Source organism: Pelophylax lessonae (assembly GCF_965119305.1).
Source record: "Pelophylax lessonae genome assembly, chromosome: 3".
Lineage (NCBI taxonomy): Eukaryota > Metazoa > Chordata > Amphibia > Anura > Ranidae > Pelophylax > Pelophylax lessonae.
Window position 1 is genome coordinate 307,898,089 of NC_138770.1, and position 123,095 is coordinate 308,021,183.

A 123,095-nucleotide genomic window follows, 5' to 3' on the forward strand; every position below is an offset into this window, starting at 1 on the left:
TTTGCCTAGAGAAGTACAGCCAAAATACTGTAGCTTTGGCTTTACTTCTACTTTAAAAAAGCTAGTTGGCGATTCAGTTTGCGGCTACCTACCAAACTACAATGTTGGATATGGCTAAATAGGCTACTTAAGATAACAAATAATGTTTTTATTGCCAGCTGTGTCTCATTTTTACTTCCTCACAGGAAGTGAGAGGATATCTTTCCAATGTTAGGGACATGCCCTCTTAGGCAGTTTGTGAGTAGGTGCACCGTTATGTGGCAGGCAGAAAACACACAGAGTCCACGTGCAGCAACAGGGATATATTGTGACGGAAATCCAGCAATACACAACAGACCCCGCAGAAAGGCAACCAGACTGGATACACTCACAAGCTGTAACAGCGATGAGACAGAGGCTTGAAGAATCAGAGGTACTGACAGCATCTGTCGTGAGGAGCCGAATGCGGCCTGGCTGGTCCGTAGCCAATTGGGGAGGCTTCCAGGAAGGAGAGGGTGTCCCAGACTTTTCCTACTCCCGTCACTTCCGATATTGTGGTTTTCAGCTGTGGAACGCGGAAGCGCCACAGCAACGCTGGATTTTTTGCTCTGCAACTGTAAGTTACTATTGAAATAAAACATTTGGTTGAAATATTATTACACTATGGGGCATTCTATCCTTTTTCCCTGAGAAACAACAGACCCGCCTGGGAATCGGACACCAGAAGCGGGGACATCCCATAACGGGAAGGATAGTACCTAAAGCGTTGTACCCCTGTTGAAAGGGGTGGGCTTTCTGGTGAGCGCATTAGCTAGTGGGGACCACGGGTGAAGACACAGAGGACACTGAATGGTGTAACATCTGCACAGACATAATTTTGGCACAGCACTGTGGACACATTGGGACATTCACTTACATAGTAAAACAAATGGCTGCTGATATGGATTGAACAGTGCAGACTACATAGAGTTTTCTAATTTATTGTTATTTTTTATTTTCATTTTTTATTTTTATCCTTCAATAAGGTTTATCATCTTTTGCACAATTTAGCATTAATTTGTTTGCATAAGGGTCTTGCTTACCCACATTACAATAGTTCCTCGGGTGGTTAGTGAGTGGATGTTAATACACAATTGGGGACTATTTGGACTCACTATATATGTCTATATCCATGCACTTTTTCTTGATTCACAGCATTAGCTCTTTTCTAATAAGATAACCGCACACAGTGATTATCTAGGCCATGGGTATCCAACCTGTGGTCCTCCAACTGTTGCGGAACTACAAGTCCCATGAGGCATTGCAAGACTGCAAGGCTGACAGTTACAAGCATGACTCCCAAAGGCAGAGGCATGATGGGATTTGTAGTTCTGCAACAGCAGGAGGGCCGCAGGTTGGACACCCATGATCTAGGCAGTGGATTTCACATATTTGTATATGTAATATTCTTTGCATTTTTGTATGAATTGTTTTATTAATTTATGCACAATAGCACTTTTACGCAGATATCACAACATAGATTGCACATATAAATATTTATAAGGATAGTGTCGCAAACCAACATCCCATATAACACATAGATACTGTCCCTGAATCTAAGCACTGTCCCTGACAGACGAGTGTCCTGTCCCTACACTGCCACTCAATAAAATGTGTGCCAAAGCAGGGAGCCAGGGCCTTGGATAGGCTCTGCCCTCATCCAAGATGGCCACCAAAGTCACATGGGGTGCCAGCATCTAATCAAATAGCTGCCTCCCTGTGACTGAAGAAACCATAGAGGAACTGAGTTCCTCTCGACTTCCTTCCCCATCTGCATTGCCGCTGCAGCCGAGCGCCACCTGCAGTGGAGAATATAGACTACCCCTGCCTACACGTTGTCACTGAAACAAGTGTCCCCCATTGGAAGGTTTCATCTCTATTCCTGTTCTGGTGAAATACTGGATTTATTTTCACTTTCATTCCCAGTGACATTAACCACATATACTGCGGCAGGCAGCGCTGCTGGGCAAAGTGACGTAGGGGTACGTCACTTGCTCAGCCGCCTTTGGGGGGCGAGCGCGCGCCGCCGACGGCGCGCTCCCGCCCCTGCTCGTTCCCTGGGGAGCTAGCGCGAGTGACCGTCGGCTACAATGGCCGCCGGTCACTCACGATCTACCGCTGCAGAGGGAAAAAGACAGACGGCTGATGTAAACACAGCCGTCTGTCATTCTCCCTGATGTAAGATCAGAGGCTATGCGATCCTGCTATGTAGGATCGTATATCTCTGTGATTACATCACAAGCCACGCCCCTCCACATTTAGAACCACGCCCCTAGGGACACACTTAACCCCTTAATCACCAGTAAAGTTAACCCCTTCCCTGCCAGTGTCATTTTGACAATAACAGTGCATATTTATAGCACTGATTACTGTAGTAATGTCACTGGTACTCTCAAAAGTGACAGTCAGGGGTCCGATCTGTCCGCCGCAATGTCGCAGTCCCGCAAAAAAAAAATTTGCAGATTACTAGTTAAAAAAAAACAATAAAAATTACATAAATCTTTCCCATAGTTAGTAAACGCAATAACTTTTGCGCAAACCAATCAAAATGCGCTTATTGTGATTTTTTTTTACCAAAAATATGTAGCAGAAAACAAATTGACCTAAAATGTTAAAAAATTTAGATTTTTACATTTTTTTGAGAATTTCATATAAAAAAAGTGAAAAATATTGGTATTTTTTCAAAATTGTCACTCTTTTTTTGTTTATAGCGCAAAAAATAAAAATCGCACAGGTGATCAAATACCACCAAAAGAAAGCTCTATTTGTGGGGAAAAAAGGATGTAAATTTCGTTTGAGTACAGTGTCGCACAATCACGCAATAGTCCGTTAAAGTCACACAGTGCCGAATCGCAAAATAGGGCATGGTCTTTGAGCAGCCAAATCTTCCGGGGCTTAAGTGGTTAATGATGAGGGCGATGAGGACATTTAGATGGTGGCACAGACAGCAATAAAACCAAACAGGGGTTTTAACTCCTCACCATCAAAACTATTAATAAATACCAAGGTAGGTCTTGTCTGTAGATGGACTGTCATCTGTCAAATGCATCCACTGGCTCAATTTACAGAGCACTCTACAGGGATTCCTGAGTTAAGGCAGTATTGAATCCAAAAGCAAAAATGATTATACTGTATGATTATACTGTATTACAACTTTCCAGTCCTTAATTGTGATGACTGTATTTGGTACCCTTTTTAGGCTTTCTTCTATTTTCATCTGGTAATCGAGCCAGTGAGTCTGTTGTTTTGCAACTGAAACACTCTCTTGCAGTTACAGGGATGAGAAAAACCATTAAACACTGACATGGGTGCTTACAGTGATTAGTTTTATTTATTTATGTAAAACTTTTATCCCAAAAGTAAAAACTGCTGTAACTGATTATAATGTAGTAGCTGGATGTCAGGTTCAATTTGTTACTGTATCTAAATCTGCTAGTACTTTTAGTACTCCCCTTCCCCAGAATGACAATGCTGCTGTCCAAAGGTGCCCCCTGTGCTCCTTTATCCAGAGTGTTTTCTCTCTAATACAGGGGGAATGTTACTGGCCAGATCACCAGGTGAAAACAGAGGGGAAAAAGCCAACAAAAAGAATGTATCCACCATATCTAATGATTGGTAAGCTGCAAAATATAACATTTTTGGTTTTAGGCTCAATACTGCTTTAAAGTAATAGTAAAGGCTTGTTTTTTTTATTTAAAAATAACAAACAGGATATACTTACTTTCTCTGTGCAGTGGTTTTGCACAGAGCGACCCAATCCACCTCTTCTCGGATCCCCCGCCAGCTCTCCTGGCTGCACCCACCCACCGTGTGCCCCCATAGCTCCTGCTACTCGATCTGAGCCATTCAGGAGCAAGGGACCGGAGGGAGCCTCGGTTCTCTTGCACATTGCTGGATCGAGGTAAGAAAAAAACCTTCTGCCTTTACAACCACAATGTAACAATAGTTCTTCCACATTATAGTTACATGAGAAATCTCAGTATCATCTATCTGATGTCACTGGTATTTCTTAAAAAGTACCAGCAGCCATTTTTAATGAGGCAGATCTGAATAGTTTCTGTTGTCACAGGTTTATGTGAAGGGTCTTGTTAGAGGAAAGTGATGGTCTAAGTGAATGGCACTCTTGATTCCTGCACTCTGTACGTAGCGCAACTCCTGAACTCTGCACTCTGTATGTAGCACACCCCTAAACCCTGCACTCTGTCTGTAACACACCCCTGAACCCTGCACTCTGTCTGTAACACACCCCTGAACCCTGCACTGTGTCTGTAGTGCAACCCTGAATCCTGCACTCTGCACAAAGTGCAACCCTAAACCCTGCACTCTGTACACAGCACACCCCTGAACCCTGCACTCGCTACATAGCGCACTCTTGAACTCTGCATTCTGAACGTAGAGCAGCTCTGAACCCTGCCCTTTGCACACAGCACACCCCAGAACTCTGAGCTAATTATTACTTAAATTAAAAACCAGAAATAGTTAAATGCAGAGGCAATTATTTAATATGATAAAGGGTAAATACAGTCTTAGATATACAAATGGCCCCTTGAGGAAAACCATATTGCTGATGCAGCCCCCGATGAATTTGAGTTTGACCCCCCTGCTTTAAGATATAGCAGATAGTAGAAGCTGCCAATACATACTTTTTAGTAGATATCTGCTCCTTCAGCACTGCCTGAAGCCCTTCTTCTAATGTCTAGATTTTCATCTATGTACCAGCGATCAGGAAGTTTGCAGTTCATAATTTATATTGCTTGAACATTCTATCATCTAACTCTGTCAACGGCTTCTCCCACCCGTATGCGTTGCGTTCGCCCCGTGAACATCTTCAGCAGAAGTATATTTAATAACTTTATTCCCTACAGGTTTATTGTAGCTTTTTGCTGCTGATTCTTGCATTTTACAGCGAGGCCTGCTTTAAAGTAAACCTGTGGTTTGTCCAAGAAATAGGTTCCCTTTAATGGGGGCCCCACCAGCTGCTTATACTTGCCTTCATTTTACTGCTTGGTAGCCCAGGTATATAAACCCACTAGGATGCATCATTAAGGCAGCCTGGCCTCATGGTACTGTAGTGCTAAATTTCACTTATGTCATTGCTTGAATGGAAGAAGGATTCAGAGTGCCACCTGCTGACAGCAACAATGTTCTTTTTTGGCCAGTATCTCTCCTTTCATATGCTTACCTGCCAAATTCAAGCTGTCATTTTATTTGTAAGAAAGAACCAATTTCTGGATCAGTGAAAGAGCTTATGAAAAGACGTGCAGTTCTCCTGAAATGTGGTGCTGAATAGCACGTAGTATAGCTAGCCATCCAGGAGCTCAAAAATGTGCGCTACTACTAAAAATATTGCACATGTAAACCCTAACTAAATGCCATTTAGATTGTTAAAGCACTGCGCATCATAAACAATTAACATTTTTTAAATAAAATACCTTTTTCTCATAACAGCTTCTGTATTTTTTTCACATTTTACTTCCTGTAACAGTTGAATGCACTCAAGCAACTGTTATTTCTCAGGGCGGATTTTCCGATGGTGACAATCATGCCCATGCAGCAGCTCCGCACAGATGTTTGTAGTCTCCATTAGGAGAGCATGTGACAGCGACAGTGGATAATTGGGAGACAGGGACAGAGCATTGCCACCCTATAGACATAGAAACATAGAATGTGTCAGCAGATAAGAACCATTTGGCCCATCTAGTCTGCCCAATATATCTGAATCCTATGAATAGTCCCTGGCCCTATCTTATATGAAGGATAGCCTTATGCCTATCCCATGCATGCTTAAACTTCACTGTATTTGCAGCTACCACTTCTGCAGGAAGGTTATTCCATGCATCCACTACTCTCTCAGTAAAGTAATACTTCCTCATATTTTTAAACCTTTGCCCCTCTAATTTAAAACTGTGTCCTCTTGTGGTAGTTTTTCTTCTTTTAAATATGCTCTCCTCCTTTACCGAGTTGATTCCCTTTATGTATTTAAAAGTTTCTATCATATCCCCTCTGTCTCTTCTTTCTTCCAAGCTATACATGTTAAGGTCCTTTAACCTTTCCTGGTAAGTTTTTTTCCTGCAATCCATGTACTAGTTTAGTAGCTCTTCTCTGAACTCTCTCTAGAGTATCTATATCCTTCTGGAGATATGGCCTCCAGTACTGCGCACAATACTCCAAGTGAGGTCTCACCAGTGTTCTGTACAGCGGCATAAGCACTTCTCTCTTTCTACTGCCTATACCTCTCCCTATACATCCAAGCATTCTGCTGGCATTTCGTGCTGCTCTATTACATTGTCTTCCCACCTTTAAGTCTTCTGAAATAATTACTCCTAAATCCCTTTCCTCAGATACTGAGGTCAGGACTGTGTCAAATATTCTATATTCTGCCCTTGGGTTTTTACGCCCCAGGTGCATTATCTTGCACTTATCCACATTAAATTTCAGTTGCCAGAGTTCTGACCATTCTTCTAGTTTTCCTAAATCCTTTTCCATTTGGCGTTTCCCTCCAGGAACATCAACCCTGTTACATATCTTTGTGTCATCAGCAAAAAGACAAACCTTACCATCGAGGCCTTTTGCAATATCACTTATGAAGATATTAAACAAAATTGGTCCCAGTACAGATCCCTGAGGTACCCCACTGGTAAAATGACCTTGTTCTGAATGTTCTCCATTGACTACAACCCTCTGTTGTCTGTCACTCAGCCACTGCCTAATCCACTCAACAATATGGGAGTCCATGCTCAAAGACTGCAGTTTATTGATAAGTCTTCTATGTGGGACAGTGTCAAAAGCCTTACTAAAATCTAGATATGCAATGTCTACTGCACCTCCACCGTCTATTCCTATAATAGGAATGTGCAAGCGCACTGTGTGTTATTGTGTTAGGGAAGGAAGCTGGTCTAGGGGTGAAAATAGTATAAACCTAACTTTAGATCTGGTGTGTTACCATAGGAGATGGGTGCGAAGGACAAGCTTTTCTCCTTGAGGTCGATGGAACTAAGTAACACCAATGAAAATACAAAATCCAGGAAAATAAGCAACAGAATTTCTGAAGCTTAAATTATAAAAAAAAAATAATAATAATTACAGGTGACAGTATTCTGGTGTCAAATACAGTATGTACTGTGAAAATTTCTATTCATGACTTTGTTTTGTTTTTTTGTCATGCTACTCACTTGGTTTGTGGTAAATGCATAGTGGAGTCACAGAAACTGTCTGATTTTAATGCAGTCAGGACAGATAATGTCAAGAATGTGCAATAGACAAACTGTCGATCACAAAATACTGTCTTGTCACCCTCCACCTGAAAAAAGCACCTTATTTTCCTCTTTGTTTTGTTAGTAATGGGGAATGAGTCCACATCAGAAAAGAGACTGATAAGAGATTTACCACTTGACCTCCGGAAGATTCCTGACCAGGCCTGTACCCAAATAGAATTTATGTCCTTTTTTTCCCACAAATAGAGCTTTCTTTTAGTGGTATTTCATTACCACTGCATTTTTTATTTTTTTGCAATATAAATAAAAAAAGGCCGACAATTTTGAAAAAAAAAACAAAAAACAAAATGTTTTACTTTCTGCTATAAAACATATCCAATAAAAAAATGTAGAAAATCGAATTTCTTCATAAATAAATGTTAATATGTATTCTTCTACATATTTTTGGTTAAAAAAAATCCCACTGAGCATATATTGATTGGTTTGCACAAAAGTTATAGCGTCTACAAACTATGGGATATTTTATTTTTTTTTTTACAAGTAATTTTGGCGAATAGCGACTTATAGCAAGACTATGATATTGTAGCGGACAATCGAACACTAACTGACACTTTTGACGCTTTTTTGGGAACCAGTGACACTAATACAGTGATCACTGCTAAAAATATTCACTGTCACTGTACTAATGATACTGGCTAGGAAGTGGTTAAACATTAGGGGCAATAAAAGGGTTAATTGTGTGCCTAGCTGGTGTTTTCTTGTGGGGGAGGTGCTTGTACTAGGGGAAGACATGGATCCATGTCCCTGCTTTGCAGGAACACAGGATCCATGTCTTCCCTACTGACAGAACAGGAATCTGCCTTGTTTACATAGGCAGACTGCCATTCTGCCTGTGTACCGAGTGATCGGCGGGTGCTGGCAGACATCAAGTTCATGGTACCCGCCCATCGGCTCCAGGTTGTGATCAAGTGCAGGGCGGTCGCTAAAAAGTTAAGAAACCCCACTATGTATGTTATGTGTTTCCATTCACACAACATACATTAAAACATTTTTTTAAACGTTTCTTGACTTTTAGGTGTTTCTCAAGAGAAAGTGTCATGGCTGACTGCTTTTTTTTTTTTATCTGAGTAAGCCTGTCCTTTTTAATGGACAATGGAGCAGCCAAGCTTCTAAATCTTTAACTGTTTGTTAGATCAGTCAGTGTTTAGGTCTAGTTACAATCAATAATGAAGATCTGCATGCACAGTACAGACAGGTTAAATTATAGCAAACACAGCTGTCCAGACTTCATAAACAAAGAGAACTACCTAGGATTTTACAGTGCTGGAGGTTCCAGAGAAGAGCATCAGCATCTAAAATAGGTGTTTTATTTTTTTTTTTGTAGGTTATGCTATCTGAAGGGGAATATATAACAATAATAAAGTAGGTGTTATCTTAATTTAGCTACAAAAGTGGGAATACACTTTAAACAGTGTTTCTTCTTGCAAGATTTGTGATACTCAGTTATTCCAAGTATCTCGCCAGGAGGAGCATGACATCACCCTCACCTATGTACCCTGCCAGGAAGATGGGAATAAGATAATTATATTTAATTACTTACTTCCCTACAGATTTATTTTGTGTTTTAAGCTGGGTTCACACTTATGGGAATTGGATGTGGGTTTCCCCACATCCAATTTGCATGACAGGAGAGTGTGACCGGCTCTCAATGGAGCTGGCTCACACATCTCCGGGGAGGCCGCAGTCCACACTGGAAAATGGTCATGTGTGTCTTTGGCTCAGTTTCAGGTCCGAATTCAGACAAAAATTCAGACCTGATTCACATCTGAAGCAGAGCACTAGGATGCACCAGACCCTTGCTGTGACCCGTGCCGCAGCTGGTGTGAACCCAGCCTAAAAGCGGCTATCCTTCATGAGGGAAGGAACCATGAAATATTAAACAGCCCTTGTAAAGATCACTTCAAAGTAAATCTAAACCCAATCATTAAAATTTCGTATACATTTTACAAGTTATTGCAATACTAAAATTTGTTATCAATATTTTAAAATCAGACACCTTCTGTTATTGTGTTACAACTGTCTGTAAATAACTGGAGTCTAGAACTAGTAGCAGTGCTGAAACACATTGCCCAAGTAAGGTTTATCACTGACATTATCAGGAAGCAGATCCAGAGAAATGATGTGCATGTAGTCAGGTTGAACTAGGTTTGGTTCTAATAATTTAGCATCCGGCTCAGGCCAGGAGAAAGGGTTAACTTTTGCAGGCTTAGTTTCCAGGCTTTTTGGTTCAAGCCGGCCCACTTGTGCTATAAAAAAGGGGGAAGACAGAGATCCAGGGGTCTCTCTTTTCCTAGCAGGTTGACTCTGTTCTGTAGGTGGAATCAGGACTACTGCTGAAGACAATGGGATTTTCGCAGACATCCAAGCCATGAACAATGCCATAATAGACTTTTGCCTCACTGAGATATGCCTGGGTGGCCACACTACAATAGTTAGGGTTAGGGGAAGGACGTAATGCCGCACTTCTTCATTAACTGTTATGAGCCTGGTCTGAGGTTATTCAAAGGGGTACATGTTGCTTCTGGAGTATCTAAAGAACCAGGATCTGTATGGCACAAAGGGGTATGAAGCTCAGCTACTACAAAAAGGGTTAACTTGGCAAGACAAAGAGAAGGAATATAATTGCTAAGAGTAACCAAGTACAAGGAACAAACTACAAGGAACTAGTCATTAGGCATGGTACCTGGTAAGGTGACAGGTCTTCCAGTAGAGAGGGGGTTTTTAGTCAGGCTCCTTCCTTAGCGGTCGGTTTCCAAAAGCCAAAGCAGGAACCAAATCCGCATCAGAGAAATTTGTGGCCTGGTTAGAAGGTACAGGAAGTGAAGTAACAGAGGACTAGTAGAGCGGGTGCAGGTTCAACATGTCCTTCCTAATGCAAACATCTACCAAGTTACAGTGTGTAGTGACATGGGACAGGTCACTTTCCCAGGAATTCTGTACTCTAACTACTTCACACAGTGAAGGCTCATCTCTAAGTCGAGCAACTGCCTTAATGTTGAATTTTTCACATGACCGCAGTCCCCGCCTGGTCCTGGGCATTGATGAGAGCGTTCTGTGCAAATAGGTACCTGCCTACATGCAAATAACTCTGGAGCAATTGCATGTAGACAAGAAGTGGCTGAATTTAACTCCATTTAAACCCCCACACGCGCAAAAGTATCTTTTATTTATTTCTATAGTCTAGAACCATTAGTGCAAGTGATTTACGAAAGGTGCTGGGCTACAGAGATATAGAGATGGGAGCATTGCTCTCTGCCCCTCTCCTTGATGTTATGCTTCATCATCTTCCCCTGGCCAGTAGGTGGAGAAAGTCAAGCAAGCCAATGGACTCCTAGGTAGAGCACTGGGGATCTTGGGACTTGTGGTCCAATGCAGCAACCATGTAAGTCGGCAATGGATCCTTTACACTACAAGTCCAAATAGGCTATACGCAGTATGAGTGAGAGGGGTCCTTTTTGAGTTTTGTGGAAAAAACCCACTGTCTTGGCGCTGCAGAAAATGATGCATGCAGACCGTTCATTGTTCTCATCTGTCGGCAGCAGGCCAGGCTAGCGAGATTTGAGCCTAAAACTGGGATAAGAACATCTGGGGCAGTGCTGTACTGTTTTCATCCCTGCCCTTTTCCACTGCTGTCACAAGAGAAGAAGGTGGCTTCCTTCCACCACAAGAAACTGCAGTAACCTGCTGGGAAACAGTGAGAGGGTTGCCTGCCCAGTTGTGTCACTGTTAGCAGAACTGATCTACTGAGAGCAGGATATCTAGTGCACCAAATCTTTACTGCCCCTTTTCCAAATCTATACCGTACCTTTAGCAGATCTATATCACAACCTTACCAGATTTATTATACCACATCTTTACCAGATCTATACTGATCTAAACAACTCTGTATTGCAGTCATACCATATTGTCACTATCTCTGGCCTGGATCTACGTTGTTCCATGCCAAGTTAAGCTGCACCTATACCACACTTTTACTATAGGCAGGTTTATTAAGACCATCAATAAGTGCACCAATGTTCCTTAGCCCCTTAAAAACTGACCCACATACATTTACTGCGGCCGGACGGCCCTTAAGTGCAAAATCACGTACTTGTACGTGATGCCCGTCATCGGCTCTGGGGTGAGTGGCTCCAGAGCTACGCTCCCGCAGCTGTTTCGGCGGCCGCAATGGCTGCTGGGACCCGCCAATCGTTCGTAGGAGAGACAGAACAGCGATCTCCCTATGTAAACAAGGCAGACCGCCATTCTTTCACAGAGGGAGAGAGAGAGATTTTGTGTTCCTGCTAATCAGAAACACAGATGTCTCCCTTCCTCCAGTCAGTCCATCCGCCACACAGTAAGAAAGCACACTCAGGGAACACAATTAACCCTTTGATTGCCCCTGATGTTAACCCCTTCCCTGTCAGTGTCATTTATACAGTGGCAGTGCATTTTTTTTTAGCACTGATCACTATATTGGTGTCACTGGTCCCCAAAAATTGCTGATCGCCGCCATTACTAGTAAAAACAATAAAAAAAAAATATAAAGTCCATAAATCTATCCTATAGTTTGTAGACACTATAAGTTTTGCCCAAACAAATTAATATACACTTTTTGGGATTTTTTTTACCAAAAATATAAAGCAGAATACAAATTGGCCTAAATTGATGCAGAAAGTAGATTTTTTACATTTGTTTTATGTGTTTTATAGCAGAAAGTAAAAAATATATATATATATATTTTTTTAAATTGTCTGTATTTTTTTGTTTATAGCGCAAAAATAAAAACCGCAGAGGTGATCAAATACCACCAAAAGCAAGCTCTATTTGTGGGAAAAAAGGATATTCATTTTATTTGGGTACAGCATCGCACGACCGCGTAATTGCCAGTTAATGCAACACAGTGCCGTATCGCAAAAAATGGCCTGGTCGTTAAGGGGGTAAAACCTTCTGGGGCTGAAGTGGTAAAGGGCCCAAACGATCGCCAGCAAAAGAACAACTTAAGGGACCGCCCCTTCCATTCTGCAAAGTTCCTTTATTCCCTTTTACCTTTGCCACCATTTCAATATGGACACCACACGCCCAATCTGTTTAAGCCTAGCATAGCCACCATTAATGCACTAAGATAAAAAGTTTTCTGTGTGCAGCAGCCCCCCCCCCCCTCAGCCAGCCTAATATTTACCCGAGCCCCATCTCTATCCAGCAAAGTGCATGAGTGTCTAGGCTTATCCAATTGGGAGAAAAAGGGGGTGGGGCCAAACTACGGCTCCGTGTCTGAATGGATACACGGAGATGCAGCTCGGCTTGGGTGCCCCCATAGTAAGCTGTTTGCTGTGGGGGAACTCAACAAGAAGGAGGGGCCAGGAGCACCAGCCAGGGACCTGAGAAGGGGAGGATCAGGGCTGCCCTGTGCAAAACCAACTGTACAGAGGAGGTAAGTATAATTTGTTTGTTATTTTGATAGAAAAAAAATAGGCATTACAATCACTTTAAGTTTTGGTTCACTGTCTGTTCCTTGATATACTAGTTCCAAGTATTACTTTCTATGATTTACTGTGTTTTATATGCTTGTACCCTCAACCAGGGCCGTCTTTAATATTGATTGGACCCTGGGCAAACATTTTCTTGGGCCCCCCATGCAATTTCGCTCTCCACCTTCACTGAGACATACAATAAACAGCAGCTAGGCTCAAAATTCGTTTATTTAATCAGATCAGGCAGCAATTGCGATTGGTTGCCAGAGGTTACAGTGTATCATTACTGCTCACTGACTGACTGCTAGAGGTTACAGCACACACTGTGGCTCACTGTCTATTTCCTCGAGGTTACAGCACATGACTACTGCTTGTTGATTCATTTCTAGAGATTACTGTACAATAATAATGCTCACTGATTGGTTGCTATAGGTTCCTGAACATCCTTACCAATCACTAATTGGTTACTAGAGGTTACTGCACATTTTTACTGCTCACTGATTTGTTGCTAGAGGTTACTGCACATCCTTACCCATCTATAATTGGTTGCAAGAGGTTAGTGCACATCATTACTGCCCATTGATTGGTTGCTTGCCTGCACACCATGGACTGGGGAGGTGAGGGGACCCATAAATAAATAGAAAACTCCTAGTGATACTAGGACTCCTGGGATCAGTGGCATTGCTGGGAAAGGGGGGTGATCAGTGGCAATGCTGAGGGGTAGATGGGATCAGTGGCAGTGATGGGGGGATGGGATTAGTCAGGAGGCAGTACACTGTGGAAAATTCTGAATCATGTAGAGCAAAGCAGGAAATCTTTGGCAAGTATATAGTGGAGGATTTTACACTGACCACCAATGTGAGGGGAGATTCTACACTGACCACCAATGTGAGGGGAGATTCTACACTGACCACAATGCAATGGGGGGGTTTATGCCCCCCACCAATATACAGAGGGATTTCTACACTGACACCAATGTAATAGGAGCATTTTTACCAACCACCAGTGTAAGGGGGAATATACAATGACCTCCATGTAAGGAGGAGTTTACACTGACAACCATTGTTGAGGAGATTTGTACTGACCACCAATGTAAGGTGACACTTCTACACTGACCACCCATGTTAGGGGGGATTTACACTGACCACCAATGTAAGGGCAATTCTGCACTTACCACCACTGTAAAGGGAAATGTACACTGTGATCACCAATGTGATGAAGAAGTTACACTGACAACCAAAGTAAGGGGGACATTTACACTGACCACTAGTGTGAATGAAAGGATTTTTCACCAAGCCCCAATGTAATGAGAAGATTTACACTGACCACCAATGTAACCGAGACATTTAGCCTGCATTCACATTTCTTGTGTCAGGAAAACATGCAAAATTGCTTTCCTGACACCACAGAAATCTGCTGCCCTTCGCCTGGTACACAGCAGTGGCATTAATTGTTAATAACAACTTCACGGATCTGCTGAGATGTGCGTATTCCCATCCACCAAAATTCAGGGTGCTGTGCTCCCATGGTATTTTGAAAAAAGGTTCCCCTCCAATTTGCTTACCTTTGCAGAACAGGCTGATGGTAGGCTTAATTACCTCAGTTGTAGGCAGGACTTTCAAGCATGCCCCTTTACCTCCCCAGTGGGCAGCATTCAACAGAAGTGAAGGTGGATATGACCTCAGGGTGTCATGATATACATATGAATGCTACCTCTATTTACATATCAATTCAGCTGGTCCATGGCTATTTACATATTAATGTCGCAGTTTACATATCATTGCAGGTTATTTACTGGTAAACACAGGGTCTGCAGGTGAGTCATATGTACAGTGGGTACGGAAAGTATTCAGACCCCCTTAAATTTTTCACTCTTTGTTATATTGCAGCCATTTGCTAAAATCATTTAAGTTCATTCTTCTTCCTCATGAATGTACACATAGTACCCCATACTGACAGAAAAACACAGAATTGTTGACATTGTTGCAGATTTATTAAAAAAGAAAAACTAAAATATCACATGGTCCTAAGTATTCAGACCCTTTGCTGTGACACTCATATATTTAACTCAGGTGCTTTCCATTTCTTCTGATCATCCTTGAGATGGTTCTACACCTTCATTTGAGTCCAGCTGTGTTTGATTATACTGATTGGACTTGATTAGGAAAGCCACACACCTGTCTATATAAGACCTTCCAGATCACAATGCATGTCAGAGCAAATGAGAATCATGAGGTTAAAGGAACTGCCTAAAGAGCTCAGAGACAGAATTGTGGCAAGGCACAGATCTGGCCAAGGTTACAAAAAGATTTCTGCTGCACTTAAGGTTCCTAAGAGCACAGTGGCCTCCATAATCCTCAAATGGAAGACGTTTGGGATGACCAGAACCCTTCCTAGAGCTGGCCGTCCGGCCAAACTGAGCTATCGGGGGAGAAGAGCCTTGGTGAGAGAGGTAAAGAAGAACCCAAAGATCACTGTGGCTGAGCTCCAGAGATGCAGTCAGGAGATGGGAGAAAGTTGTAGAAAGTCAACCATCACTGCAGCCCTCCACCAGTCGGGGCTTTATGTCAGAGTGGCCCGACGGAAGCCTCTCCTCAGTGTAAGACACATGAAAGCCCGCATGGAGTTTGCTAAAAAAACACCTGAAGGACTCCAAGATGGTGAGAAATAAGATTCTCTGGTCTGATGAGACCAAAATAGAACTTTTTGGCCTTAATTCTAAGCGGTATGTGTGGAGAAAACCAGGCACTGCTCATCACCTGTCCAATACAGTCCCAACAGTGAAGCATGGTGGTGGCAGCATCATGCTGTGGGGGTGTTTTTCAGCTGCAGGGACAGGACGACTGGTTGCAAACGAGGGAAAGATGAATGCGGCCAAGTACAGGGATATCCTGGACAAAAACCTTCTCCAGAGTGCTCTGGACCTCAGACTGGGCTGAAGGTTTACCTTCCAACAAGACAATGACCCTAAGCACACAGCTAAAATAACGAAGGAGTGGCTTCACAACAACTCCGTGACTGTTCTTGAATGGCCCAGCCAGAGCCCTGACTTAAACCCAATTGAGCATCTCTGGAGAGACCTAAAAATGGCTGTCCACCAACGTTTACCATCCAACCTGACAGAACTGGAGAAGATCTGCAAGGAGGAATGGCAGAGGATCCCCAAATCCAGGTGTGAAAGACTTGTTGCATCTTTCCCAAAAAGACTCCTGGCTGTATTAGATCAAAAGGAGGCTGCTACTAAATACTGAGCAAAGGGTCTGAATACTTAGGAGCATGTGATATTTCCGTTTTTCTTTTTTAATAAATCTGCAACAATGTCAACAATTCTGTGTTTTTCTGTCAGTATGGGGTGCTATGTGTACATTCATGAGGAAGAAGAATGAACCTAAATGATTTTAACAAATGGCTGCAATATAACAAAGAGTGAAAAATTTAAGGGGGTCTGAATACTTTCCGTACCCACTGTACATGGCAATAGGACAGAGCTGGGCAGTTATGGGACTAAAACTTTAAGGGAATTTAAACAGAGATAGTTGGCAAGTATGAGGCAGCTGCTTTGGGCCCCTCAACAATGATGGGGCCCAGGGCAGCTGCCCCTTTTGCCCTGCCTTAAAGACGGCCCTGCCCTCAACCTGGTGTGTCAGAGGGACTGAAGTCCTTGATACGGTCAAGGCAAAGAACAGAGGACCCATCCTATCCAGCGGCTTCTATGGGCATAACACTACAGGTAAATTGAGTGAACCCTGCCATAATAGAAACAATGTAAAACTTCCCTTCCAACACAAACTAGTTAGCTGAGCCTCTGGTTTTGCTACTCTGTTCTGTAGCAGAAAAAACGTGTTAGGATAAAGACTTTAACCAGATTTTTCAGTTAAAGAAGAAGTATGGCCAATTAAATTGGCCAAAATAAATTATTTTGGCCATACTTCTCCTGTGGGGCACAGGAGTGCACTTAGTTGTTCTGCAATCCTGTGTCCCAGATTCAGCTGACAGCAGGTTAAAGCGCACTGATGTCACAGAACTAGTCCAGGCTCTGCAGGGATCCTGACATTAATGTCGGGATCTACCCAGATGCCTGATCGCTCAGTTCTCTGTTTTAGAGGCAGCGGGGGGCAGCTATAGCATCAGATCAATGCTGCAGTCACAAAGGTGAGTGGAATATACAGTATATATGTCTGTTTTTTATTAAAGGTGTGTTTCTCTTTTAAGGCCAGCATCCTGTATTTCTTTTATGCTAGGCTTAGGCCACATGCACACTGGGTGTCTAGCCCCTTTGTGCCCAATCCAAGGGTTTTCATGCACTCGGATGGCACAGATGCAGCATCCAGCTCTGCTGCCTACAGCCTCTCAAAGTCTATGACAGGCTGATACTCATTGCAGCTGGACAGGGTTGGACGCTATACCAAGCGACACACGTGTTTAATGCTGTATGCATTCAAGGGCGTATGCTCGGAACATAAAGTATTTGTGTTCTAGGCATATGTCCATCGCAAGATAAATGATATGCTAGTTTATTATTGCCGCCAGGTAAAAGTGAAATATTTACTTTCGCTGAAAAGAAAGTAACCTAATCTGGTGGGTTACTGCTGTGCTCATCATTCTTCACTGCTTTATTGATATACAGCCTGTTTGTATGTAGTGATTCTAGACATAACCTTAATCATCCCAGCACAAACTAGAATGAACTCTATCAAAATGAATTAGGAAACATATATACAAATAAAATTCTAGTGAAGGAAAAACCCAAGAGAACTAGAAATTAATTTACCTGACACCTTTCAAATTTAAACTATGCAAGGCGTGTCTTTCCTCATTTATATAGATTTCAACATTTAGAAAATCCATGATATACAACATTTCTTTGAAAACAATCATAACATGATGACAAATGCAATTTTGTTTTGGCATATGTGTGAATAAAAATGTATAAACTGAAAGCGTGGAAAACCCCCACGCTCTGTCATCTGGCTATGCTACACAGGGTTACCCAAGCCATGCTCCATGCTAAAATGGAAGCAATTTTGTTGAACAAACTGGTTCCCTATGAACGGCTCTGGCGACCCTGGATTGACCATTGCCTACCACGGGCCTTGACGACAGCCTTGTACTCACCTGATTGGTCGCCCTCATTACCGGCTCTCTTTTCCCACCTGGGCCCCTAAGGGGGTTCGAGGCTCCCTCCGGGCACCTGCTGATACCCTCCCCGACTTACCTCACTTTCATTCCAACCCTGCCAACCCAGCTCCCCCCCCCCCCCACTCGGCCCCTGGTGTACCCACTTAAGAGCTATACCTTGGTTTTGGTTGAAACCCCTTCTGTGTGGGGGTCCATCTACACAGCGTGGCCTCGGCCACACCTACAGCTTGAGCGCACCCTCATTGCATCCAGACGAGACGCCGGGTCGATCCCATATACGTATTGCATTTGCTACATGTTGTTTGTGTGTTATACAGCAGTTTTGTATCTCAAAGCGCCTTGTTTTATCTAGGCATGTACCTACTGTTTCCACTGCATATTGCTGTACCATGTTTCTTTTGCCTTTAATAAAAACCGTTTAAAAAAAAAAAAAAAAAAAGTATAAACTGATGTCATAACTAAGATAAAAATCTTTATTTCTCTTCTAGTAAAGGTTCTACAATATTCAAAGGTTTCACATCTCATTACCAGAAAGGATTTAGAACTACTAAAAACACTGAATTATATACAGTGGATATTGATGTTCATCATAAGTCATGGATTGGTCAGGAATGGCCTCTACTTATAGCACAGAATTTATGAAGTTCATTGTGATAATACATCTATTATTCTTCCTTCGTGCATAAGTAAAACAGCAGTCTTGAATCAGGGATTTGCCTTTTCTGAGGGCTCAAAGCCTTGGTCCTCAACATCCTCTTCAAGTAGCTGCCGAATCTAAGGTATAGAGATCAAGTCACATTAAATCACTTACGCACACTTTCTAAGTGGCTAGTTAAAAGCTGTTTAGATACTTAGAAGCGGCCTTCTTTTGTCCCATAACCACAGAAAGCCCTCATTGTTATTTAACACTAACTGGACAGTCCACTTGAAAACTGGATAGTCCAGTACAGTAACACAACTTTTCTTTTCAATAGAAATGCAAATGCAGATTGAGCAGTTCAAGTGTGACTACTTTATTTACGATATTATATTATTTAAAAAAAAAAAAAATATATATATATATATATATATATATATATACACAGTATCTCAAAAAAGTGAGTACACCCCTCACATTTTTCTAAATATTTTTTTTTCATCTTTTCATGTTACAACACTGAATAAATTACACTTTGCTACAATGTAAAGTAGTGAATGTACAGCATGTATAACAGTATAAATTTGCTGTTCCCCTCAAAAGAACTCAACACACAGCCATTATTGTCTAAACCACTGGCAACAAAAGTGAGTACACCCCTAAGTGAACATGTCCAAATTGGGCCCAATTTGCCATTTTCCCTCCCCGGTGTCATGTAACTCTCACTCTCTCATACTGGTCACTGGAAGTTCAGCATGGCACCTCATGGCAAAGAACTCTCTGAGGATCTGAAAAAAAGAATTGCTGCTCTACATGAAGATGGCCTAGGCTATAAGAAGATTGCCAATACCCTAAAACTGAGCTGCAGCACAGGGGCCAAGACCATACAGTGGTTTAACAGGACAGGTTCCACTAAGAACAGGCCTCGCCATGGTCGACCAAAGAAGTTAAGTGCACATGCTCAGCGTAATATCCAGAGTAATATATTTCTGCAGAGGTTGAAGGGGTGGGGGGTCAGCCTGTCAGTGCTCAGACCTTACGCCACATACTGCATCAAATTGGTGTGCAAATTGGTCTGCAAATTGGTCTGCATGGCTGTCGTCCTAGAAGGAAGCCTCTTTTAAAGATGATGCACAAAAAAGCCTGCAAACAGTTTGCTGACGACAAGCAGACTAAGGACATGGATTACTGGAACCATGTCCTGTGGTCTGATGATACCAAGGAAAAACCTTTTTGGTTCAGATGGTGTCATGGAGGCAGCCAGGTGAGGAGTACAAAGACAAGTCTGTCTTGCCTACAGTCAAGCATGGTGGTGGGAGTGTCATGGTCTGGGGCTGCATGAGTGCTGCTGGCACTAGGGAGCTGCAGTTCCTTGAGGGAACCATGAATGCCAACATGTACTGTGACATACTGAAGCAGAGCATGAACCCCTCCCTTTGGAGACTGGGCTACAGGTCAGTATTCCAACATGATCACGACCCCAAAGACACCACCAAGACGACCACTGCCTTGCTAAAGAAGCTGAGGGTAAAAGTGATGGACTGGCCAAGCATGTCTCCAGACCTAAACCCTATTGAGCATCTGTGGGGCATCCTCAAATGGAAGGTAGAAGAGCGCAAGATCTCTAACATCCACCAACTCTGTGATGTTGTCATGGAGGAGTGGACGAGGACTCCAGTGGCAACCTGTACAGCACTCTGGTGAACTCCGTGCCCAAGAGGGTTAAGGCAGTGCTGGAAAATAATGGTGGCCACACAAAATATTGAGACTTTGGGCCCAATTTGGACATTTCCTCTTAGGGGTGTACTCACTTTTGTTACCAGCGGTTTAGACATTAATAGCTGTGTGTTGAGTTATTTTGAGGGGGCAGCAAATTTACACTGTTATACAAGCTGTACACTCACTACTTTACATTGTAGAAAAGTGAAATGTCTTCAGTGTTGTCACATGAAAAGATATAATAAAATATTTACAAAAATATGAGGGGTGTACTCACTTTTTTTGAGATATTGTATTTCATGTAATAAATTTAGTTACAGACTGAACTGAAAGGACAATTAGTTCAATAAATAATCACATTTATTATACATGTCCTAGCTATTCCAATAAAGCTACAAAAAACGTTTTGAAATATTTTTTTAAAGCCTTTTTATGCCTGCCACCTGCCAGTGGTGAAGATATGTGTAAGGGGGTACTCTGCTAGACTGATGTAAGGGGTAGTACTGCTGTAAGGTGGGACTCTGATGTAAGGTGGTGGCCCTCTGGGGACACTGATGTAAGGTGGGACTTTGTTGGCATTGATGTAAGGGGGACTCTGATGTGTAGGGGATATGCCAGGGAATTTGAGGTAAGGACTCTGATGCAAATGTGGTGTTCATCCTGACTGCTCCACTCTTTATGTTGTTTTGTTTATTAAATCCTCTCTTCACAAATTCTAACAACAGAACAAATGGAGGTGCTCTCTTTAGGACTCTCCTTTTGTCCTAACAAAAGTATGGACAAATTCGAGGTAATCAAAGATATTAATTTATTCGCAAGAAACTTACTGTTCAAAGTAATCACCCCCTTCGAAAAAGTCAGTAAGTGACGAAACCTCAGGTAGAGGCCATACGACATGCCTGGTGATTGATCGGGTGAGCGGCGGTGTCTCACCGGAGAGTCCTGGACCCGAATGCTGGTACATCACGCGTCCGGAGCAAGTAAACACCCTGATCCCCACTCTTGAATATGATGTGCTTTGCATATTTATATCCCATGTACGTGCATATTAGTGGATTTTAAATGGAATAAACTAGTTCAGCGTTATTGCACTAGTTGGCTCTCCTCTTTCTTTTATGGTTTATGTGGTTTATGTGGAGCGGCATCTTGAGAATTACCAAGGATCCATTATTTCCTATATCCTGTGCAGTGGTGCATATTCCAAAGCGTGATCAGCCCTATCCATGAGAGTGGAGGGCAAAAAGTGGGGGTGAGTGTTCTAGCTGAGGGGAGTGGAGCACAAAGGTGGCGGACACTTTGTTGGTGTGTTTCTGTTTCTGTTCAGCTTACACTGGAATCTCACTGGATCATCACATATCACTATTCTCCTACTATTGGACTTTTAGTTATACATTGATTTATTCATGTGTTTCATCTGAATTTTTTCACTGATTTTTTTATTTTTTTTTCACTTGATTTATTGTTCACTAATTAACTTTGGGATTGGATTTTCAGTGATTATTTGAGCACATATATTGATTCAATTGTTTATTTTGTTCACATATATTGTGTGCACTTTTCTGAGTTGAGCGCCACTAGGTGGGAATATCTTTATTTTTATTTTTCACTTTTTTGGTATATTGTTTGTTTTTAAGCAGCAGCACAATCATTTAAATATTTTTTTCTGATGCAGGATCAGCTCATTAGCGCAGGAGCCTGCTAAATATAAATATAAAAATAAAATATATTGTTTTGTTTATTGTTTACTCCTAACCCCTGTACTCCGTACATTATGCTTATATACAGTATACATAGACCTGACAAAGGTGTTCATTGTCTTCACTGTTGCTGGTTTTATTGAAGTTCTTTTTTAAAGTAGGCTCAATCCATACATCAGTCTTTTTTTTTTTTGTTCGATCAATGGGTTGAACAAAAAAAAAAATGACTCAATTCCCCCATCCATACATTTGACACTGCCCTGCTAACCACTTGTACTCTGCCCTACGGATTCTTGTTTCTGTATACTATCCTGCTGACCTCCCATCCCTTGCCCCCTGACATTTTTTACTGCACCCCCACATCAGACCGGCTAGATTTGGCCCTTGGGGTGACGGAACCAACAGGGCCACCCACGGAGCGAATTTCAGACAGTTCATCAGGAAAAATTAACGGATTGTTAACATTAGGCCACCATGCTGGATGGTAGCCCCACCCTTGCCTACAACTCCAGTTTCTGGATGGGGTCCAAAGGTGGCCATACAAACTGATTGTACAATCTTGGTACAATTTCCTTTAGAATTACCAGAACTGTGTAATATGGGGACAAACCTAAATATTTTATCTGATTTGAATATAATCAGGCAGGTGTATATGACCCCTTAAATTGGTTGTCAGGGTAAAGATTTTTTTTTTTACCATATTGCATTCTCTGCATGAAGGTAAAAAACATTTTAGGTGGAGTCCCCCAACCTTCCCAGTGCGCTGCACTCTCTCACTCCTACTGGACTCAGTGAGAGCAGTGGCAGCCATTGTCTGTTGCTGCTGTCAAACAAATCTAATGATGAGAAAGCAGGGGATAGGGCCTTGCAACATTGCGTGTGTCAATAGACATGCACAGTGCGACTCAGGATCGATCCCGCACTAGTGTACACCTAGAAAACAGCTTGCTAGGGGGGCAATCGGAACAGGGGGACCCCAGAAGAGGAGGTTTGGGGCTGCTCTGTACAAAGATAAGTATAACATTGTTGTCATTTAAAAAAAATAACCTTTTCACTTTAAGAGCTACATTTCTGTATTTCCCATTTGTCTGTTAAATTTGGTGTTAAAATTATAACGTCAGATCAAATATTGCTTTTTGAATTTTTTATATATTGACAGTTCACTCTGCTAGATGGATGTAAAGTACAGAACATGACAATGTCACTTTTGCTTACAAGGAAGTGCAGAATAAGGAAACTTATTATTTTCGATTCTCCTCTCAGCATTTTGAGACACCATACACAGTATCTCACAAAAGTGAGCACACCCCTCACAATTTTGTAAATATTTTATTATATCTTTTCATGTGACAACACTGAAGAAACGACACTTTGCTACAATGTAAAGTAGTGAGTGTACAGCTTGTATGACAGTGTAAATTTGCTGTCCCCTCAAAATAACTCGACACACAGCCAATTATTGTCTAAACCACTGGCAACAAAAGTGAGAACACCCCTAAGTGAAAATTACCAAATTGGGCCCAAAGTGTCAATATTTTGTGTGGCCACCATTATTTTCCAGCACGGCCTTAACCCACTTGGGCATGGAGCTCACCAGAGCTTCACAGGTTGCCACTAGAGTCATCTTCCACTCCTCCATGACGACATCATGGAGCTGGTGGATGTTAGAGACCTTGCGCTCCCCCACCTTCTGTTTGAGGATGCCCCACAGATGCTCAATAGGGTTTAGGTCTGAGAACATGCTTGGCCAGTCCATCACCTTTACTCTCAGCTTCTTTAGCAAGGCAGTGATCATCTTGGAGGTGTGTTTGGGGGAGGGGATCATGCTCTGCTTCAGTATGTCACAGTAAATGTTGGCATTCATGGTTCCCTCAATGAACTGTAGCTCCCCGGTCTCAGTTGCACTCATGCAGCCTCAGACCATGACACTCCCACCACCATGCTTGACTGTAGGAAAGACACATTTGCCTTTGTACTCCTCACCTGGTTGCCGCGACACACGCTTGACACCAACTGAACCGAATAAGTTTATCTTGGTCTCGTCAGACCACAGGGTATGGTTCCAGTAATCCATGTCCTTAGTCTGCTTGTCTTTAGCAAACTGTGGGCTTTCTTGTGCATCTTTAGAAGAGGCTTCCTTTTGGGACGACAGCCATGCAGACCGATTTGATGCAGTGTGCGGCATATGGTCTGATTACTGACAGGCTGACCCTTCACCCCTTCAACCTCTGCAGCAATGCCGGCAGCAGTCATACGTCTATTTCCCAAAAAAACAAAAATAAACCTCTGGATACGACACTGAGCACGTGCACTCAACTTCTTTGGTCAACCATGGTGAGGCCTGTTCTGAGTGGAACCTGTCCTGTTAAACCGCTCTATGGTCTTGGCCACCGTGCTGCAGCTCAGTTTCAGGGTCTTGGCATCCTTCTTATAGCATATGCCATCCTTATGTAGAGCAAAAATTATTTTATTTCAGATCCTCAGAGAGTTCTTTGCCATGAGGTGCCATGTTCAACTTCCAGTGACCAGTATGAGAGAGTGAGAGCGATAACACCAAATTTAACACACCTGCTCTCCATTCACACCTGAGACCTTGTAACACTAAGGAGTCACATGACAACAGGGAGGGAAAATGGCTAATTGGGCCCAATTTGGACATTTTCACTTAGGGATGTACTCACTTTTGTTGCCAGTGGTTTCGAAATAATTTGCTGTGTGTTGAGTTATTTTGAGGGGACAGCAAATGTACACTGTTATACAAGCTGTGCACTCACTACTTTACATTGTAGCAGAGTGTCATTTCTTCAGTGTTGTCACATGAAAAGATATACTAAAATGTTTACAAAAATGTGAGGGGTGTACTCACTTTTGTGAGATACTGTACGTATCTAGAACACTAAAGATTGGAACTCTTCACTGAGGGGCATCCACACCAGCATATTGAAATGTCTATTGACATCAGTGAAAAACCTGTCCTCGGCCTGATTAGCAGCTAACTAAGCTCTAAAAGAATGGAGGCCATGTCAAGCATATATCAGTGGATAGTGCAGTGCCAGGCATGCTCCCAGGGAAGGTCTCAAGACAATGGTAACACAAATAAATATATGCTGCTTTCAAATTGTCTTTTTGAGTGCCATTGAGAAAAACTGATCCACAAACAAATGGCCAATAATGCAAAATAAGAATAGTTTGGCACATAATAAGGTTTATGCACACACCACTCTACTTTTACCTGTGTTCTATGTTCTGTTCAGAAATGGAGCTCATGGTCAGTTAAGTGCATTATCCATAAGCTCTGTTGACAATATCTGATGAAGTGATCCATTGGAGTGCAATTAAACATCCTATTGCCTCTGTTTTTGGTCCATTCTTACCATGTATATATAAAGTCAATACTTTCCCAAGTAAAGTTAAAATGACAAACCCGTTGAGCTCCTTTTCTTAATAAAAAGCTGACATGGGTTCTAGCCTTTCTCCTACTCTACTAAAAGAACTACTTTTCCTAGGCACAGTGTGATCCCTATATGGGGTGCCGGTGGGTTGGTAATGCCAATCACTACTCTCTCGTGACAACCCATTTACCACCCCTTGTCTACTAACCCTCACGATTTGCTGTAGTTACAGTTATTGGTCATGCTCTGTTACCGAGCTTTCTTTACATTACCTTGCATTATTCTGTATGTCAAACGTTGTTACTCACTTGCATTATTTAATAAAATACTTGAAACAGAAAAGAACTACTTTTATTCTTATCTGTGTCCCTGTTTTATATTTTCCTTCACTTCCCCTCTGTTAAAACGGTTGTTGCTCAAACAGTACATTGTATAACAGAGTCTTAATGATTTTATGTGTGACACCGGGAAATAATAAAACATAAACAGAAGGACAGATACCTAAAGCTATTTTAAAGGCTGTGTTCCAAAAAGCTGATTTTTTTTTTTCACACTCTGTTGATAAGACACTCCCGGGTTGATTTACTAAAACTGGACAGTGCAAAACCTGGTGCAGTTCTGCATAAAAAACAAACAATCAGCTTCTAGGTTTTCTTTTTTGTCAAATTTTAATTGAACAAGCTGAAGTTAGAAGCTGGTTGGCTACCATGCACAGCTGCACCAGATAGATTTTGCACTCTCCGGTTTTAGTAAATCAACCCAACCTTGTCTAATTATATCTTGTAGGTATTCCAACAGTAATACCCCTGCCAGAATGATAAACCTGAAAGGGAGTGGGGTTTGTCCACACCAGTTATCTCCATTTGATGGGTGCTGCTAAGGAGTAGTGATTTGCACAGAGGGGCTGAAGGTACAGAGGGGCTGAAGGTGCTTGAACGCTTGCACTTGCTGTGTATTCCTTTTACTCTTGTTCCTTCCATTAATTTTCCAGCAGAATTTACATTGCTGCGGTCCTGCTGTCATTTTTGTAGTTACTTATGTAGTTTATGCTAAACAAGAAAGCATTCTGGTGATTCTTGTGAAAATCAGAACAATCATTTCCTTTTTCTTACAAGAGCCCTGGGGTAATTTTATGGATACATTCGCTATTATCTGAGGTCTGCTGGAGAGCTCCTCTCTAGCAGTGCCAACTGTGTACTTCTCTTTTTCACCTCCATCTCCACCCATACACATCTCCTCTCCTCTTCTGTGCCTATCATACATTCCACTTCTTCAGCACCAATCGGCCACCTTCCTCCATCACCTTCAGCATCAACCATGCACTTCTCCTCTCCTCTGACTCCAGCATAAACTATGAACCTTTTCTCTCCTCCCCCTTCAGCGACAACCTTGCACTTCTCCACTCCTCTTACTCCTACATGAACCATGTGCCTCTTTTCTCTTCCCCCTCCAGTGCAAACCATGCACTTCCTCTCTCTTCCATCTCCGGTGCACTTCTCTTTTTCACCTCCATCGCCAACCATACACATCTCCTCTCCTCTTTAGTGCCTATCATACACTCCACTTCTTCAGCACCAATCGGCCACTTTCCTCCATCACCTTCAGCATCAGCCATGCACTTCTCCTCTCCTCTGACTTCAGAATAAACTATGAACCTTTTCTCTCCTCCCCCTGCAGTGCCAACTATTCACTTCTCCTTTCCTCTTACTCCAGCATGAACCATGTGCCTCTTTTCTCCTCCCCCTCTAGTGCCAACCATGCACTTCTTCTCTCTTCCATCTCCTGTGCCAATTATACACTTCTTCTCTCTGCCCCTTCTAGTGCTAACTATGCACTTTTTCTCTCCACCAACTCAAGCGCTGCTCGAACATCTCTCTCCTCTGCCTCTAAATCCAACCACAGGCTTCTTCTCTCCTCTGCTCACACTGACACCACAACTGGGGATTATTATTACTGTCACTGACCAATGCTCTGGGTTATTTAGCTCACACTTTCTTTTCAGTTTAAAGTAGTTCCTTAAATGATCCTGCCGTGAATCTTAATTGCCTTGAACCTTGAACCCTTTGCTCCTCCCATGAACTTCCTGATTTAAGCCATGTCTCTGCACTTCCTAGTTGCCAGAATATTGTGCCTTCACCAGCCAATATCTCGCTTGTCTCTCCTGCTGCCGTCCGTATATTCGCTATCATCCGTTATCGACATTTGGCTTGTTCCTCGACTACGCTTCTGCTTAATCCCAACCTGCAACTACTCGTTACTGACGTTTGGCTACTCCTTGACTATGCTTCTGCTTGATCCCTATCTGCTATATCTGCTACTGGACCCTGGCTTGCTCACCTCCTGTTGGGGGAGAGGGGATCCTGAGGACCGCAACCTGGTGCTAACATGCAGCAAAATCCATCTCCACCATCAGGAGCTCTGGTGAACACTGGCTAGTACTTAGATTCCGCACCTCAGAGGAGGCTGTGTCATCTGCCAAGGTGACCTACCTCTGTTCCTATCCTGTTGGTTCCCATGTGAGCTTCCTCTGCTATAGCTAATGGCCTCCGAGCCTGACTCCAGACCGTGACACCTCCCGTAGTGTCTTTGAGCTTCTGCATGTCAAGCAGATTCATATGCTAAGTTCACTCTGTCTGCATAAAGTTGCTTCTGCTATCCTGCCTCCACCAGCCAATTCCACTCCCACCCCCAGCATTCATAAAGTTTTATTTCATGATTATAATGAATGGTAATCAGTGACTGTCCATCCATTGGGGGTGCAGGGGTTCTACATGCAGGGCGCCGGAGGTTTTTTTTTAAGCACCTGATCAGAGGCTTCAAAAAAAGGGTGGGCCTGGGGCGCAGAGCACTGCGCCCTGAGCCTAGCCAGTTGTGTGAAAATAGAGAATTAATATTAGCTATGGCCACACTGATTCTCCTCCCGGCCAATCAGGAAGAAGGTCCTGAGACCGGTTTCCCGATTGGCCAAAAGGAGAAGGCATGCTATTGGCCAAGAAGGGGGGAGGAGACAGGACATGAAGAAGTCTGAGGGGGAAGCCGCCGCCGCCTGTCATTCCAGAGGAACAAGGTAAGTAAACTGACTAACTGAATGACTGACTGGCTGGCTGGCTGGTGGGCAGGTGGGCGAGAGATGTGGTGTTGCAGGCTGGAGTGATATGGGGGGGGGCAGGTCCAGAATCCATCCAAAAGTGTAAAAAGAGTATTGACATTTAAAGAATATTTTAAATAAAATACAGTTTGTGTTTGGTAGGGTAACTACCACCACAGCAACCCACAAATCTGTTATAGGGGTTTCTGTGCTAGTAAAAATTAGGATCTCCTATTTCATCTTTGTATTGGTCAGAGAAGTAGCAGGATCACTGCATATCTAGTCTCCTTCCAGGCTTTAGATATGCGCATAGGTGAATAAACACATAGGAACAATACAGACTGGTTACGAATTACTAATTATCTTCTCTGTAAATGCTACACATATGAAATCATCCTACAACTTTATCTTTTAGAACAAGCAGATGCACATCTACCCTCCACTGGTGGGTTGCAAATTTGATGGAGCTGGGGTGCAGAAGGGGAGAGGACTGGCAAGAGGATTGACAGTTTAACGTTCTATCCCTTTTCCTGTCTTGCATTTCCTTTTGCAATATTCAACGACATACCAGATCTAAATTAGATTAATACTTACATCATGTATAAGTTTTCCGGAATCTAATTCACCATCGCCTCCTTTAATTTTCAAGTAACTCAGATGGAGAATTTCAATAGAATGTTTAAAACCTAAAATTATCAAAGAACAAAAGTGAAATGTAACGATACACTGCTCTGTCATACATAAGGGTCTATTTATAAAGAGCCAAATGTCAGATTTGCATAGAATTTTTCATACATTTTTTTGACTAAGCATTTGCCTGATTTATTAAAGTGTAACTCCACTTTCGTGGGGAAAAATAGCAAATAAAGAAAAAATAATATAGCGTATACAATTGCGACACAAGTCATATTGTAATTGAATGTTATTAAAAAATTACCTTTACTTTTCAAACTGAAGCTCTGTAATTTTCTGAAAATGCATTGCAATATGGCTACCTGGAGGTGTTCTGTACACAGAATGTGTACAGAACGCCCCCCAGATATGTCATTTCCTGCTTGTGTGATTGGCTCTCCAAATTTACCAGGAGTCTGCCCTAAGATACAAATCAGATATCAGGCATCCCCTGATATATAATTTTTGGTGAGCTACTTCCAATAGGAAATCATGTCTAAAGGGATGCAGACCCAGCAGCTTTCCTCATTAGAGCCCTGCAGGTGCACAGTTGATTGATAATTATGAAATCACTCCTATTAGACTCACTTTCCCACATGGACATAGTCAAACACACAGGGATTTCTTAAGAATAATAAAAGGTAGGAAAAGGTAGGAATCTGCAACAAAGTTTGTTAGGGGAATGTTTTTTTTTCTACTATAGTGGACTTACTCATCAAGCATTTTTTGTCTTTCACCAAGTAACCTCTGAAGAGGCACTGGCCCATATCTTGGTATAATAATTCTTTTAGCCTTTTTTTTAAACGTATTTATTATTTATTAATTTAATGTTTAAACACTGATTTTGTTGGAGATACCAATAAATATAGCCTTATCGATAATTTGCATTTTTATTCTCGTGGGTGATTGTGTAGGTGGGGCCCCAGTGCACTGCATTGCCCGGGGGCCTATAATGCTCTTAAGATGGCACTGAGTCTGTCACACTGAAGCTGGCACTATCTTTTGAAAAAAGCATTTATGCTGAAACGCGTCAAGGCCACGCTGCTGACAGCCTACCTTTGCATCTGTACAGGGCCGGTACAAGGGGTGGGCGGGAGGGGCGGCTGCCCTGGGCGGAGTATGGGAGGAGTGTGGGAGGGGGCGCCAAAACACTGAAGAATCACCTTTATTCTAAGCTCCTGTGTTGCTAAAACATGTCCCAAATCAGAGCCAACAATGCGCCCATATCTTCTGCAGGCTTCCCGCCCCTTGCTGGAAAGGAGAGAAACTCTCTCCTGGGCACAGGTTTCGTACAGGCTGGCTGGTTGGATCGGGACCGTGAGAGCTCCTGTACAGGTGGGCGGAGCAAGCAGAGCACACTACACTGCAGCCTCGATCACTGCTTTCTGCCCAGCAGACATCGGAGCTCTCCTCTCCTCTCCTCCTCTGCAGACTGAAGATAAGAGACAGATAGCAGACTGCATTTCCTCCTCCTGTGAGTCCCGATCTGTCCTGTCCTGTTTTACACTGTGCAATGCTGTAAACCTGTACTGACCCTTGCAGTGCAGGTTTACTAAACAGAAAGTAAAATGCTTTGAATAGGTTAGGAATATAATGGGACTTTTCAGGCTCCACATACTGTAAATGTGTTCCACATACACACTGTATCTTAATGAAAATCCTGCCTTTTAATAAGATATATTGTGTATGTGGAATACATCTACAGTATGTAGAGCCTGAAAAGTCCCATTATATTCCTAACCTATTCAAAGATTGACCATAAACAAGTGATGTGTTGCAGCCCAACTCCAGCAAAGTGAAACAGTCCACCCTTGCAGTGCTGGGGGATATAGCCTCATGTATATTTTCTCCAGCCAGCTACAGTGCTCTCCTCTACCACCCAAAGTCTCATCACATACCATACAGGAACATTAACCCTGTATGGTATGATTAGGCTGGAGTGTGACCCATTCACAGTTTACCCAGGAGCTCCCGAGGACCAATCACAGCACTGGAGAGAGCCTACTGGAGCAAGGAGTAAGGTAAAGCTGGGTACACATGAAACAAAATTAGTTCGGTTCAGCAGGGACCAGCTGAATTTTGATCTATGTGTGGCCTTGCCTGTTAGAAGCCGCCTGTCAGAATGGGAGCTTCTGTAGAATGGGAGCCTGCTGGAAAACTTTGTTCGATCAGCATTGCAGCCAATCGGCTGTAATGCTGATCAGTGTATTCTGACAGAGAAGAGTCCCCAGCATCAGAATACGTCTCGTGGAGGGGATTTCTTCATCCACCTCTTGTGTGGATGGATGAATCTGTAAGTGTTTTTTTTCAATTCAGCCCACTGGCTAAACCAAAAAAAAAAAACCTATGCATGTGTGCCAGTTTAAGTGCCGAATCACACTATTGCAATGGCAGACATCGCATGTGATTTGCACCACATTGTGGTGCAGATCACATGCGATGTCTGTGCAATGTGATTTCAGCCATACAAACTTTTTGGCTGAAATCGCATCCTATTTGCACAAGAATGGAGCAGGGCCCTTTTTTTGGTTCGCACTGGAATCGGATTGCATGGGTGTTCACACCTATGCGATCCAATTCCTGCACCATTTCACAGTTTGAACTGCGATCTGCGAACCAATCTGAAAGTGTCATCATTACCTTTACATTGACACCCCCCAGAGATTTGCAGGTCTCAGTGTAAACCACTGTGCGATTCTGGTGCAATGCGGGAACCGGCACTGAATAGCAGGGTTTCCCGCATCACACCAGTGTGAACCGGGACTAAGTGGTTTTATCCTAATCCTCTGCTCCTAGAATAAAAAAGTCCCATACACACAATGAGAATATTAAACCATTTTTTTTTTTACATTCTAGTCTTAGGAATATACTGGGACTTTTCAGGCCCCATTGTAAGGGTTGATTTTTTGTTTTTTTCCTGAAGTTGGGATTTAAACGTTTATTATGAAAAAAATTCAGGGAATACATTTGGGTTAGACAGGTATATTAGTTGGTGGTTTAATGTATATATTGAGTGTTTGCATGTATGTATTCATGCATATATGAAATGCCTCATAGGGGTAAATTATTCAGTCCTGACCTTAGCACTCTATACATAGGTGTAATTATCAAGTGTGGTTATCAGGCATGGGTAAAATGATTGGTCATGCACAACCCAGGGGGGGGGGGGGGGCGCAGTTTTGCACGTTCGCCCTGGGCACTGGATGACCTTGTCCCAGCACTGCATCTGTATACGCTCTTTACCACGAGATGTTTGTAAGTGCAATTTGGTGTATTTTTATTTAATAAAAATTTTAGCAGTGTTACACTATTTTGTGCTCCCTTGTTTTTTGGTTCCTTTCTGGCCATTTGACGGGAGTGAGAGCCTCTCTGGTGTGATGGTTCATATCTGCTATCACCTCTTCACCTCAACATCAGTGACCTCAGTCATCCCTTCGGATTATCCATCCATTGTACAACAAGCTGATTTGACTCATATGCTATATGGCATTTTGAGTCCTATCGTTCTGGTGAGCACATTATATCTCTATATCTTGTTTGTGTTGGGATCCAGTGAGCACTTCAATTATCACCGTTGTGGACTGTTTTTTTCACTTCACATATGGGACTGTTGATTTGATGTTCACTTTTATTCATTTTGCAATTTATTTGTATTTACCTTTCTTGGTTTATATATATATATATATATATATATATACACGTTTATATTGCTAGTATTTATTAGCGCTGCACTTTTTTCCACATTTTGCTATTCACAATTTTCTTGTCAGTTGTTTGGTGTAGCAGCTTTTTTATGGTTAGCGCAATATTTTTGCTTTTCACTTTTATCTTCAGGGGAACCCCCTTCAAGGAGATTCAGAAAGGATCAACCTCAGTCACTAGATAGTGTTCTCTTCCATGTCTCCTCTATTTTCCAAAGCCAGCAAGTAACTGAGATAAGCTCCTCCCAAGCTATTTTAAGAGAAAGTAAATTAAACAATCCTCCTCCCTAGAAGGAGTTTAAAAGAGAAATATACTTAAGTGGACCATGCTAACAAGCTCTTAAAAATGATTGGCTGGGGTGGTCTGCCCCAGAAGAACACCACAGATTTTGGCTAATTTTGTATGCAATATATCATTTTGTATAAGATAATTATAGGGGGAAGGGGACGCAAGAGGTGCTGGGAGGTGTCAGAAGATTCACCAAGTGTTTTTGGGTACTGACAATAATATCTTACAGAGATACATGCAGCTTTATTCAATAAAGGTGTACACAATGTGAAATTGGATCTGTTTATGTTGTCAGGATATTATTATTATTAATATACAGGATTTATATAGTAGCAACAGTTTGCGCAGCGCTTTACAACATGAGGGCAGAGAGTGCAGTTACAATACAATTCAATACAGGAGTTATCAGAGGGCCCTGCCCGTTAAAGCTTACAATCTGGAAGGGAGGGTTAAGTGAAACAAAAGGCAACAACTGTGGGGGATGAGCTGATGGAGAAAATGAAAATACAGTTGTTGTTAGGTGTGGGTAGGATAGGCTTCTCTGAAGAGGACGGTTTTCAGGGATCGTCTAAAAGCTAATAGAGTAGGAGATAACTGGACAGATTGGGGTAAGGAGTTCCAAAGGATTGGAAAGGCTCTTGAAAAATCCTGGAGACGAGCATGGGAGGAGATGACGAGGGAGCTAGAGAGCAGGAGGTCTTGAAAGGAATGAAGAGAATGACTGTATATAGGCAACATGCTGGTTAGGCCCACCTTGCTAGGATGTTCTATTTAAGACACCATGGAGTCTATTTTTACTCACATTCAGTGTAAACAGGTGGTAATACCCCTTTTGGAAGGACTTCTCCTTGGGGTGTAGTTAGGGAGACTTTTCCCCTTTGTAGTCTTGTATAAGCGGAGTCCTGGACAGAAGAGCATGGGAACAGGCTACTCATGACTTACCCCGTGTAGGTTTGTAGCCTGAAAAGACAAATGCTTTTTGGACCTAGGCCCAGAGAGAGACTCACTGTAGGGGGACACACGTGGAGAAAGTGAGAAGATGGCAGGACCTTTACATTCAAGTTCTGTTGTATTAATATACTTTGTAGGGGAATGTGGAAATTAGGAAGTTGTGACGTAAAGTTGGAGGTATGTCATCTGCAGTAAAACCAGTAAAAAGCAACTGGTGTGGACATTCTTTTAGATGTGGAGGTGGGCCTCAAGTCAGGAGAAAGTGAGTGATAACATGGCAGAGTCTCTCCCTTTACAGGTTTGTGTCTACTCTATCCGAAGAAGAAGTGGGGCGATGCCCTTGACCAGCATGGATAGAGCTGGTGGCCAATCAGCGTTGCCAACGGTCTCTGTTTGAGATCTTGAAGGGTAAAAAAGAAAAAGGAGAGATGGTTTAATGTTTCTTGACCTATAGTGAGTCTTCTAACTCCTTTCAGCATCCCCTGCATCCCCTTCCCCTATAATTCTCTTGCTGAATTTAGCTACAAGTATTTAGCAGTGGCCAGAAGAAGACAACAAAATGTAAAAGAGAAATTTGTTTGTAGATTTTGATGCTTGGGGATGGTTCATCACCCTGGTACCCTAGGAAATGGCCCACAAATGGCATTATAGTAATTACAAGAAAGAGGAGTTCCAGTTGTTTTTGTGTTTTTATTAAGAGTCAGCAGCTACAAAAACTGTAGCGGGTAACTTTTGATAAACACACTTTCACCTGTCACTGTTCACCCAAGCCGTTCCTTCCCATGGGTTTCTTGTCCCAGCATTTCAAATGTGGGGTTGAAACTGTGGGGCTTCACAGCCGGGAGCACACTGCATGCATGAGCTGCTTTGCGCCTCCTGAATGGTCCTTCAGTCTTCTGGGACCTGTGACGTGTCCCAGAAGACTGCTGGAAGGGAGAGGGAGAGGAGAACTTGTGCTCGAATCACCTAGGTGATCTGAGCGGAAGTGGGAGCGTGTACCTGTCAAAACCAGGTACCCGCTCCCTCCTCAAAAAATTGACATGTAAAATATGGCAGGGCAGGAGTACTTAAAGCGGAACTTGCCCCTTTGGGTGGAGCTCTGCTTTCAGTAAAGGCAAATTTTAGGATTTCCTTGCCCTAAGGTTATTAGGTCTTACTTTACAATATGGACACCTCCTTGCAACTGTAATACTACTAAAAACATAAAATGTTCTCTTTACATTTCCTAAGCTAAAGGCAGGATTTTATATTAGAATTCTAAAGGTATCTAAACATATGGAAACATACCATGTATAATTACCTAAAATCCCTGAAGCCCAAGGATTTCTATTATGACTTTTATAACACCCTCCAACCTATTGCATCTCACTATAAGACATCTTCATTGATCAATATTAATAAGCAATGTGTGGCAGGGGAAGGTTCCAAGTGCAAGTTCAATAACTAAACTTTCTATTTGCATAGTAGAAATGACTAATAAGAAGCCTTTTCTGGCATTTCATGGATGGTTTATTTGAAGGACATGTGTAAATTTTGCACCAACAGTGCAGGTGACTGTTTAGGTTTGTAACTTCATGGCTTATACAAGTAAATCAATGCAAAAAGAATAAGATTGTATAAGCTAAAATAAGAGGTAAAGCATTGTGGTAAGAGAAAAAAAATTGCTATCAACAAAACTTAGATCATCCCTCTGACCAGATATTCTGGTTCACACTGGTAACACGGAACCCTGACAACAAAGTATACATTTAGTAAAGTTTCCCCTGTTTCTGAGGCCTGGCACTCCTGATATAGCCAATTTCTAAAAGAGGCCACCAATCTCTGCTAGCAATCTGTAATGTGTTCTGTCTGTAAACGATGCATGGGAAGAATAAAATATTACAAAACAGACACGCCAAAGTCTTTTTCCCAGACACAAACCTTTAAATATAATGGCTTTTGTGTTGTATATACAAATGCACTGGTAATAGTACATAAAGTCCAGCATTTAAAAAAATTAACAGTAAAACCAATATCACGTACACCTACAGGCTTCAAAAAGAACCACCTTATCTGTCAAATTATAACCATTTGGAAAACTGATTTTTTTTGTCTGTAATTGTAAACTGATATTTGATGTTCTGCCTCTTTGGAGAATTAAGACATTTGGGAACAATAAAAATATGAGAGGAACATAGATTGATCATATCTAGGCAATGCAGAAGAGTAACAAGTGAACATGTTAACTTGGCATGTCCTGTCCAAGAATACTCTATTGGCAGTTTGCGAAACAAAGCATAAAATGGCAATGTGTGCCCTGAATCTTGCAGAGAACACTCATTCAGATCCATTGGTAGGGGGCACTTAACTGGAATAAGAAATTGTTATTATCAAAAACCTCCATTTAACATAAATCTATACTGTACATACCCAGGGAAGCAGAACATGTATACATACAAGAGTCTTTATTTCCAATTGAAATTGTTTTGGGGAAAATATTTTAAAATCTTTATAAATCTAATTTACATAAGTCCTGCGATTTTTTTTTTTTTTTAGTATGTTTTTAGACTTGATTGTTTTTGTTTCAGCCAATAAACAGCTAGTTACTAGAAGCAGGAGAGGCATGCTTCATCCATTTTTTCGTTTTTTTTGTTTTTTTTAGGCACTCCCATTGAAGTTTAAAGAGATCAAAAATGCTTATTCTTCCCTAAAGGAGCTCATGTACTTTTTGAGCTTAGAGCAACAAGCTTCCATCAACATGCTTAAGTATGAATGGGCATCACTGGATATAATAGATACACTATATTACCAAAAGTATTGGGACGTCTGCCTTTACATGCACATGAACTTTAATGGCATCCCAGTCTTAGTCTGTAGGGTTCAATATAGAGTTAGCCCACCCTTCGCCGCTATAACAGCTTCAACTCTTCTGAAAAGGCTGTCCACAAGGTTTGGGAGTGTGTCTATGGGAATGTTTGAACATTCTTCCAGAAGCGCATTTGTGAGGTCAGGCACTGATGTGGACAAGAAGGCCTGGCTCACATTCTCCGCTCTAAATCTTCCCAAAGGTTCTATTGGGTTGAGGTCAGGACTCTGTGCAGGCCAGTCCAGTTCCTCCACCCCAAACTAGCTCATCCATGTCTTTATGGACTTTGGTTTGTGCACTGGTGCGCAGCCATGTTTGAACAGGAAGGGCCAACCCCAAACTGTTCCTACAAAGTTGGGAGCAGAAAATTGTCCAAAATGTCTTGGTATGCTGATGTCTTAAGAGTTCCCTTCACTGGAACTAAGGGGCAAAGCCCAACCCCTGAAAATCAACCCCACACCATAATCCCTCCTCCACCAAATGATTTGGACCAGTGCAAAAAGCAAGGTCCATAAAGACATGGATGAACGAGTTTGGGAATACCTTTGGGATGAATTAGAGTGGAGACTGCGAGCCAGGCCTTCTCTTCCATTTCAGTGCTTGACTTCACTAATGCGCTTCTGGAAGAATTGTGAAACATTCCCATAGACACACTCCTAAACCTTGTGGACAGCCTTCCCAGAAGAGTTGAAGCTGTTATAGCTGCAAAGGATGGGCCAACTCAATATTGAACCCTACAGACTAAGACTGGGATGCCATTAAAGCTCATGTGCGTGTAAAGGCAGGCGTCCCAATACTTTTGGTAATATAGTGTATCTTGAGGTTGAGTGTTCAAACACTTTGGGAAATATGCTTCAGATCATTCAGGTACGAATTGGGTCTCAACTTTGTAAATCACAATATCTCTTTTTGCAGGTTCTACCTGGGGGATTTGACCTTAAGATTTGTGTATACTGAAGAAGGAAATAAACCAATTACACAAGAAGGACATTATAATTTTAAAAAATCAAACCTACAAAGTGCATATTGTACCCACAGTTGTAAGAAAAGGACATTTGTTTTTTTCTTGGGTAATAACAGAAAACTATGGCTAAATGCAGATTAAACTGAAAAAAAAAAATCCTAAAGCATGGATTGTGTAGCAAATATTTACGATCTATTATATCACATTGGGTTTTTTTCTTTAAATCTTACCTTTATCACTTGTTTGGTTGTGAAGTTCCAGCTGTCCAATAGGCTCATTAGTACCATTAACTTTGCTGGCATTCTGACTAAAATCTTCACTGCTCATGAGATCAGGGAACAGCAACGACCATAATATGGAATTAAGTTTCTTCCTTTTAGGATACTTGCCAGTTAGCTTTCTTGGGCTGGTTTTGATTTCCAGAATGGGTCCAGCTACACAAGACATTGCTGATAAAATTATTGTTCTAGACATTAGAAGTAGAAGCTCTAACACAGTGATAAAGGAAACCTAAGGAACTTTTGTCCTGCTGCCTATGTTATTCTCATCCCTGCTTGCTTTTGGCTGGGGTACTTACTCCATATGTTAATACATTTGGTGCTATAAAATGCATGGTAAGTGGGTGATTACCAAAATAATCATCAAAAAATAAAAGGGATATAGATAATATTCAAAGTATTATGAAAGATAATACCTGCTAAAAACTAGTATACCCTTTGCTTTGACATTTCCTAAAGCTGCCGCAGGCAGGTTGTTGTTTTTTTTACATCATTTAGAGCAGGGGTAGGTAAACCTTTTTAGAAGCTGAGATATACCTGGACAACGTGAAGATCTCGGGTGAAAGGGGGGGGCTCTTTGTAAAAAATAACTATCAAGCACCCAATAAAAACACAGCATAGCTTCCTGTGCCCCCAGTCCCACTAGTGTCTTCCACTCCCCTATATATCATCCCCCACAACAGTAGTGCCCTCTACCCCCCCCCCCACAGTAGTTTTCCTTCCCCCCTCTCCCACAGTAGGGACCTCTGTCCCGAACACAGTAGTGTCCCCAGCCCCACCCCCACCAGAAGTAGGGTTCTCTGCCCCTCCTAATATCGCAGTGCCTTCCCCACCAAAGCAGTGTCTTCCGTCCCCCTTCACATCACCCCCCCCCCCAACTGTAGTGTCCTCTGCTCCCCCATAGCAGTGTTCTCTGTGCCCTACACATCACAACCCCCCCCCCCCCCTGTAGTGTCATCTAAACCCCTATAGCAGTGTCCTGTACACCCTCAAAGCAGTGTTCTCTGCCCCCCCAAAGCAATGTCCTTTGTCCCCTTCTCACCCTCACCCCACTGTGGTGTCCTCTCCCTTCCCTCTATCCAGTACCATGACTCTTCCTGCTCTCCGCTTCGCAGTGAAGAGGAGAGTGGCGGAGGCTGGAGGAAGGACTGTGTGCAGGGCTGTGTTTCCAATCGATCTGTCGGCTGCCCGCGGTTGACAGGTCGATCGCGATTCATGGCTTGCCAACCCCCGATATAGAGAAAGATGATGGACGTTTTACAACTCAAGATATGTTGGTATCAGACTTCAAATCTTGCTTTCCTTTTTTACTGCATTTTATCGGACTGTATGGAGAATAAATTGTTGTAATGACTTTATTGTTTTCTACACAAACTGTTATTTTAACCACTTGCCGACCGCCCGCCACATATATATTGCGGCAGGGCGGCTCGGCTGCGCAAAATCACGTATATCTACGTGATTTTGTGCATGCAGTCTCAGCGCTGTGATTAGACACAACGGGAGGCAGTCCATGGGAGGAGCGGCAGTGATCGCCACCGGCCTCCTGCCATCGTCAGAGAAACTGACAGAAGACCCGCCTGCTTATGTAAACAAAGCAGGCAGGGCTTCTGTCACACAGGCAGAGATGTATAGTAACTAAGTAGAACTACTTCACTACTGTACTTAAGTACCGAAAGGCGGTATCTGTACTTTCCTAGAGTAGAATTTTTTTCTCCTACTTCCACTTTTACTTCACTACATTTTTTCGATGATTTCAATACTTCTACTCCGATATTGTTTTTTTTTGTGCTGCATAGTTACTCGTTACAATTATAAAAATTACCACTGCCAGAACAGTAGATGGCAAGTTTCATGAAGCTCAAAACATGTGTATTATCAGCGCATACGAAAATAAAAGCTACTGTATGTATAAATAAAAGCTGCATTTGAAATAATAAAAAACAATATGATGTTCAAACTTTTGACTTCTTTCTTTAATAACTACATAACACAGTACTTGTACTTTTACTTTCAGTACTTGAGTAGCAATTTTGTTTTTCAAAACTACTGGTACTTTTACTTTCAGTACTTGAGTAGCAAAATATTTAAAACAACTACTTGCAATACTTAAGTACAAAAAATGTTGAATACTTTAGTACTTCTACTCAAGTCACTTTTTGATTGAGCACTTCCACTTCTACTCAAGTCACTTTTTGATCGAGCACTTGTACTTTTACTCAAGTATGGGTTTCGAGTACTTTATACAACTTTGCACACAGGCAGAGAGAGATCAGGAGTTTCAGCTAAGCTGAAACCCCGTTCTCTCTGTGCCTTTCACATAGCCCTTCCCCCACAGTCAGTAAGCACAGTTAGGCATACATTAACCCCTTTGATCACCCCCAGTGTTAACCCCTTCGCTGCCAGTGTCATTTAAACAGTAACAGTGCATATTATTTAGCACTGATTACTGTATGAATGTCACTGGTCCCCAAAAAGTGTCAAAAATGTCAGTTAGGGGTCCGATCTGTCCGCCGCAATGTCTCAGTCCTGCTAAAAATCGCTGATCGCCGTCATTACTATAATAAAAAAATAAAAAGTCCAAAAATCTATCCTGTAGTTTGTAAGTGCTATAAATTTTGCGCAAACCAATTTAAAATACGCTTTTTGGGATTTTTTTACCAAAAATATATACAGTAGCAGAATAAAAATTGGCCTGAACTGATAAAAAAATTAGATTTTTAATTTTTTTTTTTATTGGGAATGTTTTATAGCAGAAAGTAAAAAATATTGTGTTTTTTTTCAAAATTGTCGCTCTTTTTTGCTTATAGCACAAAATCTAAAAACCACAGAGGGGATCAAATATCACCAAAAGAAAAGTCTATTTGTGTGAAAATAAGGACATCAATTGTATTTGGGTACAGCGTCACACGACCATGTAATTTTTCGTTAAAGAAACGCAGTGCCGAATCGCAAAAAATGGCCTGGTCATTAGGGGGGCAAAACCTTCTGGGGCTGAAGTGGTTAAATAAAACCTATTTTGGACTGAACTTTATTTTTTTTAATCAATGTTTAATTTGGAAATGCATGCTATATTCTGTAAACTATTCACTTGAAAGTGTATCTCCTAACATCTAAGTACCAGAAACAACAGTGTTAACCCAATTAAAGTATAACTAAAGGCAAATCGTTTTTATAGTTTTAGATAAAGTAAAGAGGGATAAGAAAACCTGTCAGATTTTTATTGTTGTCTGTGCTTCTGTTAGGTAGATTCACCCTCTCTATTTGTCCTCTTTACCATTATCACCAAAAGTGAAAGAAAATCTAAATTTTTGGGTTGTCTCCAGAACAGGAATAGGGAGAAAATGATCCACTAGTTCTAGTGATCCTCGTCACAACTCGGGATTTCCTCATTTTATAAAGATTTCCTTTCTCTTCTTGTTTTGGCCTTTGGACAGGAAGTGAAGGAAAATCTCCTCAATGGGACAATAGGGGGGAAAAAAGAAATCGACAGGGGCCATACCCCTCCCTTACTCTATTCAAAGTGAAAAAAACTGTTTTGGTTTTAGTTCTACTTTAAATGTTGTCCTTTTATTTTAAGTAACCAACAAAAAATTACTACCAAAAAACATTACTGCGACTTTTTTAATGTGAGGCCCTTAAAGTGGATTTAAGGGCAAACCATTTTTTTAGTTTCAGTTAGGATTTGAAAGAGTCAAAACCCCTGTTTGGTTTTATTGCTGTCTGTATCCCCACACCTGGTATAGAAATTGAGAGGACATCCAGAATTTTGAGTTTTACAGGAGCAGGAGGAAAGTAAAAATCTTTTAACCACTTTAAGACCGGAAGGATTTGCCCCCTTCCTGACCAGGCCCTACTTTGAGATTCGGCACTGCGTTATTTAACAGACAATAGCGCGGTCGTGCAAAGCTGTACCCAAATAAAATTGATGTTCTTTTTTTGCCACAAATAGAGCTTTCTTTTGGTGGTATTTGATCACCTGTGCGATTTTTATTTTTTGCGCTATAAACAAAAAATTAGCGACGATTTTGGAAAAAAAAACAATATTTTTCACATTCTGCTATATAACATTCTCAAAACTACATATTTTTGGTAAAAAAAATCGCAATAAGCATATTTTGATTGATTTGCACAAAAGGTATCGCGTCTAGTAACTACAGGAAAGATTTATGTCATTTTTATTGTTTTTTTTTTACTAGTAATGGTGGCAATCTGCGATTTTTTGCGGAACTGCAACATTGCGGTGGACAGAACAGACTCCTAACTGGCATTTTTGACACTTTTGGGGGGACCAGTGACATTACTACAGTAATCAGTGCTAAAAATATGCACTGTTACTGTAATAATGACACTGTCAGGGAAGGGGTTAATACTGTTGGTGATCAAGGGGTTAAATGTGAGCCTAGGGAAGTGATACTAACTGTGGAGGGGTTGGGCTTTTGAAATGATCACAGAGACATGCGATCCTATATAGCAGGATCACATAGTCTCTGTGATCATTGCAGGTGGAAGGACGGACGGCTGTGTTTGTATCAGCCGTCCGTCCTTCTCTCTCAGTGGGGAACGAGCGCGGGTGTCAGGCGGCAATCAGGGCCGCCTTCCCGCTGCATCGGCTTCCCCGTGACGAGCCTCCTGAGAGCAAGCGACGTACAGCAACGGCGATTTGCCTAGGAGCGGCTGCCTGCCGCCGAATTAGTGTGGTGGGCGGTCGTAAAGCGGTTAATGGGGAAATCTGTTCTGGTGAAAACTGTCTAAGGGCTAACTCACACAATGTGCAGTGACAGGCTTTTAACCACACTGCCAATCACCACTAGGACGCACAGAAAACAACTGTTTTCTGCATAGGCGTGCGCACTGGGTGTGCCGGGTGTGCCTGGGCACACCCTAATCACCCTGTGTCTGTTAGTGTAGCTGCCTCCCAAGATCTCCATCTTTGGCACTGAGGGTAGTGAGATACTTGGTGGAGAGGCGGCTGTGCTGTTGGCTCCAGCAGACAGTGAGGCTGGCCATGTGTGCGACACTGTCAGGTAATGTTACTGCTTGCAGGGAGAAAGACAAGCTGTCAAAACTCAGCGGTGATGTCGGGGATGGGCGGGACCGAACAGCTATCAAACACCAGCCAATGGGATGGGGTCTGGGCGGCTGCTTCATTTATGTGGCTCCGCCCCTTTCTTAAGCAGCCCAATCATTGGCTGGTGTTTGACAGCTGCTTGATCCTGCCCACCCCTGACATCACCGCTAAGTTTTGACAGCTGGTCTTTCTCCCTGCAAGCAGCTACATGACAGTGACTGTGTCACACACACAGTGGGGTACCAATAGGGGGGCGCACTGGGGGGTATCAGCCAGCGTCCTCTGAGAGATCCTGTATGGCAGTGTGAAGGCATCCGTGCTGCAAGCGGGGGGCGGAGACGCGGCGGGATGAAGGGGGCGGAGCTGCGGCGGGAAGAAAGGGGCGGAGCCTCGACTGGAAGAAGGGGGCGGAGCCTCGGCGGGAAGAAGGTAAGTGCCCATTGCCCAAGTGTGTGTGCTCTGTGTTGGATAGGAGGAGGATGGGGAAGCTGCATATAGAGGAATTCATCCTTCCTGCAGCTGCTGAATAACTGATTGTCCTCCTCCCCCTCCTGCAGGAAGAAAGGTGAAAGATCAATTCCTCTATATGCAGCTGCCCCATCCCCCTCCTATACAACTTCCTTTGCTGGCCCCCCAGTGCTCTCTTAACCCCCCCTCCAGTGTTCTTATCCCCCCCTCAGTGCTCTTACCCCCCCAGTCTACTAGACCCCCTGTTCTTTAGCCCCCCCCATGCTCTTCAGCTCCCCACAGTGCTTTTTATCTCCCTCCCCCCTATGCTCCCTGTCCCCCCCCCCCCAGTGCTCTCCACCCCCCTGGTTTTCCCTGCCCGCCCCCTAAGTGCTCCCTTTCCCCCCCAGTGCTCTCCACCCCCCTGGTTTTCCCTGCTCGCCCCCCCCAGTGCTCTCCACCCCCTGCACCTTCCAACCCCCCTACAATGCTTTGCAAACCCCCTCTTAATTCTCTCCTGTCCCCCCCACCCACCGTGCCCTTCACCTCCTCCAGTGCTCTCTGCTTCCCCTGTGCTCTCCGGCCCCCCTAGTGCTCTTCTATCTTCTATCATGTCCTCAGTCTCTGACCATCTACTGTATCATGTCTGCAGTCTCTGACCATCTCCTGTATCATGTCTGCAGTCTCTGACCATCTCCTGTATCACGTCTGCAGTCTCTGACCATCTCCTGTATCATGTCTGCAGTCTCTGACCATCTCCTGTATCATGTCTGCAGTCTCTGACCCTCTCCTGTATCACGTCTGCAGTCTCTGACCATCTATTGTATCACGTCTGCAGTCTCTGTCCATCTCCTGTATCATGTCTGCAGTCTCTGACCATCTCCTGTATCATGTCTGCAGTCTCTGACCATCTCCTGTATCACGTCTGCAGTCTCTGACCATCTATTGTATCACGTCTGCAGTCTCTGACCATCTCCTGTATCATGTCTGCAGTCTCTGACCATCTCCTGTATCATGTCTGCAGTCTCTGACCATCTCCTGTATCATGTCTGCAGTCTCTGATCGTCTCATGCCAAGGTTCGCCATCACTGCTCTAAATATATATATATACATGCATGTGTGTTTGAGCTTTGGGGTGCACACCCTAATGCAATAGGCTGCGCACGCCTATGGTTTTCTGTTCATTATGCAACGCAGCCTGGAGCTGCACTGTAGCGAGCTGCAAATAAAGTTTGTACAAAAAAAGGGAGGCATGTGATGTGCTTAATTGTGCACCCCCTACCACAGTTGGAACTGACAGCTGGCGAAGAGGTAAACACTGTAGTTTAGGGCCTTATACACTGGTTTATTGTAAACACTGTTTCTCCTGACAGGAGAAGATGATCATTAAAAATGCTTTAAAGGTAAAACATATGTGTATAATTATAAAACATTGTAAACACTTTTTCCACTTTTTTTTTTTTTTTTTACAAACAATCACATTCCCTCTGCTCTCAGCTGCATTTAGTAAGAGCTGGGGGGGGGGGGGGGGGGAACAGCAGTAAACTGAACTTCCTAGTGAATGGCTGTGCAGGGGGGATAGTTGTCAGGACAAGTCTTATCATTGGAGGAAAGCAGGCTGAGTTACCACTGACCACTGTGTGTTCTACTAATTAGTGTGGTCAGTTTTGAATAGGAAAGCAAAAGGAAAGGGCAGAAACTCCAGGGATTTATTTAAAAAGGTTTGCCATTATCCACTTTAACTCATGAAATGTTAACCACTTGCTGACTGTATACTGTATATATACGTGGGCAGAGTGGCTCTCCCAGGCATAACCACGTATCAGTACGTCATTTGCCTGGAAGGAGCTAGGGGGCGCGAGTGCGTCCGGCTGGAGGCACGCTCCCACCCCTGGTCTTTAGCGGGGAAGTTGGCGCTTGTGTCAGGTGACTCCGATTGCTGCCTGACACTCTTGATCTCTCCCCGCTGAGAGAAAAGGACAGACGGCTGATGTAAACACAACTGTCTGACCTTTTGCCTGCAATGATCACAGAGACTATGTGATCTTGCTATGTAGGAAAGGATGTCTCTATGATCATTTCAAAAGCCCAACCCCCCCTCCACAGTTAGAATCACTCCCCTAGGGTCACATTTAACCCCTTGATCACCAACAGTATTGACCCCTTCCCTGTCAGTGTCATTATTACAGTAACAGTGCATATTTTTAGCACTGATTACTGTAGTAATGTCACTGGTACTCCCAAAAGTGTAAAAAATGTCAGTTAGGGGTCCGATCAGTGTGCCGCAATGTCGCAGTCCCGCAAAATATCACAGATCGCCGCCATTACTAGTAAAAAAAAAAAAAAAAACAATAAAAATGACATAAATCTTTCCCGTAGTTAGTAGACGCAATAGCTTTTGAGCAAACCAATCAAAATACGCTTATTGCTTTTTTTTTTTTTTTACCAAAAATATGTAGCAGAAAACAAATTGGCCTAAAATGTAAAAAAATTTGGACTTTTACATTTTTTTTTTTGGGAATGTCATATAGCAGAATGTGAAAAATGTTTTTTTTTTTTTTTTTTTCAAAATTGTCGCTCTTTTTTTGTTTATAGCGCAAAAAATAAAAATCGCACAGGTGATCAAATACCACCAAAACTAAGCTCTATTTGTGGGGAAAAACAGTACGTCAATTTTTTTTGGGTACAGCGTTGCACGACAGCATAATTGTCCATTAAATTCACGCAGTGCCGAATCGCAAAATAGGGCCTGGTCATTAAGCAGGAAAATATTCCGGTCTTAAAGTGGTTAAGCAATGGACATTTTACTGGATTCTGGTTATATTTAGGTTCAGATACCTGGTTCTCCAGTTGGAAGAGAAATATTGAAGGGTCTGTTGCTGTTAGTTGATGAACTAAACCCTACATCAGGTGGAACTGGTCCCTCTGAAACATTTGAAATTGGAGAACCTGTAAAAAGAACAAATGAATTAACTAAAGTAAAGCTAAAGTATACATGAGACCCAATTATGTAAGTGTCATTGTAACTTATTAAAATACCTGAGGGTCTAGGTGGAAAGAAGGTTTTGTCAGGGCTGCTGGCGTTTTCTGAAGAGCTACTCCACAGAGCTGACGTGACAGGTCCCGTTGTACTACTAATTTGAAAAGATCCTGTAGCACCTGAAGTATAATAAAAATAGCAGTTCTCCTAAACAAATCATTTCTTTAGTTGGCAATGTTATATTTGTTTGAATATTAGCCATTGTTTGTGCAGATTAGCTGATCTACTGAATGAAACATCCAAAATAATTTATTGAAAACTTTGAGAATAAGGAAATCCTATGCAGATAGGAAATCTTATTTAGGGATGAAAAGGTTGTTGCAAAGGAGGGCTTTAGTCATGAGGCCTGCTGACAAAGGGGGAGGCATTGTTTTGTAGATGTGTGCCGTTCATTTCGCTACAAATCGAAGTTCGTACAAAAAACTGTCATTATATGGAGGTTCGGATGTATATGAACATTTGAATAACAACAGTAACAAATTTAAAAGAATCCGAAAAAAAATTATAGCAAAACAACGAAATTCATTCATCTAATTCGGATGTTTGAAGCATTCAAAGTAATAAATGATCCAAATTGATTGAATAGCTTGTTGTTAAAGAGTAGACGGCCGCCGCATCCTTAAGAACTATGACTCATTTTCTGTCAGTGGGATTCCCCACTAACAGTAGAATGTAAACAAAAGAAGAGTCGGCATTACAAAATGTAAAAAGAAAACAGCGTGGGGGTCCCCCTCAATCCATCCCAGGCCCTTTGGGTCTAAATTGGATTTTAAGGGGGACCCCACAACAAAAAAAAATGCAAGGGTTCCCCAAAATCCATACTAATCCTTTAGATCTGCTATGGAATTTAAGGGGAACTCCACGCTAAAAAAAAATGCAGCCTGAAAGGCCAGGAAAGAAGGGGATGAGCCCCCTCTTTTTTCAGTTTATCCAAATTCTATTCCAATGGGGGTCTATGATGATTATATATTTAACATTATTTTTACTTTTTTTGTTTTCAGTTTTAAAAAAGACATGTAAACTGCTGAGAGGTTTGCATATACATCTGAGACTGTCTGCATTACACAATTTTTACTGTTTTTACTGTTTCCTTAATTTGTGTTTATTAGTGATATTTCTGCCTCATGCCTAATGTCCATTTGCACTGCAGAAGAATTTGTTTACAGCAGAGGGCACCATGTATAATGATAATAGACCCCTAGCTTTTTTTCACGGCCAGTTCGCTTCCCTTCCCTATAAAACATTTGATAGGTCTGTCCCGTCACATGACTTGACAAGGCGCAGGCGCCCGAAACCTGTCGTCATGGTGATGGGACCATTCTGAATTAGGCTTGCCCTCTACTGACTGAACTGGTACTGAGGTTTAGGCCTGTCTCTTGGGTGCAGTGAGTGACTTCATCACCGTGAACCCCCGCACAGTCAGGTGGTTGTCCACGGCCTCTGGACGCCGCAACATCTCCCCCATCTGGCTCGATCACCTGCCGGTTTGACATATATACTTGAAGGAAGATCCAGAAGCCTGTCGCATGGAGCCCCTGCTTCACCAGTGGCCCGATCACCTCCCCGTGGGCACCTTCTCCGGTCAGGCAAGTAGACAGGTGCAGTCCTTGGCACCATTTTTCCATCCAGTCACTGTGGCAGGTAAAGCCCTGTTTCTAAGTGATACTGATTTTATATGCTCATCCGTGGCAATTAAAAGCCTTTATCAGGGGTTTACTGTTGTGCACAGGCGCACTGGTAGCACTTCTGCCGCAAATCGGCGAACGCCAATGCGCTTGCGCGTATGCAGAGGGGTTCTCCCGTTCATGAACGCGTTTGCGCATGAGCGCACAATTACCATTGGCGCCAAACAGCCTACTTAAATGCAGCAGCCACACTGAGTCTTTGCTGTGTGATCTTCAGCTCTTCTGTCTCCTGTGCCCATATCTACCTGCTGTTTCCTGATCATCTGATCAGGCTTGCCTTTGACCTTGATTGCCTGCTGCCCACCCTGACACCAGCTCATCTTGACTACGCTTTTGCCTTACCCTGATCTGTCTATCGGCTATTGGACCTCGACCTGCTCTTTGCCTGGCTGGGGAATCCTGAGGACCGTGACCTGGTGCTAGCATGCAGCCAAATCCATCCCCACCATCAGAGGCCCTGGTGATTACTGGCTAGCACTTAGACTCTGCACCTCTGGTGAACCTGTGTCCCGCTAAGGTGTCCTGACAGCATTTTTGCTATTTTGAGCAGCACTGCTCTGGTTAACCCAGCACCGGATACTTCAGAATCCATGCAACTTTGGCTTATGCGCCCCTCCTTGACAGCAGAAGAACGTATGTGACGACGACAAAATAATCTTTGTCTGTACTGCGGGAAGGCCGGACACTACAGTATGTACACTCATGCCCAGCAAAGCTGTATAAGTGTTTTTCTATTTCTCCCTCAAGCTACCCAGCATCTGCTACCAGTACCACTCACCTGGCTCTTTCTTTTTCATTCCAGCTTCCGGAAGGTACGGTCCCAGTCACCGCAATAATTGACTCCGGAGCATGCAGTTGCTTTATTGACCTGACTTTTGCAGCACAACAGCATATCCCACTTCGACCGAAGTCACAGGGACTTTCCATATTCTTGGCAGATGGATCTCACATCAAGTCTGAACCGGTAACCCAAAAGACCCCTCCGCTGCCTGTAGTCACCCTCGGAAACCACAAGGAGCTGTTTAGCTTGGATGCTATTTCTTCTCACCTATTCTCAGTTATCTTGGGGTTGCCCTGGCTACAAGCACACAATCCGCAAATAAATTGGGTTTTCGGAGACATCAAATTCCAGTCCCCCTACTGTCAGATTCATTGCCTGCCATTATCTCCTGTTTCTTCTAGTACTCTGCTGTGTATGGACTTTTGTGCGGAAATACTTTCTACCATGGCAGAGCCATATCACAAGTATCTGGACATCTTCAGTTAACAGGAGGCTGAAACCCTTCCCCCTCATTGATCTGCTCCCAGGGGCCGAAATTCCTTTCGGACGGATTTTTCCAAATCGGGAACCCTAAAGGAATATGTGGCTGAAAACCTAAAGAGGGGGGTTCATCCAACCATCTACCTCCCCTGGCAGGAGCTGGAATTTTCTTCGTGAAGAAGAAGGACCATTCTCTCCAGCCCTGTGTGGACTATCAGGAATTAAATAAAATTACAGTTAAGAACCATTATCCCCTTTCGTGGATTCCTGAACTCTTTCAGAGACTAAGAACTGCCTCCGTATTTACCAAATTGGACCTACGTGGAGCCTACAACTTGGTCCGTATTCGGGAAGGGGTTGAATGGAAGACGGCGTTCCGCACCAGATTTGGCCACTATGAATACTATGTGATGCCCTTCGGTCTCTGTAATGCTCCGGCCACCTTCCAACATTTTGTTAATGATATTTTCAGAGACTACCTGGATATTTTTGTAATTGTGTACTTGGATGATATCCTGGTCTTTTCTATATCTCTGGACCAGCATCGGGAACATGTTAAAAGAGTACTCTACCGACTCCGACAACATAGACTGTACGCCAAACCAGAAAAGTGTGAATTCGAACAGCAGAGTATCCAGTTCCTTGGTCTAGTAATTTTTAGAATTAAGATGGACCCGCAGAAGGTCTCTACCATTCTGGACTGGCCCACACCTATGGATAAGAAGGGGGTGCAGTGCTTTGTGGGGTTTGCAAATTTTTACAGGAGATTTATCAGGGGATTCTTTTCCATCATCTCCCCTACCCTACTCACCAGACAGAGTACCCGATTTTGCTGGACTCCCGAGGCTCAGGCCGCCTTCATGACCCTAAAGGGACTGTTTACGACCGCTCCTATTTTGAGTCATCCGGATCCTACCCTGCCTTACTTACTCGAAGTTAATGCTTCAAAAATTATAAAAATAGGAGCAGTTATTTCCCAACGCCAGGGTGTCAAGGACCTGGTCCATCTGGTAGCCTTTTTCTCCCGTAAACTCTCTCCTGCAGAGAAAAACTACGATGTGGGAGATCGGGAACTCCTTGCTATTAAGACCACTCTGGAAGAATGGAGGTATCTGTTGGAAGGAGCAGCACACCCCATCCTCCTCTACACTGATCATAAAAACATTGAATATTTAAGGACAGCCAAACGTCTGAAACCTTGCCAAGCACGATGGGCCTTATTTTTCTCAAGATTTTCATTCCACATCACGTACCGGCCAGGTTCAAAGAACATAAAACCAGACGCACTCTCCCTTATGTACGACGATCCTAAAGAAGTTTCAGTACCAGATACTATCTTGTCTGAAGGTAACCTTCTGTTATTGCAGGCTGATCTTTTGTCCTTTTTGAGACAGACCTCGGTAAATTTTCCTTGGCCCCCTGGAATTACGTTGATGCCCAGGAATGGGTTATTATGGTTGGGAGACAAAGTTTATTTCCTGAGAGTGCCATTTGACAGTTCTAGGACTTTGTCATGACCATCCACTGGCGGGTCATTTGGGAATCCATAAGACCCTTGATCTAACACAACGCATGTTCTGGTGGCCTGACTTGGAAAGGAATTGCAAGCAGTATGTAACCTCTTGTGCCATCTGTACCTGAAGCAAGACTGCCAGAAACAAAGCATGGGGCTTGCTCAGACCACTACCGGTCCCTGATAGGCCATGGAAGATGATTACCATGGACTTTATAGTGGAGCTTCCCCCGTCAGAAGGATGCTCTGCTATCTTTGTAATAGTGGACCGTTTGTCAAAGATGGCCCATTTCTTGCCACTGAAGAACACACCTTCCGCTTCGGAGACCGCTCAGGTCTTTATTAAAGAAATAGTAAGGCTTCATGGGGTTCCAACGGACATTGTCTCTGACAGAGGGGTCCAATTTACCTCCCATTTCTGGAGGGCACTGTGTGAGACCTTGAAAATCAAAATATGTGTTCTGCTTACCATCTCCAGACTAATGGGCAAACGGAGAGGACCAACCAGACACTTGAACAGTATATCCAATGTTTCACCACCTTCGTTCAGGATGATTGGGTATCACTGCTACTTTTGGCGGAATTTGCATACAATAATGCCAAGCATTCTGCTAAAGGTCAGTCCCCATTTTATGCCAACTACAGGTTTCACCCATCTTTTTTACCTTGCCTTGTCTCCAAATCCTCAGTCCCAGCAGCCCGGAATATCATTGATTTCCTCAGTCGCAACAGCAAGCTGTTGCAAGAAGCAATGATCAAAGCTCAGACAACCTATAAGGAGATTTTTGACAAGAAAAGGAGAGGGGAATTGATTCTTCAGCCTGGTGACCAAGTGTGGCTGTCTACAGCTAACCTTTGATTGGCTTGCCCCTCAAAGAAGTTGGCACCCAGGTTTGTGGGTCCATTCCCAGTAAAGAGAAAATTAAATGAGGTGTTTTGCCCTACCTGACTCATTTAAAATTCATCCGGTTTTTCATGTGTCTCTATTAAAACCTGCAGTAGCAGATCCCTTTCTGGATAGAGGCTCGGGCCGCCTGCACTTGTGATTGTCAACGGTGATGAAGAATTTGAGTTAGAGGCTATTGTGGACTGCAGAAGAAGGAGGAACCAGTTGCAATATTTGGTCAAGTGGAGAGGCTATGGCGCAGAAGAGAATTCCTGGGAACCTGAGCGGAACGTCCATGCCCAAGAATTGATCCGTGACATATTTCTCAACCATCCGCAGAAAAATAATCTTTTGGGCACCTGGAGGTTGCCTATAAGGAGGGGGCAATGTCAAGGGTCTACTGTTGTGCGCAGGCACACTGGTAACCCTTCTGCCGCAAATTGGCGAATGCCAATGCGCATGTGCGTACGCAGAGGCGCTCTCACGTAGCGTTCTCCCGTTCACAATCATTATATATTTAACATTATTTTTACTTTTTTTGTTTTCATTATAAAAAGTTTTTTTCCTTTACATGTTTTTTTTTTTTTACTTTATTTTACCATTGGTAAGAATTTTTGTTTTATTAACCAAAGACATGTAAACTGCTGAGCGGTTTGCGTATACATCTGAGACTCTGTCCTCAGACTCAGGTTGCAATTTGTATTACACAATTTTTACTGTTTTTACTGTTTCCTTAATTTGTGTTTATTAGTGGTATTTCTGCCTCATGCCTAATGTCCATTTGCACTGCAGAAGAAGGTATTTATGGCACAGGGCACCATGTATAATCATAATCCACCCCTAGCTTTTTTCACGGCCGGTTCTCTTCCCTTCCCTATAAAACGTTTGATTGGTCCGTCCCGTCACATGACTTGACAAGGGGCAGGCGCCCGAAACCTGTCGTCATGGTGATGGGACCATTCTGAATTAGGCTTGCCCTCTACTGACTGAACTGGTACTGAGGTTTACGCCTGTCTCTTGGGCGCAGTGAGTGACTTCATCACCGGGCTCCCCCGCACAGTCAGGTGGTTGTCCACGGCCTCCGGACGCCACAACATCTCCCCCTTCTGACTCGATCACCTGCCGGCTTGACATCTATACTTCAACGGAGATCCAGCAGCTTGTCACATGGAGCTATTGTTTCACCAGTGGCCCGATCCCCTCCCTGTGGGCATCTTCTTCAGTCAGGAAAGTAGACAGGTGCAGTCCTTGGCACCATTTTTCCATCCAGTCACTGTGGCACCTATAACCGTTTTTACGTGATACTGATTTTATATGCTCTTCCGTGGCAATTAAAAGACTTTGTCAGGCGTTTACTGTTGTTTGCAGGTGCACTGATAACCCTTCTGCCGCAAATTGGTGAACGCCAATGTGAGTGCGCGTATGCAGGGCCGCGTATGTGCATGCGTGCACAATTACCATTGGCGCCAAATGGCCTATTTAAGTGCAGCAGCCACACTGAGTCTTGCTGTGTAATCTTCAGCTCTCATGTCTCCTTTGCCCATATCTACCTGCTATTTCCTGATCATCTGACCCAGCTTGCCTTTGACCTTGATTGCCTGCTGCCCGCTCTGACCACGGCTCATCTTGACTATGCTTTTTCCTTACCCTGACCTGTCTATCTGCTATTGGACCTGGACCTGCTCTTTGCCTGGCTGGGGAATCCTTAGGACCGCGACCTGGTGCTAGCACGCAGCCAAATCCATCCCCACTATCAGGGGCCCTGGTGAATACCGGCTAGCACTTAGACTCTGCACCTCTGGTGAACCTGTGTCCCACTAAGGTGGTTTCCTGTCGGCATCCCCGTCCTGGGATCTCGCGTAGCATTCTGTACTCTCTATCAGGTGAGAAATCCTTCTGCACGTCAGGCTCTGCCACGATGATCCTGACAGGCTTCTTCTTTCACCAACACTTCTTGAGTGAAGCAAAACTGTGACACATTGATTGTTCATTTCCCAAGCCTAACCCTAAGCTGTTTTTATATGCTGATTGTGGTGGTTCTCCATCCCAGGAGATTGGTAGGAGCAGCTTTGGATTTCAGGCCGTAATCCCTCCAGTCCTTCCCCACCAGGCGCCTGTTCGTATTAGTGGATGACGAGCATGCACCACCCCTTCTCCTGAACCATACCAGGTTACACGCCCTTAACATAGGGGGGTGCTTTGTTGATGGGGACAAGGGCCTCTTCTTCACAACCCTGGGCAGTGGTTGTGAGGGTCTGCGGGTGGGGGCTTATTGGAATCTGAAAGCCCCATTTAACAAGAGGCCCTCAGGTCCCAGCTCTCCCCATGTGAATGAGTATGGGGTACTGCTCATTCACCAAAAAGAAGTGAGAAAAGTAAATAAAAACAGTAGACAGTGTTTGACAAGTTCTTTCTTAAAAAAAAAAATTAAAAAATAATAAGTCCCCGAAGTAAATCCAGCGTTAATTACAATAAACGACGGCCACTGACCCAATAACACAAAAAAAGAGGTCCACACGTGATGCTTGCTTCACGACGACTGACAGCTCCGGTTCCCACTGATGGTTAATAAACAAAAGGCTGGGGTCACCAGTGACAGTGAGAGACCCCGCCCCTTTTGTATTTATTGTTGCTAGGCACCTGCCGACTGACAGCTCGTGTTCCCAACGACGGTAAATAAACAAAGGGGAGGGGTCACCTGATGGTTTCGGCCATGCACATGTCTGTTTTTAGGAAGAAAGATTATGCTAAAGAAATGTATAATATTTGAATGATATGGAACCATATTTACCTCTCGGTAAGAATTGTTGGTCATAAAAAGCTGGTTATAAAAAGTAATTAAAAGAGATACTGTAGTAATAAGTGGCTAAAAGAAAGAAAATATTGAATAGGAAAAACAATATTTAATTCCATCAGCTCCCATTATCCTTATTGTATATTAACTCCCCAAAATACAGTATCTCACAAAAGTGAGTACACCCCTCACATTTTTGTAAATATTTTATTATATATTTTCATGTGACAACAGTGAAGAAATTACACTTTGCTACAGAGTAAAGTAGTGAGTGTACAGCTTGTATAACAGTGTAAATTTGCTGTCCCCTCAAAATAACTCAACACACAGCCATTAATGTCTAAACTGCTGGCAACAAAAGTGAGTACACCCCTAAGTGAAAATGTCCAAATTGGGCCCAAAGTGTCAATATTTTGTGTGGTCACCATTATTTTCCACCACTGCCTTAACCCTCCTGGACATGGAGTTCACCAGAGCTTCACAGGTTGCCATTGGAGCCCCCTTCCACTCCTCCATGACAACACCACAGAGCTGGTAGATGTTAGAGATCTTGCAATCCTCTGCTTTCCGTTTGAGGATGCCCCACAGATGCTCAATAGGGTTTAGTCTGGAGACATGCTTGGCCAGTCCATCACCTTTACCCTCAGCTTGTTTAGCAAGTCAGTGGTCCTCTTGGAGGTGTGTTTGGAGTCGTTATCATGTTGGAATACTGCCCTGCGGCCCAGTCTCCGAAGGGAGTGAATCATGCTCATTTTTACTTAGGGGTGTATTCACTTTTGTTGCCAGCGGTTTAGACATTAATGTCTGTGTGTTGAGTTATTTTGAGGGGACAGCACATTTACACTGGTATACAAGCTGTACACTCACTACTTTACATTGTAGCAAAGTGTCAATTCTTCAGTGTTGTCACATGAAAAGATATTATAAAATATTTACAAAAATGTGAGGGGTGTACTCACTTTTGTGAGATACTGTACATAAGGATCATTTAAATCCCCCAAGTAGGATAGGGTCCTCATTAACAAAAATAGGGAATACCTTGGTTACTTTCTTCAGCCCAAGGTAGCTGCTACTCCTGAATACTTTACAGATAATAGATAAGTACTTAATGATTTTAAAGTTTTAAATATAGAGGACAATGCTTTTTTATTCACTGCGGACGTAACGTCATCATATACTAAGATTGCATCAGATGGTATGAAAGCAGCTGTATATTGTCTTTATAGAGCAGACTATATTCCAGGTGCGCAGAAACAATTTAGTTTACAACTGTTACATTTTGCCATGTCTCAAAACTACTGTTCGTTCAATAAAAGATATTATTTGCAAAAAAAGGGGTGTGACTATAGGGGTGATATTTCCTTCTATCTTGGAAAATGTTTTCATGGCTAAGTGAGAAATGGATATGATTTTATGATATGAGTTGACACATTTGACATTTTACCAGAGATTTATTGATGATATTCTGTTTATATAGAAAGGTCATTTTGGATCCTTAGATAATTTTATGAATGCCCCTAATGATAATAATTTTAATATTAAATTATATTTAACATTTAGTAAAAAGGAATTACATTTTTTGGATATGACTTTATTTTTTCTTGTTCAAATATTTTATTTCGAAAGAAGAGCATTTCAACACAACATCATCAAAAGATAGGTACAGGCTGTTTACAGTGTACAAATATATTAGCAAACAAGCTAGTTACCATAATATAATCTTCTAACACTCTTACAGTAAGCAAGGATGCTAATGTCATAGGAAAACCACAAGCGAAGAAGGTTGATGACCAAACAAGTCTGTGTGGTAAGAAAAGTGAATGCAAATATTTGTGTGTTAGGGGCCCACTCAATGGATGGTGTATCTGTAATTGTTCCTTAGAGGGAGTAAAAGGGGGGGGGGGGATAGCCGCGCTTAGTCACTAAGAGGCAGCCAGTACATAGGTAAATCAGACCAAATAATACAATAACAAAAATGTGTACAGCGCCAAATCAATATATGAAAACATATAATGGAAACTTAATAGAAAACAAAGTCCATAAAGTCCATAGACAATTGCGTGCAGATCAATTGATAGTAAAAGAAAGGAAATCCAACACCAAAGAACATCCTATATGAAATCCTTGCAGACACAATGTGCTCTACTGGAAATGTCTCCTTACAGGAACGTTTGACCCCTGGTTAAGAGAGGTCAAACAGGCATAGGTTCAACTGGCTATGGGCATGTCTGCGTGCGGGCCAGCGTACCTGACATGTTTCGTCATCACATTGTACGTTATCAAAGTGCTTATCAGTGCGGGCTCCGCCTTTGATTACGTCCAATGTGATGACAAAACGCGTCAGTTACACCGGCCCAACCGCAGGCCCGCCCACAGCCGCAGCCATCTTGAATACAATGTTTGTGTCTTCCACTAACATGTGAGTTGTTTACCTTTTATTGCTGATTTTAATAAACTGAACGTATTACACCATCCGAGTTCCATTTGTTTTTGGAGGTCCATCCTCAACCATCCTTGCAGAGGGACTTAGGAGGTGGGAAAATCTTTGGAAGTAATACTATCCTTGGACCGAGTGCGACTGACCTGGTGACTGTTACTATTGGAGATATCTCATACTCTGGGTTTCCAGTTGAAACTATGCCTGTTTGACCTCTCTTAACCGGGGGTCAAACGTTCCGGTAAGGAGACATCTCCACTAGAGCACGTGGTGTCTGCAAGGATTTCATATAGGAAGTTCTTTGGTGTTGTTTTTTTTTTTAGAGGGAGTAACCTGGCCAACATCTGATCTGAGGTTAGGCACTGTTCTATGGAAGTGGTCCATGTTGTAGTAAGGAGACCATTCCATCACATGAGTTATTAAGGGGGAGGCTGGTGAGGACAAGGTCACACCCTGGCCTTGGCCTGGAGTGGTAGAGGAAAACTCAGAGGGATGAAATTGTTCTCAAGGAAGGAAAGGAATGTGTATCAAGAGTGGGTGTGGTACAGCAGGGGGTGAAGAGTAGAGGGGAGTGAGGAGGGTAAGGGAAGGTCAAAAGGAGTGGGGAGAGGTATGGGGGGGTTCCCAGAGAGAGTTCCAGTCAGCCTTACTAGTCACTTTTGGGCCTTCTGGGGTCGAAAGAGTTTGGTTCTGGCCTCAAGGAAGTAGGAGTGAGTAGTCAAAGCCTGGAGGTAGGTAGTGGGCAATTCAAGGTCTTCAGAGTTTTTCATAGGGGAGTACTTTGTCTAGTAAAATTACTTCTGTCTCGGCATGGATCATGGCTTGTGTAATTTTTTTTTTGTCATTGCTAAAAGACATAATTAAGGGGATTTCCAAGCCTTTGCTATGGTTTGTTTAGCTGCTGTGGTAATATATAGTAAAAGCTTGAATTGACAGTGTGTTAGGTCAGGTGGTTTGTGATTCAGGAGCACTGTTGCTGGATCAGGGGTTAGGGGGGAATTAAAGATAGCTGACAGAATCTTAAACACTTCAGACCAGAAGGTGCGTGCTATGGGGCAATTCCACCATATGTGGGCCTGAGTACCCAGTGCGTCACATCCCCTGAAGCAACGAGGGGATGACTTTATTTATTAAGAATAATCGAGTACAAACAAAATAATTTTTAAAGCCGTCAGGCAGAATAACTACATTCCTACAGACAGTTTTCATCACCCTATGTGGTTGAGGAATGTGCATAAAGGGCAGTTTCAAATCAGAAGATATACTTCCGGGGGTTCGTATCATTAAAGTTTTAAATAATTGTATTTGATTGTGAAGATATTACAATAGCTGACCTGGAGTTTTATATTTGGCAATATGACAAAGTGACTGGTTTTATCCTAGTAATATGACACAATTATGTCTTTACAATGTGTCATTGTGATCCAAGCACACGGGACTTTCTGTGCAGACACCGGAAATGCTTCCTTTAGCCTTCAATATAAGGGCGGAAGTGACGTTGCGTGCTATCTCCTGTCTCAGTTGACGTCCGTCGAGGAGGAAACGCGTCAGAGAGGAATGCCGCAACGTCACAATCCATCGCCACGGACCGCACTGCAGGCGGCCGCGGCTTCTTTACTCTCCGGTACATATACCGCTTCTCGCTACATTTCAAGCTGACACAATGTAAGTGTAATTCTTTTATTCAATAAAATCAGTTGGAAGGTTTTACACTATCAGCGGTTTTTATTTTCTACCGGGGAGATTCGCTTTAGCAACCAGAGCATCATAGATCCCAAGACCCGGAAGTAACAGAGGAGGGAGTCCACACAGGCTGATTTGTCTTGCACAGATTATCTATTATTCTGGTAAGAGGCTGACCTACTCCCCCCCCCCCCACCACAGAGAGAGAAGTGTGTGGGAACCCTTTCTGCTTTCCTTGGGCTGTATTATCATCGGATCGGATAGTACACACGCCCTTGTATTATTGCATCTGGTAAGGGGCTCATTCACTCATGGTGGAGGTCTTCGCTGCACTCACCCATTATGTTTGAAGTTTTGCACCTTGGAAATATGTCACATGCATGGTGGATCTGAAAGGATTTTATTCATTTAAGGACTCACTATTGTGATTTACCATTGATTGTGCTTTTTGGTTCATTTGGTTGAGCACATTTATTTATCACTGAGATTTTTCAATATTAATTAGAGGACTTGGTCCTCTCTGATTATATTTATTTATTGACCACCATTTTTGTTTTTAGAGCATCACCATTTTTGTTGATCTGTCTTTCATCATGTTATCTGAGTATACTTGTCTAAGTGTATTTGTGTCCTGCAACAATATTGCCTCTTTTGCTGCGTTAACTCTGCTACACACAGTGTCAAACTCACTGGCCAATTTTTTGTACAACTGCTGTGATAGACCAGTGGCCCCCCAATACCACATATGGAAGTGGGGTGTTATCTGAGTATACTTTTATAAGTGTATTTGTGTCCTGCAACAATATTGCCTCTTCTGCTGCGTTAACTCTGCTACACACAGTGCCAAACTCACTGGCCAATTTTTTTTACAACTGGTGTGATATTCCAGTGGCCCCCCAATACCAACATATTGAAGTGGGGTGTTATCTGAGTATACTTTTAATAAGTGTATTTGTGTCCTGCAACAATATTGCCTCTTTTGCTGCGTTAACTTTGCTACACACAGAGCCAAACTCACTGGCCAATTTTTTGTACAACTGGTGTGATAGACCAGTGGCCCCCCAATACCACATATTGAAGTGGGGTGTTATCTGAGTATACTTTTAAAAGTGTATTTGTGTCCTGCAACAATATTGCCTCTTTTGCTGTGTTAACTCTGATACACACAGTGCCAAACTCACTGCAGAAATTTTTGTACAACTGGCGTAATATTCCAGTGGCCCCCCAATACCACATATTTAAGTGGGGTGTTATCTGAGTATACTTTTATAAGTGTATTTGTGTCCTGCAACAATATTGCCTCTTTTGCTTCGTTAACTCTGCTACACACAGAGCCAAACTCACTGGCCAATTTTTTGTACAACTGGTGTGATAGACCAGTGGCCCCCCAATACCACATATTGAAGTGGGTTGTTATCAGAGTATACTTTTATAAGTGTATTTGTGTCCTGCAACAATATTGCCTCTATTGCTGCATTAACTTTGCTACACACAGTGCCAAACTCACTGGCCAATTTTTTGTACAACTGGTGTGATATACCAGTGGCCCCCCAATACCACATATTGAAGCGGGGTGTTATCTGAGTATACTTTTAAAAGTGTATTTGTGTCCTGCAACAATATTGCCTCTTTTGCTGCGTTAACTCTGATACACACAGTGCCAAACTCACTGCCCAAATTTTTGTACAACTGGTGCGATAGACCAGTGGCCCCCCAATACCACATATTGAAGTGGGGTGTTATCTGAGTATACTTTTATAAGTGTATTTGTGCCCTGCAACAATATTGCCTCTTTTGCTGTGTTAACTCTGCTACACACAGTGCCAAACTTACTGGCCAATTTTTTGTACAACTGGTGTGATAGACCAGTGGCCCCCCAATACCACATATTGTAGTGGGGTGTTATCAGAGTATACTTTTACAAGTGTATATGTGTCCTGCAACAATATTGCCTCTTTTGCTGCGTTAACTCTGCTACACACAGTGCCAAAGTTACTGGCCAATTATTTGTACAACTGGTGTGATAGACCAGTGGCCCCCCAATACCACATATTGAAGTGGGGTGTTATCAGAGTATACTTTTATAAGTGTATTTGTGTCCTGCAACAATATTGCCTCTATTGCTGCATTAACTTTGCTACACACAGTGCCAAACTCACTGGCCAATTTTTTGTACAACTGGTGTGATATACCAGTGGCCCCCCAATACCACATATTGAAGCGGGGTGTTATCTGAGTATACTTTTAAAAGTGTATTTGTGTCCTGCAACAATATTGCCTCTTTTGCTGCATTAACTCTGATACACACAGTGCCAAACTCACTGCCCAAATTTTTGTACAACTGGTGCGATAGACCAGTGGCCCCCCAATACCACATATTGAAGTGGGGTGTTATCTGAGTATACTTTTATAAGTGTATTTGAGCCCTGCAACAATATTGCCTCTTTTGCTGTGTTAACTCTGCTACACACAGTGCCAAACTTACTGGCCAATTTTTTGTACAACTGGTGTGATAGACCAGTGGCCCCCCAATACCACATATTGTAGTGGGGTGTTATCAGAGTATACTTTTACAAGTGTATATGTGTCCTGAAACAATATTGCCTCTTTTGCTGCGTTAACTCTGCTACACACAGTGCCAAAGTTACTGGCCAATTATTTGTAGAACTGGTGTGATAAACCAGTGGCCCCCCAATACCACATATTGAAGTAGGGTGTTATCAGAATATACTTTTACAAGTGTATATGTGTCCTGCAACAATATTGCCTCTTTTGCTGCGTTAACTCTGATACACACAGTGCCAAACTCACTGGCCAATTTTTTTTACAACTGGTGTGATATTCCAGTGGCCCCCCAATACCAACATATTGAAGTGGGGTGTTATCTGAGTATACTTTTAATAAGTGTATTTGTGTCCTGCAACAATATTGCCTCTTTTGCTGCGTTAACTTTGCTACACACAGAGCCAAACTCACTGGCCAATTTTTTGTACAACTGGTGTGATAGACCAGTGGCCCCCCAATACCACATATTGAAGTGGGGTGTTATCTGAGTATACTTTTAAAAGTGTATTTGTGTCCTGCAACAATATTGCCTCTTTTGCTGTGTTAACTCTGATACACACAGTGCCAAACTCACTGCAGAAATTTTTGTACAACTGGCGTAATATTCCAGTGGCCCCCCAATACCACATATTTAAGTGGGGTGTTATCTGAGTATACTTTTATAAGTGTATTTGTGTCCTGCAACAATATTGCCTCTTTTGCTTCGTTAACTCTGCTACACACAGAGCCAAACTCACTGGCCAATTTTTTGTACAACTGGTGTGATAGACCAGTGGCCCCCCAATACCACATATTGAAGTGGGTTGTTATCAGAGTATACTTTTATAAGTGTATTTGTGTCCTGCAACAATATTGCCTCTATTGCTGCATTAACTTTGCTACACACAGTGCCAAACTCACTGGCCAATTTTTTGTACAACTGGTGTGATATACCAGTGGCCCCCCAATACCACATATTGAAGCGGGGTGTTATCTGAGTATACTTTTAAAAGTGTATTTGTGTCCTGCAACAATATTGCCTCTTTTGCTGCGTTAACTCTGATACACACAGTGCCAAACTCACTGCCCAAATTTTTGTACAACTGGTGCGATAGACCAGTGGCCCCCCAATACCACATATTGAAGTGGGGTGTTATCTGAGTATACTTTTATAAGTGTATTTGTGCCCTGCAACAATATTGCCTCTTTTGCTGTGTTAACTCTGCTACACACAGTGCCAAACTTATTGGCGAATTTTTTGTACAACTGGTGTGATAGACCAGTGGCCCCCCAATACCACATATTGTAGTGGGGTGTTATCAGAGTATACTTTTACAAGTGTATATGTGTCCTGCAACAATATTGCCTCTTTTGCTGCGTTAACTCTGCTACACACAGTGCCAAAGTTACTGGCCAATTATTTGTACAACTGGTGTGATAGACCAGTGGCCCCCCAATACCACATATTGAAGTGGGGTGTTATCAGAGTATACTTTTATAAGTGTATTTGTGTCCTGCAACAATATTGCCTCTATTGCTGCATTAACTTTGCTACACACAGTGCCAAACTCACTGGCCAATTTTTTGTACAACTGGTGTGATATACCAGTGGCCCCCCAATACCACATATTGAAGCGGGGTGTTATCTGAGTATACTTTTAAAAGTGTATTTGTGTCCTGCAACAATATTGCCTCTTTTGCTGCATTAACTCTGATACACACAGTGCCAAACTCACTGCCCAAATTTTTGTACAACTGGTGCGATAGACCAGTGGCCCCCCAATACCACATATTGAAGTGGGGTGTTATCTGAGTATACTTTTATAAGTGTATTTGAGCCCTGCAACAATATTGCCTCTTTTGCTGTGTTAACTCTGCTACACACAGTGCCAAACTTACTGGCCAATTTTTTGTACAACTGGTGTGATAGACCAGTGGCCCCCCAATACCACATATTGTAGTGGGGTGTTATCAGAGTATACTTTTACAAGTGTATATGTGTCCTGAAACAATATTGCCTCTTTTGCTGCGTTAACTCTGCTACACACAGTGCCAAAGTTACTGGCCAATTATTTGTAGAACTGGTGTGATAAACCAGTGGCCCCCCAATACCACATATTGAAGTAGGGTGTTATCAGAATATACTTTTACAAGTGTATATGTGTCCTGCAACAATATTGCCTCTTTTGCTGCGTTAACTCTGCTACACACAGTGCCAAACTCACTGGCCAATTTTTTGTACAACTGGTGTGATAGACCAGTTGCCACCCAATACCACATATTGAAGTGGGGTGTTATTTAACAGTATACTTTTATAAGAGTGTATTTTAGTCTTGCAAAAATTTGTCCTCTTTTGCTGCGTTAACTGTGCTACACACAGTGACAACAGTACTGGCCAATTATTTGTAGAACTGGTGTGATAAACCAGTGGCCCCCCAATACCACATATTGAAGTGGGGTGTTATCTGAGTATACTTGTCTAAGTGTATTTGTGTCCTGCAACAATATTGCCTCTTTTGCTGCGTTAACTCTGCTACACACAGTGCCAAACTCACTGGCCAATTTTTTGTACAACTGGTGTGATAGACCAGTGGCCCCCCAATACCACATAATGAAGTGGGGTGTTATTTAACAGTGTCCTTTTATAAGAGTGTATTTTAGTCCTGCAAAAATTTGGCCTCTTTTGCTGCGTTAAATGTGCTACACACAGTAACAACAGTTACTGGTCAATTATTTGTAGAACTGGTGTGATAAACCAGTGGCCCCCCAATACCACAGATTGAAGTGGGGTGTTATATACCTTGTTCCACATATACTGCGCTTCTCTAGAGACTTTTGTCACAGGGTAATTTAAAAAATGACAGGCACAGGAAGAGGCAGGCCCTTACGCAGGGGTAAGGGTGGTAGGGGTGGTAGGTGGCAGGAGCAGTAGGCCAGAGCCAAAGTGTGAAGTTTCAGAAGGTGCGTTCGATTACGTCAAAGGATGCACCAGACTTGGCATCGGTTCAGGAAGAGGAGGTAGCAACAGCTGCCACTCAGCAGTCTGACGACAGTACCCATATCAGCCCAAGGAGGTTGGTCCCCACTGTTGCTGCCTACTCCGAGATCTCGAATGTTAGTGGTGGGGAAGGTGATGTGGATGATGACGTGTCTATGGATGTCACATGGGTGGCCACAAGAGAGGAAGAGGAGGGGAGTTCAGAGGGAGAGACGGACCAGCAGATAGGGAGGAGAAGCAGGCGCAGGCGGAACTTGCATTGCACAGGAGGAACAAAGCAGACTGCAAATGTATCAGGTGCGAGCCATCAACCATGTACAGTGACATCTGGTGCTCCCAGGACGCCGGCAACATGGCTCCGCAGTGTGGGCTTTTTTAAATGTGTCCACTGCTGACAACAGTGTTGCCATCTGCAGCCTTTGCAGTCAACGCATAAGTCGCGGTAAGCCCAAAACTCACCTAGGGAGGACCGCCTTAAGAAGGCACCTGAACTCCCATCACCGAGCCCAGTGGAAGCAACACCGTCAGAACCCAAAAAGCCCCACTCCAGGCTCTCACCGTCCAGCCTCTTCTCCTTCTCCTTCTCCTCACCATTGTCCTCCACTCCACCTTCCATCATGCCATCCTCACGTTGTTCTGGAAAAAGGCAGGCTTCCGTGGCTCAAATGTTGGAGCGTAAAAAAATGATGACGCCGGATAACCCTCTTGCCCAACGTTTGACTGCTGGCTTGTCGGAACTGATAGCCCGCCAACTACTGCCATATCAACTGGTGGACTCGGAGGCCTTTTGGAAATTTGTGGCCATTGGAACACCACAATGGAAGGTCCCAGGCAGGAAATATTTCTCGCAGAAGGGCATTCCAGAGCTGTATGGCCATGTTCAGCGGCAAGTGAATGTATCTCTGGCACACAGTGTCGGTGCCAAGATACATCTGACCACAGACAGTCTCTTCCACTGCGCCGCCCAAGATCCCCAGATTCCACATGCCAGGTGAGACGTTGCCATGCTGTGCTGCGTCTGTTGTGCCTGGAAGCCAAGAGCCACACTGGTCCTGCACTCCTTTCAGCTTTGCGTTCACGGGCAGATCAGTGGCTTACACCGCACAATTTGACAATTGGTAAAGTGGTGTGCGATAACGGTGCCAATCTGCTGAGCACGCTGAAACAGGGCAAAATAACACACGTGCCATGCATGGCACACGTCCTGAACTTGGTGGTGCAGCGATTCGTTGCCAAATACCCTGGGGTCCAGGACGCCTTGTGGAAGGCCAGGAAAATCTCGGGCCATTTCAGAAGATCTTACACAGCCATGGCTCGTCTTGCTGACATTCAGTGGTGACACAACCTGCCCGTCAGGCGTCTTATTTGTGACTGCCCGACGCGATGGAACGATGCATATGCTTGATAGGCTGCTCCTACAAAAACGTGCAGTTAACGACTACCTGTACAAACTCTGCGGCAGGACAGGTTCTGGTGAGCTTGGGTTTTTTTCACCTCGCCAGTGGCTTCTCATGCGCGATGCATGCAGACTTCTGCGGCCAATTGATGAGATCGCCAAACTGGTCAGTCACAGCCAGGGAGCCATCAATGACATCGTACCTTACGCCTTCTTTCTGGAGCGTGCATTGCGTCGTGTCATTCATCAAGTCGTCGAGGAGCAGGAAGATGAGGAAGTTGCAATGTTGGATGAATTCCCAGTGGGTGCTACTCCGTCTGAGGCAAGTCAACAACAGGAGTCTGAAGAGGAGTCAGAGGAGGATGGTGGCGGGGCAGATGAGGAGGAGCAAGAAGAGCATGCTTTAAACCTGTCTGGGATCCCTAGTGTTGTCTGTGGATGGGGGGAGGTGAACGAGGATGACATTATCCTGGATGATGAGCTGGAGCAAGGCCACTACACCGCGTCCAGTTTAGTGCGAATAGGGGCCTTCATGCTCCAGTGTTTTAAGGGGGACCCCCGTATAAAAAGCATAAAGGGCAAGGACCAGTACTGGGTGGCAACATACTTAGACCCCCGGTACAAACAAAAAATGGCGGAAATGTTACCACCATCACAGAGGGCGGTCAGAATGCAGCACTTCCAGGCCTTGCTGCAAGAAATGCTGCATTCTGCTTTTGCGTGCGATGGCAGAGAAATTTCCAGTTACAGAGAGACAGTTGCAGGTAGCAATCCAACAGCGCCTGCAAGAAGAGGGCGGTTTGAAGATGTCTTAGTCACTTCAGATATGAGATCCGTCTTTCAGCCGACCCTTCGACAGCTGTACTCCGGATCCAGCATCAGGGAACACCTAGACCAACAGGTGTCCGACTACATCGGGTTAACGGCCGATGTGGACACTCTGAGGAGTGATAAACCCCTGGACTACTGGGTGGGCAGGCTTGACCTCTGGCCAGAGCTTGCACAATTTGCAATGGAACTGTTGGCTTGCCCCCCGTCCAGTGTCCTGTCCGAAAGGACGTTCAGCACAGCAGGGGGGATCGTGACCGATAAGCGCACTCACCTAGCTCATGACAGTGTTGACTACCTCACATTTATAAAAATGAATGAGGCATGGATCTCTGAGGAATTCAACACATGTGACCAGTAGACCATGTTTGATTACAATTCCTCATGACAGGCCACAAATATCCGCCAGACCGCCATCCACCCACAACAATTCATGGTCCTTGTCTTCGGTAAATACAGCGGCAGAAAAGGCATTTCATGTCCATTGAATGACTATTTTTGGGGCCTTTTATGGCCGACACTTACTTCTGTATCCTGTGAATGACTAATGTACCTTCAGCCACAGAATACAATGTTCTTAGCTGTCAGGCAAACCCATGTGGGCTAATTTTTGGGGCCTTTCATGGCCGACACTTACTTATTTATCCTGTGAATGCCTAATGTAACTTCAGCCACAGAATACAACGTTCTTAGCTGTCAGGTAAACCCATGTGGGCTAATTTTTGGGGCCTTTTATGGCCGACACTTACTTCTGTATCCTGTGAATGCCTAATGTACCTCCAGCCACAGAATACAACGTTCTTAGCTGTCAGGTAAACACATGTGGGCTAATTTTTGGGGCCTGGAATGGCCGACACTTACTTCTTTATCCTGTGAATGCCCAATTTTTCAGACTGGAATTTAAAATCAATGGGTCTGTAAACGTTCTGCCAAATTGTGGAATGGATGCGGACCCATTTTACAGATGTGTGAATGGACCCTATATGTATTTGACATGTATTTACTGGCTGCTGTAAGTTCTGGCTGATTGAGGAAAAAAAAAAACATTTTTTTGCTGTAAAAAAAAAAATTTTAGGGCAACTTTTCCAATTGCAATACTTCTGTTATGACATTGTCCATGTGGTGGGACTATTTGTGCACAGCTAGTAAGTATTTTGTGGCTGCAAATATGATGTAAAGGTTTTTAAAGTTCTCGTCCTATTAAAGTCAAGGGGCCCACCGCAAACCTTCGGTTCGCGGACATTTGAGAAAGTGCGCGGCTAAGGTTCGCGAACCGCCCCGGCCGATGTTCCTCCATCACTAAACATGCATAGCCTGCAAACCTGGAGCTCTTTAAGACGATTGGTTGGCCATGCTGTCCCACTGCTAACCTACTCTGTTGTGAAGGACTAACTACACACAACCGCTATTTTCTTTAAATATTCAAATGCATCTTTATTTTCTACCTAAAATGTCTCTGATCTGTTTTATAAAACTATATTGTGATTATTATTTGGTTATTTTGCATAATAGTTCAGTAGAAATGCTGAGTTGAGTTTTTGCTGGTCAGTATTATAGCTATGTATTTTAGAACCAAAATTATTTTAGCAACTAAGTGAGCATGCTGCATTTTGAAACATTGTTGTACGTTTGCATTTTTTATTATTACATTATATTATATATATATATGTGTGTGTGTATATATATATATATATATATATATATATATATATATATATATATATTATTATCAATACATAAAAAATCTATGAGATTACCAGCCTCAGCTATGGCAATACCTGAGTTAGTCAATGATGCCTGAGTAAGAGTGGAATTCTGTAGGATACTATTTGTGGTGTTAAAGGATGTTTGGGTAGGTTTGCTTGTCATAACTGCTGAAAGAATACTTGCTGTTGTAGATGATAACTGAGGATCTGCTGACTTGTTCAGTGGTAGTATGGCATCTGCAGCAATTCGCTGAATAGTGAATGCTAAATTTCCAAAAAAACAGATCAGAACAGTTACTGTAAGGTTCTTAAATGTTTACTTTTAGTCATCTTATTTCAATATCAATGAGGAGCTACGTACCTGCAGTAGATGAAGTAGATACATTATATGGAGATGGAGTTACCCCTTGAGCAAAACTGTTTAAAGCAGAGCGAGTTGTAATTGTGACTGATGGAGCAACAGTTTGTGTGTTATTTTGTACACCATTGCTTGATGCAGTAGCCTCTGTGCTTAGTATTGAAACACCAGTAGCTTGGTTAGTGGCATTTGTTGGAATCATAGATGTTTTACTGGTAACTGAAGTTATTCCAAATGCTAAAGAGGAAGGTACTGACTCATTTGTTATAGAAGTTAGTGGGTTGTTCACACTAGAAGTGATCACAGATTGTGTTGTAACTGTACTGGCTTTGGTACTAGTTAGGGGAGGGTCACTCAGTCTAGTTGTGACAGATATATTAACCAAGGAAACAGAACTGCTTGTGCTAACCAACCCAGGTATAAAACTGGTGGTGGCTGTCTGAGTAGTTGCATTTGCATTTAGAACTAATGTTGTGAGAGTTCGGGTAGTGTTTATACTTAAGACTGGTATGGTGGTTGCAGGCAGCGATGTTGTAGCTGACGCTGTCTGTGGTAAAGTTGTACTGCTTAATGCATTAAGGATTGCATTTGAACCTATGGTGCTGATTTGTTGTCCAGTGGTTCTTAAGTTGGTTGATCCGTTTGTAGTGGAAGTCGGTGGGTTGGTCCCACTAGAAGTGATCACAGATTGTGTTGTAACTGTACTGGCTCTGGCACTAGTTAGGGGAGGGTCACTCAGTCTAGGTGTGACAGATATATTAACCAATGAAATAGCACTGCTGGAAGTGTTAGCCAACCCAAGTATTAAACTGGTGGTGGCTGTCTGAGTAGTTGCATTTGCATTTAGGACTAATGTTGTGAGAGTTTGGGTAGTGTTTATACTTAAGACTGGTACGGTGGTTGTAGGTAGCGATGTTGTAGCTGTCTGTGGTAAAGTTGTACTGCTTAATGCATTAAGGATTCCATTTGAACCTATGGTGCTGATTTGTGGTCCAGTTGTTCTTAAGGTGGTTGATCCATTTGTAGTGAAAGTCAGTGGGTTGGTCACACTAGAAGTGATCACAGATTGTGTTGTAACTGTACTGGCTCTGGCACTAGTTAGGGGAGGGTCACTCAGTCTAGGTGTGACAGATATATTAACCAATGAAATAGCACTGCTGGAAGTGTTAGCCAACCCAGGTATAAAACTGGTGGTGGCTGTCTGAGTAGTTGCATTTGCATTTTGAACTAATGTTGTGAGAGTTCGGGTAGTGTTTATACCTAAGACTGGTACGGTGGTTATAGGTAGCGATGTTGTAGCTGTCTGTGGTAAAGTTGTACTGCTTAATGCATTAAGGATTGCATTTGAAGCTATGGTGCTGATTTGTGGTCCAGTTGTTCCTAAGGTGGCTGATCCATTTGTAATGGAAGTCAACGGGTTGGTCACACTAGAAGTGATCACAGATTGTGTTGTAACTGTACTGGCTCTGGCACTAGTTAGGGGAGGGTCACTCAGTCTAGGTGTGACAGATATATTAACAAATGAAATAGCACTGCTGGAAGTGTTAGCCAACCCAGGTATAAAACTGGTGGTGGCTGTCTGAGTAGTTGCATTTGCATTTAGAACTAATGTTGTGAGAGTTCGGGTAGTGTTTATACTTAAGACTGGTACGGTGGTTGTAGGTAGCGATGTTGTAGCTGTCTGTGGTAAAGTTGTACTGCTTAATGCATTAAGTAATGCACTTGAAGCTATGGTACTGACTTGTGCTGACATACTGGTACTTTGTGTTGGCATTCCTACTGAACTGGTTGGCATTATGGTCACGTTTGTCCTCAGCATTGTGGATCCAATGATAGTGGATGCAGTGTAGTTGCTGGTACTAGGAACAAAAGTGGAAACATTATTATTATTAGTTGCTGTAGATGAATCAATCAGATTTTTGATGGTAACTGGATTGTTAATGGATGTTTTAAGGTTGCTTATGGTGCTTAAAACTGTAATAAGGTTACTGGTACTGTTAAGGTTGACAAAGTTTGCTACAGTTGTAGTGTTTATTGGAATGGTTACATTGGATAGTTGTTTTCCGGTAGTTGCATTGGTTGTGAGACCGGTAGTGATACTAGAGGTGACTGCAAACACTGATGTTACTGTGCCAACTGTTGGCACTGGAGAAGGTAAAGTACTACTATTTGTTGCAGTTGATCCACTTATTCTGCTTGTAGCAGTTGTGTTGTTTGTAAATGTTACCAGGTTGTTTGTGGTACTGGAAGCTATGCCTGCCGATGATACAGTACTGCCAACTGCTGGTAGCCCAGCTGTCCTCGTAGTGGTTACAGATGAAAGTGATGTATTAATAGGATTCTCATTCACCATGGTTGTACGCAGTGATACAGTCGCCATGGTTGTAGGACTATTGGTGATATTAGTTGATGCCAAAGATACGGAGCTAACTGATGGCATTACAGTTGTTTTGGATGCTTGAGTGCTTGTAGCATTAACCCCTGATGTAGGACTGTTAAGGTTATTGTAAAGTGAACCATAAGGTGCACTAGGACTACTGCTGCCTATAGTTGATGCCTCAGTTGGGGTAACTGGCGTTGTTGTGGACACTGATGCTCCAGCTATTTTAATGGTGGTCAAAGAGTTTGTTACATTACTGGCACCGGTGGAAGCAACAACAGATGTATAGCTGGAAATTGCTGTCACTTTTGTTGGCTGTTGAGTGTCAGTTAAATTATACATTGGACTGCTAATATTGGGAGCTTTTGAAACCAGTGTTGAAATGATGTTGACTGTTGGAACTGTGGTTGATGTCCAGGCGATCAGTGCACTCGTTCCAGAAGTAATATTACTTGTGGGGCTAGCAGTTACTGTAAGAGCTGACTTACTGGTACTTGATGTGGATATACCAGTTAGACCACTGACATAGTTACCAGTAGTAAAAGATGTCTGAGTGCTGATTTTAGATAAACCATTTGTTGTGCTTTGTGTAAATATAGGAGTATTTGATGTGCTTATATCTGGAGTTTTAGTAATATAAACTGTAGATACGATGCCAAATTTAGTTGTTCCAGTACTGGCTGTGCTCACAGGCGAAGAGTTTAATGTACTTGAAGATGTATATCTGGTTGACAATGTTGAACTTGTTCCAGAAATACTTGTAAATATTGTTGCCACTTTCGAAGGTGCCGTTGTTGCAGTTGTTGTAGCTGAAAGAGAACAATACATATTACCCAGAGTCAGTGTCTATGGTGCTAGGCAGGTTAGAAATCAGAGCTCTCCATACATATCTTCAGATAAAATTTTTATATATTTTGATGTTTCAGATGCTTATTTTGATTATTTACACGTTAGAAATACCAGTTTTATTGCAAGGTCAATCATTTAAAACATGATGTTTATTTACTTGACCTCCTGAAGATTTTATCCCCTTCATGACTAAGCAATTTTTTGCTATTCAGCATTGTGCTACTTTAACTGGCAATTTCTTGGTCATGTAATACTGTACACAGAGGAAATTATGAAATTTATATAATTTAACCACTTCTGGACCGGAAGATTTTCCTCCTGAATGACCAGGCCATTTTTTGCGATACGGCATTGCGTTAATTTAACTGACAATTGCACGGTCATGTGACGCTGTACCCAAATAAAATTGATGTCCTTTTTTTACCCACAAATAGAGCTTTCTTTTGGTGGTATTTGATCACCTCTGCGATTTTTATTTTTTGCGCTATAAACAAAAAAAAAAGCGACAATTCTGAAAAAACAATATTTTTCACTGTCTGCTATATAACATTCTTAATAAAAAAAAAATTTAAAAATCTAATTTTTTTCATCATTTTAGGCCAATTTGTATTCTGCTACATATTTATGGTAAAAAAAATCCCAATATGCGTATTTTGATTGGTTTGCACAAAAGTTATCGTGTCTACAAACTAGGGGAAAGATTTATGTCATTTTTATTTATTTTTTATTTTTTACTAGTAATGGCGGCGCTTCCAATTTTTAGCGGGACTGTGACATTGCGGCGGACAGATTGGACACCTAACTGACATTTTGACACTTTTGGGGGGACCGGTGACATTATTACAGTAATCAGTGCTAAAAATATGCACGGTTACTGTACTAATGAAACTGGCAGGGAAGGGGTTAAAAAGCTTGTAAACTCAAAAAAAAAAAAAAACCTGGAAAACAAAGGCATAATGAGCTAGTATGCATCGCATACTAGCTCATTATGAAATACTTACCTTAGAACGAAGCCCCCGCTGCCTGCTCAGCAGTGACACAGCCGACATTTTCGGCCGTCCTACTTCCTGGTTTGCATCCTCCGGCCATCTGATTGGCTGGAGGCGCAATGACATCATTGCCGCACATGTGCGCGGGAGCTGCCGTTCATGGCACAGGGCTCTGAAGGAATGGCACGGGTGGCCGTTCCTTCAGAGCGCATGCGCCAATTACGTCATTGGCTGCATGAAAAGTAAATATCTCATAAACAGTGCAAGTTTAGGAGATATTTACAGAACGGCGGTTGGTGGGCAAGTGGTCAATTCACACAAATAGAACTTTCCTTTGGTGGTATATGATCACCACTGCGTTTTTTTTTTTTTTTTATACTTTCTACTTTCTGTTGTAACACATATCCAATAAAATCAAATTTCTTCATAAATGTAGGAAAAAATGCATTCTGCTGCCAGTTGCAAGTGCTGGCAGTGATAGGAGCTGATCCTGCTAACACTGTATTTTTGGGGACACTCTACTATTGGGGACAGTCATTAACCACTGTGTTAATGCCAAAAAAAAAAAATGTGCTATAGTGCTTCCACAAATACCCACATGTATTTTGTTAGTAAAACCAGGTTGGTAGTTTGACACAATATAGAAAATAAGTATTGATCACGGTTACCCAGTTGGTAATGTTAACATAGTTTTGTACTATCCATACTGGTCAAGCTCTTCTATTAACATGTTTGAATGTGATATAATACGCATGACTAAACTGTAACTCTTATGTATCTGTATGACTGTTCTATGTTCAATAAAAACTTATATGGAAAAAAAATTGTGTTAAACTATTTCAACAAATGGTGGTGATATCTGCGCTTAGAACAAAGTATAAATCACATATATATAAATAAATAAATAAATGAGGCAGCCAGCTAGATAAGTCGATTACAAAACCTATACAGTATAAAAGAGAGTAAAGCAGCGCCAATATATTGTTCAATAAAACAATGTAAGGATAAAAATCCAATTAATATGCATAGACAGTCCAAAAAAGTCCACTTGAAAGGAAACACAGAGGAGAGAGCCAGGACAGGATCCACAGGCATCGGTGGTTCAGTGTAGAATGGATAAGCACCCAATTGTGATAGTCAAAATAAATGCTTACTAGAAGCATTTGACCCTAATGTGATAGAGAGGTCAAAGTAAGCACATAGAACAAACAGGGTCCAGGGTCATCCAGAGAAACAATCACGGAGATGATCCAAATATCATGGAGCTGACTCAATCGAATACATAGCCTCTGTTCCTCATCTCCAATTTGACTTTAAATCGGCAAGCAGCGTTGCAGGATGGCTGGCAGGATCGAGCGCTAACTGGAGCGGGAATAAAAGCAACAGCCACGGCGGCAGACTCCTTCGAGGGAGGAGACTTAGAGCGATCTGCCGCCGTCGCTGAGGATTATCAAAGCATTTATTCAGGTACACTTGTATACAGCGATGTCATTTTTTTTGCTTTTATTTCTGATTGAGATACTCTTAATAAGATAGCAGCAGTATCAGGTAATGACCAATCACCACCTAGGCGTGGTTATTTGTTACATTTTTCAGTCATTAACCACCTCCCACCGATCGTATAGTCAAATGATGGTGGGTGGGATCCCCTCTCATTCTGGTACAACGACACATGACATCACCCCAGACTCACCGCTCTAGCGCACACCTACGGGGCACGCAGTGAGGTGATTGCAGGCCCACTGTGTCCCTGTGACAAGACCCCACCCTGAGCTTGGTAAAGAGCTGATGACGTGGCTCTTTACCCATGTGAATGGCTGTGTCCAATCACAGCCGATCACACGTAAACACGGAAGTGCCGGTAATTGGCTCTCCTCGTCTCACACTGACAGAGTGTGAGGGGAGGAGAGCTGATCAGCGGCATCTCCTTGCAGAGGACACCTGTACAGGTAATCAGTGCCCAGCAGTGATGCCAGTCAGTGACCCTCTGTGCCCATCAGTGATGCCAATATGTGCCCATCTGTGATGCCAGGCAGTGCTACCTTTTAGTGCCCATCAGTGCCACCCATCAGGGCCACCTATCCATGCCGCCTATCAGTGCCCATCAGTGCCAGCTATCAGTACCCATCAGTGACGCTTATCGGTGCTCATCAGTGACGCCTATCAGTGCAACATATTAGTGCTACCTTATCAGTGCCCTTCAGTGTTATCTCATCAGTGCCCATAAGTGCCGCCTCATCAATGCCCATCAGTGCCATCTCATCAGCGCACATCAGTGAAGGAGAAAAATTACCTATTTACAAAATTGTCTGACATAAACTAAGAAAAACATTTAAAAATAAAAACTTTTGGCCTTTTTTCATTTTTTTAGCAAAAAATAGAAAATCAAGCCGTGATTAAATACCACCAAAAGAAAGCTGTATTTTTGTGAAAAAAATTATAATAAATTTTATTTGGGTACAGCGTTGCATGACCGCGCAATTGTCATTCACGTTTTCAAAGAAAAAAAAAAGTCATGTGTACAGAAAATATAAACTAAACATAATCAGCACAAACAATCCTGAGTCAATACTAATAATTGCAGCTGAACACTCAAGGCCAATTACACAACACCTCCAAATAAGGTAATAAATAAAAATAGTGCAGCGCAAGAAATATTCATATAATTAAAAAAACATATAAATATTATAAAATATATAGAGAAAGTCCAAATAAATTTCCATAAAATGTTCATAAAAAGGTCCCAGGAGGTGCAAAGTGGTGTCTCTAGATTAAACATGCAGGTGCCATATACTGTGCAGCCCCTCCACCACAAATACAGATGGCTGCTTACTCTAGGCTCATGACCCCCTGAACCAACAGAATGGTCAAACAAGCATTCCCATAAAGGGATCACATAATCTCCCAATGGTATGAGTGGATCCGAGACAGCCAATTCCTCCGTAGGATTGTGGATAGCACTATAAAAGCAAATAGAAAGAATCTAATGCTCTCTGTTATATAATCATTTATTCAATAAAAGTACAACCAGGTACAATTCTAGCACTTGTCACAAGTGCACAATTGAGCGCTCTGTGTATACACATGCACATGCATGGTGATACATGCTGACAAAGTCATGCCTAGGATGTAATGTGTATGGGGGAAGGAGCCACCCATGATGTCACCAGAGGCCCTCTTACTGGATTATATATGTATACACAGAGCACTCGTGCACTTGTGACAAGTGCCAGAATTGTAAGTGGTTATTAGAATATTAGATCCGTTCATTAGAATGCTTGTTTGACTGTCCTGTTAGTTCAGGGGGTCCTAAGGTGAGCGGCCATCTGTATGTATGGTGGAGGTGCTGCACATTATATGACACCTGATTGTTAAATCTAGAGACACCACTTTTCACGATCCGAGAGGTTTTTTATGAACATTTTATTGAATTTTATTTGGACTTTCCCATATATTTTATAAAATGTATATTTTTTTTAATATATGAATATTTCTTGCACTACACTATTTTCACTTATTAGCTAATGTGTACAGAAAGGCCACTTTTTGTGATAAGAAACGGTACATTAAAACACATAAGTGGAGCAGGGCTTAGAGAAATGAAAACATTACATGAGACAACAGCTGAGATAAAAGTGTGCCCCGTACTTGGGGAAGCAATGAGGAAAATGTTTTTTGTACTTAATACAAAAAAGGGAAGCTTGGATTAAAACCCCTACTTCCAGATCTGAGTAAACCCTCCTTCCCCCAAAAGGGAAAAAAAAAGGAGGGAAAGAAAGAGGGTTTTTTTAAGTTTGTGATGCATTTTTTTACTACCACAAAGTGATTAGAAGCATTAATTATTTTATAGTATTTTTTGATGACATGAAAAAATATTGTGTTTGTTTTAATTGTTAATACTTATTGCTGTCACGTGAAGGATCAATAGTAAAAAAGAAAATGGATCATGACCGTGATTTAATCATTGAATTGCAAGCGCACGAAAAATTACAAAGAGATTTTTAAAAATCAGTTGTCTATAATTTTTGTGATGTCACATTCTGGAGATCAAACAGTTTTCCACCCAATGGTATTCATTTCAACATGTGTTCAACTGCACGCACATACACACCCAAACAACACTTAAAAAAATAAATAAGAGGAAGTAAAAGAAATGGCACAGAATAGATGAAAGTTGAAACCAAAGTGTCATATTTTGTTAGCACAATGCGATGGTGTGAATGGGTCTTTGTAAATGCAGGCATTGGGGGGCTATCATTCCTGATCCTGGCCAAACTACCTAGAAATTTTTTACCAAGAACAGGGATGCAGTCGGTAAAGTCAGAAAAATCTAAAATCATGCCTTGCATATTTTTGCAGGTCAGTGACTTAGAGTAGTAAAGCCAAAATCAGTTACGGACCTAAATTTTACACACTTACAAAAAGTCTGCAGGGGCATATTTATAGTACCAAGAATCAGAAGGATTCACTGTACAATTAGACTGTGGAAAAAAATTACTATAGTTTATTAAACCGCAAAGCCTTCAGTCCTTATGTGTATCACACCTGCAAGCAATTTCTTATATTCTTTTACTATGAAAAGGTATAAGTGTGAAACATGTAAGAGCGGAATCCTGTTTATTACCAAGGTTCCACAGTTCCTTCATATTCTTGGTACTTATCTGTCATGAAAATGTTCTTTTTCCTTAGGTGCGATATTGTATATAGAATGAGTCCAGAGATGGGTAATAAAAATGGGGAAAGGTTTGGGAGAGAAAACATATCAGTAGACACTTCAGAAACTGTATATGTACAGTCTGGAGAAAAGAAGGGAAAAGGGAGATATGTTTGAAACCTTTAAATACATCAAGAGGGTGTATAAGGTTCAACTGGGCAGAACTTTCAATATGAAACCAAGATCAAGAGCACGGGAACATGACCTCAAACTAACAGGAGGAAATTTCAAAACTAATCTTAGAAAGTATTATTTACTGAAAGGCAGTGGTGGTTGGTGCATGATAATTTGGGGGGGGGTGGCAAATACACCAACCCCCCACCCAGCGGGACGGACGGACGAATGGACAGCCAGCATTCTTACCTCCTCCGGCCGCGCGTCTCCTCCCGCTTCCTGGCCAGTAAAATTGCTTCTCTTTTCAGCCAATCAGGAAAGGGGTCTCACGACCCGCTTCCTGATTGGCTGGGAGGAGAATCAGTGTGATAATAGTGAATATTCATTCGCTATTGTCACACAACAGCAGTGCTGGGACAAGGTCATCCAGTGCCCAGGGCGAACGTGCAAAACTGCGCCCCCCCCCCCCCCCCTGGGTTGTGCATGACCAATCATTTTACCCATGCCTGATAACCACACTTGATAATTACACCTATGTATAGAGTGCTAAGGTCAGGACTGAATAATTTACCCCTATGAGGCATTTCATATATGCATGAATACATACATGCAAACACTCAATATATACATTAAACCACCAACTAATATACCTGTCTAACCCAAATGTATTCCCTGAATTTTTTTCATAATAAACGTTTAAATCCCAACTTCAGGAAAAAAACAAAAAATCAACCCTTACAATGGGGCCTGAAAAGTCCCAGTATATTCCTAAGACTAGAATGTAAAAAAAAAAATGGTTTAATATTCTCATTGTGTGTATGGGACTTTTTTATTCTAGGAGCAGAGGATTAGGGTAAAACCACTTAGTCCCGGTTCACACTGGTGTGATGCGGGAAACCCTGCTATTCAGTGCCGGTTCCCGCATTGCACCAGAATCGCACAGTGGTTTACACTGAGACCTGCAAATCTCTGGGGGGTGTCAATGTAAAGGTAATGATGACACTTTCAGATTGGTTCGCAGATCGCAGTTCAAACTGTGAAATGGTGCAGGAATTGGATCGCATAGGTGTGAACACCCATGCAATCCGATTCCAGTGCGAACCAAAAAAAGGGCCCTGCTCCATTCTTGTGCAAATAGGATGCGATTTCAGCCAAAAAGTTTGTATGGCTGAAATCACATTGCACAGACATCGCATGTGATCTGCACCACAATGTGGTGCAAATCACATGCGATGTCTGCCATTGCAATAGTGTGATTCGGCACTTAAACTGGCACACATGCATAGGTTTTTTTTTTTTGGTTTAGCCAGTGGGCTGAATTGAAAAAAAACACTTACAGATTCATCCATCCACACAAGAGGTGGATGAAGAAATCCCCTCCACGAGACGTATTCTGATGCTGGGGACTCTTCTCTGTCAGAATACACTGATCAGCATTACAGCCGATTGGCTGCAATGCTGATCGAACAAAGTTTTCCAGCAGGCTCCCATTCTACAGAAGCTCCCATTCTGACAGGCGGCTTCTAACAGGCAAGGCCACACATAGATCAAAATTCAGCTGGTCCCTGCTGAACCGAACTAATTTTGTTTCATGTGTACCCAGCTTTACCTTACTCCTTGCTCCAGTAGGCTCTCTCCAGTGCTGTGATTGGTCCTCGGGAGCTCCTGGGTAAACTGTGAATGGGTCACACTCCAGCCTAATCATACCATACAGGGTTAATGTTCCTGTATGGTATGTGATGAGACTTTGGGTGGTAGAGGAGAGCACTGTAGCTGGCTGGAGAAAATATACATGAGGCTATATCCCCCAGCACTGCAAGGGTGGACTGTTTCACTTTGCTGGAGTTGGGCTGCAACACATCACTTGTTTATGGTCAATCTTTGAATAGGTTAGGAATATAATGGGACTTTTCAGGCTCTACATACTGTAGATGTATTCCACATACACAATATATCTTATTAAAAGGCAGGATTTTCATTAAGATACAGTGTGTATGTGGAACACATTTACAGTATGTGGAGCCTGAAAAGTCCCATTATATTCCTAACCTATTCAAAGCATTTTACTTTCTGTTTAGTAAACCTGCACTGCAAGGGTCAGTACAGGTTTACAGCATTGCACAGTGTAAAACAGGACAGGACAGATCGGGACTCACAGGAGGAGGAAATGCAGTCTGCTATCTGTCTCTTATCTTCAGTCTGCAGAGGAGGAGAGGAGAGGAGAGCTCCGATGTCTGCTGGGCAGAAAGCAGTGATCGAGGCTGCAGTGTAGTGTGCTCTGCTTGCTCCGCCCACCTGTACAGGAGCTCTCACGGTCCCGATCCAACCAGCCAGCCTGTACGAAACCTGTGCCCAGGAGAGAGTTTCTCTCCTTTCCAGCAAGGGGCGGGAAGCCTGCAGAAGATATGGGCGCATTGTTGGCTCTGATTTGGGACATGTTTTAGCAACACAGGAGCTTAGAATAAAGGTGATTCTTCAGTGTTTTGGCGCCCCCTCCCACACTCCTCCCATACTCCGCCCAGGGCAGCCGCCCCTCCCGCCCACCCCTTGTACCGGCCCTGCACAACAGGGTGGACTCAGGGCACAGTGCTCTGCGCCCCGAGTCCACCCTTTTTTGAAGCCTATTAGAGATTCTGGCTCTAATCAGGTGCTTAAAAAAAAAACCCTATTGGAATCTATGCATCCAGTGCTCTGCATGTAGATTAGGGGGCCTGCGCCCCCAATGGATGGGTCGTCAATTCTGAAAGGGTAGTTGATGCTTGTAATAAACTTCCAGTCAATAGTAAGTGGTTTCAAACATGCTTGGGACAAACATAGATCTTTATTATACTATAAAAAAATACAAAAACATGTGCTAATAAAAAAAAAAAAAAGAAAAAAGGCAGACTCAATGGACCACTTAGTCATTTATGTTTCTATGATAAGGATGGGTACCCAGCCACAGTATATAGGTGGAAAAGCTGAGATCCACCTGGAGAGGTATATTCATTTACATAGGTTCTTCCATAAACAAACAGCAGGTAAAATGCACATAGCTTGCTTCATAAACATTATTATATATACTGTATACAGTGCATCCAGAAAGTATTCACAGCACTTCACTTTTTCCACATTTTGTTATGGTACAGCCTTATTACAAAATGGATTAAATTCATTATTTTCCTTAAAATTCTACAAAACAATACAATATTTGAGATCTTTGCAAACTTATTAAAAATAAAAAAAATATTACATGTACATAAGTATTCACAGCCTTTGTCATGACACTCAGCGGTAAATTCAGTTGATTGGACATGATTTGGAAAGGCAAAAACCTGTCTATATAAGGTCCCACAGTTAGCAGTGCATGCCAGAGCACAAACAAATCCATGAAGTCTAAGGAATTCCATGAATATGCAGAATGCGCTGTACCACAATGGCAGGTTCCCAGTTGCTATTTCTTTTCATGTAAGGCTATTTCAGCACTCTAAACCATCATGTGGAAGGCAACGTTATGGCATCGTTGGGCAAGGCAGTCAGCCGCAAGGTCCACATTACTGCTGAAAGGTGGTTCAGCAAGCATGGTCAGGGATGAAATATTTCATTTACAGCACACTGGGTAACTCCGCTTGCAACTCAGAAGGATACAGGACAGGGCTCAGTGCTGCAGCTTGTTGTGCCGCCATGTTTTTATAAAGCTAGTGGTGATGATGCGGGATTTGTCAGCTTCACCCCCTCCTCCTCCTCCTCCATGCCCTTCTCTGCTGAATTTTCCCATGAACAACAAGTACCCCCTAAGCATTCAAGGGGCTAGTCAATAAGTCAGGCTGAAATTTGGTCTGTTTAGGGGACAGAACCCACACTGAAGCAGAGATTCTGGACGCTCTGCAGTGGCAGGCCCAAAGGAGGTTCAAACCATGCCAGCTGGAGCCAGGAATGATGGTGTGCGATAATGGAACAAACCTCCTGTCCGCCCTTAGACAGAGAAAGGTGAAACATGTGCCATGCCTAGCACATGTCCTCAATTTGGTGATACAGAAATTTTTACAGGTACCCAGGGTTGGAGGATCTACTGAAGCAGGCCAGAAGAGTCTGTAGCCATTTCAGGCCGTCATACACAGCCAGTGCTCGTTTTGCTGCTGGAATTCCACCTGCCAGTAAATCGCCTGATTTGTGACATGCCAACCAGATGGAACTCGACTTTGGCAATCCTGCACATGCAACAGAGGGCTGTCCACGAGTATCTCTGGGAGTATGGCACAATGGCAGGCTCAGGCCGGGTTCGATTTTTCTCCCCATGCCAATGGCTGTTAATAAAGGACGCATGCACTGTACAGTCACCACTTGAGGAAGCTACAAGGGTGGTGAGCCATGTCAATGCATGCATCAGTGACACAATACCTGTTGTGTTCCTGCTGGAGCAGACTCTGTGTGGCATTATGAACAGGGTACTCGAGGCAGAGGATGAGGACTTCCTTTCCTCTCAAGGCACGTTTTATGCAGACATCATTCTTCCTACACCATAGAACACACAGGAAGGGAAGGAGGAGGAGGAGGAGGATTCTTGCAGCTTTGAAGGCATTGAAGCCGTGCAAGACCTACATCAACCCTTAACAGATGGTTTTCTATCCCCAGAACCCTTGGGAGTAGTAAGTGGCTGGGAGGAGGCAGTTCCAGATACTGTAATCCTCATTGACCCCAAGGAGTCTTCTTCTCATGCTTCTGCAAACTTGCAGTGCATGGGCTCCCTCATTCTTCAACGCTTATGAAAGGACCCGAGAATATGTGGCATTGAGGAGAAGGATAACTATTAGTTGGCAGCTCTCATTGCCTAACAATGTTACAAGGGGAAAGTCTCGGAATATTTTTAGGACACCTTAAAGATGAGTTTATGTAAAGCTTTTCCCGACTCTGGTAGGCTGCAGTCTGGTGAAAAACATTGTTTTGAGGCTTCTGTTGGTCAAAAGAGGAACCGTGGAGAAGGAGGCCGCCTCAGGGATGCCTTTCAAATTTTTTCTAGTCTTTGGCACCCAGGGCTGTCAGCTTTCACATCCCATCAAAAGCGTCTTCATCATATGGTGGTAGATTATCTAGAAGTGAAAACAGATATGGAGAGCTTTCCAGTTGACGGTCCACTGGATTACTGGGTCATGAGAGTAGACCACTGACCAGAACTTGCCCACTATGCAATAGAGCTGCTGGACTGTCCAGCTTTCTTTCCGAATGGGCATTTAATGCTACAGGAGGTTTTGTGACAGAAAAGAGAGTGCGTCTGTCCACAGACTCTGTGGACTGCATGACGTTTATCAAAATGAATCAGTCCTGAATTAGCAGCAGCTATCAATCCCCTGATGTGCATGTTTCTGATTAAGTGCTTTGTGGATCTCAAATATCTGAAACACTGTCTAGGCTACTTAGCTTTGTGGGTGTTAATTTCATCTGGAAGATTTTTTTTTATGTAGGTTTCATGGGCACTATTAACACCCAAGGCCAATTTTTTATTCTGCACCTGCATATCATTGCAATTTTTGACAGCAAGGCCAATTCTGTATAGGGTTATGGTGTGAAGGCACCACTGACATCCAAAGACCAATTTTTTCACACCTGTTACCTCTATTCAAAGCCTGTGAAAGAGACACCAGAATTTATCCAAAAAAATCTCTAATCTTGTTCTGAATGCACTAAAATATGGCCTCATCATACAGACTGCCTCCCCCAGGCCGTTGTTTATAAAATAAAGAAAGCTTGAATGGAAAATGTCATTTTTTTGGCTTTATAAATATCATCATTGCCACAGTATTTTCTTTACATTGTACAGATGTGCCACTTTACAGGCAGACTAAGGGGACCTCCCAGGCACTATATATAAAGGGTTTTTTCATTTTTATTGTTATTTCTTATTTTGATGGGGTCACTTTAAGAATCAGTAAATCATTGCTCAGTTGAAAATTATGTTTTTTACAAACTTTTTTTTAATTGATTTTAATTGTCCCTTAGGGCAGTACCCTTTGTATGCCCAATAAGCCTTTAAAATGGACACTTTTAATTTTTCCAGTTCGGGTCCCCTAGACTTTAATGGGAGTTCGTTATTTGTTTCCGAATGTTTGCAATGTTCTAAAGTTCTGCTGCAAACCTGAATAGTGGGTCGTTCGGCCCATCTCCAATTTGAAATAATAGCTGCCTTTTTCCATGATGGTCGTTGTGCAGGTACTTTCTGGCATTGGGTGAAAGCGCTCTGGCTCTGTTTCCAAATTATGTTTCTATGTTGTTACTCTATCACAAATGCTGCCAATGAACAGTACAGTGGCTGTTTTTAACCAACATTACACAGGCATTGTCCACTTTTTTCACCATTTGGAAATCTACACAGAGAAACACCATGAAACTATTGCTGGAGTGCATGCATGTGGACATGAAGTGTCTGCAAGACAGCAGTAACATTGAGATGCAACAAAGGATGAAAAAAATATGAAAATTAATGCATTTAAAAACATCCATTGTTTTATGTTATACAGTGTTTTGGTAAAATAAATTTAATTCATTTCATTGGGTTAGACTTTCCAGCCATTTTATAAAAAATTACTGTAATACTGTCACTACATATGGAAAATGTCTTTAAAAGATCCCCAAATAGACAGAACACAAGAGAATGGGACATATTCTATACATTCTGCTTTGCTAGTATTCTGACATTTTTCACAGTAGCTCCTATGCACACTTCTCAGAACACCAGAGCTCTCAAAAAGGGATTAAAGCAGTAGTAGATCATATGGGATGGAGAGGGCCTGGCCCTAGCATGTACCCATGCTGACTGACAAAAGTAGAACAGCTCACATTGTTTAAAACATCCCAACCTCAGAGTAAAGTTGGATCTGTAACAAAGGGTATCTCAACATACTGCTAAAGGAGAGGAAGGGCTCAAGCAGAGCAGTTGTAAGGGGTAGGTAGGTTAAGCTAGGCAATTCAGCTGTCTGTGTCTTGGCATTTCTCGAAGACAGAGAAACAGCCATACCTTTGGTAACCAGCGGGTAGTAGAACCAGAACCGTGGGTTGACCTAGTGAAAAAAACAAGAAAAAAATGTTTAACACTTTATCTGAGTTCTGAATGACCATTGTTGGGGTGCACTGCTGGACATTCCTAGCATTAGGAATTTACTGTGATTCAGGGTCAGCGTCTGAGGAGGAATCTTGGTCATGTAAAGGCCCACAGTCTTCTTTGCCATTGTTCCCCTGGCCAGGGTGTGATGGGATGATCTGGTCTCAGATAAAGTGGAGCGGGAGTAGTATGGGGAGAAGGCATTCTTAAATCTCAGTACCAGTCCAGATTAGCCAACTATGGCAGAATGGGAACCACAATCAGTATTGTATATGCAATTTCTGAAGTGCATCAAGTTGGTGGAGAAGGGCTCTGAGGTTATAAAAAGTAATAGAAGAGAGGATTTGGAATATTTTTTACTTTAGTGCCATTAAAGAAGATCGGTTACTGATCCTGTCCTTTCTGCTTGACCTCTTATTACAGCTGGAAGCTTGTAAAGTAGCAGCTAATATGTCTAGGAGGATCAGAATCTCTCCAGCAGGGTTTTCAGGGCTCTGTGGGCCCTCTCCTACTCCATGGGAGCTCATTGCAGGCAGATTGCTGAATATCGACGGCAACACTGAGTGAATTTGATCCAGTCTAATTGTCTCCAGGTTACCTTGAATCTTCAGATTCCTTCTTTCAACCACAGTAGTCAAGATCTTCAAGGTGTCATTGCATCTCCACTGGATGTAAACTGCAATTCCAAGTTGTCATTCGCCTGCCCTCTCAGTGTTTTTAAGCCTTGTGGTGCCAAGATGCTATTTAAAATCAGATACAGCTGAAGCTGAGGTAGTTTTATTATTCATGGCCATCAATTGCAGGACAATCAAACATGATATTTGTTTGATGTATGCAAGAAGGATGTTGTTGCTACACTGGTCTGTACATGTTGGTCTGGACAGATGGAAGTTGGTGAGGCCTGGTTTTGAAACATATCAGAATCAGATTAGGATCAGAAGATGTTTTGAGAACAGGTAATGCTGGGATCTGCGTGGGGTAGGTGCCCTGTCAATTTTCTCCATGGTGAAATTGTTTTTTGCCACCTGTGATTTCTCACCATTGCTCAGGAGCTTGTTTAAAGTGCAGCCATTTCTTCCGTGGGCCATGTTTTGCACATATTTAACAAGAACTAGTCACTGTTTCACACTACTTTGCTTTAATATTGTTAGCAGGACATCTAGTGGTTAAAGTTAGTGCTAGCATTCTTCCTGTAAAAGATAGCACAGACAAGACGTGGTGCATATAATGCAGACCACAAAATAGTCAGCTTTTTTATTTTCTATGATTTATGCCTATTTCCGTAATCATTTTCAGAAATCTTAAGCAGCAGACCCTTTTCCATCTGATTGGCACAAACAGTAAAAAGATCTGCACTTGTTCTAGGTCGTTAGTTAACTCTTCACCTACTGACCTCTGGTTGAATGCTGCCTCACTAGCAAAAAGCTGGAGAATGAAGGGAAGCCAATGTTCAGATCAGAGTTGCCAAATTGGCACAATTCTTTTTTTTTTTTTACCAACAAAACATAGAAAATGTAGGTATGTTTTTTTACTGACGATCTAAAACATGATAGAAGTTCATAATAAATATTAAAACAATCAAAATTAATGTCTTTGTGAGCAAGAGCTGTCCTTGTGAGAAGCTGGAAGTGGTAAAATTTGTTAAAAAACGTTCTGTTTTGGTGGAGACAGTATGTATGCAGCCTACTTGTTGATCCTTCAATAAATATGAAAAAAGGAGCTAACATTAGCTAACTCTTATAGTTTGATTTCTCCATATTTAACAGTGTTTTAATTTATCAGTGTAAATAGTCAAATAGTAAGCATGACAAAAAGTGAGAATAATATGTTGCTTTGAACATGCTGCAAAAATAGACCATGGCTACATTGTGCTAAATATTGGTCGTGCCTTAAAGAGGCATTGTAAAATAGAGTCTTAGTCCAGAGCTGCTGTTAGAAGTCATGGGGCCCCGTACAGCCTACCTGACGGGACCCCCAACCCTGCCCCTCTCCCACCCATCCACCTAATAAAAATGCAAGGGAACTGGACATTTTTACCATACCCCCAAACACAAGCATAAATGAGGCCCAAGGGCCCTTTCACACGATCGGTCTGATCGAGTCCGTCTGTCAGTTTTTCAGGCGGACCCCATCGCATTTTTAAATGGATTTGTTTCCATTAACACCCACCTACCTCCAATATGATCCAGTCTGCTGAAAAAATGGAAGTGGATCCTTCTTCCTTCATCTAGGCAGATCGGATTGAAGGGCAGTTGGGTGTAAACAGCATAGTCCATGTACACCCAACCGCCCATAGAGAAGAGCGTGCTCATTCCGCATAAGCTCTGCATAAACTGAGCAGACAGGGCAAGGCAAGGGGACAGGTGTGTGTGCAGTGCATCATGTACTGTACCCTTTCTGAGACTTCTGCCGGTGATTTCTCTGTGTGCACTGCTGGGTTGACTGCTGAGTCTATGTGTTAAGTAGGACTTTTTTTTCTCAGAAAATAAGTGCAGGAACTCACATCCCCTCCCCCCCCCCACCCACGGGGAAGAATAGCTATGTGGTGCATTATGCACGCTGCATCATAGCATGGGGTGTGGCCAAATTGTACAGTGGGAGGGTCTTAAAGGGCCTTTTTAAATAATACCAGGAATGCATAACACATAGAGTGAAGGGTTCAAGAGTGTATTAAACACAAGGTTCATGGTTCAGGAGTATATAACACACCACATCAGGGTTCATGAGTGCATTACACACAAAATGCAGGGTTCAGGTGTACATTACACATTGGGTTCAGGGTTCAGGAGTGTGTTACACACAGAATGCAGTGTTCAGGAGTGTGTTATGCACAGAATGCAGTATTAAAGAGTGTGTTACCCACAGCATGCCGGGCTCAGGAGTGCACTACGCACAAAATGCAGAATTCAGGAGCATGTTACATACAAAATGTAGGGTTCAGAAGCATGTTACATACATACAGAGTGCAGAGTTCAATTGTGCAAGGTTCAGGTCAGAATATCTGACAATATAGTTTACAACCAAACTCCACCTCCAACCCTTCCTCCTTAACAGCTAAGCCCTGAGTCTGCAGCCATCTTCTTCAGCTATGACCTCTACATGCCGCAGCCAACATCTTTGCACACCTTTACACCCTACTGTCCAATCTGCTTACCTGCTCTTCAAAAATCACTTCGCTATCATTTCTCAGCGGTTGCCTTGTCTTGTTTTTCTATGCAGTACACTAAGAGCACACTCATTTGCAGCTCTGCCTCTCCCCCAGTGGCTGGCAGGGGCAGCAAGCAGCAAGGAGTGTCAGCATCTGGGCCCTAGGCTGCAAGTCAGCATTGGATGCCTCTCCTACAGTCCATAAACACATCCACCCGGCAGCTCTCCCCCCTTATTCCTGCTCTGATTGTAGGATAGCAAGGGTTCAATGGGAGCTGCAATGAAAGGAGTGCTGTCACTTGTAAAACAGAAAGGCTTGTGTGTTGTTACACTCTCCTAGTTAGGTGCTAGAGAGCCTGAAGATTTTTTGTTGCATCTGTTGGAAAGAGTTACAAAGGGGATAGTGTGCCTGAAGAGTCTCTTTGATACTAAAGTTTATGTTAGGGCTAGGAGCCCTCTTCCCAAATCCCCCTTCCCTTCTATCCTTGCAAAAGAAGATGCGATCATTGACACTGCTACAATTTCTTCATATAGGAGAAAGAACTTTTGCCACAAAGGACTTCTCCTGTTAAAACCAGGGGCTGCTACCTGGAGGGGGTAAACAGGGCCGGACTGGCCTATCGGGATACCGGGAAATTCCCCGGTGGGCCGCCGGCCCTGGGGCCGCTTTAAGATAGGGCATCGCGGCAGCACCGCTTTAAGATAGGGCATCGCGGCAGCGCCGCTTTAAGATAGGGCATCGCGGCAGCGCCGCTTTAAGTATTGGGGCCTGCCGCTCTGATGATGGCCGCTGCAGCCCCGCCCCCGGCCCCCGCTGCGCTCCAGACAGGGAGTGACGGAGCCGGAGGGTCCATCCTACTCGTCAGCCGCTGTGAGCAGCATGACATCACGAGGCGGCTGCGCGGCGGGGTGGACCGTGGAATTGACTGGCTGTGGCTGTCACGGGCGCGCAGACGCCGATCCCTCCCACTGTCCCGACACAACACTGGCGTCACGCGCCGCGCCAGCAGGTGAGCCTGAAGAGTGAAGAAGATGATTCTGAGAGAGTGAGAGGGGGGGGTGGAGGAACAACAGCAAAGAGGCTTCAGTCACTGCAGCAAGAGGTTAGCATAGTTTTAAATCTTTGGAGACTTGACACATCTATTAAAAGTATTGATGCAACCTGTACCATGCCCACCACATCTGCACCTCCTGTACCATGCCCACCACATCTGCACCTCTTGTACCATGCCCGCCACATCTGCACCTCCTGTACCATGCCCACCACATCTGCACCTCTTGTACCATGCCCGCCACATCTGCACCTCCTGTACCATGCCCACCACATCTGCACCTCTTCTACCATGCCCGCAGCCTCTGCACCTCCTGTACCATGCCCGCAGCCTCTGCACCTCCTGTACCATGCCCGCAGCCTCTGCACCTCCTGTACCATGCCCACCACATCTGCACCTCCTGTACCATGCCCACCACATCTGCACCTCTTGTACCATGCCCGCCACATCTGCACCTCCTGTACCATGCCCACCACATCTGCACCTCTTGTACCATGCCCGCCACATCTGCACCTCCTGTACCATGCCCACCACATCTGCACCTCTTGTACCATGCCCGCCACATCTGCACCTCCTGTACCATGCCCACCACATCTGCACCTCTTGTACCATGCCCGCAGCCTCTGCACCTCCTGTACCATGCCCACCACCTCTGCACCTCCTGTACCATGCCCGCAGCCTCTGCACCTCCTGTACCATGCCCGCAGCCTCTGCACCTCCTGTACCATGCCCGCAGCCTCTGCACCTCCTGTACAATGCCCACAGCCTCTGCACCTCCTGTACCATGCCCGCAGCCTCTGCATCTCCTGTACCATGCCCGCAGCCTCTGCACCTCCTGTACCATGCCCACCACATCTGCACCTCCTGTACCATGCCCACCACATCTGCACCTCCTGTACCATGCCCGCAGCCTCTGCACCTCCTGTACCATGCCCGCAGCCTCTGCACCTCCTGTACCATGCCCACCACCTCTGCACCTCCTGTACCATGCCCGCAGCCTCTGCACCTCCTGTACCATGCCCTCAGCCTCTGCACCTCCTGTACCATGCCCGCAGCCTCTGCACCTCCTGTACCATGCCCGCAGCTTCTGCACCCCCTGTACCATGTCCGCACAGCCCCTGTATCTCCTGTACCTTGCCTGCAGCCTCTGCATATCTTGTACCATGCCTGCAGCACTGCATCTACTGTACCATATCCACAGCCTCTGCATCTCCTGTACCATGCCCACCACCTCTGCATCTCCTGTACCATGCCCACCACCTCTGCATCTCCTGTACCATGCCCGCAGCCTCTGCATCTCCTGTACCATATCCGCAGCCTCTGCATCTCCTGTACCATATCCGCAGCCTCTGCATCTCCTGTACCATATCCGCAGCCTCTGCATCTCTTGTACCATGCCCGCAGTCTCTAAAATCTCTTGTGCCATGTCCACAGCCTCTGCATCTCCTGTACCATGCCCGCAGCCTCTGCATCTCCTGTACCATATCCGCAGCCTCTGCATCTCCTGTACCATATCTGCAGCCTCTGCATCTCCTGTACCATATCGGCAGCCTCTGCATCTCTTGTACCATGCCCGCAGTCTCTAAAATCTCTTGTGCCATGTCCGCAGCCCCTGCATCTCCTGTACCATGTATGCAGCCTCTGACATGTCCTCCTGTATCATGTTCGCAGCCTCTGACGTGTCCTCCTGTACCATGCCCACAGCCTCTGACGTGTCCTCCTGTACCATGCCCGCAGCCCCTGCATCTCCGGTAACATGTCCGTAGCCTCTGACTTGTCATCCATTACCATGTCCACACAGCCTATGACCACTTCCTATACCATATCCGCACTTTTACCACTTTTAACCAGAATTTGCGCTTATATATATAAAGCCATATGTGCTTTCATATCTGTCTTATCTATATATAATACACTCTTCAAATGTGCTTTAAAATGCATGGTTTTCCCTTTTATGAACAAGAAAATAATGACGTTATGCTGTTGGGTCGGTATAATAATGCTATGGGGCTGGTATGAAATTATTTCCAGGGCTGAATTTTATTCCCAGTCCGGCCCTGGGGGTAAACCCCTAGTTCACAGAGAAATCCTGATAAAGGAGATTTTGCGAAGATCTTTTTAGCCTTGGGCCACTACTGTTGCTAAAGAGGAATACCGAGAAAGGATACTTTGCGAAGATGCTTTGCTTAACCACTTTAGGAACAGAGGATTTTCCTGCTTAACGTCCAGGCCACTTTTTACAACTTGGCACTGCGCAACTTTAACTGACAATTGCGCAGTCATGCAATGCTGTACCCAAACAAAATTTGCGTCCTTTTTTTCCCACAAACAGAGCTTTCTTTGGGGGGGTTTTTGATCACCTCTGCACTTTTCATTTTTTGCAATATTAATAAAAAAAGAGCGAAAATGTTGCGAAAAAATTGACATTTTCTACTTTGACAGTTAAAAAATATCTAATATATTCAATTTTTGTCATATATTTAGGCCAAAATGTATTTAGCTACATGTCTTTGACAAAAAAATTCTCAATGAGCGTATTTTAACCGCTTTACGACCGGAAGATTTTACCCCATTCCTGACCAGGCTATATTTTGCGATTCGGCACTGCGTTACTTTAACGGACAATTGCACGGTCGTGCGACGCTGTACCCAAATTAAATTTATGTCCTTTTTTTCCCCCACAAATAGAGCTTTCTTTTGGTGGTATTTGATCACCTATGCGATTTTTCACATTATGTAACATTCCCAAAAAAACTTTATAAATCAAAATTTTTAACATTTTAGGCCAATTTGTTTTCTGCTACATATTTTTGGTAAAAAAATCACAATAAGCGTATTTTGATTGGTTTGCGCAAAAGTTATTGCGTTTACTAACAATGGGAAAGATTTGTCATTTTATTGTTTATTTTTACTAGTAATGGCGGCGATCTGCGATTTTTTTTTTGTGGGACTGCGACATTGCGGCAGACAGATCGGACCCCTAACTGACATTTTTGACACTTTTGGGGGTACCAGTGACATTAATACAGTAATTAGTGCTATAAATATGCACTGTTACTGTAATAATGATACTGGCAGGGAAGGGGTTAACACTGTTGGTGATCAAGGGGTTAAATGTATGCCTCATGCTTACTGACGTGTGTGGGAGGAGAGGGTTGTGTGACAGAGACACAGATCGCAGGTTCAGCTATAGGGGAAGAGCGGCGGTGATCACCGCCTCTCCTCCCCTGGCCCGACTCCCGCTGTGTCTGAATACAGCGGGAGCGAGCCTCCGGCGGCGCGCGCTCACCGCCGAAAGAGGGGAGAGTCTGGTGACGTAGGTCTATGTCGCCAGACCTTAACGAGCCACTTTGCCGCAGTACTGTCCATGTAGGCAGTCGGCAAGTGGTTAAAGGACACTTGCGAAGATTCTTTGGGCCAGTAGGCCAGAGTAATGTTAGGGAGAAACTTTGTCCGAGTTGCTGCCTTGTGAGAGAAGGGTAGTGGCTCATTGCCTCTTCAGAGAGAGGGATGCCAGAATGAACGATCCCTTGAAGAGTTCTTACAGACACCCAAAAGTAAGGCAAGCTTTGCTCAGGCTCCTGCTTTAATAGCCTGCCACCAAGAGAAAGTATGTTGGCTCTGTGTTACAGGGAGAAGGCACTGTGAACACCAGTCGAGTGGACTCCACATTTCTTCATTCTAACTTGTGGGTCTGACTAGGATAGGAGAGAGTCAGTGTCCTGGTAACTGAGAAGGACTGTGCCCATTGCTAGTCATACGGTTCCCAGATGGAACCAGTACAACTGTGTTAGTCAGTCAGATTAGCAGGAGTTGTTCTGTTTCTGTCTTACAGGTGCACCCCAGAACGATGAGTCAAGCTTGCCCTAAGGGGGGCGGATGCATTAGAAGTCTCTACAGGAATGTTAGAGTTAGTTTTTCTGCAGGTGAGAAGGTCGCCTCTGTGGAGAGGGCAGTCTCACTGTGAGTATGTAGGATGTATACTTGCTATGTGTTCACTCTTTCCTTTGCCGGCTTGTGAAAGATCTTCGGGCCTTGGAAAGGTCATTCACTGACAATTCTGTGTAAATATGTACAAATGTTCCTTGTAGCATAGTCAGTTAGGATGCCTAGCCTTTATCTCTCAGACAGATTTTTGTTTGGCGGGGGGTGCATTGGTTTAAATGCACCTGGTAAGTTCCTATGTGTAGAATTTTAAATATTGTATAGCAGATAGATATATTTTTTTTCACTTAATTTATTGTATCCACTCGATGACTCACATCCAAGGGGAACATGAAAGAGAGGCTTCCATACTGTGATAACGTTCATTTAATTGAAATGTAAAAGGTTAAAAGCACTTACAATCTTGCAAGTCAATAAAACACTGTGGGATATACAGGGACACAGATTGCGCTCCACTTGCATTCCAAACGGCTGAAATGTCATGTCCCCTGATGACATCAGACGCCTCTGGCGAAACGCACAGGGTTATAGGATAACATGACACGTCATTTCCACCTTTTGGAACGTAGGTGGAGTGCAATCGGCGTCCCTGCATATCCCACAGTGTTTTATTGAGCTTCTAAGTGCTTTTAACCTTTTACATTTCAATTAATGAACGTTATCCCACTATGGAAGCCTCTCTTTCTTGTTTACCTTGGATTTGAGTCATAGAGGTGATCCGGATGGAGACTTAGTGCGCCTCAACCTAAGGGTCTTTTCCCCCCCCCCTTGGTGTGAGATCTATACTACTTCTGATGTGGCAAATCATTGTGGTGGAGATTATATGCTCAATTTGAAAGTCTCCTTATTTCTATACGTGAGTCACATATTTACCTCTGGTAAGTGGGCATTGCTTATAGGTGGTGGATTTAGACACGATATCTATACACATTTCGAGGGGGTCCTTTGAAGAGCGATCCACAAGATTTTTCACGTGTGAATCACAGTGGTGATCATGGACAATATGAGTTAATATTCTGTGCAGTTTACAGCAATTTATGCACTCATTAATGATTGATCTATCACTTTGGTGATTTATGGACATTATATATCAATCTCATGACATTTTTCAGCACTGTATGCACTTAATATTATTAATTCATGTTTTGGTAATTTAATGAATTTTAGGTTGATAATATTCAAATTAATTTTTATATATTTATTTATTTGTTGGCACTTATTCACTTTACACAATAGCGTGGTTTGTCAGGGGACTGATCAGACCAGGAGCTGACCGGTTTTTTGAAGTTTAAAAAATCTTTAGACCCTTCCGGTTTTTACAACCAGCAGCTTTATTTGTATTTTTTGGACACAGGTAAGATAATTTGTTCAGCACGCGCAGGTAGTGCAAATATCCACATCCCGGTTTTACATTGTATCTACTGACCACATATAGGGCCCCATGTCCCTTCACATATGTTATATCCCTTGTCCCCCTTTTCCAGTTTGTGGGATACTCCCTGTACATTTTTGTACAGGTATTTTTGTAGGGGCGGATGCCCAGACCCAGTGAGGACATGGCTTAGTTTGGCTCAGGGTGGATGTAGCACCCTCCTAGGTAGGTGCTAGAGAGAGAGAGAGTATAGTTGTGGATCCTTTCTGCTTATCAGAAGAATTGTCAGGCAAATCTTTATTGTTCTTTGCCTACCAGAGAGCAGGATCTGCTAGTGAAGTCTGCTCATTGTGCTCAGGTGCAACTCAGTTTGTCTGAAGTGTTTCACACTAGTCCAATAGGGAGGTATATTGGACAGTGGGAGGAAACCTGACAAATGAGTGCACAGACATTTATTATTATTATTATACAGGATTTATATTGCGCCAACAGTTTGAGCAGCGCTTAGTTTAGTTCAGCACTGGTGATTGGCAGAGGAAAGTGCCTTGGTTCATGCTAGGATACTGTATAAATGGCAAGAGCACATGTGCTCGGGGTCTTTCAGCTGGGGAGCAGAATCCCGGAGGGAGGGAGCCGGCTGCCTCCTCCTCTGTAGAAGTTGTCATGCGGCCTCAGGTGGTTGACCTGAGGGCCTAAAGAGCTAGAGAGGAACTGAACCCAAAGGTACTGTAAATCTGACTGGAAGGGAGACACTGGAAGGATCTGATCCAGCATACAGTGAGTACAGATCTGTGTCAAGGGGCCTGACCTGAGGGGGGCCATCCCTGCAGCTAGAAGAGTCAGTGGATGGGTGTCAGTAAAGGGGATGCTAGAGAGTATCCTGAAGATAATGTAGTCTATCAAGTCTATTGCTGGAGAAAGAGCAAGGAGACCTAACCCTTTCTATACACATGTGAGTATAGTCAAAGCAGTGTGACTGCTTCCACAAGTAACCTGGTGAGGCCAAGTGATAGTTGTCCTTATCAACTGTATATAGTTCCAGTTTGAGTATCCCACTATCCCCTTCTCCCATCCAAGTTCCACAATAAATACCAATAACCAACACCCCTGGACTGTTTATTGAGTAACGCACCATTGGGAGTATGGATAGATGTGTGAACTGTACCCTAAGTGACTCTCTGCAGGTAATCAGGGGAGACCCAACAAGTCATCACAAAGTCCTACGGGACAGTGCTAGATGTGTTTACAAGTGACAGTAAACAGTGGTGTACACAGGACCAGTTCCGGAGGTTTCCAGCTGAAAAAAGCCCTATGTATATACATATGCTACCTGAGGCTGCTGGCTGGCTGGGCCCCCCTGTTAAGTGACGGGGCCCGGGCCCCGTACAGGAAGCCCAGTGGTAACCCCTTATCGGCGGCCCTGTTTGAGCCTACTTATAGTATACAATGTACACAGTCCTTGCATCTACATTAATCACTGTGCTATAAGTGACAGTCTCACAGAAAAACATAAATCTAAAGGATCATTTGAATAAAATAAAACAAAATATAGACAGGAAGCCAACATTTTAAGATCTAACTATAAAAATTTGCTGTGGCAATGTTTAGCATTTGTGCACAAATAATACTCATAATGTTTGTAATATTTGTGAAGTATCAGTTTCTGTTTGTTGCCTTTCACAAGGTAAATATAACATTTCCTAACATTTGATCCTAAGAGAAAGATAGCCTTTAATGGGTTGTAAAGTCAGAAGGTTTTTTTATCTTAATGCATTCTATGCATTAGGATAAAAAAACCTTCTGTGTGTAGCAGCTCCCTCAGCCCCCCCAATACTTACCTGAGACCCATCTCTATCTCGCAATGTGCACGATTGCCTCAGCCATCCGGGACTCTCCCAGGTCTCAGTTAGCCAATCAGGAGAGAGAGGGGTGGGGCCGAATTGCGGCTCTGTGTCTGAATGAACACACAGAGCTGCGGCTTGGCTCAGGTGCCCCCATAGTAAGCACCCGACAAGAGGGAGGAGCCATGAGCGCCGAGGGGGGACCCGAGAAGAGGAGGATTCAGGCTGCTCTGTGCGAAAACCATTTCACAGAGCTGGTAAGTGTTACATGTTTGATATTTTTAAAGGAAAAGAAAAAACAAGACATTAGTATCACTTTAAGAACATTCGATTAATAAAGAAAATAGCCTGACACTGTAGGGTAAGAGCATTTGAAGAGGAAGAAATTAGAGAGAGACCATTACACTGTGTACAAAGTGTGTGGACATTGCTGTGCTCACCACTGACATTGTAATGAATCAACTATTGTATAGAGTGAACTGCTATACAGATTTGATACAATGCTGAAGAGACATTCCTGTATTATTTCCTCTTCTGATCAGTTGTTCCTATCCTTTAATGTCACGCTCGTTTTTCTATAGGTCAAATGTTCTTAAAGTGTTACTAAACCCATACTAAACCCACAACAATAAAATCAGTCTGCATAAAGCGTGCGTGTTATACTCACTGTAGAACATAAGGGTTAATCCTGTGCACTGTGTAAAAAGGCTGTTTGATCCTGTCTTCTTTGATCCTCCCCTTCTTTTACTCTCCCCAATCAATCTGCTGATAGTACAGAACCTTGGAGGAACTCTGCACATGCTCAGTTTGGTGTGTATTGCTAGAGAGGTCTTTTTTTTTTGGGAGGGTGGATGAGATTAGCAAAGAGCCAAACAGCACTGTCTAGACAGAGGGACAGGGGTCATGCACTCTCATAGGACAGTCAGAGGAGAATGAAAACTACCTCAAGCTATAACCAGATCATATATGACCACAATCATATAAAGTCCCAAAACCCCCCTTTTTGTTTCTCAGCTTTTACCAGTGCTCAGCCAGACACTAACATAAGTCATATGACTTCTATATACTGCTGATGAGAAAAAGTATTTAGCAGTTTATTTAAAAAAAATGTATTTCCATGTTCTGCATATTGTGAAGGACCAAATAGAGTGAATGCAGGGTCCTGAGTTTAGTAACACTTTGGGGCTATTTTTCTCTTGTGATCAAGTGTTAGGGAATGCTACATTTGCCCTACAAAAGCAAAAAGAATCTAAACATGTTACACACATTACAAGCATTATAGGTATTATTTGTGACTTTTGCACCAATGCTGAGACACTCGCACAGCTATTTTTTTTATAAATAGACTCCTTTCTCTAAACCTTCATTAACGAAGAACTGCAATAAAATATTTGCAAACTACACCCCAATGATCACTTGCTGAGAAAATAAACATTTCATGCAAGACTGTGTAACACATAACATGGTATATACAATATAAAGCAGAGGTTAGGTCTATGTATCATTCTATATAGTGCATAATAGTCAAGACTATGCACTGTACAACATAGATTGTATACCTTACCTGCATCACATGCAATGTTGTAGTCCGGGCAGCAGTCGTTATTGGAGGTGCAGTAGTGATCACAGTAGCAATCTACTCTCCTACATGCACTGTCCACTCCTTTGCAGCATATTGGTGGATTTGTAGTACATCGTCCTAGTTTCAAGACACAAAATTTACTGTGATAAAAATCTTCATCAACATTTGCAAATGATTGTCTTTATATAATTTGTTACAGTGACATTACCGGGACCCATATTGACTTTTTTCCCTGACAACCAATATTTCAATTTTTTCTGCAAGGGTTGTAAAAAAAAAAAAAGTAAATTTTTCTGTGAAGAAAGCGATTTGATCAGTGATCTATTACAGAGCACATTGGGAAAGCTCTGAGTACAGTAACAAGCACTCCAATGTTCACTAATGATTCAATTTTATAATTTATTCAGTGCACTGCCATGCTGACAATGATACTCAAACCTCTTGCACAAATATCAATGTAAAGGGTGCTAAGACCTAGGTTAGGTTGTGCCACATCCCTAGTGAAAATGCAAAAAGGAGGGGTTCCCCTAATTGGGACTTTTAAGGCACATGAACGATAGAATTGATAGATAGATCGTTCATGTGCCTTAAAAGTCCCAATTAGGGGAACCCCTCCTTTTTGCACAAATATCAAGTTCTGTATGTTTATTGCAGATTCTTTAATCATTATAGATACAGATATAATCTGTAATTTGGAACCTTCGTTCTCCACCGGATCTGCAGTGGAGTAGGTGCCCGCAACAAAATGAGGAATTGCCATACAGGACTCATCCCTGGCATCCTGTACAATATACAGTGTATGTACAGTGCCTTGCGAAAGTATTCGGCCCCCTTGAACTTTTCAACCTTTTGCCACATTTCAGGCTTCAAACATAAAGATATAAAACTGTAATTTTTTGTGAAGAATCAACAACAAGTGGGACACAATCATGAAGTGGAACAAAATTTATTGGATATTTCAAACTTTGTTAACAAATAAAAAACTGAAAAATTGGGCGTGCAAAATTATTCAGCCCCTTTACTTTCAGTGCAGCAAACTCTCTCCAGAAGTTCAGTGAGGATCTCTGAATGATCCAATGTTGACCTAAATGACTAATGATGATAAATAGAATCCATCTGTGTGTAATCAAGTCTCCGTATAAATGCACCTGCACTGTGATAGTCTCAGAGGTCTGTTTAAAGCGCAGAGAGCATCATGAAGAACAAGGAACACACCAGGCAGGTCCGAGATACTGTTGTGGAGAAGTTTAAAGCCGGATTTGGATACAAAAAGATTTCCCAAGCTTTAAACATCCCAAGGAGCACTGTGCAAGCGATAATATTGACATGGAAGGAGTATCAGACCACTGCAAATCTACGAAGACCTGGCCGTCCCTCTAAACTTTCAGCTCATACAAGAAGAAGACTGATCAGAGATGCAGCCAAGAGGCCCATGATCACTCTGAATGAACTGCAGAGATCTACAGCTGAGGTGGGGGACTCTGTCCATAAGACAACAATCAGTCGTATACTGCACAAATCTGGCCTTTATGGAAGAGTGGCAAGAAGAAAGCCATTTCTTAAAGATATGCATAAAAAGTGTCGTTGAAAGTTTGCCACAAGCCACCTGGGAGACACACCAAACATGTGGAAGAAGGTGCTCTGGTCAGATGAAACCAAAATCAAACTTTTTGGCAACAATGCAAAACTTTATGTTTGGCGTAAAAGCAACACAGCTCATCACCCTGAACACACCATCCCCACTGTAAAAAATGGTGGTGGCAGCATCATGGTTTGGGCCTGCTTTTCTTTAGCAGGGACAGAGAAGATGGTTAAAATTGATGGGAAGAGACTGGGACAGAGATTTGTCTTCCAACAAGACAATGATCCAAAACATAAAGCAAAATCTACAATGGAATGGTTCACAAATAAACATATCCAGGTGTTAGAATGGCCAAGAACTGAAAACTGCTGTTCACAAATGCTCTCCATCCAACCTCACTGAGCTCGAGCTGTTTTGCAAGGAGGAATGGGCAAAAATGTCAGTCTCTCGATGTGCAAAACTGATAGAGACATACCTCAAGCGGCTTACAGCTGTAATCACAGCAAAAGGTGGCGCTACAAAGTATTAACTTAAGGGGGCTGAATAATTTTGCACGCCCAATTTTTCAGTTTTTTATTTGTTAAAAAAGTTTGAAATATCCAATAAATTTTGTTCCACTTCATGATTGTGTCCCACTTGTTGTTGATTCTTCACAAAAAATTACAGTTTTATATCTTTATGTTTGAAGCCTGAAATGTGGCAAAAGGTCAAAGTTCAAGGGGGCCGAATACTTTCGCAAGGCACTGTATATTGGGATATTGCAATTTGTAATTTGATATTGCATATTGCAATTTGAGTGTCCTAAGTTTCAAGGCTTTAGGGACCATGATGACATTTTTGTAAAGGTGCTTTCAATCATCTTATGTATTTACTGCTGGTTTTATAATGTTCTGCCAAGCATGGGTGTACTTATTTACAGAGTGAGCAAAGAGCTGTGGTGATAATCTAACTCCAAGGACTCTTGCACACTGCAGCTTGAGAAATCTCAGTACAAGGTTGTTTTTTTTTTTACTGCTCCAAAATGCAGACCATTGTTTTCAAAGTACACACAGGTACAAGTGCTGCATATTCTTGAAAAAACTGCGTTCCCAGTCAGTATTTTGCGCTGGTAAGCGCAAATACGCACAAATATGCGCATATGGGCATATATACTGTATTAATGGATTTTGCCTAGGAATGTAATGTGCGCGTAAACGTGCATACACGTAAATACACATGAATACGTGCAACACAAATGCCTGAAAATACGTCCCGGAATACTGATGCTCAAACATCAGTATTGTGTGCCTAAGACATTTTCTTTCATCAGTTATACTAAGATGGATCAACAACTAGGGATCTGCTGTCCCAAATTATCATATAACTGAAAATAAAGTATATCTAAAGTAGCACCTCCCATAAGAACCATTTCATCTCAATGGTGCAGAACATGCAAAAGCATATAAAGAATGTAAATGCACCATACTATTTAATAAATCTTCACAGGTCATTTCACAATTAGACATATCAAAAGATAAACCTCCATAAAGTTTTTTCAGTAAGGCAGTGCAACGCAAAATCTTGCTTAACAAGTACCGTAATTTATATAAACTAAATTTCAGATTGTCATATCATTGAAGATTAGTAATTAGCTTCTTTGACTTATTAAAGTTTAAATATCATCATTGCACTTTGTATAACCTTATTAAAGTTGAAATAAAGGCATTTTTGTTACATTTTGGATAGAGTAAGGGAGGCTTATAAACCCTGTCATTTCTTTGACATCTACTTTCCTATTAAGAAGATTTCTCTTCACTTCCCCTCTCCAGAAAGTGAGAGAAAATCACCCCAATCTGAGCAAATTCCAGAATGTTACTAGGGTCACCAGAACTAGTGTCCCTATTAGAAGATTTCTCCTGTATTAGTGTTCTGATATCAACCCAAAATTTGGATTTTTTTTCTACTTTCAATTTCGATGATAACAGCAAACAGGACAAATAGAGAGGGTGAATCCTCCTAGCGGGGGCAAAGACTGCAATAAAAACTGACAGGTGCTCTAATGCCTCTCCACTACATTCAAAAATAGAAAAAAGTTTTGCCTTTACTTAAACTTTAAATAACCCTGTGGTATTTGGCATTGCAAAAGAAATAGAAAAAAAAATCATGTTTTCCTACCTACAAACTGGCTCCTGGCCACACAGAATAATCCAAACATCAAGATCAATGTGAGCTGCATTTTCTTGCTGAGATGACTGAACAGGTGTGGGAAAGATTTATACTTGTAACAAAAAAATTAGGATCAGTCCAGGAAACAGCCCACGTCACTCAGTAAAAAGGAGAAAATATTATATGACATCCTTATTATGCCTAGGATGCAGCTCTGGAGGTTACAATTTCACAAGTGACAAAAAGAAAGACCTACACCCATCTTTATATGTCTGCTTCAAAGGTAAACATATCCCACCATGAATGGTTTAGAAGCCTTAGTCTTGTTTGTTTTCCTAAATCAATTATGTGCACTAAATTCTCTACAATAATGCCTCATGTAAGTAAGACTATACCAAATCAACACAGAGAGCTTTTGTCCAACAACCCTGGTAGTGGTGATATGGAATGTGAGGACACAGAGGGGGAGATTTACTAAACCTGGGCACATGGAATCTGTTGCAGCTTTGCAGAGTAAATAATCAGCTTCTAGGTTCTATTGGCAAATTCCTAATTGAACAAGCTGATGTTAGAAGCTGGTAGGTTACTATGCACTACTGCACCAGATTCTGTGTGCACCAGGTTTAGTAAATCCCTCAGAGAGTGGCACAAGGGCTGATGCTGAAGGCAGCACTATGATAAGAAGGCTGGAACATAGCCAGCACATAAGCTGAAGGTCTTCAACAGCTGGGCAGCGAGTAACCAAATCGGAAGGCAAAGGCAGTGTCAGGACACAGTCCGGGGTCAGCAACAGTCAGGCAGTGAGGTACAGGAACACAAGGCAGAGGCCGTGTCAGGATACAGGCCAAGGTCAGTTAACAGGCAGAAAGCATTGTACGAAATCAGAAGACATAGGGCAAAGTCCAGTACACAGGCTGAGAGCACAATAAGCAGACAAGGATCCAGAGACAGGTCAAAGACAAGCTGGGTCATGGAATGAAAGGCAGAAGTAGCAGGTTAGGTTGCAAGCAAATCAGGAACAAGCTGAAGACCACTCAGCAATTGGTCCATGTCACAATCAAGCTAATATAGGCTGTTGTGTGCTAATACCAGTGTCAAAGCATGTGTGCTAATACACATTTAGTACTAATCCTCTTGTACTTACCCTAAACACACTGAACCTTACTTACTGTACCATTTTCTTGGATTAATTTGAACAGGAGGTCAAAGTAGAACTGTAGCACCCCGATTTTACTAGGTGTTCACCCTACCTATCACAGAACAGCAGAATTCTGCTTTATTTTCAATCTTTTCAAACTACAATCTGCTGTTTGAGGGCTTGCAGGCATATTATTGTTCCCCTGTAGCTGTGATATCTAGTTCACTGATTGTGGCTTTTGAAGGTGGATTTCTAGCCTCTGTAGTTTTTAGGTTTGTCATCGAACTTAGTGAGACCTGTCTTGGTGAACCCTTTGCAGAGCATGTATTTACCAAACCTTGACATGTTTGTGTTCTAACCACACATACCAGCTCTTGACAGAAATGCTGATATTCTGCTGCTTCTCAGCAGAGACATCCAAAGGGTACATAAGGCACGCCAACACATCAACCGCTAACATGACACCATATGCCCAATAGTGATGTCGCAAACATAAAATTTAATGTTCGTGAACGGCGAACGCGGACATCGGCAAATGTTCGCGAACCGGCGAACATTGCGAACCGCCATAGACTTCAATAGGCAGGAGAATTTTAAAACCCACAGTGACTCTTTCTGGCCACAATAGTGATGGAAAAGTTGTTTCAAGGGGACTAACACCTGGACTGTGGCATGCCGGAGGGGGATCCATGGCAAAACTCCCATGGAAAATTACGTAGTTGACGCAGAGTCGGGTTTTAATCCAAGGGCATAAATCACCTAACATTCCTAAATTGTTTGGAATAACGTGCTTTAAATCATCCAGTGTGTGTATACGATCAGGTATGATGTTGTATCGATCAGGTAGTGTAAGGGTTACGCCCGCTTCACAGTGACAGACCAAACTCCCCGTTTAACGCACCGCAAACATCCGCAAACAGACCACAACCGACCAAAATGGGACAGGAACTGGGCTTTAAGGGTTAGGGTTAGGTTTAGGGTTATGGTGAGATACTTAGGGTTAGAGTTAGTAACCCTATCCCTATGCCTCTAACCCTAACCCTCTAACCCTAAGCACTAAAAATAACCCTAACCCTAGCCCTAACCCTAATTCTAATTTTTTTTTCTGGTTCTGGACATGCTACAGAGCTGAAACTTTACAGGTACACATTTTAGACCCCCCAGACACCAAATCACACAAAAAAAAGTTCTTAAAAATTGTCATTTTTGATAGAGAGCCAATTATTGGAAAAATTAAAAAAATTAAAAAAAAAAAAAAAAAATGTCTTTGGATTTAGTGTCTAGGGGGTCTAAAAAGCGTACCTGTGAAGTTTCAGCTCTGTAGCATGCCCAGAACCAGAAAAAAATTACGAATTAGGGTTAGGGCTAGGGTTAGGATTAGGGCTAGGGTTAGGGTTAGGGCTAGGGTTAGGGGGTTAAGTTTAAGGTTAGAGGGTTAGGGTTAGGGTTAGGGTTAGGTTTAGGGTTATTTTTATGGCTAGGCTTAGAGGGTTAGGGTTTAGGTTAGAGGGTTAGGGTTATGGTTAGAGGGTTAGGGCTAGGTTTAGTGTTAGGGGATAGGGTTACGGTTACAGAGTAACCCTACCCCTACCCCTCTAACCCTAAGCACTAAAAATAACCCTAACCTTAGCCCTGACCCTAACCCTAGCCCTAACCCTAACCCTAGCCCTAACCCTAACCCTAGCCCTAATTCTATTTTTTTTCTGGTTCTGGACATGCTACAGAGCTGAAACTTCACAGGTACACTTTTTAGACCCCCCCAGACAACAAATCCAAAGAAATGTTTTTTTTATTTATTTTTTTTTATTTTTCCAATAATTGTCTCTCTATCAAAAATGACAATTTTTAAGAACTTTTTTTGTGTGATTTAGTGTCTGTGTGGTCTAAAAAGTGTACCTGTGAAGTTTCAGCTCTGTAGCATGTCCAGAACCAGAAAAAAATATCATTTTTTAGTAGAGCAGGGATGGTGGGAACCCTCCTTTTACACCTATATGATCTTTTTTTTCTGGTTCTGGACATGCTACAGAGCTGAAACTTCACAGGTACACTTTTTAGACCCCCCCCCCAGACAATAAATCCAAAGACATTTTTTTTATTTTTTTTTTTATTTTTCCAATAATTGGCTCTCTATCAAAAATGACAATTTTTAAGAACTTTTTTTGTGTGATTTAGTGTCTGAGGGGTCTAAAAAAGTGTACCTGTGAAGTTTTAGCTCTGGATTTTACACAAGTTTGGATTTTACACAAGCAGGCGGATATCCACACTCGATTCCCCGACGATCGGGGAAGAGCAGCGGCGATCGCCGCCGCTCCTCCCCTGGCCCGACTCCCGCTGTGACTGAATACAGCGGGAGCGAGCCTCCGGCGGAGGGAATGTCTGGTGACGTAGTACTACGTCGCCAGACGTTATCGAGCCACTTTGCCGCAGTACAGCTCTAGTGAGCAGCGCGGAAGTGGTTAAAATTGAATCCATACATGACTTGTACATAAGGATGTACTGTATATGTTCCATATTATCATTTGATATAATAACATAGCTGGCTATAGCATAACATAGCAGCAAGCTAAAAAAAAAAAAAAAAAAATGCCAAAATAAATTCCAACATTTCCTCTAAATTCTAAATTCCAACAATGGTGATCCTAAGAAAGGAAAGGTTGGTGATATCATAGTCATGTGAAAAAGTAAGTACAACTCACAGAAACCGATGCCTTTTTTAACATATTAGAAAAGCCAAATATTAGATCTTCATTTAAACACTACATACAGATAAACATGACATACCCGAATAAATGACATATAAATTTGACGTGGTGGACTCATTATTATTATCTAAACTAAATAAAATGCAGATTTGTCACAAGGGTAAAGTATGTATATACATCCTTACATTTACAACCACTTCTGATCCCTGAAAATAGAATCTGATTTTCTAGATTAAGTACCCATGATTAGAACTTCCTAAAGTAAGCAGATGGAATCTGTCCTTTTTTCTTAGGGCTACATTTTTGCTGGTGAATTAGGCCAGTGTGAATTGTAGCTACAAGAATCTTCAATTCCTGCTGCGGCTTTGAGCAGCTAGATGCGCAAGCTGACCCTGGTTACTATAATGACAGGTCACCGTTGGCTGCAGCTATTTGTGGTTCTCTGTACAGGCAGCAATTGATCAGACAGCCACGATTACCTGCAGCCACCAGCCCCCTGTCATTGAAGTGAACTGGGTCAGTGGCAGCATGTAGCAGCTAAGAGCCCCAGCAGGAATTAGTAGCTACAACTCTCACCAGCTTAAATTGCTGGTGTGAATGTAGCTTATGGAGTCTGGTGTTGTTTGCTATTGACATGTGCAGTGTCATCATGTCAAGATCAAAAGGGCTCTGTAAGGCGCTTTAGAAAGAAGGCTGTGGATGCGTTGCAAGAGAAGTCCCCCAGAATCCCAAAATTTCAGTTCAGGATCTGCAGGTAACTTTTGCAACAGTTGATGCCAAAGTGCAGGCATCTACAATCAGAAACAGACTGCACCAATTAAGCCGACTTAGGAGTAATATTCCTTTAGACTTTAGAACCACTTTAAATATTTACTAGTTCAGTTGCACTCACTCTGTAATTGCATAGACATTTTACCTACTTAATAAAAAATTATATGATCAAGCGCCTTGGATGTTAACCTTGGATAAAATGAATGACTATATACATATAAGATCAATTGATATATGGGTGGGGTCTATAAAAGATGCTACTGGTTACCTGTAGATAAACTACATAAAGACTGGAAAATATAAAAAACTAGCGCAAATTCTATTTAGACCCAATTCAAGCTCAAATAATTCATATTTATTATAATTTTTTGATGTACTACCGCTCTGTGAAGACGTCAATGTGACGAAACTAGTAGGGCGTGGCTTAAGACGCTGTGAGAAGAGACACCGCAAACAGCTACCGTAGCAGGACACCAGGGCTGGAGACGGCCGGGAGTTCCTTGTGCATTATATTTATTTTGATTGCCGAGAATCCTAGTGTCGGGTTGACACATTGTCATGTGAGTGCTACTATTTATTTAAATAAACTTTGTTCTTTTTTAACGGAATTACGCTATGTCAGATTTGTTTCTCTCCTCCTGCCTAAAATCATCTCCCTATCCTTGAGAGCACTATCCCTGGTGGAGGATACAATTAAGCAAGATTAATACCAGATTCCTGTGGAGGGATTATACAAAGTGGAGTTTATCACAAGCGAGTTTGCTGGGTGTTTCTAGCTAAAGATCTGGTGAGTTCATTTAGAGAGAAAGCTTGTACAGACGGTGGGATCTGCACGTGTGGACATTACAAGCACCTTATATTTATTGGCACTTTTTTGCATTGTTGCACAAAGCTAGGTTTTTTTACTGGAAGCATTATATGGACTGTGTATGGCAGTGGTCCTCAACTCCGGTCCTTAGGGCCCACTAACAGGCCAGATTTTAGGTATTACCTTGGGGAGATGGAGACTAAAGTACTGCAATCACTGAGCAGCAAATTATATCACCTGGGATGTATTCCAGTTATCTTGCAAACCTGGCCTGTTAGTGGGCCCTGAGGACCAGGGTTGATGACCACTGGTGTATGGGACTAAATTGTTTTTTTATATTTATTTATTTTTCAATATATATTTTTTTGGGTTTGTATATTTTAATGGTGGATTTATTTCAAGTTTCATTGCTCTATTAGCACGGGGTTATAATAACACTAACATTTTTTTATAATCATTGATCATATTTGTATGAAATTACTTCATAGAAGCTTACACGATAGTCACTTTATTCTGTCATACCACTGCCACCTAGTGGTTAGTACATTTAATAAAGCACATTTTCTAGGTGTTTTTAGTTACAGCTTTGCTACATTTTGCACAACATTATTTGAACAACACCATCACTTTGTTACATTTTTTTCATTATATATGTCATTGATAGTTTATCAGCCTATTAATTTATATATATTTTTAATACACATTTTTGCACAGAAATATATGGTTTTTATACATATATATAATTTCCAGCGTGCAGGATTACTTTTATATATTTGTTGATTTTATACAGTTTTATCTAACTAGGTTAATCAGTTGGGAATTGCAGTCTCTAGGTTTTTTATTTATACTGGCACTTTAAAAATGAATACAGTCTGATTAAATTGTCCATCAAAAAATTATAATAAATATAAATTATTTTACCTAATTAGATGAGTGGTGAAACATTTAACAAGTCAATGGAATGTGACTTAGGCTTCTTTCACACGGCCGCTCCGTGTGAAAGGTCCGCTTCGGGACTTTTTTTTTTCCACAGAGCGGATGACATTTCTGTCATCTGCTCCGTGTGCCCGCATATCATCCCATCCGTTTGCGGATGATATGCGGACATAATGTAAGTATATGGCACTGCGGATGTCAGCGGATGACACCGCTGACATCCGATTTTCCTTCCTTTCCGTTTTTTACACGGAAGAAAAAATGGGGTTCTGTTCCATTCGAAAAAACGGAACAGAACTGAAAGGAGGAAAATCGGATATGTCAGCGGATGGTATTCCGCTGACATCCGCAGTGCCATTCACTATTATGTCCGCAAATCATCCGCAAAAAAATAGGATGATTTGCGGACACACGGAGCGGCCGTGTGAAAGGTCCCTAACTACTACTAGCTATATCCCGACCTAAATAAAGGAGAACCCTCAGGTCCTATAAATACAAAAGATATGTTGACATTTAGAAATCTGACCCCAAATGCTTTAAAATGCCACGACCGAAACATGAAAACATGAAACGTGAAAACACAGAATGTCGACGTGTGCTTTTCTCAGAAATATGGCTCAGATGACAGGAAAGCAAAAATACAGGTAATACATTTTATTTGCTTAGTATATATAAAGCAAGCTTTTGTGGATCCATAGTTATTTTCAATAATCATGGTATTAAACCAGTTGTCTCCAAACTGCATCCAGATGTGGTCCTTTGCTTGCTTTTATCTGACCCTTGGGGCATTATTCCCCCTACTGTAAGCAGCCATGGGGCATACAGTAGTTCCAGCCACTGACCACTATTCCTCCTGCTGACATGTACAATGGGGCACTATTAGTCCTACTGACATTAAAGGAGATGTACAGCCAAAGCTCGTTTGGCTGTAAATCTTCTATGGATCACAGGAGTGCAGTTTATTCTGCACTCCTGTGACCCGTTTTTTTCTGAAGTCCGCTCTCTACTGACATCACAGATGCCGGTCCAGGCACTGCCTCATCACGACCACGGATTTGGGATCTGCCAGGTACCTGGACTGACACCCGGTTCAGCCTTTCAGCGAGCCGCTGAGATCCTGAGCCAGCCGCTCCCTGCCCCCTCCACAGCCCAGCCTCCAATGAGCGAGGAGGAGGCAGAGCAGAGAGCTGCTGAGTGACAGTTAGCAGCTCTCTGCTCAGGGAGGTGTCAGAACCGAGCGTTTGGCAGTGTGTGATCGCTCGGTTCTCAGCGCAGAAGCGCCAGGGGACAGATGCAGCATTGGACCGATGCTGCATCCACCCAGGTAAGTATAACTGGGCAATAACCCCAAACCCCATACTTCTCTTTTAATGATGGGGCACTATTACTCCTACTGACATCAGTGATGGGGCACCATTCCTCCCACTGACACTACCGATGGGGCACTTTTCCTCCCACTGACTCCAAAGATGGGGCACTATTCCCCCCACTGACACCAATGAGGGGACACTATTCCTCCTACTGACACAAATGATGGGGCACTATTCCTTCCACTTACTCCAATGATGGGACACTATTCCCCCCACTGACACCTATGAAGGAACAATACTTCATCCTATTGACACAAATAATGGGGCACTATTCCTCCCACTAACACCAATGATGAGGCACTATTCCTCCCACTTATACCAATGATGGGGCAGTATTCCTCCCACTGACACCAACAATGGGATACCATTGCTCCCGCTAAAACCAATGATGGGGCACTATTCCGCCCCCTAATACCAAAGAGGGGGCAGTGTTTACTCCCACTGATACCAGGACATTTTCTACTCCTGCTGACCACAGTCTGATGATTCTATAGTTTGAAGGACAGAAAATTGCCCCTTTGTTTAGAAAGTTTGGAAACCACTGTTTTAAACAACTAAAAATGGTGTACTTGTACATACAAGGCAAACCAATAAGAGAAACTGAACTAAAGCTAAAGCTGTGCTAAGAGACTTTTGGAGGCTGCTGCATTCTTCTTCTGAAGTATGCAATGCCTGGCAGTCAAGCTGATCCAATGGCTTCACTACCACCTGCATCAAATCCCTGAAAAAATATTTTTAAGGAAGCAGGAACGTTTTTTTCTGTCTTGGTGTCTACATTCCATATGTTTAGACAGAAAAAATATTGTTTTAAGGGGACTTTATGGGACAACCTCAACAGACTTGATAATATTTAAAATCACTCATCACAAAGAAAAGACTAAAAGTAACTTTAATATGTCAAGAAAATATCAGTCATAAAAAAAACTCTATAAGGAAAAGAACAAAGTGTGGGATGTAAAAAAACATTTTATCTCCCAGGTGTTGGGCAGCCATCCCCTCCACTAGTGTCTACTTACATCCCCTTCAGTTTATACTAGGTGTGGCATGGATCACTACTGATGGACTGATTGTAATCACATATTGTATGAAAAATATTTGTTGCATTTTGATTAAAGACGTTGTCTTTTGAGGCTCTTTGTAGAGAGAAGACTGTTGGGAAAGGCAGGTTTTTTAATGATTGATTCAAAATAATAGCAAGTCTGTCTGAGTTGTCCCATTAAGGCCCCTTTAAAACAACATTGTTTTCCCCTTGAAACAACTATGCAGAGCAGCAATTTTGACTTTACTTTGGCTTGGCAGGGTTTTTTGAAAAAGGTAAGTAATGACAGTCTTTTATTCCTCTAGCAATAGGTCTCCTTTAAACAAATGTATGGAAATGAGTGGGACCATCAAGCTATTTTCAAGTGCATACCTATTATAAGCAGCTCTTTGACTGCTATACCTTACTATGAGAGCAAGATAGTCTCAGAAAGCTTGTGCTAAAATACTATATAGTCAGTGAATCATAAAGGGTATTACCTATATTTTTACTTTCCGGCTCCTACCTATGGCTAGCATAGAATAACCTATTATTGTAGCTCCAGTTACAGTGAGACAATAGTTGCTCAGTTTATAGAAAGGTGGGTCATTGTTATGTTGTAGCATTTCCTTACTTGGGAATGGCCTTGTTCTGTCTCTTTAGAAACCACTTGCGTAATAGTTGTGCAATATAATTTACAAATTACATTTTTGACTTTCCATGAACCATCATTACTGGGAATTTTAACAGACAGACTTTTAACTTAGAAACATAAAAGAGTGATGGCAGAAAAAAAGATCAAGTGGTCAATTGAGTTTCTCCCAATGTATACTGTTTATATATATATATATATATATATATATATATATATATATATATATATACAGTATATACATGTGTGTGTACACAGTGGAGGGAAAAATAAATGTTGATCCCCTGCTTATTTTGTACGTTTCAGGCAACGCACTGACACCTTTGCTGCCATGGTGCTATAGGCTGGGCGTTCAGTGTGCTCCTGTGCCTTTAAGAAGGGGTGGGCTCCCTTCAGGTATATCTGCCCTACACCTGTCCATTAAATGCATGTGCTTCCATTGTTGGAGACTCACTGAATTTGAAGTTAGGACCACAGATAATGGGGTGCCTTGTCGGGGCTCTGTGGCTTACGCATGCATTTGCAAATATGTGCAACTAAACCCCTGTTTTTAACGCATACTGTTGGACAGGTCAATTCAGTTGGTCGCAGACTGGTCGGTAAGGAGAGCTTGGAATCTTTTTGTGTCTTGTTATATGCATTGCCCTTCCAATGCTCCTTGCTGCAGAGACCAGTTACAGGTGTGGACAGTAACCATTTGTTTGTGTTATTTTGTACGTTTGCCTACTGACAAAGAAATGATCAGTCTATAATTTTAGTGGTAGGTTTATTTTAACAGTGAGAGACAGAATAACAACAAAATAACTTCCGAAAAATTCATTTCAAAAAGTCTGCTTGCCAACCGGATTACCTGTCCAACAGTATATGTTAAAAACAGGGGTTTAGATAGCACACATTTGCAAATGCATACGTAAGCTGCAAGGCCCCTTCACAACACAATGTATTACTTGCAGTCCCAACCCTTCTAAATTTATGAGAGTCTCTAATGGATAGATAAGGGGCAGGTGGGCCTGGAGGTAACCCAGTCCTACTTAAAGGCACAGGGGCACCATGGACACCCAGCACATAGCACAATGGCAGCAAAGGTGTCCAGTGTGTCCACTCACCAATATTTACACCAATATTAAGAAATTGCCCCTGCCCCCATCTATAACTGGCCTTCACAGCAAGGAGCACATTGGAGGGCAATGAAAGAAAAAACCAGAGAAAATTCCCAGCTCAACTCCCCAACCAGTCTGCTTACCAACCAATTTAACCCCCACTGTGGAAACTCTCATAAATTTAGAAGGGTTAGGACTGCAAGTAATACAGGGGGCAGTGGAGGGGCCTTTTGCCTGATTCATAGTCCCTGGGGCATGACCCAGAACCCTAGGCACTTTTTAGGGGCATTTATTGGGTTTTAGGGCTTCAAAATGGTGTTTTTTGATTCCAGAAGTTTGGGTCCCATTGATTTCAATGGGGTTCTGGAATCTAAACCGAACTTTCGGGAAATTCGGGTGTTCTAGTCTAACTGAACTTTTCAAAAGTTCGATCATCCCTATTGGGGAGTTGAGCTGGGAGTTTTCTCTGGTTTTGTCTTTCATGCATTTGCCCTTCCATGTGTTCCTTGCTGTGAAGGCCAGTTATAGATGGGGGCAGGGGCCATTTCTTGGTTACTGGTGTAAATATTGGTGAGGGGACACACAGAACACCTTTGCTGCCATTGTGCTATGTGCTGGGTGTCCATGGTGCCCCTGCACCTTTAAGGAGGACTGGCCTGGGCTACCTCTAGGGCCACCTGCCCCTTATATATCTATTAGAATGTATGTGCTCCCACTGTGGAGACTCTAAATTTAGAAGGATTAGGACTACAAGTAATACAGGGTGCCGTGAAGGGGCCTCACAGCTTACGCATGCGTTTGCAAATGTGTGCTAACTAAACCCCTGTTTTTAACGCATACTGTTGGACAGGTTAATTCTGTTGGTAAGCACACTGGTTGGAGAGTTGAGCTAGGAATTTTCTCTAATTTTGTCTTTCATGCATTTGCCCTTCCATGTGCTCCTAGCTGTGAAGGCCAGTTATAGATGGGGGCAGGGGCTATTTCTTTGTCAAATACTTATTTCACTCATTAAAATGCAAATCAATTTATAACTTTTTTGGAATGCATTTTTCCGGATATTTTTGTTGTTATTCTGTCTCTCACTACTAAAATAAACCTACCATTGAAATTATAGACAGATCATTTCTTTGTCAGTGGGAAAACGTACTTCTATTTTTTTCCCTCACTGTATACCTGTGTGTGTGCATATATATATATATATATATATATATATATATACAGTATATATATTTATATATATTTTTATTTTTTTAGTATAGATCTGTGTTTGTCTAAGCATGTTTGAATCCACTCACTGTAAAGTGACTCACTTCCTTTGCTGGTAGTAATCCCCCTGAAGTAGTCACATGTCCTGGTGATAAAACGCATTGGGGCAGGGCTTTGGATAATGTCAGCGTGCATTATGAAAATCCAGGAACTGCATGATTTGAGTTGCCAGTCGGAGTACCGGCATATTTTTTTATACATGCTGTTATATGTGGGTGCGCTTTGAGTGCACTATTGTGCGCTTAAATGTGAGTTTTATTTTATAAAAAGTGGGTTAAATAAATGTTTTATGTGGTAAAGCACTATGGAGCTCTTATTTTTTCTTAGATGTTACTTAGTCGAGAAGTGGAAGACACAAGACGCTGCTTGCTGGGGAACAAAAGGATTCTTCTTAAAGGTACCGGATATCGCTTTTTAGAGCAGTGAAGAATAAATAGGCGCTATTTTTGTTATCAGGCCTCAGGGCCTAGCCAGTGCACATGCACCCCTGGGCCTACCCTGAAGTCTAGGAGGAGGATGTGCGGCCATTAGACTCCTTCCTCTCCTAAATCGAGGGAGGTCTCTCTTCGAGAAAGCCCCTCACCTAATACTCATTGGTGGGCTTCGACTGAACATAAGGAGAGACATTTTTGCTAGGTGGACCATGTTTGAACCTTGCCCCTGTCAGGAGCCTTGCACCCTGGGGGTTCAGGGTAAGGTCCTACTACTTTGGGGGGGGGGGGGGTGGGGGAAGACACACTTAAGTGCATTTTTTTTTTTGTGTGTGTACACATGCACTTTTTTTGTACACTTACAGGTTTTTAGTTTTTTGCACATCACCACGGAAAAAAAAAAGGAGTATAAAGAACCCCATTTAAAGGGGACATATGTTATTCATCACTTTACACTTTTCATGGAGATCAAAAACATAGGGTGAGAGCACAATTGGTGTTGGTGGTTCACAGGAGGTGAAGTTGTGGAGCGAACACATCAAAATAAGAGAAATTATATTAGAATGGGTATTGTCTTTTTAGAGCATTTCATCTTGTTAAATGAATTGAAATAAAAGATTCTACTGTATAAAATGAGTTTAAATAAATTTAGTTGGACTGCATTCTTCCTAACTATATGAAAAGGAAACTAATGAACGTTGGTCTTCAAAGTGTACAGCATATCTGGTCAAAATGTTAGACTTTTTTCATAGAGTAAGAAATGGTTAACATCAGTGGCGGCTGGTGCTCAAAATCTTTGGGAAGGCGCAAACAGAAAAATGTAATAGGCATTGCTTTGCGGCAAAAAAACGCTGTAAACAATTGCGTGACTTTGAGGTCACAAAAGTGTGAAAGGGGCCTTCAGTAATCAAGGTATAGTGTGCCCCCTTCAATGCAGAGTGACCACAGTGTGCCCCCTTTCAATGCAGAGAGACCAGCATGCCCCCTTTCAATGCACAGTGACCAGCGTGCCCCCTTTCAATGCACAGTGACTAGCGTGCCCCCCTTTCAATGCACAGTGACCAGCTATCCCCCTTTCAATGCAGAATGACCAGCATGCCCCCTTTCAATGCACAGTGACCAGCGTGCCCCCTTTCAATGCACAGTGACCAGCGTGCCCCCTTCAAAACAGTGACCAGCGTGCCCCCTTCAATGCAGTGACCAGCGTGCCCGCTTTCAATGCAGAGACCAGCATGCCCCCTTTCAATGCAGAGACCAGCGTGCTCCCTTTCAAAGCAGAGACCAGCGTGCCCCCTTTCAATGCAGAGATCATCGTGCCCCCTTCAATGCAGAGACCAGCGTGCCCCCTTTCAATGCAGAGACCAGCGTGCCCCCTTCAATGCAGAGACCAGCGTGCCCCCTTTCAATGCAGAGATCAGCGTGCCCCTTTTCAATGCAGAGTGAACAGCGTGCCAGGTCCCCCCCCCCCCCAAGACCAGTGCACTTACCTGTAGCGGCGGCTTCGCTTCAGTCCCCGCGTCTCCTCGAATCCTCAGTCCTCCCGACTCCTCCTCGGCCAATGGCATGGGGTTTGCCTTTCGGCCAATCAGGAAGCAGGTCTCGGACCCGCTTCCTGATTGCCCAGGCGGAGGATCCGTGTGACAATAGCGAATATTTATTCGCTATTGTCACACAATGGGTGGGCTCGGGGCGCACTGCTCTGCGCCCCGGTCCACCCTTTGCTAAAACCTATTAGAGCCTCTGGCTCTAATCAGGTGATAAAAAAAAGCCCATTGAACTCCCCTGCGCCCCCAACGCACCGGCCGCCACTGGTTCACATTTCTGTTAAAGCTTCTGGGTTCTGTTAAGGTCCAGCTACAAGAAATGTCTTACCTCTGTGCTTGCCAAAAATGGTTTCTCCACAAAGTACTAAGTCATGTTTGCTTGGGGATGAAATACTTATTTTATTTACTGAACTGCAACTCATCTTATAACATTTGTATCAGGTTTTTTTCAGGATTTTTGGTTGATATTCTGTCTCTATCATTTAAAATACACCTGTGATAAAAATTATAGACCCTTTATTTCTTTATAAGTGGGCAAACTTAAACTTTGGTTCAGCTGAGCTTACATGTAGCTGCTTTGGGGAAAGTAAGGTTTTCTAGATTTACTGGGTACCCTAAAACTAGCAACTATACAACTATGTTCTACTTAGGCTGCTTTCTCCTCCTTTGTCTTGTAGGCAGGTACAGTCTATTTTCTCCACTGCTGGTGATGCTGTCCACAACAGCAATGCAGATGGGGGAGAAAGTCAATAAGAATATGGTTCGTCTATGGTTTCTTCAGTCATAGGGAGGTAGCTATCTGATTGGATGCTGGCATCCCAGGTGACTTTGGTGGCCATCTTGGATCAGGCAGAGTCTTATTAAGATCCTGGCTCCTGGGTTTGGCTCACATTTTGCGAGTGACTAGATTAGGGACAGGTCACCCGTCTGTCAAGGACAGTGCATAGCAGTGCATAGCATCGGGGAAAGGTTCCGGAGAAGTATGGAAAGTGCAGGGATACGCCATCCTTTCTGGAAACCACCCCATTTGAGTATAGACCAGCCAGGCCGCATTCCACTGCTCGAGACAGATGCTGTCTGCACCTCTGAGTCACCTGCTATCGCTTTGCCTTTACAACTTGTGAGTGTAAATAAGTTGGATTTCTTTCCTGCCAGGTCTGTCTTGTATTGCTGGACTTCTGTTACAATATATTTTTCTTACTGTACATGGTCAAGGACCCCAGGTGTTTGCTGCCCGCTGCATCATGCTGCACCTTCCCACAGTCTTGCATGATGCAGCTGTACTTACCTCAAAACACTTGGGCAAGTTCCAAAACTAGTAAATGAATCTCACTCTATTGCCTTGCTGTTTTTATGATTATCTAATAAAAAATAGAATTTACTTTTACCTTGGAGAAGTCTGATTCACTAAGTCTGCACTGTTTCCTTACATCTTGTAGTATTTCATATTTAAGGTGGCACCATCTTTTTAGTTAGCCAAATAAAAGGCATCACTCTAAATCCCAACTTCTACTTTTGTCAGTGGCTAACCCAGGAAGGTCACAAATGCACTGTACTGTGCTGCAACCCCACTGCAGGTAAACTGCGGCACATTAGTGTGAAAGCACCCTTATAGGGAGCTCAGACCACCCCCACCCCAACTGCACCCCCTTTAGCTGCAGTGCCCAGGGCTGTACACATGTCGCAGTCGCAGCAGGAATTATACACCCTGTCATGGTTGGTGGGTGTAGCACTTGCCAAGCATGATCTATTCAAGTGAATGAGGCCGCTCTGTAAATGTCCTGCAACCCTGTGAAGTACAGCAAACAAAGGGGTTAAAGCAGGCAGTGTTGTGTTGCTTTCTCACAACCTGCTTTAACCCCTTGGACCCTGCAGAAGCATGCAGTTGTGGGGTGCTTGCAAAGTGGCCCCATTTACTTGAATGGGTCCCGATTGGCAGGAGGTAGCACCCACTAAAAGCAACAGGGGGCCTAATTCCTGCTGCGGCATGTGTAAATCTTTGACTGCTGTATCAACTAAAGGAGGTAGAGTTTGAGGGAAGTAAAACCATGGCTGATCTGAAGGGTTTTACCACCCCCCCCCCAACTTTACGTGTGAACGAGCCCTAAGGGTGCCGCTGCCATATGCAACTAAGGGATCATTCACAAGTGCAGCAGGCACTTCTGCTCCTCTGAAAAGTGATCCAAGTGTGTTTGCACAGCAATCATGAGTTAAAATCACTTGGTGAGGAGGCAACATATCATATCCTTATCAGCTGATTTAAATCCGTGATTGATGTGCAATGCACGCGATTATGACATGGTAGCATGGCAATTCAAGGTTTAAATCAGGTTTGAGGAGGTGACATTGTGGCTAGTGATCTTTAACTTCTTCCATGCTGTTCAGGTAGATCTCCACTAGAGATGGGCTTAGGTGTGTTCAGGATCCTAGTCCCAACCCACAACGCTAATCACAGGCAGTGAGACATTTCCCCATTTGCAGCTGTACAGACTAGGAAATGTCTCAATGCCTGTGATTGGCGGTTTGCAGTGTCGGCTTCCTGGGGGGATCAGGGAAGATGGGTTGGGACAAGGTTCCTGAACACGCCTGAGCCCATCTCTAATCTCCACCTCTTTAAGGTTGCCTTCCCCATCTATAAACTGTCCTCCCAGGTTGCTTTCTCTGCTTTGTGGGTAAATACCTTGTACTAGAGCTGCACGATTATTCGTTAAAAAATCGCAATCTCGATTCAACCCCCTCATGATCTTTAAGTGATTGTAAAGTCTCATTTTTTTTTTTTTTTTTTAAATAACAAACATGTTATACTTACCTCCTTTGTGCAGTTTGTTTTGTACAGGGCAGCCCAGATCCTCCTCTTCTCGGGTCCCTCAGGTCCCTCTTTCCTGCTCCTTGCCCCACCTCCAGTCGAGTGCCCTCACAGCAAGCAGCTTGCTATAGGGACACCCAAGCTGAGCTGCAGCTCTGTGTGCAATTCAGCCTCGCCCCTCCCTCTCCTGATTGGCTAACTGACTTTGGTTGACAGCTGTGTCCCAGCCAATCAGGAAGGAGAGTCCCGAGAGACTCGTGGACATTGCTGGACAAAGAATGACCTCAGGTAAGTATTAGGGGGTGCTGGGGAGGCTGCTGCACACAAAAGGTTTTTTATCCTAATGCACAGAATGCATTAAGATAAAAACCTTCTGACTTTACAACTCTTTTAATCCAGCATTTCCACAATTCAACAATTCATATAGTCCACAGCTGTCAAAAAAAAAGAGCCTCCTGCAAATGTTTATCAACATTGCTTAGTGCTTAGAGATAACTATAAACAAGTTTTACAATGTATCATTTGGTTCTTTTAGATCAAAGGGTTAAGTGCTGGTTCGCACTACCGCGGCACGACTTCCGGGGGCGACCTGTGAAGTCGCGTGCACCGCGACTTCGGCGCGACTTGCACGGACTTCACATAATGGAAGTCAATGCAAGTCGCTCCGATGTCGCCCCGAAGTAGTACAGGAACTATTTTCTAAGTAGGAGCGACTTGAGTCGCTTCTATTAGAACGGTTCCTGTAGCACAGAATGGACCGCGACTTGTCCGGCTGACCAGTCGCCTGACAAGTTGCGGTAGTGTGAACCGACACTGAACGTCAGTCTGTAAATGAGAGCAGTTTTACCACTCAAAGACTAAGCCTTTTTCTGACATTTTTTGCTTACAAGTTAAAATCAGTATTTTTTGCTAGAAAGTTACTTAAAACCCCCAAACATTATATATATTTTTTAGCAGAGACCCAAGAGAATATAACAGCGGTCGTTACAATATTTTATGTCTCACTATATTTGTGCAGCAGTCTTTCAGACAAAATACACTTAACAACCTAGGCGGTAATCCAGAGCGTGACTCGGGGTGGATTTTTCATTGCAGGAGCGGTAACCCCGAGTCACGCTCGGGGTGGATTGCAGAGAGCGCAGCGGTGTTCTCTTACCTTATCCTGGCGATCCAGCGATGATCTCTCATTGCTGAGATCGCCAGCCGAGAGTCCCGCCGCTCCTCCGTCCACCGTCGGTGTGATCACTTCCTAGTTCCATTCCCTGCAGCAGCAATGCTGCATGGGAGCGGAACTAGGGAGGGAAATTAAAAAAAAAAAAACGTTGCACAAAACACAAAACACATTTTATATTTTATATATATATATATATATATATATATATATATATATGCATATATATATATATATATATATATATATATATATATATATATATATGCATATATATATATATATATATATATATACATACACATATATATATATACCGGTATATATATATATATGCATATATATATATATGTGTATATATATATATATGCACTCACACACATATATATATATATATATATAAAATTATATTATTGATTCAATTATAATTCATGCGTTATATATTATATATATATATATATATATATATATATATATATATATATATATATATATATATACACACACATACACACATATATCTATATATAATATATAATGCATGAATTATAATCTAATCAATAATATAATTTTATTATATATATTAAATAATAAAATAATATTATTGATTCGATTATAATTCACGCGTTTGTGTTTCAAATTTATCACATCTGGGATGTCTACTAGACTCTTGTTTTGGTCAGGTTTAAGTCAGTAATTACTAAGAATTGTAGGCCTATAATACATAACGCCAAATTTCCATGAAAACAATTGTACCGCTTTTGGTATGTAATTCCTGACATAATCATACCGCCAGGGAGGTTAAAGCATTTGTTACCTAAAAAAAAAAAAAAAAAGATCCTGTTACCTTAAAGCACGTTATACAGCACAGTGCTTGTGCTGTGTCATTTGGCCCGCTGTAACACCTAAAATAGCTGGCTGATCCTGCCAGTTTCTGCCCTCTCCCCTGTACACTGACCATGGTGTTTAATGGCTGCTGAGCCCTGACACCGTGGTCAGTTTACGTGTCTCCGTCATCCGCAGCCCTGCACTGTCCTCCTCTCTTCTCCTCTCCCTCCTCCCCTCCCTGCCTGTCTGCTCCTCAGTGCCCACCCCCTCCCCTCCTGCTGCTCTCATAATTATTTTAAAATTATCTAATCCCCTCTGTAAAATAACACTAACTGCCCCTGTGCCTGTGTTATAGAAAAAATATGCTATCTGTACCTAAATCTGAGCAGGTCCCGGCGATCGTGTGACCACTCGTCTCTCTCTCTCTCTCTCTCCTCACTTCCTCTCCTCCCTGGCTGACATCAGAGGCAGTGCTCAGCCCCACCCACTGGAGCTGTCAGCCGGTCAGAGGAGAGAGCTGAGGGGTCAGCTGAGTACCGGGAGATTAACAACCACTTTAAATGAATTAAAAAAAAAAAACAAATAAACAGTAAAGTTTTCCCTTTTTTTTTATAGTGTGAAAGATGATGTTACACCAAGAATCATGAGAAAATCGTAATCTTTATTCTAATAAAAAAAAAATTGTGATTCTCATATATACTTGGATTTTGCAAAAGTGTTTGACACAGTTCCCCACACATGACTAATGTGTATGGTAAAGTCTACAGGCTTGGAAATATCAGTTTGTAAATGGATAGAAAATTGGCTAAAAGATAGAATTCAGAGAGTAGTGGTTAATGATTCTTAATCTGAATGGTCCAAGGTTATCAGTGGTGTACCCCAAGATTCAGTGTCGGGACCCTTACTTTTTAATATCTTTCTAAATGATATAGGGTCTGGGATTAAAAGTACCGTTTCAGTCTATGCAGATGACACCAAGCTATGCAGTTGAATACCTTCCATACAGGATGTCTCCAACTTACAAGCTGACCTCAATGCACTGTTAAGTTGGTCAACTATGTGGCAAATTAAGTGTATTGTTGATAAATGTAAAGTTATGCACTTTGGGGCTAAGAATATGCATGCATCATACATACTAGGTGGAGTAGAACTGGGGGAATCCATAGCGGAGAAGGATCTGGGTGTTCTGGTAGATCCTAAGCTTAATAATAGCATGCAATGCCAAGCTGCGGTTTCCAAAGCAAGCAAAGTCCTTTCTTGTAATAACAGAGGCAAGGACTCCAGAGAGAGAGATATCATTTTGCCCCTGTACAAATCATTAGTAAGACCTCATCTGGAATATCCAGTTCAGTTTTGGGCACCAGTTCTCAAAAAGGATATCGGGGAACTGGAGAAAGTGCAGAGAAGGGCAACCAAACTGATAAGAGGCATGGATGACCTCAGCTATGAGAAAAGATTAGAGGAACTGAATTTAAGGGGGGGATATAATCAACATGTATAAATACATAAGAGGTCCATATAGTGAACTTGGTGTTGAGTTATTCACTTTAAGGTCAACACAGAGGGCAAGGGGGGACACTTTACGTTGAGAGGAAAATAGATTTAGTCTCCAAATACAGAAAGGTTTCTTCACCGTAAGAGCTGTGAAAATGTGGAATAGATTCCCTCCAGAGGTGGTTTTGGCTAGCTTACTAGATTGCTTTAAAAAAGGCCTGGATTCTTTCCTGGGTGTACATAATATAAATGGGTACTAATATTTATAGGTAAAGTTGACTCAGGGAATATCAGATTGCCTGTCAGGGGATCAGGAAGGAATTGTTTCCCCTGCTGTAGCAAATTAAATCATGCTTTGCTGGGGTTTTTCGCCTTCCTTTGGATCAACTGCGGGTATAGGATTATGTATATGTGATTGTATGGTTGGGTTTTCTTTACTGTTTTATGTAAGTTATTGGTTGAGTCAGATGGACTTGTGTCTTTTTTCAACGTGACTAACTACAGTATGTAACTATGTTATCCAGAATCGTGCAGCTTTATCTTGCACTATAGCACATCCCCCTTTCCAATTTCAGAAATTAGGGTCTAGGCCAGTGATGGCGAACCTTGGCACCACAGATGTTCTGGAACTACATTTCCCATGATGCTCATGTACAATGCAGAGTACATGAGTATCATGGGTAATGTAGTTCAAAAACATCTGAGGTGAAACGTTTCCTCATCACGTCTAGGCGATAGCAGGTGTCTCTTCAAAAACCTTTTTATTTTTTTTTAGGAAACTTCTAATCTGAGACAACATAAGCATTTATGTGTAAAAGAATGTATTGCCCTCCCAGATATTACCTTCCTTTTAGATGTATATGTATATTTTAGGTCAAGTTTAAGGTGTTGAGTACAGGCTTAATTTTTTAAAATTGCCTCAATCACATCTGCTTTAAAGAGGAAGTAAACCCTCCTCTACAACTTGTACCTATAGGCAAGCCTATGATAAGGCTTACCTATAGGTACTGTAAATATCTCCTAAACATGTTCCGTTTAGGAGATATTTACCTTACATGTCGCCAGTGACATCACTGGCGCATGCGCTCTGAAGGAACGGCCGATCGTGCCGTTCCTTCAGAGCCCCGTGCCGTGACTGTCGGCTCCCGCGCGCGTGCGCGGGAGTGACGTCACCGCGGCTCCGGCCAATCAGATGGCCGGATGCCGCGATCCCGGAAGACGGGCGACTAGACATGTCGCCCGTCATAGAGGTGAGTGAGCGGCACGGCGGGGGCTCGTTCTGAGGTAAGTATTGCATAATGAGCTAATATGCGATGCATACTAGCTCATTATGTCTTTCTTTTGCAGGGTGTAAAAAAAAAAAAAAAAATTTATACGAGTTTACAACCTCTTTAAATTAAATATTATTGATCAAAAGTGCATCTATGAAATCAAACATTTAGTGTACTAAACCAAAATGAATAAAAATTTTAATAAATATTTTCCTTCTTCAAATTCATGTAAATTGCA

The 123,095-nt window shown here is 42.7% G+C and overlaps 1 protein-coding gene across 1 annotated transcript; it reads right to left on the bottom strand.

Moving 5' to 3' along the window:
* Positions 1 to 18,532: 18,532 nt before the first annotated feature.
* Positions 18,533 to 101,621, bottom strand: LOC309549007 (uncharacterized protein; the record flags this gene model as incomplete). Its single annotated transcript, XM_082248948.1, has 12 exons — positions 18,533 to 18,658; positions 29,012 to 29,103; positions 38,070 to 38,273; positions 46,474 to 46,584; positions 46,675 to 46,794; positions 68,479 to 68,670; positions 68,768 to 69,467; positions 69,660 to 70,153; positions 70,463 to 70,567; positions 70,760 to 71,953; positions 97,807 to 97,941; positions 101,561 to 101,621. The coding sequence occupies 12 exons, from the start codon at positions 101,619 to 101,621 to the stop codon at positions 18,590 to 18,592; spliced, it is 3,477 nt and encodes a 1,158-aa protein (XP_082105074.1). The 3' UTR covers positions 18,533 to 18,589.
* Positions 101,622 to 123,095: the final 21,474 nt, after the last annotated feature.